General features: G+C 38.4%; 1 protein-coding gene across 1 annotated transcript; it reads left to right on the forward strand.

Annotated features, from left to right (window-relative positions):
* Positions 1 to 14124: 14124 nt before the first annotated feature.
* Positions 14125 to 84119, forward strand: KCNN2 (potassium calcium-activated channel subfamily N member 2; the record flags this gene model as incomplete). The annotated part of the gene is made up of 9 exons (XM_080362597.1): positions 14125 to 14146; positions 14429 to 15528; positions 15813 to 15908; positions 36138 to 36556; positions 62206 to 62347; positions 74675 to 74785; positions 77278 to 77405; positions 81978 to 82047; positions 83832 to 84119. The coding sequence occupies 9 exons, from the start codon at positions 14125 to 14127 to the stop codon at positions 84117 to 84119; spliced, it is 2376 nt and encodes a 791-aa protein (XP_080218723.1).
* Between the last annotated feature and the right edge of the window lie 60060 nt (positions 84120 to 144179).

Raw genomic sequence — 144179 nt, forward strand, 5'->3', positions numbered from 1 at the left:
TGTTAAGAGTGTCATTTCAAAAAAACATCTAGCTTAATGGCTAAAGCATTGAGCTAAGAGATGCACTTCAGATATTGTCCCTATTTGTTTTGCATCTTGGACATGTGCTGAGCAGGTGAGACATGGCACAGGCACCACTGCATCCTCCTCCTCCCTTTTCTACCACCCCTCTGTTTTGCAGGGAATAGAGATAAATACTGTGACCCAGGAAATAGTTTGCATCTGGGAGCCTATACTGTGTACTGTATGGTGGCATCTTATTTCACGCAGTGCCAGGCAGTTGCTGCCTGGCTAGATCAGGTTCACATTTTGCTTCTCAGTTTCACAGTTATATGACTCTTCCAGTGTATTGTGCAAAGTTTCTAGTGGTAATTGGCAACTAAAGGCTCTGAATTATATGAGTGGCTAGATATCCAACAACTGTCATAGTGTTGAAAAATATAGCATTTTTTTAAATCACTGATGTGGCACACAGTTTTTGAACCTCTGCCTCCTGTCATGGAGGTTAAGTGAAGCTCTGTGGAATTGTGTGGGTGTTCAGGAGTGACAAATTTCACTGGTTAAATGCTTTAGAGTTGTATCACTTATGTTCTAGTATAATAGATTTAATCATTTTTCACAATTATTGTAAAGATGTACTTAGGTGAGAGACAAATAACATAAATAATGATTACAAAATTTGTCTAGTAGGAGATATTCTGGAACCAGGAATTTACAATATGTAAGCTACTGAGCAGCTATTCAAAACAGACAAATGTTGATATGAGAGAGGGTATTCCAGCATATATAACATGTATTTGTCTAATACCTTATAAAATTAATTTCTAAAACTAAGTAAACATGGTTTCAAAGACAAGATTGTGAGCTATTGTAGAACTCTTAATCTGGATAATTTTCTAGCAGTTTCTTCTTTTGCCAACCATAGAATGGTTTGGGTTAGAAGGCACACTAAAGATCATCTAGTCGGCCCTCTCTTTAATGGGCCAGGACACTTTCACTAGATCAGGTTGCTCAAAGCCCTTCCAGCCTGGCCTTGAACACTTCCAGGGATGCAGCATCCACAACTTCTCTGGGCAGCCTGTTCCAGTGCCTCACTACCCTCTTTCAGTTTTAAGCCATTACCCCTTTTCCTATCACTACATGCCCTTGTAATAATTCCCTCTTTGATTATCTTGTAGGTCCCCTTTAGGTACTTGAAGGTTGCTATAAAGTCTTTCTGGAGCCTTCTCCAGGCTGAACAAGCCCAACTCTCTCAGCTTGTCTTCATAGGAGAGGTGCTCCAACCCTCTGATCATCTTCATGGCCCTCCTCTGGACTTGCTCCAGCAGGACCATGTCCTTCTAATGTTGAATGTCCCAGAGCTGAACGTAATACTTCAGATGGGGTCTCACCAGAGCAGAGCAGAGGGAGAGAATCACCTCCCTCAACCTGCTGGCCATGCTCCTTTTGATAAAGCCCAGGATGGCTTTCTGTGTGTCACGGATCCTGTATCATTTCTCAAGTATCAGCTTGATGACACATTCTCATCCCAGTTTGCTCATGTACTTAGTGCTAAACTGGATCACTGGAAAAATCTGCCTGAATATGGGGAATTTAGTGGCAAACAAATGACCCCACAAAAGTTCACTCTTGAGATACTCAGAGAATGCAGGTATTCAGAGAAAATGAAGACAATGAAAAGATATTTTACTCAAGTTATAAAAGTGCTGACATTCCTCTTGTCAAAGGAGAATAATTCTAGTTTATTGTAAAAAGTGGATGTTTACATCCCTGATGGACTGGAAATGGTAATGCAATAAATATTATTCCTATATACAGGAGTTGTAGGGAAAAAATGCTAGCAGGCAAATTATGATTATTCATTACCATTAACTATTTATTCAGAGTTAAACCTATTGATGTTAGATATCTTAAAAATCAACCAGTGACCTTATTCTTTAATTTTCCTTCAGTTAGGCAAAGTGAGAGAGGTTCTCTGTAGTAAAATATGTGTAAAGGGATGACTGCCTAGCATAGGAAATTTCTAGACTTACACAAAATTGTTATCAGGTAACTATATTTTTGGAGATTCCTAAGAAGCTTTATTGTGCCAGACAATTATATAAAACTAAATTAAGGATTTGCTTCCTACAAGAAGTAGAGACAATCTTCTGCTTTGAATCCCCTTGCCTGTCTCATTCATTCACATACAACCAAGAACATATAGAACATGTTCATGCAGTAAACATACTTAGGCAACCTTTTTACACAAAAATGCAAGACCGCTACAGCAGGTAATAAAACCAAATAATATTGTGCAGAGTTCTTCAAATTTTAGAAACCAATTTTGCAGGCTTCTCTTTGAAAGTTCTTCTGATTTATCATGTCTTATTTGTGTCCACTTTCATATGCTACCAAGAAAGTACTTTCCAGTTTTCCAGTACATCTGATTTCAGTATTTATCACGTCTTTTCTTCTCTCCTCCCTGAATTCAGGTAATTCCATCAATCCTACTTTTTAATATGATGTCTATATCTATTTAATACTCTCACATTAATGCTACGAGAGAATGAATGCCACCATGAAAAGTAGCCAATGTGCCACCGTTTTCTTTAGGCCTGGAATACTCATACCCTTCTTCTGCCTAGAACCAAAAAAAACCTTTTGTATTAGAATTAAGAAAGACTACTAAATCTGACAGTACCATATTAATTGGCTTAACTTTCAGACTTGCTCAGCACCTGATCTAATTGTCATTTTGGCAAAATGCGTAACCTAGGAGTTCCAAAAGATTTGGGAGATTCCCTTCATGAGTCCGGCATAACTTGCTGAGTGCTTGAGACATATTCTTCTCAGGTACAGCAGAAACTAATCTGTTACCTTGACTACAGTGCTTTGTTACACATACATTTACAAAAATTCACACATTTGTAAGTTTCCTGAAAAGTAAGGTGGGTTAATCTTTGCACATGCCTTCACAGAAAAAAACTATTTTGGAGTGGGCTCGTCATTAATAATTATGAGTTTTTTGCTTGGACATTCTTGATAAGCTTGGCTTCAACAAATAATATGAAGTCAGGAACCTTAGGAAACTACTGCTTTAATGTAGTAATAAATGAACAATTTTTAAACTTCTTTTACAAAGTCACCTGAGGGAGGAATATTAACCGCCACTGCAGGTAGCCCAGTGAACAGCTTTTATACGCAGCTGCAGTCAAAGCTGCCTCAGTGATAGGACAAATAGCGACAAGGAAAATAGCCTAATAACTTCGAAGGCAATGCAGTAGTTGCCTTCTTTGAAGTGCTGCACTGGGCATATCCTTTCAGGAAGAGCACTTTAGTGCTAAAGGAGTTTGAGAAAGCAGTAATTTCAGTTGGCAAAGCATAGAAATCATTTGTGAAAAAAAAAAAACTACTATATGTGTTCCTTACTTCTTAGCTTTTTGCAGTGGCTTTCCAAATATCTACACCCCACAATGTTATAAGAAAAAAATGTTTTAATATGTGTTTTAAATGAGAGGGCCTAAAGCCAAAATATATTACAGAAAAAAGAGCAGGACCTGTGTCTTCTCTCTCTTACTGGAAAAGTTAGCAGCAAATAAATGAAATTTCAGAAATTGGAATATTCAAAATTTATAATGGGATTCTTTTTTTCATAAAAGGTGAACCTTTGCAAATTACTGTCTTGGTTGGCCTCAGTTTTTAGGTCGGAGAGATTACAAGACGTTGGGTTATCAATTTAGATTTATATCTAGCATTTCAAACAAGAGAACTTGTAAGAGAGACTCAACCTATGATCTCCTAGCCATCACTGCTAGAACTACAATGGGGCAGAGCTGAGATCAGACAGGCAGCCCCTTCCCTACAGGAAGAACCAAAGGGGCTCCTACCAGAAGCTATGCTTGTCCCTCCCTCCACATGGACCCATCTTTCTGCACCAACCACCCAAGCCACTCAGAGTCAGCTTGAAGGCATCGCAGTTCCCCTGCCCTTGTAAGCATTATCAGGGGGACAGATTATCCCTGTATCTACTGCCAAGCCCTTAGCACTCCCTGTCTACTGCATCTCTGATGAGCTCCCACCAGGGATAGGGTACTTATCTCAATGCAGAGACTGGGTGCTGCCTTTTCCCCACAGATCATGAAGAGGGCAGGCTTGGTGGTCACAGGCCTTACCAGCCTTGTAAGGCCAAGCACAAGAAGAAGGGATGTGTCAGCCATCTCCTCCATCTGCTGAGGACATAGATCAAGTTTGCAAATACGACAAGATCTTCTTGCTGGTAGAACTGTTCTTAAAAGAGCATGTATCTTACATGAGCAAGCCAACTTTCATTGTTCAGGACTTAGGCCAAAATGATATTTGTATTCTACATGGATAAAATCTGTTCCCAGAATGTATCATTGTCATTTAATTACTGATGTTCTTGCATTTTAAGAAATTCAGTGCTGGAGGCACATTGAATTTAGACAATTTCTTTTCTATGTATATTGTATTTTTGGCCAAAATACCACCTCTCATTCTTGTAATTACACTTTTCCATTCCCATGTCTCAGATTTTTTTTTTTTTTTGGTAACATCTGCTGTCACATCTATTTTGGAATTGCAGCTTTTTTATTCCCATTCTTTCCAGCTCACACAGTTAATGTCTGTAGTTCCCATATTCCTTCACAGTGACTGCTGTCTTATTTTCATTTCTAGCTCCACTCACATGAGATATTTTATAGTACAGATCAGAGGCCAAAAAGCAAGACTGATCCACTAGAATGTCTTTTAGCCACTTACAAATAAACTGCTTATGAGCATACTAGGGGTCATTTTCATGCAAGTTCACGCTTTGCCTCATAATAGGTGGAAGTGTCACTCTTCCCTCCAGTGTGGGAACTGGGCATCCATTTCCAGTGCTTTAGCACCTAACTACCTAGCCTGCTTGCAGCCCTGAAGTTACAGCTGCACATGTAGATGCAAATATATTGGCAGAGTTTGTGCCTACCATACAGCGGCCACCTTTCTGCAGATGTAAGCCATTACATTTAATTAGAAAATGGCACCTACAATTGTATGGCTTTTTATTGATGCTTCCTCCATTCCACTTGCTGCAGGTTTATCATCCTGACCTGGATTCTGCAATTACAACTGCCACTGTCTTCTAGGACAGTTTTCAAAAGTAAACATTCAGACTACATCTACAAAATATACATCTACATCTACAAAGAGATTTTTTGTAGAAAGGCATGAACAAACATTCACTGGTACACACCTTGGATCTGTGTAAATACTTGCCTTTAGAAATGAAAGAATTATACTTGAAACATAGCACAAAGTTGGAAGGAGTAAAACTGTGAATAATTTATTTTTTTCAGCAGGGTAATTAGGAAGTTTAGGTTCACATCAAATTAGATTTAAGAGGTCTTTTTCATCCCTGATGAAAACAGAAACATCCTACATGTAATATAATGTAATTAAAATTTTTTTTAAAAAAAAAAAAAGGTGGTTTAGCTGTTGCAATAAAAGGGAAATAGATGAACACATAATTTGATAGTAGTAGGTGGCATTATTCTCTCCCTTTTTCAGTAGGCCTATTGTTAGACTAAGTCACTCAGGACACTGCACACTTCCAGTGCCCTTCTGGCTTTGCCTGGAGGAAAAAGCCCCGCGGGGCAGCAAAAGGTGTTATAAACAGAGACTTTCTTGTGCCACACTTAGGGTATTTTTTTTGATTGGATAGCTGGCTATTCATTGGTACAAGAATAGAACGATGGTTTCCAGCTTTGAGTATTAGCTGCCAGACTTCAAAGGCGTGACTGCATTCTGTGACTGGTTTAACGTTAAATGTAACTGCCTCAGAAGGAGAAATACAACATTTTCTGTTCTAATTCCTTTGTGCACAGAAGGGAACATAAGAAGGTTGTGATCTGGGATCACTGAATAACAGCTGATTATTTGAGAAAGCAGAGCTGGGTTTTTATTTATTTTTACCAGTAAAATTTCGGATTATTTACTTCTGTCATATAAGAGCTTGGGAACAGGCCTTTTTTTAATGTATCTGTCAGGGGAAAATTATCCCAAATGATTATCCATCTTTGGAGGAACTGCAGTTTCAACCAGACATGCAAAAAGGTGACAGTTCATTTTAATTTGCATCGCAAATGTATTTAGCAGTATGTTATTTTTATTCCTCGTCATAAATACTTCTAGACTTTATGGAATTGCCACAGCACACAGTTCTGCAAACTTACCTATTTTTGTTGATATTGCTTTTTTTTTGCATAGTAGCACTGACTAATCTAATAGGCAAGTACAATCTGGAGTGTACTTTCTGCAAAGTCATACCATTCAATAGTAAATTAGATATCCTGTCTACATTCACAACAGCAAAAAATATGAAACGAAGTAGAATGAAACTACTAACTTTTGTAAAACTGGCCACTGGGTCTAGAATATAGGAAAATTTGAGGGACAAATGTGTATTTCCTTTTAGCTACCACTGAATACTTATTTGGTAAGTTTTCTTCATGATTTTAAAGAGTAAGTTTTGAGCAGACTAGAGTAAAAATAGTCTAGGCAGTTTTTGTGAATAAACACAGCCAAACCTCTTATAATGCAGCTTTCTTCTTTTTTTCATTAATGACACACTTCCGATGTTATAAATAAAATTATGGATACCATAAATCAAATATAAAGTAGTTTTTCCTTTTTCTGCTACACAAAACATGTTAATAAAGCACAAATCATAAAAAAACTTGATGAATTTGAAAAAGAAATTGCCAAATATGAAGAGGCTTTCCGGAGTTAGTAAAGAGCACATGCAGACACTTAAAATTGCTTTAAACTATCAGTCACATAGCAGCTTCACCTCTTGGAATGACAGTCCTGTCAGTTATGCCGCATGTGCATGGGAAGGGCAGCAGGACAAAATCTCATCCAAACTGACAGCTGAATGTTAAGTGAATGACAAATTAAAATGATGACATTAGATTGCAGTGAATCCTCCTTTTCCTAGATACTTAAGAGATAAAATGCTGAATTTTCATGCACAAGTGACAACTCTTTGAGGGATTTTAAAGTATAAGTGATTCTTGAAGGTCAGAATAAACACTTAGAGACTGTTAGAAATTTCTAGCAAATGCCATTTGAGTCTCAAGGCTTCAGGCCAATTCTGACAGTAGCTTTAAGATCTAGGATTCAAAGTGCCGTGTGTGCCCCTGAGCACTCGAACACTGTTACCATGCCCTCAACAACCACAGAAGCCAGAACATGGGTAGGTCCAGAGATGGTCAACTGGCTCTCGTGGCTCCTCCAAAGGGGACAGAGGTAGATGTTGCAGGGGTTTGGTGGGTATTTTCACACTGCTCTTGGAGAAGGATCTGTGAAAGGGTCTATCTTCATTTCTTAGAGGGGGATTCCTGCTCCTACTCTGACAAGAATGACTGTTTTTTGTCTAGATAGATCCGTGTGTCTTTTGTACTGTATTTCTGTCTGACCGAATGAATCATCTTGCATTTCATGACTAGACAACTGTAAGGAAAACAACTGGTTGTCCCTTTCCCCACCTATAATACACCTTCATTTTTCGCACCTGCTCTCTGAGATGGACAGTGCATGCAAATCCATCCAGGCTGGCAGAGCAGAAAACAGCCTTTTTTCCCCAACTGTGTTTATGTGGAGAAGAAATTAGCTTACATTTAAGATGAGAACACAACTGCTGATGGTGTTTACAAGAAAATGCTTAGCCTCCTACCCCATCGGAAAAGAGTTCTGAATAGGAGAGTCATCAATCAGTTAACTGTTGGTCTGCAGGTTGCATCACTATCCTCAGTTCATACTCCTGCCTAGCTCAAGCTCTGCATACTGGGTTGCTAACTCCTATAATCCACGTTTTTGACCTCTGCAGAGGTGGTCAGGTGAACACTGATACATTTTTAATTTTAGGAAAATTAGTCTTAAAAAGAACTTCTAGGACATACTTTATAACAGTTACAGCAGATATTTCATAATTAAAGCTGAAGATCTTTTCCACTTCAAACTTGGTTTTGACCTTCTAAGAAGATAAAGAATCTAAAATGCTGGTCAGGAGTGAAGAAACCATTTTGTCCACATATTTCCCACTTATGCATCAGACTTCTCTAATGTAGACTATCTTTTGAATGTGTGAAGTTGTAAACAGAATTTTTTAAAACTGTAGTTTTCACTTTGAGAAATGGTCTGGTTATGTTCACTTTTTAAAGCAGTCTACAGTGTTATGTATTTTTAAATGTCACTTTGCTAATACAAGAGCTACTAATCTGATATATTGGGTTGCAGAGATGGCTTTTACCCAGCTGGAAGGAAGATTAATTCTACAGAAATGTTTTCTGAATGGGATAAGATTTTATGGGCTATGTGAGAAGTCTTCAGCTCTTTATCCTTAAACTTAGTTTTTGTCATTAAAACTGCCTAGTCTTTTTGTCAAAAACATAGTTATTTTTCAGTCAAGTAGTATGGAAATATAAAGTAGAGAAGTGCAAAGAATTTTACTTCAGAGAATGAAAATTTCCTAGATCTTCCCAGCAGTTTCTGGAGTATCTCTTCAAACAGTTGTTTATTGTTGAGCTTATCAAGCCAGAGGCATCTTGAAGCAGAGATCACTTGAGTAACTCCCTACTTTGACAAAAGCTGAGCCGCACAACTCTTGCCTGTCTCCCACAACCTGACCCAAAGGTGCTGTCAAGTACTGTAAGAGTGTCTCATCTCCTCTGCAGTAGGGACGGGCAAGAAGGAGGGGTAATGGGGAAGGAAAGGGAGTGGAGAAAATAAGGTGCTGCAGATAAACCTAGACAGGAAGGAAGGAGTGAGATGCTCTTTCTTCAGTGACTGCCCCATTCCTCTCTCCTGAACTCATTCCTCAAGTCACCCATCTCATAACTTAGAAAAACAAACATACAAATATAATTAAGTATATATCCAGTAGAAACTATGACTGTGAGTAACATAAAATTGGACATTGCCTTTCATATTTTTTTTACCTGCTTCCATTTGTTCTGCAAATGTATACATTTTCCTTTTTTTTTTTTTAAGAAATGTGATTTCTACAAACAGGACCACAACATACATTGACATTTGTGTGTTTTACGAATGTATCCAAAAGAGTTTAGGTATGATGATGACAACAACGAGCAAATGGACTTTTGTGACAAGGGATTTCAACGTGTTGTGGAAATTGTAGAATCCTTCGGGGTATCAGAACTGCAGAAAAAATAAAAAAGCCCCAGCAAACACAACCAAAGGAGAAGCCTTACACTTTATGCTTGTTTTGAATTAGGAGGGCTACCGACTGGAAGAACTACAGTGCATTGGAAAGCAATCATACACACCACACATTTGTCACCTGATAAAAGCAAAGTCCATCTTTCACATTTTACAGCCTAATAAGGGATCGTATTATTAAGTAAACTAAAATGAATTTTCCAAATACAACGCCAGTGCAAATCCATAGTAACTACGTTCTCATGGTAAAATGGAAGCAGTGATAGCAAAGGATCAATGGAAAAAATGTTTTTCAAATAGGGGCAAATTAAATTTAATTATTTAGAATCAATTGCTACATGGATCAGAAATGACAGATTTTATGGAGAGGAAAAGTGCTGCTAACATCTTCAATTTGCACACCACCAACTTTGCACGGTATGATCTTATATTTAGGTATAAGCACTGTCTCACCACACTCAATGGGTCAAAATTCTTCAAATAGTTAAGGTTAAACATAAGCTTACACACTTGATAACCCAACACACAATGTCACTGTTTACTATTACATAGACTGAAGTAGAAATATTGCATGATGTTGTAATTTATGTAAATGTACTCAGTTCAAGTTCTGTTACAAAACTGCACCGATTTGTGAGAATAATAAAAGATAGTCAGATTAAACATTATGTAATAGTCACCTGCTGAGCACCTGTAACAGCTGTGCAAAATAGTATTCATGCTGATACAATTAGCTAGCAAAGAAATTCCTTACATGTGGCACTATCCCTTGCTTGATAATGAAGAAAAAAGTAGGGGCAAGAAAGGAAATCATCAGGTTTGTGTGATCTCCAAGTACTACAAAAATATCCAGAAAGGATGGAAAAATGAAGAGTTTTCCTGTCTGTTTTGTGGACCCCATGCAATATTTTCAACGTTTAATAGTAATAAAAAGTTTTGTTAGCAAAAAATGGAAAAAAATCCATTCCTTGAGGAAGGCTCCTTGATGCAAGGTAAGGTGTGCAGCAAGATATTTCTTAGACAGATGTTTCTTAAGCTGCATCCCCACAAATTAAGGCATCCCCATGTCGGAAAATTTTGTTTAGCATTTTAGAGCTGTCAATCCCGTGCCCTTATCTTTTGTATCTCATATGGTCCAGATAATAGATGAAGATTTAAAACGGGAATGAATCTGCATTTTCATTGGTGGTATGCTGGAGAAGCAGAATAAAGTGTAGATTAGCAGAATAGTATAAAATCAAAAGTAGAAACAGTAAAGCATGCCTCGTTCCAACATGTAGCTGTACTATCTGCATGGAGTCACTAAGTGTTTCTTCTCCTTCCCGCCACTGCTGTGGAATATTGTCAAAAGGTCTTTGAAATTAGCACAGGTCCAGCAGGGGTGGGATTCCAGTGAGGACATAGAACTACCTGACAACAGAAGTTGCTGGGGTGAATATCAGGGACATCTGGTGAGCAAAACCTTGCCAGATGGTATGTAAAAGGTAATTTACACACATGGCTCATATGGTTAGTTTCCATGCTGTTGTCCTGGCAGCTGTGCTGCAGTCATTTTGGTGTTGTCTCACTAAACATTTTTATTGCTGCATGGATACCTTTGAATGATCTCGTAATACCCTACTCCTGCCAGTGTTACCTCTGTTTTTATTAATGTGACCCTGCTTTCACTGAATAGCATCTTCTGTGTATACACTGAGCTAGGTTCCTGTTTGCGTTTTTGGAACTGGACAAGGCCATTTCCTTTAGTGCCTTCTAGAAAATCCTAGTCTTGTGCAGAATATGGTTTGAGTTAAAAATACTGTTACAGAATGGAATTTCCTAAGCTTTTTTCCTTTTTTTTTTCCATGTCTTTTGTTTCATTACTATCTTTCTGTATTTTTTGACATTTTTATGAGTGCAGAATTCTCAGTGACTTTAGTAGGTGTCTGGCATGAGTAAGGAAAATAGGATAACAGCCAAAATAGCTTTCTAATACCTTTTATTGTAGCCTGTAGGTGTTGCATGTCCATTCGATGTCATTACGTGAGCTTTTCAAATGACTAGCCACTAGCTGTGTCTTCAAATGTTCCAGTGTTTTTTCCTCTCATAAATAATTTTTTCCTGCATCTGTTGAGCTTCCTCTTGCTATTGATACAGTTTTGCTCAACAGTATTAATCTTGTTCCTGCAATCAGTGGGTATAAAAAAAAAATATTTCCCAAACATCTCCAATAATTATCATTACCAAATGACATCTGCAGTAGTGGTTTCTCTCTTGCTTTATACAAAGGTGTGCATGCACAATGTACACACACAGTTGTGTGTAAAAACAGCCTTTTTGGCAGAGCAGCAGCAGGACCCACGATAAACAGTAAGAGCAGTTCCATCCAGTATATAACACAAAAGTAGAAAAGAAATAAATCCCCCAATCCCAAACAGGAAATGTTTGCTTCACAGGAGTTCACTGTTACTGGTTTAGTATGATATAGCAGTTCCAAGTTGACCGTGCTAATTTTATTTGTGATACAGAAGAATACAACAGTTTAATTCACATGAAGAATATATTTTATTTCTGAAAATAAATACACTAATTTATAAAAGTGAACTTTGAAATTACTTTACAAGGGAAGATGTTAGATTAAATAGCATCTTTTTATTCTGTCTCATTAATCAGTCTTATAGAGAGGGTTTATCTCTTTAGCTACGAAAATGCAAACTCTCCACAACTCGTATTTTAGACCTTGAAACAATGATGAGAAATCCCAGGTTGCACAGTGGAACTGAAATAAAACATGTAGTTGATAAGTTTTATAACATGCTGTGTGATTAGTATGACCTCTTGTGTTAAAAACAGGAATATTCATTTGTTTATTTGTATAATGACACAATCAAGCACATAGGCAAAAAATCCAAAAGCTAGTAACAGCACTGTTCTTGCCAGTTCTACAAATAAATAGGATAGCAGCAGTAGATGAAGTAAAACTGGAACTTGTAACATTTATATTTGAATTAGAAAAATAAAAGCAGTAATTTCCCTGTATAAAAAACACAGCTATTATGTATTTTAGTCTACCAAAACTTTGAAGGTCATTTTTTTCTTCACAATTCTAATAAAAACTTGCATGACTACAGTAGATGAAATTACAGGACAGAGCCTTGGTGACTTCTAAATAAAACATGAAGATTTACCAATTTCTTAAGAAGCCTTTCATGGTAAACTAGGTCCTGAGGACTTTATTTTCTGTTAGGGAGAACACTTAAAAGAAAGTATCTTTAAGCAAATATTAAGGATATGGCATGCACAGAGAAAGAAAGATGAAACCTAGGCCTATCTAAGCCTTTAACCACTGCACAAAACATATATTCCGATGGTATATTTGTGCAGGACTTTTATTTACAGAATGATAACAGCCTGGGTTCCATAAAATTTTAATTTCCTAAGCTACGTGCAATTCATGTGTGTGTTTGAGAACACAGGCAAAACAGGACCAGTGAGATGGGATTACAGCACCATATTCTTTCAAATAGTGGGAGATTTGAAGCTGTGTTAAACAGACTGTTCATTCTTAAAAATAAATCCACCTGTTTTGGAGTAGCCTTTGGTGCTCAGGAGAACTGAGTGCAATGGAGAGTTTCCAAATACAGTTTAGTATAATTTAAAAACGTGGAGTGATGTATTTGGAAAGTGCTCTACCATTCATACAAAAATGTGTGTGTGGATTTTTATTCAAAATTTGATTGTTAAACAAACTGTGAATTATCACAAGGCATTATGATGCTGTGTATCACACATACTCCTTTTTATGGGTGCTTTTTTTCCAAAATAACCTATGCTATGTAAATATACTCAAAATTTTAATTTTTGGTCACTCTGAATAATCTACCTATATGGTACAACCGTGATATTCACAATATTATCGAGGGTTGTTTGACTGTGTGTGTGCAATATGTGCTTGCTTTAAAAAGTACACCTTGGTTAGGAATTAAGTCATTGAAATTTTACAGCAGAATATAAAAGATTTGTTAATGACAGTGCCTTACTCTTATTTCTAAAATGCAAGGCATTCAAATGCGCAGTTTCAAAGGAAATTGCACATTATGTGAGACACAGAAGTAATACAGATGTAGGCTTTTATCTGCTGAAGGCATAGTGAATTTTATCTTTGACATCAGAGAGAAGTTAGAGATGTAAGGAAACCTTCCATGCTGTAAAATTGTGCAGCTGATTTTTCAAGACAAACAGTGATGCCTGACTGAAAAAAAAACCAAACCAGAACTGCTCTTATAATCTCGGCTAGTTGACAAGAATGGCACAGCTGTAACAACATACATGACTTACCGTTTTCATGGTTCTTCCCTTAAATAAATGCAGAAAAGAGACTACCTGGTTCAGGCGTTACTCTGCCTGAAGAGGCTTCAGGAGTGAATTATTCAGCGAGAGTTTGGGAGGGAAAGGACGGAAGGGGAAAAGGCAAAATGGTAGCAGGCGACCAGCCTCAGGTCTGCACTGGCATTGCGTGCCAGGAAACCGGCGCCAGATGCAGCGACTCAGTGGCACCGATCCCGTTTCACGGTAAAGCTCCTGCTGAGCCGCCGGAGCAGCTCTCCAGCCCCTCAGCCAGCCCCTGTAGTGCCCCGGGCGGCGGCCTCGCAGCCCGCCGGCCGGCTGTCCCTTCTCCAGCAGCGGGCAGGCGCGGCCGGCACAAGAGCCCCCCGCCTCGCTTCCCGCCATGTGCCGGGGAGGGATCCCCGCGTCCCGGTTTCCTCCGGCGGCCCGCGCAGGCCCCGGCCCGAGGCCGTGGCGCGGCCGGCGGGAGGCGCAGGCCCGCCAGGGCGGCGGCGGGCAGCGAGCGCGGCGCTGTGTTTTGCAGGGCGGCGGCGGCGGGCCGGAGGCGCCGCTGGACAGCTCCGGAGCGCGGCGCCCATGTTCCGAAGACGGCGCAGATGTGAGCGGCGGCGGGGAGCGGGGGGAGCCGGGGAGACCCGCCGCGGCGGCCCTTCCTGTCGGGGGCGATCCCGGGAGCAGCGCGTTCCCCGCCTCCGGGAACCCCCGTGTTTCCACAGCGCGGGGCTCCCCGCGACGGGCGGGGCGGCGCGGGGGGCGAGGGCGGCCCTTACCTGCGGGCGCGGCGGGGCGGAGGTGGGATCCCTGCGCGGGGCGGGGCGGGGCGGCGGGGGATCCTGCGCCGCCCCCGCCGCCTCACGCCGCGGCCGGTCACCCCCCTCAGGTGACGTGATGCCCGTTGTTTTGGTCCGCCCAACCAATCGGACGCGGCGGCTGGATTCTACGGGAGCCGGGATGGGCCCTTCGTGGCGGCAGCAGGACTCTCCCCTGCCGACCATAACGCATTGCGCAGGGTGCACCACCGCCTGGTCCTCCTGCGGCTTTAACGGCCCTGGCATGGACGCGCCGCGGCAGTTCCCGGCGGGCTTCGGCTCCGAGCAGCAGCAGCAACAGCAGCGCCCGCCGCCGCCGCACTGTCAGCAGCAGCACGGCCACGACAAGCAGAGCCTCCACCAGCAGCAGCAGCAAAGCCCATGCCTCCAGTGCAACAACTGCGCCTACTATGGGGCTGCTGCGGCAGCCGCGGGGGATAACCTGCCCCTGCTGCTCCGCGCTTCCTCGCCCCTCTCGGGCGCCTTCCGGACTCACTCCTCGCCGCTCTCATCTGCCGCCTCCTCCCGGCAGGGCAGCCAGCTGAACGTCAGCGAGCTCACTCCCTCCAGCCATGCCGGCGCGTCCAGGCAGCCTCACCAGTACCCCCAGTACCACCAGTGCCATAGCCTGCAGCAGCACCAGGCAGCCAGCCCCAGCAGCAGTGTCAGCAGCGGCAGCACCCATCACCACCATCACCACCATCACCACCAGCAGCAGCAGCAGCGCCGGGAGAGCAACCCCTTCACCGAAATAGCCATGAGCAGCTGCAGGTACAACGGCGGCGTCATGCGGCCGCTCAGCAACCTGAGCTCGTCCCGCAGGAACCTACAGGAGCTGGACTCCGAGTCGCAGCCGCTCCAGCAGCCTCTCTCCAGCCCCACCGCAGCCGGCACCCCCGCCGCCCCGGAGATCGTGGTCTCCAAGCCCGAGCACAACAACTCCAACAACCTGGCGCTCTACGGCCCCGCCGGTCCCGGCCCAGGCGGCACCAACAACGGCGGGGGCAAGTCCAGCAAGAAGAAAAACCAGAACATCGGCTACAAGCTGGGGCACCGCCGGGCGCTCTTCGAGAAACGCAAGCGCCTCAGTGACTACGCGCTCATCTTCGGCATGTTCGGCATCGTCGTCATGGTCATCGAGACCGAGCTCTCCTGGGGCGCCTACACCAAGGTACCCACCACCTCACGCACAGCCCACCCCGGCAGCCGGTCCGACCGCCCCCACGGCCCCGCGGAGGGGCGGCCCCGGCCCCTCGGAGACCCCAGCGCTGCGAGGCTGCCCGTCCCCCGTCCCGTCCCCGTCCCGAGGCGCTCCCCGCGCCCTGCGCCCGGGAGCCGCCGGCCCCCGCTCTGCCGCCGGCCCCGCTAGAAGAGGTGCCCTCCCGGGGACTGTGGTGGGGCGGGAGCGGCCCGTGCCCGTGGGTCTCAGGGACAGCGATGTCTTTTCTCTTGCAGGAGTCGCTGTATTCTCTCGCTCTGAAATGCCTTATTAGCCTCTCCACGATTATCCTGCTTGGGCTCATTATCGTGTACCATGCAAGGGAAATCCAGGTAACGTTTCCTTCTGTGGGCTGGTGAGTGCTGCTGGTATATAGCTGGGGGTGCGAGGTGGTTTGTGTAAGGGCACAGTGGTGGTAAGTACTGGGCACTTCACACTGGTTCAGAGAGCAAAAGTGCTGCCTGCTCATCTCCTGAAGTTCGGTGAATGGACCTCAGCCCTGGAGAGAAACACAGTGGGCATGTATTCACCAGGAAGTTTTGCCTGCCAGGTTCTGTTGCCTGCAGTTGTGATATAGGATCGTTTATCCCTGAAGTTATTACACGCCTGCTGTCTTCTGTAACAGATGTACAGCAACAATCTTTTGTTTCCCAATGACTACATTTCATGCCGTGCATTCTCTCATGACGGCGAGGTTAATTATCTTCACCATGAAAGGTATGTAATCTTCACTGCACTGTCTCAGATATGAGTGTATGCTAGGAGAATATTTAAGAGGAGGGGGAAGACTTATGTTTGGCTTGTTTCATTTAATGTCACACAACTGCTAGGAATGTGACAGAGGAAAACTGTTGAGAATGGTAGGGCTAAAGGTAGGAGGAATGTAATGATCAAAGATGCAGAATAAGTCTTACAAATGCTGTCACATATTTTTGTTCAAGGGACTTAGTTCTAATTATATTTGTAATTTTTTTTCACCAATAAATTAAAATTTGGCATTCAGCTCAGCTGAAACTTAGAACAGATTTCAAAGTTGTGAAGGTAAAAATAACTTGCTCATAGGTGCATCAATGCTTTTGCTTTTTCAGATTAGTTAAGAGATACTTTGAGCTACAAGCTGAAATGACAGCTTTCAAGGGCAAAGAAGACTTTTCCATGAATATCAATCAGTAAAAGGAAAAAAAAAAAAAAAAGAAAAAAAAAGATTAAGAATTGTATAGTACCCTGCTTCCATGTAAATGAATGCTGTAGTTTCAATGTGAAATGGTACCATAGTCTCCTACTTAGGGTAAGGTTAGAGAAGTATAATGTTACTGAAGACTCTTTGCCAAATTGGATCTTGTTTTGCAGTCTTTGCATATGCAAAACTTCTATTCCTGGCTCAGAACCCAGTTACTCTGCATTAATATTGAAGATATTGAAAGCTGTTTAATAACATTGTAGTCAATAAACAAGTGTTCTGGTGAAAGAGCATCTTTATAAACTACTAGAGTACTAATGGAGAGGTTTCTTTATCTGTATAAAAACAAACAAGTGGTGCTGCTGAAATGAGGGAGCCAGCTTCTCTGGTGTATCTTCCCACAAGTGGTGATTGAGGCATGAAGAGCAAAGCTGAAAGAAAATCTAGGTAAACATTTTAATTACTCTATGCATTTTCTAGAAGCTTTAAATTGAAAATTTTATGCAAGGTAACCAATTAATTGTAGGTCCCTCTATGCATCAGCTTATACTGAGTAGTTACTCTAAGATTTGATTGTGTTTTTTCTCAGGTAAATGGTTACAGATTTTCTTTCCCTTAGGAGTATGTTATGGGTCAGAAAAGAAACTATCTTAAAGAACTAAAGTTGTAATTCCATTTTTTGTTTGTTTGTTTGCATTTTTTTAATCGTTAATTTTAAATAACTTCCTAATGTATGGGACTACGTGGAAGGAGTTATGCAATCGCATGACTTAATTAAGGTTGATATAGTTCTCAGTGCTGCCTGACAGTACAGAACACAACTATACCTGCCTGTAACAGCAATATTCTATGTTTTCACCTGATAGATGCTGAAAACTGCAGGAGTCAAGGCAAGGCCTGGAGTTAGCTGCAGCTTAAAGGGGCTCTGTCATTCATCTTGAAAATGAAAAGGAAGTTCTCTTTTTCAAGGAGGCTACTAGAAGCAAAGTGTGTAGTACCACCCTTAGCTATTAGATATCTGATAGCCTTTTGACTTAGGCACAGTCTGGTTTTGTGCACACACTTGACTTTTAAAAAATAAGATGAAGAGCATGCAGAACAAAATTTATGTCCACCTATGGTCAGAAATGTATGTTATACTTGACATGTGAAAAGGAGTACATTTAACATACTTCGGCTTAGGAACATAAGGAATTTTCTCCAGGCCAAAGAAACTACTTTGTAACCCTGATAATGCAATGTTTAAAAAACAATTTTTAAAGGTGACTGTTTTCTGGAGGCCCACATGCCTTTAATTCAAGGAAATATCCTGCCGTGCACAGTAGAATGAATCAGGTCTGTAGAATCATGCCTACAGATGGTTGGCTGTGTCTTGGAGGACTGTTTGCATCAGCTATTTGTCAATCCTGTTCAAGTTTGAACATTCCTTTCTAATGCTCCTCTGAAGCACGTTTAGACTTCACCAGTTGGTGTAGTGTAAATAAGTAGGAGTTCATTGATAGAAGAAAAATTGTTCTATAGAACAGAAGAAGGTCACTGCTTGCAGTGTGGTATGTTTCATACTCAGGTGGAAGCAAACCAACCTAAATATAAGTGGATTTTTCCACAAAGCATGAGACAAAATATGTTGGGAAATGAAAAGATGACAGTTTAGTAATTATTACTGCTTGCAGGTGTAATATTTAGAAACTCCTGGTGGTCTAAAATGCTTGCAAACGGAAATGGGCTATCTCGTTCTTTTCAGTAGTCTGTGACCTTGATTTATTGGTAGGAAGTCCAAACAGCCATGCTGCAAGCAAGTCTATGGCTCTGCCTAGCAGCACAGCAGGTGACTCCAGTCTTTCCTTTAAAATGACCTTGCCGATATGATTCGCTTTGAAGGTGGTCGGCTAGTCAGTTAAACCAAGCTCTGGAGTTTGCTTGTCCCAGACCGGCTGAACATTTTAAGGGAGTTAGAAGGGAAGTTTATAAAGACTTGCAAGGCTTCTTCCCGGCAGCTGTGAACATGAGACAGATGAGTTTTCTTTTTTGTCCTTTCGGCCGGTTCGAGCGGGCAGTGGAGGACCTGGAGCACCTTCCGCCTCTCGAGGCGGGGGGGGGGGGGAGGTTTTCCGCCGCCCGTTCAGCACCGCAGACAGCTCCGCGCGTCGGCACGGCCCCGCGCAGCCGCAGCGGCGGGGGGCGGCCGCCCGCCCCGCCTCCAGGTGAGCTCCCCCGGGGAGAGAGTTCGGAACCGCGCGTTCAAGACCCGCCGTCAGCCGGGCTTTGGTTTTGAATTCCCGGGAACCTGCTCAGAGCTCTGCACCTGAGGGACCGAAGTCTCTAGAAGGGGACAGCTGCAGTATTTAAACCAGAATTACTGCATGGGTGCTGCGTAGTTTTGTGATACACTGGAAATGTTAAAGTATTTTTGTCAAATAGGTTTTCAGTGATCTCACTGTATTAGTTTTTCTGTGTCACTTTAAGAATAAAGCAGGAGCTGTTATTCAATTTAATAAGTGTTAGTGCAAAGAGTATAATAAAAGTAAAATGAAACCTTGTGGATTTAAATGACAGTTCATAGCTTACATTATCATTTCCAGGAAAGAGGATAGAAATTATAAGTAAGTTTCCTTCACCCCTCCTAGAAAAAATAAATTCCAAATGAACAACAGTAGCGATGTTGGAGCAACCCCAAGTCTGTGTGTTCTCCTTTTAGTCCGTTGTTGTCATGCCTATAATGGTGTTAAGAACATCACATTTGGGAAATTATGAAATACGCATTGCTTTCTCCCCAAGCATGTATGGTTATTGATCCAGTTCTTCAGAGCAAGTGCCCTGTGTTTGCAAGATCAATGGGAAAAATGGAATTCATCATCACCCCAACCTAGGACAGGTATTTCTCTGACTATTACTCCACTTGAGAGTTTGAAGAAGGAGAGGTGGGAAGAGCTAAGAAGATAGCATGATCCAATTATCGTAATAGTTTTTGATGTGTAAATTTTCCACTTCATGCATAAACAGTTTGTTACTTAATACTGTTTTACATAATTAAAGCAGCAGCATGGAACATAGTTAAAATTCTAGTTCCTGCACAACTTACTGTTCCTTTCCATGTTTCTCTAGCGGAATTCGCTGTTAGATCAAAAAAGAAGGTGGAATTTAAGAAAGCTTTGGGTGGCATTTTACATTATAAAGCTGCAGTTTTTCTACCTTTATTGAAAAATAGACCTCTCCTTCTCTCTCTAGTACTGCTGGAGATAGAAAGGGTTTTCTAAGTATGCAATTCTGAAGTTCTACTGGCACTTTCTTGTATCAGTCAGAGCAAGGGATTAAAATAAAAAATGTCTGAGGTTTACAGTAGGAGGCATACCATATCCTGATGCTTCTTGAGAGATGGTGGTCACGGAAGGAATTTATCCACGGGAACACTTTTGCTTTGATGCTGGACTGCTTAGTGTATCCCTTCTGTAAATAAACATTACCCTTCTATTGCCTGTCCTGAATAATAGTAACCTGAGTATTGCTAACCTGAACCTCTTTCCTTCTCCCTGATACAGATGCTCTCACTCATGCAGAAACATGAAAGTTGTTGGTATTTGGTAGTTGTCGCTATTTGGTAGAAGTGAATAGAAATATTTTTATTTTATTTTATTTTTTAATTTTCGCTATGTCAGTTGTTATTTCTAACCACTTCTAAAATGTATTGGTAGTTCATACTTACACAGAACACCTGCAGAAAGCCTTGCAAACTCCCAAGGTTAAGGTTAAACCATTGCTTTCACAGGAGAGCCTCCCAGGGCTCCAGGAAGAAAGCACCTTCAGTCCCTAGATGATTCTGAAGTGGTGAGAAAATAATGTGAGACTAATTGATTTGGAGTAAAACACTCTCAGTCTTAGTTAGCTTTATGGAAATTTATCTTAGCTGAGAGCCCAAATATCTTGCTGAAATCAAGAGTCTTTTCTTCTTTCCCTGTTCCTGAAAACGTGAAGAAATAGAACAGGCAGTATTAGGAAACGGCAAAGAATGGCAATAAATACAAATCTTGACCTGTTTATTGTACAAATATATTCCATAGTTCATCATAGCAATAAACACTGTTCACGGGAGTTTCATTATCTTATTGGCATCAGTGGAAAGTTCTGCAGTAAAAATATTGCACTCCTGAATAAATCTGAAGTTAAGCTCCCTTACAGTTTCCTGCCATAAGAAGTAATGGGTATTCTGCAGGTCAAATTATTTGTTTTTTTCTATATTATTGCTTTGTCTTCAGTGGGGTGGAACATGTGCATCTCATTAGCTGTCTTGTAGGCAATCTCTTGACTCTGTGCTTGGTCTCACTTGCCTTTGCTTAGGTATCAGGGATTGCACACACAGACTGTAAACTTCAGCTGCAGAAACAAGTGAGTTAGATTGAGGCCACAGAGAATAAGACTGCTGAATAATGGGTGAAAATCAAGAGATAAATTTTGAGTGCTAATTTTATTCTGATCTGAAGCCTGTTGAGAATTAGTGAGTTTCTTTTTTTTCCCTATTTATTTTAATAGGCCTTATATCAGGGAGAAAAGAACTCATTGTGTAGCAGTTTTGATTCAGGATACAGTAAATATTACGGGTGTGCTCTGTCTCCGAAACGCAACACTGTAGTGTGTATGGCATTAAAGGCAGGCTAGGGAATCCTTTGACATTGGTAGTAATCCAAAACGATCTGAGGCCTTTTGCATTAATGTGACACATAGAAGATGCCTCTGTTCCCAACAGTCTCCATTAGAATGCAGGAGGAGGTTGTACCTGATGCTCAGGACATTGAATGTTGGACTGGCCATATTTAGGATTATCTATTCATATGCACCTTTGTTCTCAGCATTTGTTTATTGAGGCTCTTAGAAGTTACCAAGACATAGTAGTGCATAATGAAATGTGAGAAGGTAAGTTATTGCCCCTCTTGGAGGAGAACATAGTAACCAGAGAGCAGATTCCGGAGTTGTATAAATGGTGTGGCTTAGATGAAATCAGTAGAGATACTGTTGTCTACAATGTTAGAGGCATTCTGCATGCATATCTTAATTTGAAAGGATTGTACACGTCAGATGCGGGGACTTCAGATCAGGAAGTTCTGTCGGGTACTTGATTGCAGCTCTGGTTTGCCTGAGTTTATGTGGAAGTGTGTCAAGACTGACAAGCATCCATTAATGCTCTTTTGATTCTGGTTCTGGTTTGTATGTGATCTATTAAATGTAGTATTCTGGGCTTTCAATTTGATTTGAGACATATTTGTGGTCTATTCTGAGCAAAGATCAAAACCAGGTGCTGCTTAGGACTTGAGAGAATTAAAAAGCTGTGTAGAAGCTTCATGCAACTTCAATCAGCTGTTTTCACCCTTGATTTTGGTGATTAAAGTTGTTGTCACACCCGCTTACCAGAGGATGAATTACTGCTCTAAGTCTATGAAGCTCCTTTTAAGATGTAAATTAGCCCTAAGAGAAGAGGCTGTAATTGATATTGTAATTAGCTTTCAGGTAAGGTGGGTATATTGGTCATTACACAAAGTTTCCTTTATTAGCTGAAAATAAGTATGCAGTAGCAAAAGCAATTTTGTGAGGAAGTTTCCACAGCTTTCTTTTGTGGAAAAGAGAAAAGTTAGATATCATGACAACACAAAAACCCCACAGAATTTAATTTAACTTTTTTCATCCCCCCACCACTTTTTTTTTTTTTTTCCCCTCTCAATAACATAAACTATATTACATTGAAAAATGTGAATGGAAAAACTTTCATTCAAAAATGTCATATGTGGAATACCTATGTATCACAGTATAATATATTTTAAATGAAATTGTGTAAATTGACTTTGTCCCGTTATTTTAATGAAAGCTGCATTAAGTGATTTCTTCTTACGGTGGTCAGAAGATCAGAAGAGATTGCCATGAGAACATGTGAAGTGGTAAAACATGAACATTTTATACTTTGAACTGGTGTATATGAACCCAGGCCTTTGAAACTGAAAATGTTCAGTTAATATTTTATATAATGCTGTTTTAATGTAGTTGCTGGGAATCACGCATTTGTAACTTACTGACTCATTCAGCTGTTTCCTCTTGAATAGTCCATGCAATTGAGCTCCATCTATGCGAAAACAATCCTTAGTGAACATAGTTTTATATTGACAGTTTGAAAACAAAAGGGTGTGAAGAAGTGAAGAGCGATGAATTCTGGAGCAGGTTGTGTGCATCTTCTGAGGTGCTTACTTGTCTCACTCATTTTGGTGGAGACTGGCAGACCTTTCAGAATTAAGTTCCTTTTGAGCAAATACTAAGCCTTTCCATGACAGATGGAAATGACCTTGTGAATTCCATATAAAGTAAAAATCAAAGGCTAGGCCTTAAATATCTTTATATTTTACAGTCACTACTCTTAGTCTTTTTAAGAGTAAATTGCTCTGTGTTGTTTTTTTGTTTGTTTGTTTTTTCATGTGGTTTGTTCGTTTATTTTTCTGTAAAGAAACTTATTTATTAAAAGAAAAACCCACTCTGTTGAAGTGGCACCTTCAAAACTTTTATGCCTATTAATACTTTACTGCTATCCTGATGGATGGAGGAGAGCTGCGTTTTGTGTTATGTAACTAACCAACAAAAGTGTTTATTGAATTCTAACTGAGTATCACACAGTTACTGAAGACTGCTGGATCCATGAAGGTCAGAGTTAAAAGGCTGTACAGGTGAAATTTGTATTGCAAAAAACACTGTCGCTGGTAATGATAGCTTGATACGGAATCGGGGTATTCAGAAGATTGTATCAAAGGCAAAGGAAGAGTTTTGGCTTGTAAAAGAGCATATTTGAAATAAAAAATAATTGAGGAATAAATATATATGGACTCAAATCTATAGATTTTATTGTCACCTGTGTGTAAAGAGCTTCCTGAGCTTTCTTACCTGTAGTCTGCATAACTATTGTTGATTGTAGTATTTTAGAGCTTAACTGTGTGTCTTCCATAAACAATTATACATCAGTTCTCTGGTTTGATGTGTAGGTCTAAGCCTGTAACAAAGGACCCACATGTATAACAAGAATGTATATTGTAGTTTTCATTGTTGAAGGGAATCACCTAGACAAATCTTCACTTTTTTTTTTTCCCCCCCCCTATCACTTAAATGATGTTTGTACAAAAGGGAATGCTGAGACCAAGAGTTCAAGTGCTGTGGAAGTAATCTGGGAAGGCTTCATAACTACATTTGAAGCTCTGGATTGTCTGTCTTGTAGTCTTATGCTCAGATCAGTCATTTGTCACATACATGGGACACTGTTGTTGCCATCCAGCTATGCCTATAATTTTCAAGAGCATCCTCCTTTAGCAGATGTCCCAAACACTGCAATGTAAAGTGAATGCAATGCTCCACGGTATGTCCTAATGAGATACTGTTGTGATCCTTCATGAAACATTTTATTCCTATTAAAATTGTTTATTGCAGCACTGCAACTTCTGCAACATTACTACAGGTGTAGGCAGACATTCACACCTGCCATACCCCTGACCTCTGACAGTAGTGTCTTTCACAAGAATAACTCATTAGGAAGGAATGCTTCATCTTCAGTCTCTTAAAAAAACAGAGATTCATCCCAGGTGGAGAATGGCATTTATTTCTTTAAGAATAAGATCTGTTGCAGCAAGGGAATGAAGCATATCTTTAATTAAAATAAAAAATTGCATAGTAGTTTTGATTCAGTCTTTACCATTGCATCCATAAAATTCATAGGTATAGGACTTTTGATTTCAGTCTGGAAAACGGGAGAGAGATTAAATGTTCAGTTGTGGCTAGACAGCACAAAATATATCATTTCCTACATGAAACAAGTAATAAATACGACCAGTAATAATGGTCACTGAACATTCACTGATAGCACCTAGGTTTAATGAATTTTTCATCGAAAGTATTCTCACTGTCTCTTTGATAGAGCATTAGTTACCATTTTTACACCAGTCATGCACATTCGAGGTGTGTTTTGACTTCAGAATGAATCTTTATGAGTATCTAAATTAGTGGGATCTTTAGAGCCTTTCAATTTAGAGCATCCTCACATGCCAAGGATTTAATCCCTGACACCTTTGTCATTATTAAAATATCTTTTCAAGAAGACTTGGAAACTCTTGAACAGACATTGCTTTATGAACAAACTTCTCCTTTGCCCACTGAACTGCTCTCTGCCATAGATGTAACATTCAGTTTTGGCCATGCATCTGCTACACCCAGATTGTAGTGGGTTCTTTTGATTGTGGATTTCTTGTAGAATATTGGCCAGAGTTGTTCCTGGGCTCTGCATAAGAAATGGGCTGATACAGGAGAAGTTTTCATCCATCCATACTCCAGTACAGCCGAAAAGTTACCCTGTGACAGCTACTACTGAACACTACTGTGAATGGTGTGATGGATAAAGTAGCTTCACACCAAGCCGACCCCCTCCTTTTGTTCTCACTCAGGTTTGGGCTTCATGGTAAAAGTTAATAACTTGCATTCTGTTGTAATCAGAATCAATGTTTGCAGGATGATAGTTTAGAATAACTACATCCTTATGCGGTAGGATAGAGCAGTGCTCAGCCTGATGGATTCCCAGTTCAGCTTCTGTATAGTTTTAAGGTAGTTTAATGGAAAAATGGGTTAAAAAATGATAGTCCAGTCCAGTCCACTTTCCAGATTTGGTTGTCAGACAGGAAAACAGGCTTTAGTTTATGTTCCAGCAACAGAATGGGATGCAGCAAAGCCAGATGAGAAATTTACCAATGTGGCTGTAACCTGGCTGACTGTTCTTTTCATCTGCCATTTGACACTTGGAAGGAAAATAAAAAGAACAGTTTGTTGTTGTGGTTTTTTTTTTTTTTTATATCCAGCTTGTGATCAGAGATATCAGCTCATCCCAAATCAGTAAGTCGCGCATTTCATCTATGACTTTTTTATGTATGCTGTGGTTGGTATTATTCTGTGTTAACTGCTGAACATCAGACTTTTTCTGCCATGGACTGTCCGATTGAGCATAACTGCTGTGAAAATTAAGCTTTCTAAAATATTATTAATAGCAATTTTATGTTTAAAACATGGAAGGTAAGAGACTCAGTGCAGACTTGTTTTGTGTATTTAGTTTGCAGGCTTCTTAAAAAAAAAGTAGCTTTGAGGCAAAAGCATCTTTTACATGAGAGAGCTACTGTAAACTAGACAGCTTTGACAAAGCTGTAACATTAAAATAGTTAATGGGGCAGCAACAAGAACTGTGTATGCTAAGAGGTGTTTGACAGAATATGCTAGGATTTGGTGTTTTCGGGAGGTGGTGGGTTTTTGGTTGGTTGGTTGTTTTGTTTTGTTTTGTTTGTTTGTTTTCTTGTTGTTTGTTTGTTTTCTGAGGAAGCACCTGCAGTTGTAATTGGTAGTGATCAAGTAAAACAGTATTTACCTATAAAGTAAAACAGGTAAATACCTGTAAAGAAACTCGTGCCTATGTTTAACTTTTAGTTGAAAGTTGCCCTTCTTAGAGATATTTTAACTTAATCTTTGAAGCAGTTTGAAGACTTTATCTGCTGCACGGTTTATCCAGAACCTCACTTCAGGCCTTCAGGAGTAACAAGTACTAACTAAATAGCTGCTATATTGCCACTCCCTCCCAGTTTTACTTGCCAGGGTAGATTACAGAGGCAGGTCTTGCAGGGATACCTCTATACACTTAGGATTAGTGTGTCGCTATGTTTATTAGGATTTTTAAATCCACAAGTACATTGAACTCCACTCCGCCTCTCCTGCTGCCCAGTTCCTAGTTTCCCTTATTTATCTGGCCATACCTTAGAAAAATGCTTGAATACTTAGATTTTGGATTTCTGTATTCAGATTTATTTTAAACACAGCCTTAAATGAAGTTCCTAGTTTAACAGTGTTTCTGAGACAGTAAAAACTGTACAAGGACTTTGTAATTCCTCTGCTGCCGATATGTGTTCACCCATTGTTAGTTAAATAAAAATCTACCCAGTTTAAAAAAAATTGCAAACTTTCCCAAATACCTGAAGTATTTATGTCAAAAATAAACACTAAAGGAAGAACTGAGAAGATAGATTGTTTTGTGTATGATGTGTTGGTATCAAGTCATTCCTTAAAAACAAGTTCCTAAGTTTAGAATCACTAGTGTACCCCTTTGGCAGAATGAATGAGTTAGCTCACTTTATCTTGCTTCAGATTCAGCGTTTCTTCCTTTTAACTTCTGTTTCCCCTATTCACTTGCAAAAACATTGCCAGTTTCTTCAGAGAATACATATTTGTCTTTTCAATTGGTTCCAGTTTTCCTAGGAGTAATGAAGCTGATCATCCCTGAAGAGAAGGAGGGTTTTCTCGCACTGGGAACAGTGGCAGATGGCAGCCATTTTGGGAGATGGCATTTCTTTGTGCAGTGATCTGTAGAACAAATTATTTTTAGTACTGAATGAAGAAAAACAAATCCTAAATGAAGAATTGTAAAATAATAATTTGAAGTGAACAACATAAAAAATATTGAAATGTTGGTAGTTCTCCACAGTGAGTTTTACTTCAGCAAGAAGATTATAGAATCAAAGTTACTTTCTTTCTGAGGTACTTGAAATGGAGAAAAATATAACAGACCACTAGGTTTCTTAAAAAAAATGCTTTCTAAAATGTATAAAATAGCACAGTTATTTTGTGGGAAGATGTGCTATGTTCTTCTTATAAGAAATTTTGGAACTGCTGCTTCAGTGCAAAACCGAATTCATCCCTAACTTTGAAGTCAGTGTTTCCATCCCTTTACTGCTAAGATCAGTGTAGTAGTTGTAGCAGACCTAAAACAGCAGAAAAAGTTTTTAAAGAGATTTTTTTTGTTGTTGTTTTGGGATTATTTTATTAGCGTGGTAATTTGTTCACTGCGATCATTTGTTTATATTTGTGAAAGTGCAACAGGAACATAAGCAAATTCACTATTTGTATGCAGCTTTCCCTTTAGATGCAATAAAGCCCATGTCCTGCTGCACTTCTTGACAGGGGGAGAGAGCCAGAGCAGGCTGGCAAAAGCAGCGGGTCGTGTGGAGTGGTAGCTGATGGAAGTTGGGTTCTGAACAAGTTGTGTGGTTAGGTTAGGTTAGGTTAGGTTAGGTTAGGTTAGGTTAGGTTAGGTCAGGTTAGGTGCTGAAATGTTTCCTAAGGACTTGCTGCATCCGAATAACCTTGCTCAGCCCTTAGGTTCTTGTGGAAAAAAGCTGTTGTGTAAAACTATCTGTCTTTTTCATTCCATCTCTGTCAATTGTAAGAAGCTGCTATTCTGGATTGCTCTGGGCCACACAGTGCATTCTATAGCAAATAGATCTGTTATGCAGTAATGTACATATTCTTTTTATTTTCTTTGTTATTTCTTCCTTGGTTTTTAAATAGCAGAATAATAAACAGTATAAGACAAGATTAATGCTATTTTAGTCAATAGGTCCCATTTTCCCATTTTGCGTGTTTATGTAGGAGACCTATCTCAACTGTTCCTTCTCTGTTATTGCACGTAAGTGCTATTCAGAGCTTTATTAAGTCATGCTCCTTCTGTATCTGCTTGGAGAACATTTTTGACTGTCAACCCCAGTCACAAAAGCTTTTGGGAACTACTGGTGCTGGATGGAAGCCTTCTACCTGTGTTAACTTAAGGCACTTACTGTGTTTTAAGCAGCTGGAGAGGGTGGGATCTGAAGCTTTGCTATGATGAATAGCTGTTAAATGAAGAATACTGTTAAAACACAGAAGTATCTGTCATGGACATTTGCTTTGTATAAACTCCCTATTCGATCAATTCAGTCACTTATTGCTGGGTCTACTGAGTATCTCAAATGAATATAGTAACCCTGAGTGATGACCTTTTATTTCTGGACCTCTAACTTGGTTCAAAGGTTCATAAAAGTTCATATACCTAAATATCTCCCTCTTGATTACAGATCTGAGGAAGCTCAGCTGTGAGCGTTCCAGCAAGAGTCCAAACTACATTGAATTATGAGATTGTCTTGTGAAATATATTTGAAATAATAAAAGATAATACAAGTAAAAAAAAATTTGTTTTGATATTAACCTTTTTTTTAATCAGACATTTCTATTAATAATAATACATTTATTATCTAATTATTTTGATTTTTTATATATTTATAAGTTTGTGATGATTTTTAGTTAGGTACATAATTATGCTTTTCTCAGGGACTTCTTCTCCGTACCATTGGGAAAGAAATCTTGATATCTTGGAATATTCTTTTTGTTCTTTTGTTGTCCTTGGATTTAAATTCTTAACACTATTACCTGTGTAGAAAGTTACTGGGTAGAAAGAATGGCATTTTTAGGAACATCCTACCTTTGTTGGTTCCCTGGAGCACATACATATATATGGAGAAACCTATATGAAAAGAAATTACATATTTCCCAGCAATCGCTGAATGCCATAATGGTCTTTTGTCATTGTAGGCTGTTGGGGGGTTAAGCTCTTTCACAGCTGTAGATACAAACAAACCTGATAAGACCGTTGTTTAACACATATCTGTTTTTTTAAATGGTTGTGGTCCATCAGAGTAACTAAGATGTATCATTCAGATCTATTTTCATATGGAATTCTTGATGCTGCACTTCTGAAAATATTGTTCACAAAGACTATAAATGGCTTGAGCCTCTTTTATGCTTGTCTTCCTGAGATAGTAAGATTAAAATGCAGTCTTTGAACGAGGTATTTTGAGCCACCAGCACACATTAACATGATGTTTTCTTTACATGCATTGACATACACCGTGTTTATGGCAAAATATCAATAATGATGAAAAATTCATTTTGCACAGAGATGCCAAATTTAAATAAATATACTATGCAAGTAATCACTTTCGTGCTGAAGCTAAGTAGTGGACTTTTACAATCCTCTGTTTAAATTGGCATTTTTATAATGGAGGGCGGGGAGCAGTATATGCATGTATACACGTATAAGTGATAGCGCAGTCTAGCTTCCCCATTTTAATGAGCCAAGCGTGTTGCATTTGGTGAAGTGCTATATCCAGAAGACCTTGTAGATCCACGTCTAATGACCTACTAGAAACTTTGTTTTTAACTCTGTAGGTCTGAAACATTCTGGAAAATATAAGATAGCCAAGCCCTTTGACTTCTGTACTTTGCATGCAGAAGGTGTTTGATGCCTCATGACTTTACACATTACTTAAACACGCCAAGGTATCTGCTCTGTGGTGTTGTATTTAGGATGAGGGGCACAGCAGCCCTCAGGAACTGCTGCAGGCTCTCTGTGGTCAAGGACAGGCCTATTTGATTATGTGCCTTCTGATGATAAAAGAAGGTCCTTTTCATCCCCTAGTTAGGGGGAACTTTGTTAAAGGCTTGAAATATGCCATATGGCTTTACATCATTTTTATTTAACAGGATACTGTGAGAGAATCACTTGGCTGTTTGGAGTAGTGAGACTAAAGCAGTATCTTCTTCCTCTCTGGGTGTCATAATAGTCTTTCTGATTGTATAAATAATACTGTGGGGACTACAAACTATAAATAATGTCTGGCCAAAAATTTTGGTAAATCAGCAGCTCTACTTTGGTACTCTGAATCATAATCCCATCAATTCTTTTATAGCATTTATGTGGCACCGGTATTTAACCATTTTAAATTTGGATTTTAAAATTAAACAATGGCAACAATATGTTTGTGAGTACAGTTGATTCCCCTTCTGCAAGGAATGCTTCCAGGAGTACAGCTGATCCTCCTTTATTTCTATTTATTGTTTCCTTTTTACTCCTATGTTAATGTATCTCCACAGTATTATAGCAAGGTAGTGATAGTTTTCAGATTTTTTTCTTTTACCTGGATTGTAAAGGCATTTTTACAAAGTGGCTAGTTTCCTTATTCTGTGCATTCAATAACATCCTCTGATAGCCTGCTAGAAATCTGTTTTGATATACTAATGATTTACAAAATTAACTTTCTCCTTTTGTTTTAAGTAGCTTCAGGAAGTCTCTGATCTAAGTTGTCATTGTGTGCAATCTGTCTGCTTTGAATGTGTTTCAGTTTTTCTGATCTGGTGTTACATGAATTTAACAAAGTGTTATGTAAATATACACATACCTGTATAAATATATGTGATAATGTATTTCTTTTTATGCTTTTACTGTGTGGCATTGAAAGTATTAAGTTTATTTGAAGTTAAAGATTGACTTATGTCATATTTACATACAACATGCTGGAAATACAGTACATAATTTTAGGTGAAAATAACCTTAAAATTTCTCATATAGAATGCAGACTTCGTAAAGGTATATGAGAGGTTTGTGTTTGAAGAACCTTGCAGAACACCGATGAAGTACTTGCATTGGATTTCAACACTGAATAATTATAAGAAATTTGAAATCTATGAACATGCATAACATCTTTGACCTTGACTGGAGTTTGACCTTCTCTGTAGAGCACAGGACCCAGTTCTGTGGGAAGATTTGGTCACTCTTTTATTATCTTTTTATTGCTAGCATCATTCTCTGTTCAAATGGAGACTACTATCTTGAAATTAATGCATGGTTATTATAACATGAGCAACTGAAAGCAGCTGAGAGAGTGTATACATAGCCTTGAAATTGTGCTGTTCCGTTGTTCTTTCTCTTCTTCATTCATTTACCTTCCTCACTTTCTGAATAGGAAATGTACCTAGCCAAGCACAGAGGTGCACACAACTACCTCTGTATCTTCCAAATGAAAAGTGAAACTAGCATTTAGTAGGTTGCATAATTGCAAGTATATAAAATGTACATGAAATCCTGTACTAATTTCTGTGTCATCTCAGTACATCCAAATTTAATTGATATTCACAGCTTGTTCTGAAGGCCCATATTTGTTCCAGAGAGTTTGATATTCATCATAGATTGAATTTCAAGGCACAGAATTGTAATGAAATCTTCCTCATAGATATTATTCTGAACTGTTAACATATTTATTTAATAGAAATGTTTGTACTGAGTCTATGGTCCTTTGTGAATTCTGGTATTTTCTACCTTCCCTGTTTTCACCTCTTAAATCTCATTATAAGAGAGCTGAAGATATTATCACTTTAAAATATTATTTTTCTTGCAAGAAATTGTCACAGCTAAGGTCAAAGGAAGTTTATATGGGTTTTCTGTGTCTGCAAACATAACCCATTCCACTGAGCACTACTGAGAAAGTTCTTTCTTTGTAGCATGTTAGGATTTCTTCTGCCAACAGGTGAATATGTTATGAAGTATATATTCCATAATGACATCTTAAAGTTTTTTGAAGCTCAGTGATTAAAGTAACATATTCTTCTATGAAAATTATAAGATCAAATTTTAATGTCTAGGTTTAACTACACATTCTTCTATTCTCATTTTTTTAATTGAATCACTACTTAAGGTATCATTTTTCTTGAATTGCCTTTCTACATATAGAATTTTTTTTTGAAATCTATAAAAATGGTACGTAAAAAGGGAGGACAAAAGACCATTGCTTTTTTCAGCAGATATTGAAACTTTAAAGGAAATTTTAAACCACTGCCAGTTTGACATGTATTTGATAATGTATCTGAGAACTGAAATATTGAACTCTGTTTTTATTTTATTCTTTTATTCTGAAACTCACACAGCATTTGAGAGATTTTATATTATCTTCCTCTTTTTCAGTGAAGCTGAGGGAATAGAGTGTATTATCAGCAAGTTTGCTGATGACACTAAGCTGGGAGGAGTGGCTGACACGCCAGAAGGCTGTGCTGCCATCCAGCGAGACCTAGACAGGCTGGAGAGTTGGGTGGGGAATAACCTGATGAAATTTAACAAGGGAAAGTGTAGAGTCCTGCATCTGGGCAGAAACAACCCCAGGTTCCAGTATAGGTTGGGAAATTACGTATTAGAGAGCAGTGTAGGGGAAAGGGACCTGGGGGTCCTAGTGGACAGCAGGATGACCATGAGCCAGCACTGTGCCCTTGTGGCCAGGAAGGCCAATGGCATCCTGGGGTGTATTACAAGAGGGGTGGTTAGTAGATCGAGAGAGGTTCTCCTTCCCCTCTACTCCGCCCTGGTGAGACCCCATCTAGAATATTGTGTCCAGTTCTGGGCCCCTCAGTTCAAGAAGGACAGGGAACTACTGGAGAGGGTCCAGCGTAGGGCAACAAAGATGATTAAGGGAGTGGAGCATCTCCCTTATGAAGAAAGGCTGAGGGAGCTGGGTCTCTTTAGTTTGGAGAAGAGGAGACTGAGGGGTGATCTTATTAATGTTTATAAATATATAAAGGGTGAGTGCCACGAGGATGGAGCCAGGTTCTTCTCGGTGGCAAACAATGATAGGACAAGGGGTAATGGGATCAAGCTGGAACACAAGAGGTTCCACTTAAATTTGAGAAGAAACTTCTTCACAGTGAGGAAGGATGACAGAACACTGGAACAGGCTGCCCAGGGAGGTTGTGGAGTCTCCTTCTCTGGAGACATTCAAAACCCGCCTGGACATGTTCCTGTGTAAACTCACCTAGGCGTTCCTGCTCCAGCAGGGGGATTGGACTAGATGATCTTTTGAGGTCCCTTCCAATCCCAAACATACTGTGATACTGTGATACTGATTACTATTCATCTGTATTCTAGGTGTTCTAGATACCTGGACCTTTTCATAACTAATGTAGCACTTCTCTGATCTGACCGATAGCATTAACAGGCTTAATTAACACAAGAATTCATTAACACAATTAATTAACACAAGAATCAAATGCACTTGAGCCTTACTGTACTTGTTTGTTTTATTTTCAGGGAATACTGATTAATTTAATTGTACTTTGAAAGTTTGGTCCTTCATACCAAGTAGTACGTTTGCTAATTGCAAACCAGCACTCTTTTGGTAATACATACATGCATACACACATATATAAACTGGCCTTCCAGTATCAATTCACATATCCAGTATTCAAAGTGTGCAGAATGACCACAGGTAAAAGAAAGTGTATCTGCTCGTGTTGTATGCATTGAATTCACTGAGTGTTTCTTTAGCTTAATTCAACATTGTGTTTCTTTGTCTTTAACAGTATTGCAGTGGAATTCTTTCCTTGAACTATACCTAAGTGCCGTGGCTTGACCTGTGCCAGCTGCCAGACCCCACCCAGCCACTCTCTCACACTCCCTCCCCAACAGAATAAGGAGAGAAGTTTAAAAAGTTCATGAGTAGAGATAAAGTTGGGAAGATCCCTTACAATTACCAGCACTAGCAAAACAGGCTCACCTTGGTGAAAATTAATTTAATTTATTGCCATTTAAAAGTAGAGTAGGATGGTGAGAAAGAAAAACAAAAACTAAAACACCTTTCCCTGCCCCACTCTTCCCAGGCTCAACATCTCTCCTTCATTCTTAGCTCCTCTGTCTTTTCCTCCATGAGTGGCACAGGGCATATGGGGAACGGGAGTCTGTCCATGACAGCTCATCTCTGCCACTTCTTCCTCCTCACGCTTTTCCCTTGCCCCACTATGGCCTGCAGCCCTTCAGGCTAAAGCTGCTCCAGCAGCTGCTCCAGCATGGGTCTTCCATGGGCATTAGTTCTTGCAAGGAGAATCTGCTCCAGTGTGGGCTCTCTGCAGGTAGAAGTTCCTTCAGGAAATACCCAGTGTGCTTTGGCACAGGCTGCAGTCTAGATATCTGCTCCAGCATGGTCCTTTCCATGGGCTCCAGGGAAATATCTTCTTCATCATAGTCTTCTCCATGGGCTGCAGGGAAATCTCTGTTCCAGTGCCTGGAGCAGCTCCTTCCACTTCTTCTTCCTCTTTGACCTTAGCATTTCTTGGGTTGTTTCTCACGCTTTTTTTCCCTCACTTCTCACTGCCTGGGAAGCATTTTACACTTTTTAAATTGTGCTTTCACAGAAGTACCACTAGCCACACTGATGAGCTCAGCTGTGTCCCGCAGCTGGTCCATTGCAGAGCAGTCCCTGATCTTTTCTTGCAGACACCACCCCTGCAGCCTTCCCAGTACCAAACCCTTATCACTGACACCCAATATAGTAAGATGAAGGAAAATAAGATAAAGGGATGAGAAACAGGTGCACAAATACAGAAATTGGTTTTGTTTTGTTTCTTACTATGGTTAACTTTTTTTTTTTTTGGTATCAGTTCAACTATAATAAAGATACATTTGTTGTTATCACGTTCCTAAACAAATGACTGTAGCAATTTTCTGAAAGACAAACTGAATGTATTGGGAGGAGATGTTGACTATGTTTTTGATCTCTAAAATATACAGATAGATCAGGCTTGTATTTTTAAACTCTTAAAAGATGGAAAGGGGCAAAGAGCAGTGCAGATGAGTGGGGTTTTGGTTGTGTATATGTGTGTAAGTTAAAACACTTTCTTACATTAAGGAGCGCATTCTTTGTGTACTTTTCTTTCTCACCCATTAGTTTTGAAGAATCTAATTTTTAAAGTCCTGCAAAAGAATTTTTATTTCCTCTACCCTGTTTACTGAACAGCCTGATTTGGACTATAGCTGAAGTGATGAGGTCTTCTCCTGTCACTGAGATTGTATCTTCTTCATCATTACGGGTTACGTTCCTTTTTGAAAAGTTGCCAGTTTGCATCTTCTTGCATACCACAACTCTCCACTAGTGACAAATACTGTTTGAGTAATTATTTATTTAGTAAATAATCAGGAATAAGATTTACTAAACAGTATAAAAGTTTTATACTGAGTGGCAAATGGAAGGCCTTGATTGTGCAAGAACCAACATGCACATTTAATTTTCATGTATGGCTAGATACTGCCTGGTGCCTGGGCTGCTCTGATATTTGCTGGTCTTTGCTTTTCAGATTTTCACTACAAGATATATTTTTGAGTCTTTCTGCCTTTTCTCATGTAGTTTTGCATTCTACATGAATCTGTATCGATGCCTGAAGCTTGAATAAAACTATAATATCACCCTGGCTGAAGCATGAATATGCTCTAGAGCAGGGTTAACATTGCAGTTTAGAAAGCATTTTCAATTGTATTTTAGATACCTATTCTGAAAACACTTTCATAAATTTTTCTCAATTTTATGAACTTAGAGTAAGCAATTGATTTTGAAGTGACAAGGCTTAATTGGTCCAGAGTTTTGTTTTGTCAGAAATGACAGTTACAGAAAATATGAGGAATTCTTAGTAAATAATATGTAAAAATTCAGTTTCATGTACAGTTTTAAAAACAATGCATGAAAAATTTATTTTTGTCTTAACCAAAGTTATGTTTTAGTTCATAGTGGTGTAGTAATGTCATTTTCTGAAATGGCATATTTATTTTCTTTTTAGTGGTTGTTGGAAGCTCTGAAAACTATGGTATTTTAAAGTGGAATTATAACAAGGTTTGTTAATGATATACTAAAGTTAACCTTATATTTTATTATTTCAGTTGTTCATGGTGGACAATGGAGCAGATGACTGGAGAATAGCCATGACTTATGAACGTATTTTCTTTATCTGCTTGGAAATACTGGTGTGTGCTATACATCCCATACCTGGGAACTATACATTCACATGGACAGCCCGGCTCGCCTTTTCTTACGCTCCATCCACAACAACAGCTGATGTGGATATTATTTTATCTATACCAATGTTCTTAAGACTATATCTTATTGCCAGAGTTATGCTTTTGCATAGCAAACTTTTCACTGATGCCTCATCTAGAAGCATTGGAGCATTAAATAAGATAAACTTCAATACCCGTTTTGTTATGAAGACTCTAATGACAATATGTCCAGGAACTGTACTGTTGGTTTTTAGTATCTCATTATGGATAATTGCTGCATGGACTGTCCGAGCTTGTGAAAGGTAAGGTTGTTCTGTTTGTTTAGTTCCTTCTGTCTGTCTGGTTTTTGTCCTGTTTTGCCTTTTTAGTTTTTGATTCGGGGGACCTAAATATTTAATGAAATGGAGCTTACAGATCCTTGATATTTTGAGTGTTGGATGGGTTGGATTCTGTGTCACAGATTGTCAGGAATGCTTTGCCTTTTAATCTGAAGGACTTCTGCAGAGAGGTTTGTGACACGTGCTTTACTGTAGCATTGCAATTTGATTTCAGTGTTCTGATTTAACTTTATGTATGTTTGTGAAAACACAGTGGACAGGTACCATAAAAGTCTTTAAGAGTAGTTGATGATACTCTGCATTAATATCAATTTTCATTTATTTTGTTTGTAAATTAAATTTATTAAGGATAAGGTAGATGAAATAACCATGTAAATTCCCAATGGAATTTTTTTAATTGGTTTTTTTTTTTATTATTTTTTTTTTTTATTTTTTATTGTGCTGTTAAAAAAAATTCAGAAGAAGTGCATTTTGGAGGCAGATTTTCATTCATTACTGCTATTTTTCCAACTTCTCTCTCCCACAGACTTCAGTGTAAGTGCAGAATAAATGGCTATCAGTGATGACAGCTTGAACTTTAATTTTTCAGACTTAGCTTTAATGAAAAAAGAAATGAGCTTCTGATTGGGTGGGATTGCGTAGGAATATGAGACTCTGAGGAGACAATTAGGATGATTCTCTATGGAGGATTTAATGCCTGGGACAACTCTTAGATCCTGGAATTAATTTCTCCTTACTTCAGCTGGAAGATCTTCAACGTATTTAAGACATTTCTGCTGCTAGTTGTTGACCATTTTGTTTTTCTCTTCCTTTACATGTCTACCCATTTTAGAATCAGTTTAGGGGAGTTATTTGTGACAGGTAGCTGATTTAAATGAGCAGTTAAATTGCACTTGAACTGCTATGGTTATGATGCTTTTGGAAGATACTCCTTGCATTACTTCTCAATTTGTTACAAAGAAAAATAGCTGATCTTATAAACTGACTGTAGGGATCATGTTGATATTGTAGTTTTTCTTATTAAAATTGCCAGAATTGTAGAATGTGGTTTGCTATGGTAGATGCTTTGTGTCAATGTTTTTTCCTCGTGTTATGGCAAGACGTATCATTTAGGAATGTTCTGAAAATGCCATGTTAACAGTGACATATTGTAGTTTCAAAATCCTTTCCATAGTAGGAGCAGAAGTAGCACCCTAGATATCAACTTAATCTATAATAGTTCTGTTTTAATAAGTATGTTCTCATTTCAGATGTAACTGACTTCTGCAAAGCCTTTCCTCTGTCTCACATTCTTCACCTCTGTTCCCACCAGTTTTCTTTCAACAGAATTACTGCTTAGGAATTCCTGAGTGTCTACTCAGGCATTTCCCAAATTATCACTTGTGAAGTGGCTCTGAATAACCTCAGCATCCATTGCTGTCATTGTTTTACATATTGCTGGTTAATAATCTATATTATTATTATTATTATTATTATTATTATTATTATTATTATTATTATTATTATTATTAAGCATTAAAAAGTCATTGTGTTATTAACTTTTTAATAGATGCACATTCAATATAAGATTATAAAACTTGTGCCTCTCACAGTGCAAATTGCTGAAAAATATTAACTACTGTCTGATACACATTTGTAAAACATCTTTATTTACCAGTATAAAGATGTCAGGACAAGAATGTATACTACATAAGTAATACTAAAAGAAACAAAGACTACCTCAGCTATTTTCCAGTCAAGGAGAGTGAATAAAACACTATCACAAAGTTTTGATTTTGTGAGTGTGTTTATTTCTATTTAGAAACTGAGGGACATCACTGTGATACATTGAACTCAGGGTTGCAAACAAGGCTGAGTTTTCTTCAACTCTCTGCTAAACTAGTGATGTATTTTCCACATTTCAATTTGCAGTTGCTGTCCTTGAAGTGACTGTAATGGTTTGGACAATAAGCTGGATAGCCACTGACTTGTCTAAAACTGAAACAAAACACAACTAAAAGCAAGTTAAATATAGAAGTGAGATTTAGATTAATATGTTTCTAGTATAATTACATTCTGTCTGTGGAGTCCATCCCAAGATTATATTCCTTTAAAAAAATTCTTAATTTTTTGTTTCAAAAACACTAAAAGGGATATATTTTGGCTTTGGGAATTAGATAGTAATGTCATTCATGCTAGTTGCACAATCAGTTTTGTTTGTTTTGCCTTAGATTTTGCCTTGTAAGTATTTTGCCAAATGAATGATACTGGCTTTGGATTTTAGGTACTAATTAGTTCACCAAAAACCTGTAGGTCCATAACCCATAAAGAAGGACATTTTTAGAAAAAGCTCTTAGAAGAAAACCCCAAAACCCCACACATCAGAATGCTCTTAACACTCTGCCCTCTGAAGCTAAACATCCCATTTTTTATAGCTGGAGACAGATACAATACCCATTTGTTGTCGGAAAGGGAAAACATGGCCACTGAATCCATTCTGTGCTGTGTAGAGGTCATAGTCCTCAGAAGATGTCTCCCAAGATCTTAATGGCTTTGATTTGCTCAGTAGTTAAAAGTTTCGTTTACACAACAAAATACGTTCTTGCAGCTGCTCCTAAGTTTTTGTTTCTTTTGTTTTGTGTTTCTCTCTTTTCTCTAGAGGGAATCTTTCTCTCTTGGAACAGACTATTTTATGTACACAAAATACTCCTGAAAATACATGTTATAATTAGAAAGAGTACTTACTATTTAGCTTGACACTATGCATGAAAGTCTAATGAATTTTGATATATTCAGCAAAACTTTAGAGTTAAGCACCAGTCTGGTGGCTTTGTTTTGATGATGGAAGATTTACATGAATGAAATTTGATGGTATTAGATGGTTCTCAGTATCCCTTGAGCATCAAGCCCTTCAATTTATGTTATATAGTAGTTTTACATGAAGCTTTGCACTAGTGGTTTTAGTATTTCTTCAGTGTATTAAATCAGTTAGCTGGCCACCCAAACAGGAATGAGATGGTGGTGATGAGATTTAATAGACTAAAATACTGGCATTTTGGAATGGAGATGAAACATTCTCTTGCTATTTCGTGTCCTCGGTGAGAGAGGAGGTTGCAGTAGGCAGTGTCCTTGCTGTGAAGTTGTATGTGCTCAGCAAAAGCTTTTGCTGCAGAATCACAGCCTGATTTTGAGACTGTTGTTCCATTTGAAGTCAGATATTTGCCACTGCAGTCTATCCTGGGAATAGGAATAGGAAATTTGGAAGCATGGCACAGACAGGAAGGTAACATGAAAAAGCATCATTATCCATCTCTGTAAGGAAAACCCCGTGGATACAGGTTGTGGGTTGAGGCAGGTGAGTTGTCCATGTGAATAAAGACTTCACCACTTTAATGGTCATCTGACTGATCACTTGATACAAGCCAAACTAAGGCAGGATGTGTGTCTTTCTCAGTGCCTTGCTGGCTTTGTTAGCTCCCAGAATGCTAATTATAGCAAGTGACACTTTGGGTTGGTGAGCAAGGTATTTTCCAGGATTGCAGTTTAAGGTCATCTGTGAGGGCAGAATGTGGGATGATGGTGGACAGCCAGCTGAGTATAAATGGGTTGCTATGGCTGCAGAGTAATCTGATTGAGGGAGTTTGGGAGGAAAAGGTGGGGACAGCATGAAATGTTGCCAGAAACTCTTGCTTCTTTATAGCTCAGGTTTTTATGTCTGTTTTGAGGGGAATATTACATTACATAAGTTTTTAATATCTGCCTTTTCATTGCCAGTCATACGTGGGCTTCATAATGAAAAATCTAAATTTTTTTATTACGTCTAACTCAGTAGATGTTTGTGTTTATAACATCTCAGAGGCACATGGTCTAGAACACTTATGAATATGTTACTTTCATATATGAATTGTGAGCCCTGTAAGCAGATTACTTTTTGCAGGCTCCCTTACTGATCTTGTCATTGAAATAGCTCTGTGCATGGTCATCAGTTGTTTGTGGCAGTTAAAATAGAAATGTTTGGTTTCTCAAAAAAAAAAAAAAAGGAAGTTAGTATGTATAGGATTACGTCATTGAAAAGTCTGACAAATCTGCATCGCTCTTCTGGAGAAGACCTGTCTCTGCTTTAAGTGTGCTGCTTTTCTAGGGTAAGTAGAATGTAGTTGCTTTTGTTGAGTCTTCATTTTTTTCTGTGCAAAGGAAGAAAGGACCTTGCCTTCTGAATACACACATAGCTAAAACATGCCCAGAAAATGCCCATCAGTGCAGCATGAATCGCGTGCACCCACCTTTCGCTCTTGTACGCCCAGAACAGCTTCTGTCACATGCCTGGAGTTACTGTGGATTCACAGCAACATAACTGAGAATAGAAGTGGATTTTCTGCTTCCCCAAAGAGCACATTTCTGGCAGCATTTTTGGTTCTGTTTGTACCTCTTTTTAACTTCTGGCAATGAACTCAGTTCAGATGGAGTCGTTTGTTTAGTCAGCATTACTTCCTCCCATTAGCTTCTGCTCTATGTTCTTTACTTGCTTTAACGAAGACAAAAGCAACCAAAAAATCACTAAAAAAAATCCGTTTGTGAAGGTGAAATCCTTGTCTGCTCTCTCCTCATTCTTGTTTTCTGCAAATAAGTAAATATCTTTCTTAATTCTTGGAAATACGATGCCATCACAAAGCTTCCAGTAAGCAGCTCACGCATGACAACTGGTCGGCAAATGTTAGGGATTCATATGACACAAGCAGGTGGAGGCACTCAGACTTTCAGCTGTAATTCATGCAAGAAAAAATGTTTCTTAGCTATCTAATTTCCTTGCAGTATATATTTGACTTCTTGGCTTGGCTTGGCTTGGCTTGAGGACCTTATCTGAAGCTGTACACTGCACATGTAATCCCAAGGCCACACTCCACTGGCAATTGCCTTTAGAAGTCTCCGCAGTGCCAGTGTGAAGATTCTTCCTGGTAGTTCAAAAACAAACAAACAAACAAACAAAACCCCAAACCACAAAAAAACCCACAAAGGTTTTACTTTTAACCCTATTTTTAGTCTCAAGAGCTCAGAAGCAATGAAGTATCATTTTAATTTTTTCTAGCTAATATGTCTAAATACTGTCAATAGATCAAATAGTGTTTGTGTAGTGACAGTGGTGGCTGTTATCACAGTTCTTTAACTTCTCTTGGCTCACTGAAATGAAAATGTCCTACTTGCAGTCAGGTTTCTCTAGTGGTGGCAAATGCTAGCTGCTAAATATTCAACACATGCTATAAATGAATGATTCTCTGCCTTCTAGTCTTAATTCTCAATTTGCAGACTAAGGGTAGATTCAGTGTAAATGTTAGGTTACTCTATATGTACGTGTCAAAGCAACTCATAACTAAAAGCGGATACAACTGGTTGCATTTTCACTGCAAATGTTATCAATATACATCAGATATATTGTTTTATTGAATAATGAAGGCAACAAAGGAGTCTATCACAGAAGTACATCAGTGAATGTCTGATATACATAACCCAGATCCAAAAAAGAACAATTGATCCAAATAAAAAATTTATTTGCTAGGTGTATCCAGAAGGATTAATGGGTAAATCATGTGTTCTTCAGCTGCTTGAGGACAAAACAGTTTGTGTATATTTCATAGAATAGAGTAGTTTGGGTTGGAAGGGACCTTCAAAGGTCATCTAGTTGAACCACCCTGCAATGAGCAGGGACATCTTCAACCAGATCAGGTTGCTCAGAGCCCCAGCTTGGCCCTGAATGTTTCCAGGGATGGGGCATCTACCACCTCTCTGGGCAATCTGAGCCAGTGTTTTACCAACCTCATTGTAAAAAATTTCTTCCTCAGATCTAGCCTGAATCTCCGCTCCTTTAGTTTAAAACCATTACCCCTTGTCTTATTGCAACAGGCCTTACTAAAAGGTCTGTCTCCATCTTTCTTGTAGGTCTCTTTTAGGTACTGGAAGGCCACATTAAGGTTTCCTCATGTGATGGATGAAGCAGAGGCACCTATTCTGATGCATGTAGACTTTGATGGCTATTCTTTTGAATTCATATATTCCTTCCCTTTGAAACAATGCTGCTTGTATATTCTCAGTAAAAGAATTTTGGGAATACAAGTAAGAACATATTCTTCAGTTTGTTTGGATTTATAGAATTAGCTTTATAGCTACAGAAAATAACTGGTGCAGTAACTCAGTGGATATAGTCATCCCTTCACAAAAATTTATCAGGCTGAGATAGAGCATTTCTGTAGTCAAAAAATAGCAGATTCAACCTGGGGGAAAGGAATGCAGAAGACAAAAAGTTAAGAAACAAGCATAAAAATTTCCTTACTTACTTAAAAGAGATCTTATATCTGTTTTTCATGGTCAACTAAATAAAGCTGGAATTTTTTTGTTTTGTTAAATTCCCTTTTATTTACAAAAGATTTACACATCTAACAGTTGTATGAACAGAATGAAGTGGAAAAGTTAATGTGTAGTTTCAAGGTCTCATAAAAATGGTGAGCAAAGTGAAAACTATTTCTCTAAACACAAAGGTCTGAAAAGAATGAGAATACCCACAAAGGAGTACTTACCTACTTTCAAGGACAAAATGCCTTTCCCCCCCTGCCCCCTTTAATCTTGAATCTGGAAAACACAATTCAGGGATCTTTCTTCTGTTCAGCAGGAATGTTTGCATCCACTTCATATTCTTTCAGATAAGAGAGCAATTTATGGATTTTTTAAATTACTATTTCATTACTAGATGCAAAGATAAATCATCTGGTCTTTGCATTTTTGAATGTGATAGTTCATATTTTTCCTTCCCTTTGCAACCCATACCTTAAACTATCCAGAATATTTTGCTTCAAAAGGAGTTTACCACAGTATCTTTAAAGCAGTTCTTAGAAAAGATGATCATGCTAAAGGAGAAGTCGATTTCTTATCACTTTAAAATATAATTTGCTGCTCCTGTAGCTTAATGTACTTGAAAAATGCACCCTGAAATCATAATTTAGGCTTACTGGTTTTCTTTTGCTTCTGGATGTGGATATCAGGCCACAGTGAGGAGTTTGTAACCTGATTCTCACTTCAGTGCTAATGAATTGGTGATATGCTGAATGAACTCAGACCTTAGACATAAAATAATTTCTTTTATTGGGAATTTACAATTCAGTCCTAAAAATTCAAGTCTATAGGGTCAGCCACAGGAGATAGTTGGAGGGAGGTGCAGAATTGCACAGTTTAAAGAAATTAGTGGTTATACGGAGGGAAACATCAGAAGATACTTTTTAATTATTTTACATGTTCTTTATTTTCATTTTCTGTGCTCCTCCCCCTTTTAATTTGTTGTCTCAATACATTTAGATTTTTTTTTTGCTTCGTTAGTTTTTTGCCTTGAAAAATTCAAAGTCAGCTGTAGTTTTTGTTCTTGAGATGGTAGGTGGTTTATAGCAACTTGGTAATAAGCATTGCAGAGCCATCATGCTAGCAGTTCAGCCTATGCTCAGAACTTCTGTGCAGGGGTATAGCTATACTATATCCCCATATAGTTAACAAATATATGGGGAGTACAGCTCACAGGACTACTCTTTACTAGTGGTAGGTCCCATAGCTTTAGATACTTCACTTTTTATCAGATGTTTTGGTACTATTTTGTTTATGTGGACCTGAAAACAACTTTACATTAAAACTGCTTAATGAAAGGCACCTCAACAGTGTTTCCTTCTGAACAGCTCAGTTACCTACACAAGCTCATAATCCCTATGGAAACTTTTGGTGTTTAAACCTGCAACAAAGTTTAACAGCAATTACAGAGAGCCCTGATTTTGTGTCATGCTGCAGACCAATGCCTAGTGAGTGGGAAGGCCCCATCACCAGCCCTTCTGAGAGTATTATAGAGATATTATTGTCAAGTTTAGAAATGGGAGATGCCTTCTCTTAGTGGGAGGGGAAATGGTCACAGCTCTGCCTGTGTGACTTCATCTGTGTTGCTGACTGGAAGTAATTGATGCTGCAGGAGATGGTCACTACTGGAGTGATGTGTAAATGGTTTTACATATACATTAAAAAAAGAAAAGATTGTGGAAGAGTGATGTAGTAATAGAAGAAGGACATTTTGCCTTCTATATTTGGTACAAGTGACAAGGCTTTTCCTGATCTGGGCCCAAAACACAGGAATTCCCATATCCTGCTACTAGTATTTTTGTAAAGCTTCAGTATTTCGGGACTGAAATCCAGATACCATGTTAACTTTTATTTATACCAATTTATTTTAAATATTTTTTATAAAGAACCCCTACATTCTAACATTTCTAGTATATATTTGGGCCATTGAATCAGAAGGAATGCATTATGATTTCTTTTTGAAAACAAACCTTTTTTGCTCTACTATGATCAGTGGAGTTTGTATATATTCCTGGGATCTCAGTGTTCTCAGATGCACAGTGCTCACTAGTAATGAATTTAGTCTTAGGGCCATGATATGTGACTTTCTTAATCTTTTAACTGTGCAAGTGTTGTTGTGTGTTATCATCTGCACTCATACTTCCAAAACAGTGGTGTTATACTAGTTCAGAGCTTTTAGGTTGATCAGTCAAGAACATTCCTGAATTAGAAAATTGAACATGAATCTAATTGCAGTTATTTTTCTCTAATACGGAGTGGTAGCCTATATTTCTTTTTAAGCCCTGTTCTGTGTTAAATGAATTTCATTGGCAAAATTCCTATGAGTTTCCACAAGAGTGGTTCACTGAGTTTAAGTATGTTAATAGAAAACTGAAACTATGATTACGATGTGAATTGGACAGGTATCTCAGATTACTCAAGTTGCAAGCTTCTGTGTCAGGGGCTACCTTTTTTCTGTGTTTGCACGCTGCTTAGCACAATGGCATCTGAGAATAACATCTATATGATATTGAGGTGTTAATAAATGTAATAATTTCTAGTGATGAAAAAAGGGAACTAAACACTTCTGAAAACTGGTAATATTCAGATGAAGATGAATGCCTTCATATGTTGGTATAGCAGTTTAAGAGGAACCCTTCAATTTTGATTGATGCCAACTGTGGTGACGGCTTGTGTTGAGAATGCTGCCCAGGCAAGAGTAAGGCCCTGCTAGGTGGCTTCTTTTCCCCACTGCCCAAAGTGGAGAAGGCTGAGCTGGGAGGCTCTGGAGTCTGATTTGCAGAGGAGAAGCTATGTTCATGTCAGTCTGATGGTGGGACCTTAAAATCCGCTATCTAGTAGGGTCAGTCAACTGTACGTGTGTTAGGTGTATGCAAGCGCTGTTCTGCAAAACAGCACTGTTCTGCAAACATACATCAGGCTGAGTTGGAATGGCCTGGTGCTGAACTGGGCTCTCTCTGCTATACTTTAATTTTGGCATCTGTGATGCAGTGCTTAAGTGTATCTTCTGATGCCAAGCTTGGCAGCAAAAGAGACCAGTCTCTGATCTCTGGGAAGGTGCAGTGAAGGTACAAAGCATTCCAGTTATCCCAGGGCAGCAGATACTTGAATAAGGGAAGAGCAGAAACCGTAATAGATGGTGTTCCTGCCATGGGGCTACAGCCTGGTTTAGAACATGCCACAAAATCTGTGGAAGCCAGCGGACTTGCATTGACTTCAAGGCTTCTGATGATGGAGCTAAAATGTTGCATCCTGACTGTGTAATCATGCAAATCATGCCAAGTTCTTGAGATGAGCCTTGGGTACAAACTTGTGCATCAGTTGTAAGGAATTGTGTCCAGATCTAAAACAAGGTTTTGTAATGCCAGGAAATAGGGATGCTTGGCAGAAAAAAAATCTGCAACCACTGTTACTGGCATCAGTGTGCATGAAAAGCCGTGTTGTCATCACCTTGGAATATCTATTTCAATGCACATTTATATGAGAGAAATGGAAAGGGGGAAGTATGTCTGGCAATAGCTACAAATGAAAGAAATGTTTTGTTTTTAAAAGATTTGTTTATTCTATTAACTCACTAAATATTTACACATAACTTTGGCTTGCGAAAGACTACTTGCAAAGTGAAAATAGAAGTAAAAAACAGTGTATGGCTGTCTTTCAAAGAATAAAACATATTGCAATACATAAACAAGAAATGACAGAGTGATTAAAGATGTAATTGTAGGACGGAAGATTTTTGTTAATGTTAATGTAGTCTTCTTTGATAATCATGATCGCCTAGAAGTGTAAACAAATGATTCACTTAATATCAACTAAATGGGATTCATATTGTTGGTGTGCCAGGATTGCAAGGTTGTGTCCCAGTCTTGGGAGTGCAATGATGAATTGCTCATCAGTGCTTATTTTGTTATGATGATAAAATAAAGCAGGCCCTGATCGTGTTAAAGACTATTCTTCATAACTCTAAACTTGAGCAGATACAAATGTGGTCACATAGGATTTGTTTTGTCACATTTTATGGGCTGCATTAAAAATAATTGGAGTGGTAGGCAACTGGCCTTCTGTTTTTTACCTTCAGAACTTCATACCTTTCCATGTTGGGGTTTTACCTCTTGGGTCCTTAACGATCGCTCTCAAGCAGAGGTGTAGTTCATTCTAGTTACATTTAATGGTTATGGCCCAAAGAACAGCTAGCTTATGCTAATCCATTTTGGAGCATGTTCTTCATTTGTGGAAAATTGAACATTTGCTGCTTGAGCAAGAGCAGCTGAACTTCCATTTAATTTCATCTTTGTGTCTGCGATTGGGTATTACTTTCTTAGGATCAATACCAGACCAACAAAGATACAAAAGACCCAGGTTCAAAGTAATATTCTTCTGGTCATTGCACTGTAGAGTGAACAGTTAAGTAGAGATGTGACCAAAAAAAAAAAAAAATCTCTAAAAGTTCGAGGCTCAAAACCTATAACCTGGTGATATCATGGTCTCATAACCAAAGTCAGCTTGAGCCATGAAAACCTGTGTTCAGAAATAGGTACTGATTGAAAAACTGGTGCTAAACTATCTAGGAGTTAACAGTTCTGTGATATGGAAGTGTCATTTTTATGCTATTTAAACCAGTGCCTAATTATTGTCTTTAAAGTCTATGATATTTTTCACAAGCATGAGAGATAATAGTATAAAAAAAAAACCCTAGCAAAAGTACCTTCTCTTTGCTTGCAAAAAGGACTATAAGCCAGTAATGCTCTTCTTCCCTTAGTTTGCTACACTTTAACTGTCTCACACTGTCTGGATATTTTTGAAATGAAAAGAAGCAACAAGGAGCCAAAAGACAGTGTTGTCTTACCTGACTGTGTAAGTGTTAAACAGAAAGATTTTATGTAAATGGAAGAAAAATATTTTAGTCCTATTGCAGCTTGATGCTGATTGATGGGAGAGGAGGATTTTGGATTAGTACATTTTCCTTTTTTTGCTGCTACCTCTCCAGTAGGTATTGGATGGATGTAGGACATGAGATCTAAAGGGGAGAAGCTGCTCCCTCAGTCCAGCTCTGAAAGAGTATTGAAGGGCATGGAAGGTATTTTGATTAATACTCAGTCATGTCAGAAGGGTCAGTGGCTTTGTTTTGAATTCAGTATTTGGCTATGGAACATCTGAGGCGGGAACCTGAACATGGATTTGTACAACATTGCACACCAACAGCTGGGTTTGCAGTGAGGTGGTGCTAGGAGAATGTGGAGTTTACTCTTGTGCAGGTGCTGTTTGGCAAGAGCACCTCAGTTTTACTGCTCCAGGCTTGCTTTTGGTAACTGCAGGGGCATGATACTGATCTTTGTCCTGCCTACTTCAGCCACCACATTCTTTTTTGCTACAGCATAACCCAGATTTATCTGTTGTTTAGACAGTTAAATTGGCCTGACCTGATAATTGTCCAGAATGTTTTCCCCTGTGATCTTAGTGTCAGTCCAGGGGCTAGACTGCATATTTCTGGGCATGCAATAGCCTGTGTGGGAAACAACCTTACAAATTATTTACATTAAGTGCTAGTCTTCTAATAAAAATTATTTGTCTCTTCACCGAGTTTCAGAAAGAAGGTACTTGATGTTCTAAATCCTTGCATTATAGGTGATCTCTTATTTTATGCTATAAAGAATGAAATAAATGTAACCTGCAAAACTTTCCACAATCTGAAGTCATAGAGATGCAACATTGCCCGAAATTGAAGAGCCAGGTTTCATACCAAATATTCATGCCCAAATGTCTTTTCCTTTTGACTTTGTTTTTAATCATTCATCTTCTCAGAAAATCATCATACACCCTCAGACTAATAAGCTTCTAAAATTGTAACCTCGACTGTTTAAACTTTGGTGTTAAATTGCAGTCTTTCACAGTAGATTCTTTCCAAGGTATTCAAAAGCAAATTACATGTTACATTTAGTTAATTTAACATGAAAGACTCTTGTCAGCTCTCAGTAATACTTGCAGCATTAATTTTCTTCTTTTTACAAGACTACCAGTGTTTAACAAAATTTGTGCGTGATAATTCTTGATAATGCTGCTTTTAGAGTGATATTTGCTCATGCAGTTGAGTCACCTCGCAAGCAGATCGCATTGGCTGCTTTCCTTGTTCTTTGTGTGCTGGGAGGCAGAGGACCTGCTGACGCAATCAATTTACTGCAGAAGGACACTGTTGTCCTTCAGTGATTATATTTCTGATGGAAAGGAGTATGATTTCTCTTGATTTTTGGAAAATGAGATCTAGCACAGATAACTGGCCAAAAATCTGATGCTGTGGCATGATGTTCTAGTGTCTGCTGTAGATACAACAATCTGCACCAGGAACTACGCATTCTATCCATCCATTTTCACTTTCTTTCAAAGGAAAATTTAGACTAAAATAGTTTTAATGTGGTTTTCAGAGGATCAACCCTAATGCTTTCTGTTATTCAGGGAACTAGCAGTAGTCTTGTTGATAGTATAGAATATTGAAGTAAAGATTTTAGTATACCAAAAACATATGCTAAATTTGTAAAATATTTTACAAATTCATGAAAGTATTTAAAAATGGAAAATTTTAGTGGAAAATACCATTGTTTATTGTCACAGAAGATGTCCTGTTTGTTAAAGCATGCAATAAAGAATCCATCCCACAGTCATGTTTTGACCTTGAGCAAAGTCACTTTAGCTCTTTGTATCTATTCCATGAAGAGAATTGTATTTACTGTTTGGTGTCATGTTCTTATATTGAATAACAAAACGATTTGAACTCACGCAGCATAAAGCCCTGTTGAGGTATGATTGCAGTGCTAAGGCTTTTATATTACTTAAAATTATTGTACAGGCAGAGATGCAATCTAGCTATATACATTCTGAGGAGCAAGGGGAGGGGTGTGAAAATGCAGGAAATGCTGTTAATTCTGTATGCTTACATTTTGCTTTCTCACGTTTTGGGGAATGATATTCAGAAAACATAGGCCATCCCCTGCAGAAGGCTGTGTGGCTGTACTGCAGCTCCACACCTACTTCTCTTCAGTCACAACTCCTGAACCTAAAAGAGAAACCGACTGAAGCTGGGTGGCATGGAAACGTGTAAGATCTCCTGTATTTTCAGGGATTTTTAATCAGTGTAGTTGGAAGCTTTTGTCCGCTTCCCTCTTAGGGAACTCTTGGCTAAATTTCTTGAACTGAAAAATTGCAGTCTAGAGAAATGGAAGATTTTTTTCTTTCAAAGATGAAAGATCAGTTTAATCACATACTGTCTTGAGATCTATGAAAGGTCATGCTCAAATGTAGTTGAACTCTTACAAGCAAATTTTTCACTCTATTTTAAGTATGCCTTGTTTATATTTGTGAGTATTTTGTAGCTGCAGAAAAACAGCTTAGGTACAAAGTGGTCCCAACTCCACTAGGATGAGCCACACATCTTCAGTTCCGTGCCTACTTCTCTTCTTCCTCTCCCAAGCCAAACACCTCCTGTTGAGTATCTCTGACTTGTTTATTCTTTAACGTCGTGAACTTCTGCTAATGGAATAATGTGTCTTTGACTTTCAAGCTAATGGTCATTATTCATGTAAAATGGGGGGCAAAAAAACAACAAAAAAGTATCTTTTTGTGTCCTTTGTGATGCTTTCAAATTATAATCTCAGATACTTTGTATTGAGTAGGACAGCTGAAACAGTTAAAATACTAGAGAAGCTATAGTTCTGCAATCACATTTGAAGCTCTACAAATGCCTGTAATCTTTTTTATGCTGTTTTATTCAGTTTCTGTTGTATTTGTGAAGTCTTGCAGAAGGCCAGTTCTGCCAAGCAAGTGAAAGAAGGAGGATTAACAGCTCCCTTAGTACAGCATTCTTACCACTACAACTAGACCTGCTTCTGCATATATATACACTTCCCTGTGTTTCTCCTGGCACTGAACTTGTTTAATTTCTAGGACCAAGAGAGCACTATAAATTAGATTTCAAGTTTGTTTAACATTCCATGTTCCTGCTCATACTTTTTGTTGCAATTTAGTACTAATTATGTCAGCAGCCTTTATGAACCATTCCACAGTCTGAAAAAGGGAATAATTAGTAACAGCTGAAATTAAATTTAGTTTTCATATCAAGCTAGTGTCATTACAGACAGCATGACCAAATTCACATGGTACCACCCTGTATATCTTTAGTTAAGCATGACCCCTGATTATGTCCTTGCCTGCCTGAGTCACATAGATCCTTCACACATTTACTGTATGATTTGCATATAAATTATCAGTAGACCAATCAATAGGCATTAGATAATTCCTGTTTTATTAAAGGATTTTTCCAACATGTTTAACATGTAGACTGTAAGACACATGTAGACTGTGAGACACAAGTGTAGACAGTGAAAAATCTAAGTTCAGTTGCCACTCCATCTGGAATTTTCCTCTCCAGTGCAACACACAGAGTGGCGATATGTAACTGCTCACTCCTACTGACAATGTCACCTGCTGGAGTTCATTTAGAGCACAGAATTTCATTCATTTCTTCAGTGCTTCACCAAAATCAATAGAAATGAAAAATTGAAAGTCCTGAATGAGAGCCAAGATACCAAGCAACAAAATGAACTTGGTAAAAAGAATTTGGAAATAGAAAGAATTTGCTGATGTGCATGATATTTAGAGAAAATACTGCCATCAAAATGAGGATGATCCCTATAGAGTAAGTGAATTTAGAAGCTACTCCATCCTGAAAGCAAACAACAAGCAAACTTGAAAATGCAAAATTAACAAAACAAAAAAGCCTGATTTTAATCTCCTGTTTACTGAGAAAGCGGGGAGGAAAATAGAAGAGTTGGACTTCATATAGTATCACACTCCCAGTATTACAGAATTTGACAGTAACAGACCAAGGCCTAAAATAGAGCGAAGAAGCCATAACTGCATCTGGCGTTTTTTATATTCTATTGTGAAGGTCTTTGAAGCATTTTCTTTTGGGGAATGTTTAGCTGGACAATACTTCTGTCTTCAAATGTGGCACTATAGAGGTCTGTTTAAGCAAATGACTATTATATTCCTTTATTATCATCACCAGAGTTAAGCACTGTGGGTAGTATATTACATTTACCTACAGTATATTACATTATGTACAAGCTATTTCTGGTAGCTTGACTGAAACTACAGTATTCTCTCAGGTTGGATTTGCCTTGAGAGACTTGTCCCATAAGTGATCTGTATACACACTTGCTCCAGTGTAAGGCATGTGGCACCACAGAGACACAAAAATTCATCCTGTGTAGATAACCTTTCTTAGTCCCTCATAAATGAACATCTCTAATTTATCACAAAATTCATCCTGAAGTATTTTCCTAGCCTTCTGATCAGTTTTAGTGGAAAGAACAGAATGGAAAAAGAGAAAATACTTGAGCTTTTTAAAAATATTGACGCCCTCATGCTGAAGTTTCATACATACAAATATGAGTAAAATATTTATGTTACAAGTGCTTTCCTTGTTTCATTTGCTATATCACAATATATAGTTATGTTTTTGTAGTTTTTTTATGTTTCATAACATTAAATGTACTAACTGTCCCCAGTACATCAGTAATCAACTGTTAATGAAATCTGGTACAACTTTCTGATGACTTTCAAAAATACACAGGCTTTCAGTTTGGAATTGTCTTTATAAATATTCAGTAAAATCTGTCTAGCTTCAAGCAGTGTGACTTATAGAAGCTAATCTTGATACACCTTTGCTTTTCCTAAAGGAAACTGAAATATATTCAAGGAATAAGTGCACTTTAGCTTGATTTAAGTTAAGCATATGGCTCCAGCGGTGTCCATGGTACAAGGTGTGAGCCTGGTCCCAACTCTGAGACAGTCAATGAAATTTTTTTACTGACTGCAGGCTTCCACTCTGATCCAAAGTTAGTTTAAAAAAAAATCTGCCTAGATTTTATAAAATAGTTACTTGTAAGATGCTGTGCTATATAGAAAGTTATATTCTTCAGTTTATCCAGAATGTATATTCTGATGAATCTGTAGGTTTGTTTTGTTTTTTTTGGTCATCTGTTTCCAGTGTTCATTGCATTAGAGAACATGCATATGTTGGTAAAACTTGATATTCTCATGAAGTTTGGAAAAGAAAAAAGCAGGTTTTATGGCTATAATCTTATACTTAACTTCTTTTCATGGAAGGCAACGCACCATCCTCTGCTGTAGAAAAATAAGATATTAAAAAAAAAGGTAATTTGCCAGATGATAAATGAAATTAGTTCAATGAGAGTAAAATACCTTCAGAGTGCCCAGTTTGTCAGGAAGTCTTCTCTGAGAATTCTGCGTGATCTTTGCTGTAGAATTCCCCCTCCCCTTTTCTTGCCCCCTTTCTCTACATACAGGAGAAAAGGAAGACTAATTTTTACCTAGTTCTGCCATTTGATATGAGAGAAAAAGGGTGGGCTTAATTTTAAGCGCATAACGGTTAATTCTATTTCTAATTTCTAAAATTTCTATTTCTGAACTTTTTCTTCAGCAAATTACTTTGGATTCTTTAGACATCAATTGATTCAGATGATCTCGACTCAAAAAAGAAGAACCGTATACAAACTTTTCCTCCTTCTGCAGAGGGCTTGTTTGTAAAATATAAACTGAGTATCTCCAGATTAAATGCAAAATGCAAGACAGGAAAATCTTAGAAGGGAATTAGTTGTTAGTGAATATAATGAATGTTTCACGGTCAAGCTCATTAAGAAACTCTTTGATTTTGAATGATTCATATTTCTATCATAGCACAGCTTTAATGATTGCTGTTACAGACTTTGAAAAATCAAAGCAAACCTTAAAAATAAGATTCATTCTTACCTTATTGACAAAGATTTCAAAGATTATATGGTGTAAAATATATGGCTGCAGAAGGGAAATATACATGCATATATATATCTTTTAAAATAAGATTACAAAGTGCAGTGCTGAAGAATAAAAGTTTTCGCTCAAGATTGTTTATGTCACTCCAGTTTACTTCTTTTATATTCAATGTTCTTTTAACTGTGTGCTTATAGTAGCATCTTTTACTGAATATAATTTGATAAAGTTGATATACAGAACTTCAGAAAGAGCAGCTCTTGGATATTTGGGGTTTTATTTCTGTTAGTCAATGTGTTTGCAGTCTCAGTACTTTCTTAATTACTTGAATTTTGCTTTGAAAGCAGAGTTATTGTTTACTGAAAAAAGTGATTTGTCAGGGGTTTGAACAGACATGTTCCCTTCTCCAGATCCTTCCTAAACCTTTTAGGCAATATCCCTTTCCGCTAGATTAAAGAGTCATGCTCCCTGAATTTTGAATTCAATTTATAGTTGAAATAGCTTAAAAAATATATTCTGATATACTTTGCTCCCCATGGTCCATGCTCTCATCATCAAGATGCTAGAGTAAAAAAAAAGGTTATCAACAGATCTTTTGCCACTGCATCATGGCAAGCCTGATTGGTTAATTGTTCCCCAATAATTTTTCCATCCCTGTTGCTTCACGTATGGATACTGAGGCATTCAAAGGGCTATTCTGCTGCTTCAGGACATGCTTCCATTTTTGGCAAAGGAAAGAATTTTGGTGTTATGTGAATTTGGATGTTTCATTTAAGAAACATTTTTAAACATATATGTAATTTTAGAGGACTTTGAGTTCTTTGGTTTTTAGTCTGAGATTTGAGCTAATCAAACTGTTAACCATCTTTATTACAGCTGAAATTAAGATCACCAAAATAATGATATGTTATAATAAAGATGGTTAACTTCATGCAGGGAATCTGTAGGGGAGCAATGAAAAATTAAAACTTGATTTTTTTCATTTGCAAAAAATGAGGCAGAAAGCTGTATGACAATACAGTATTTTGTGCTACGCTTGTCAATACCTGGAGCAGAGCTGCACTTTGCATTGAAAAAGGTACTAGCGTGTTTTCACGAAGATTAAGAAGTAGCATACAATTATGGAATTATGGAGTGCATTGTGATATGTGCACTGAAGCTCATGAAATGAGTTGTTTCAGACCTTACTGTTTTGGTGCAGAATGCTACTCTTGATCCAGCAGCTAACAATAACCATTAGAGCCTGATTTTGCCTCAGCGCTTGAGCAATATGCAGTATGCTTAGTATTTCTGCACGGTCTAGACATGTATATAGGTGTTGCGAAAGACTAGAGAGTTGAGTTTTTAAGATCAGAAGGCAACCCTGTGAAACACGAAAACTGTTTTTGTTGGAAGCAGAGTAACATCAGATATAAATAAATTTCAGTAGAGCTGGGAAAACCTGAATCCCCGAGCCTGCTCCACAGTGTGAGGGAGATGTATCTATGCAAAAGAAGATTGTCTGACTATAATAAAATGTAGTAGTCCAAATGCTTAACATTGGGCAAAATTTTGCACAAAGGAAAATTAATACATTCTCTGAAATGAGAATAATCTGTCATGTGACCTTCATGACAATTGGCCCCAGCTTTCATCTTTGAGAGATAGGAAGGTATTCCTACTAGCCTTACTTTATTTTATATTTCTCTTGTGCATATTTTTTTAAAATGAGCCATGTTTAGACACGGTGAACCTGATTATTTTTCAAAGCAGTCAGGATATATGTTTGAAAAACGCCAGTGCAAGCAGAGCTCATTCAGGTTTATAGGAGTTAAGGTTTGGTTTAAGACTCTGATTACAGCTTTCCAGGTTCCTCACTGTTATTTATTATTCTACGGGGTCACAGTAAGCATATCGGAAGTAAATATATGTTATAGCTAGTTTTAAATCTCCAAATAAGGATTTCATTTCATTATTATGCTTCTAAATGTTGAATAGAAGTATACATTTTTACTTTTTAGTTTAATTAGCTTAGCAATTTTACTAGGAAGTTTCTTGATATACATAATGACATTCATGACAGCAAAGCTCTATTGACATTCAAGATTAAGACAACAGCAAAGTAAGAATTTTGAAATGGATAAACATGGAAACACTAAACAGAAGGAAACATTTTAAATGAATAGAAATCCTGGTCCCACTGAAGTCAATGGGATCTTTGCTGCTGAGCTCAGCTGAGATAAGATTTTATTTTAGTTACACCACTGCATTAACAGAGTAGCTTGAAACTGCTGAAGAGAACACAGTGGGAATAATATGATTATAGAGCCCCCAAATGTAGGGCTTGGGGGATGGTGGGTGTGTTTCTATATCAAAGCACGAAAAGTTATCCTTGAACAAACTAAAGACTTTCAAAAGACATATTAGTGGTTTCTTATAGTCTGAGTCTAAGACCTTCTGAAGTGTTAGTTTTCACTTTATTCACAGCAATACTTTTTTGTATACTGATAACTGAGCACTCCTGTCTTTGCTGCTGTTCCTCTTAGTGGATTGCTGTCTGTCACAAATTTAAAGGTTTCATGATTTCCCAGTATTTCTAGAATTGATTCAATATATTCTTCTTAACAGAATTATTAAATGCAGGTTAAAAATAAATGAAGCAGGTAATACTCTCAAGGAGCTTCAGCAACTTTGGTATCCTCAGGTTATGTTTGTAGCTGAATGTGCTCCCTTGGAAAGATTGAAATTTTTTCCATCCACCATGGCTACAGACAGGTATATTAATTTACCAGAATAACAACTCTTTTCAGCACCAGAAAAACAAGGGAAGACCTCCACCAGTGGAGTTCAAATAAAAGTTTGGTACCTTTTGAAAAAATGGCAATTAGTCCTTATTTCTCTACTGGCAGGTTACCCATTGTCCATCCACTGAGAGGTATTTATCTGACAACAGCTACAGGTTTAAATATTTCTATGTCTTCACATTTGTGTTTAAACTGTAATTTGTATACAAGAATAATGATAAAAATTCTTAAAATACACCATCAGACCCTTCTATTTTTGTGTGATTTATTTGTCTCCTCTGTCCCCTTGATTTCTTTTGGATTATTTTTTCCAACCATCTAAGGTAATGTAGTAACATATGCTACTTATGTAATAATATTTAACATTTCTCTGTGGATTTATTAGTTTTCCATAAATAGTTCACAAATAGTTTTAATTAAAAAATCATTAACATTTTGACCCACGTATAAGCAATCTAGACAGCTTATTCACACCTATTGCTTTTGGTTGGATTCAGAACTACTACTGATGTGAGTCTGTCTGTATGAAATCCAGACATTTGCCATGGTGTTTTGTACTTTCATGAAGTGGTTTTTGTGACTAGGAGATTTTTACTGCTGTTTATAAATATTTGGAGGATGTCAACAGCCATGCTAGGAAAAAGAGCAGGAGTGACATGCACTTTTCAAGCTGCCTTTCCGATTGTAAACCCATCAAGGCATGCAAAATTGCTTTGGTTCACTTCCTTACACTGGGAGTCAGCCCAGCTGTTCGTTACAAGTGCTGTTGTGGTTGTCTTTTTTTTCTTTCTTTCTTCTAAATGGGAGGAAGTGAGAGGGAAGAAAAATACGTCTATTATCACCATTGTATTAACAGATAAAAAGCTGCCAGTACCTACCATCTAACTAAGACTAAAAGAACACTGAGTAGCAGAATGGCCTGGTGCTCTGGAAGAGCTGTAATAGCTCTTTAAATCAACCAGTGTCTCTTGACAAGTTTATAATTTAATGGGCTGAGCCTGTTTTCAGCTGTTATTAGTCTAAAAGTTTTTAAGGTCCAACAAGACTAAACTCAACCTGGATTGCAATTGTAGTGCAGGCCAGGAATTTCTTCATGATTATGTTAAAAGCAGGCAATTTTCTGCCCTACAAAAAGAGTCATCTTTTCATTACCTTTTTTTCAGGTTTTTCTTCTTGTTCAAGAAAGTAAACCTAAAGATGGCAAAGTTATCAGAGGCTGTTTGTGGAGGCAAGATAGGCTGAAATGAAGCTGCTAAGTGTGAATTAACACTCCAGTGGTCAAACTTAATGTTATACTTGGTTTCTTCTTGTTCATCACTTTTTAATATGAATGTGTCTTAGATGTCAAGACATCAATACGTGATAACTTTGTGCAGCTAAAAAGCAGATGTTTTACCAGTTCAGTGAAATGTCATCAAATATGAACATAGTTCTAAAGGAAGGCAGTACTGAAAATCATAATACCATTAGTGAAACCAGAAGGAAAGGACTGCTGTTTCATAAAGAATCTGGAATATTGCTTTGACAGCCCAAGCCACTGCAGTGTTGTCAGCTGAGGAATATATTTCTGTCTTCCTGAGATGAATGGTAAAACTCCCACTCTGTTTGGCTTGGGAAGGAATCGAGCCATGCTATTTTTTGCACAAACATAATCATTCAGCTATTTTTGGTTTAAATTAGAGTAGCCTCTGGACTGATATATGCTGGTTGGTGAGAACTGGATAGTTGTGTTTCAGAGGATGTGGATTGCCTGTCAGTAGCGTATTCCAGCTGCAGCACCACTGGCCTGACACCAAATTACTTGTTAGAGAAGGAGAGAAAAAGTGACAAATAAAAGTGTGATTTCAGCCAAGGATTTTCCTGTCTTGGGGGAATACACAGCTTTTCTAAATGATCCTTTATTCATACCTGCAGTTTTAACACAAAAACTCTTATCTTCAAGTGGCTCAATGTGTTTCTAGTGTAAGTTACTATTGACTAAGAATAGCGGGCTTTAAATATTTAAATAAATATTCCTGTACTGATTTAGAAAATTAAAATCTTTATAAAAAAGAAAAACCTTTATTAAAGCGAAGATAAGTGACAAAAAGCCTATGTTTTGGAATTTGGTTGATACTGGCCTGATTTTGCTTTGTTTGGAACTTGTTGCTGAAAGAAACTCTTTGTTTATTTTTCTTTACTTCCTGAGCTTTTGGGTTTCAGAGTTGTTCATGGTTACAGTATTTTCCTGTCAGAGTTCAGTGTTCTCAGATGCAGAGTGAATGGATTGTTTAGGAAAACTGCATTTGAATTCTGGAGTGTTGCATCCAAGTTGTCTGTCACAGTCCAGCTGGTTGAAGGAGGAGATATCTGTGGCGGCTGACTATTGACAGAGAGCCAGACAGCTCTGCTCCTGCTGTTCATGTGCGTGGCTTTTCTCCTCACTTGGGAGGGTCTCAATAATGAATTGAAAAAACAGTGATGGGAATTTTATTTACTATTCCCTGCATAAATGGAAAAACTCAGTCTTCAGGACTGTGATAACTTTGAAAGCAAGTCAAAAAGGCAATGGGTAGATTTCTTTCCCCCTCCTCAAAACAAAGCAATTTAAATGCCTCCAGTGCTCACTTTCATCCGTTCCCATGGTCGTACAAATAAGATCTTGCAGTTCCTAGTTTTTTGAGAAATTACTTTTCCTATTTTGATATTAGATATAATAATTTGCTACCTGATGGTGGACTCAGTGTAGCCAGAGAGTCATCTGATTTTGCTCAATCAGGGTTGAATCTGGAGTGATGATGGTGCCTAATGACATAGCAGACTTGTAAGCATATGCCGACAAAACTGTAATCTTGCGAAAATCTGAAGGATGTAGGCAGGTACCAGAATTACTAATCAGAGTGATACAAAAATCATGACTGAGGCTGCAAAACCACCAAGATAAAACCAACCACCTTCCTATAAATCTGGCATAGAAATGATGGGATCATCAGGACAGTGACACACACACACACAGCCCCTCATCTTTTTAGACTCTGTTTTACTTACAGATTTTAACTTGAGAAGTCAGTCTTTTGACTTTCCCTGTACAGTTGTGAGAGAAAAATACTTTTTTGGTTTTGTTGAAAGAGGGCATTAGGTTGTAATTTGTGTGCTTTGCCATTCATTCTTCAGCAGTTGAGCCCATAGAGAGGGTACAAAGTATTGTTTATTTCTTAGTCACAGTAAAGTCATAATTATTGATTATGATATTTAAATACAGTGTGCACCGCTTAATTACAGAACTATAACCCTAAAACCACATCCAGGTGAAATATTCAGAGTAGGTAATCCAAGAGCACTCAGCTAACAAGATAAAAACATTTCAACAGGTCCTTGAAATGTCCTGTTACAAATGGATGCAGGTGGCTTTAATGAATACTTCATCTAGGGGACCTTACTAATTAAGATTCATGTCTCCAAAGAAACTTGAAAAATGACTTGTGCGTTTTTAAATTTAACCCTATGTCACCTTTGTTAAATGATCTATGTGAAGATTGGTTTCTGTGTTTTCTGGTGTGAGTAAAGGAGAATAAATGGATAAAGACTGCACTATCTTTTCCCTGTGTTGTTCAAGGATTAAGGGAGAGGTTTTGGCATTCTTTATGTGGAACTACCGTTTATTTCAGGAACTTACTGACTTGTATTTGAATGTTCTGTTTTGGAAGGCTGTAAGTATTTGGACAAAATATAGAAAAAATTACAAACATTGCATTTCATTTTCATCTTCATAGGAAAACTGTTTTCTGTCTGAAGTAGGGAAATGGCCAGGTTCAAAACCCAGGGGGGTCATTAAAGGAAGATACTATAAATATTTATGGTATTTAACCGAGTTGCTAGCCTTAGAGTATGTGTGGTGGATTTAACTCCCTTCTGTGAAGCTCATCTAAAGCCTATGGGCCATGTCACTTACATTGATACTGTGTAGGGACTTGCATGATACACAGGCTTTCTTGTTGCTTCCTGGGTGGGATGAGTATGTCTCTCTCCCTGTATCCATATATTTCATAGCTGTTATTTGCTATGTTCGTTAAGGGGAGACTAAAATCCATAACATTTAGTGTAGACTGGAAAAAAAAAAAAAAAAGGCAATGCCAGATCTCTCTTTGTTGTGCAGAGCTCTGTAGTCATCAGTTAAATCAAGTTTGCTGTCTTTTTTCTTACTTCTCTTGTTGTTGTTGTGGTTCTCATTATTGGTGTCACTATCATCCTTCAGAGCTCCAAATGTGAGCTGTTAGTGTGCTGTTCTAGGTGCAGAATGAAAACCTTTTGAAAGGTTCTATAAAGGATGTGAGAAAGACAACACCGACACCAGAAGAGTACACATGAAATGTGGAACAGACTTGTCTGGAGTGATTGCTGTAGTCTCTGGCAGTCAAAGACTTTTTAGGTTGTCGTAACAATCAGGGCATGGATAGGACTGTGAAGATTACATTTTTTTAGGTGTTTATAGTGAATATCTTGCAAGTGAGAGCGTAGAGAATTTCCTGAAAGCACCTTCGTGCTCACTCTGAGTTCCTGCTCCATCCATGGGGACTGCAGTCCAGAAAGGAAGAAACTGAAGCAATTTTTTCAGTTGTGGAAAGCAGGTTGCTTATGGATTTGTGAACTAATTCCCTAATGGCCTTCTGTGACCTCCGTGACTCACTATGAGACACAGATATAGGGCCTGGCTAAAATAATACCGTTGAGGACCCAACAGCAGAGAGAGCTCACTTGAGGCCTCACCGCAGCTACAGGGGTTTTTGCAACCTTGAGGCTGCAGTGACTGCCACGGATAGTCTCTTGCAGAGCTACTCAGTCTGGGGAGCAAAATTCCACCTACGGTAGGCTCCCACAGAGTGGTGACAACAGTTTTTAGCCCTGAAATGTGTTCTTATGGCTTCCCACTTGATTAGGTATATATGTTATGTGAAGATTATTCGTCTGAACTTTTCTTTGAAGGAGAAAATGAACATATCCTACTAGAATATTAAAACTAAGATGACAAATCGGGAAATTCCATTTAATAGCAGGCTCAACACAAAAGGGAACTTTTGCTATATTTAACACAAAGATCTTTTTGATGACAAGAAACACGATGTCATGCTTTTCTATTTATCTCAAACATATTGAAGGAGAGTTATCTAAGTCAGTGTTTGCATGACAGCATGAATAGATTTCTGAGCACAGACTTTAATTCAGGCCTAGAAGATGTAACTGTGCTCTGCTGTCTTCTTGCCCACACATCCTTTTCTGACTTTCATATTTGCCTCAGACTGCAACAACTGTAGTAGACTGGTGTCCTATGCTGCTTCAGGGGGTGAGCAGGACTGGTAGCCCTGATGAAGAGATTCTGTTGAAAAACAAGAGGTTTCTTCGGTTTTAATAATAGTAACAACAGAATACTGCATTATAAACCATCCTGAATATCCGTACTGCTGGTGCTGTTGTTGTACTTTCTATTTCTTTACTGCTGATGTCATTGTATTTTAGTTTTATTTAATTCCTTATAGCTGCTTTTAAAAAGGAAATAACTGCAGAGTATAGGAAAGGGTTTATGACCAGTTAATGCAATTTCTTTATGACAGCACAAAAGTCTAACAAAAGCTTTTGTGATAAAGAAATTGTTTTCTTTTTTCTTTTCAGGTACCATGACCAACAAGATGTTACTAGCAACTTCCTTGGAGCAATGTGGTTGATTTCAATAACTTTTCTATCCATTGGATATGGTGACATGGTACCTAATACATACTGTGGGAAAGGAGTCTGTTTACTCACTGGAATCATGGTGAGTGTTTCTGAATTTACTCACTGCACATGAGGTTAAGTTTGCTGCAATTAACCACCAAACTTGTGATAATCATAAGGAAATATTTATTTGCTGGCTTGTAGAGTATACATGTTATACGTAGGTGCACAATTCCCCTGGTCTTTCATTCCTAGTAATGAAATGGAGGGCTTTCTTCTTTAGGTAAAGTTTAGCAGGTGGGTAGTGACAGACAGAGAAACAAATTGCACCCTGATGTAATTTTCAACTTCAAAATCTCAATAGAGTCTTTCATTAAATCTTAAGGTATCATATCTAATAATATCATTTCATATCAAAGTCTCAACAGAGTTTTTCATTCAATCTTAAGGTATCTTATCATCTTGATTATCTCTTGACATGTGCAATTGGGCCAGTACTAATAATGAATCTACAGTTCTGACTTTTGTTTCTTAAAGTGAAGTTACTCACAAACAAAGAAACGTGTTGGTGGCTAGTCTCCCAAAGCATTTTGCTTGAGCATAGTTTTTTACTTTATTTCTTATAAGTCTAATTACATACTATCCATAGCATTCCATTGCTTTAAGTGAATTTATGTAGTGCAATTTTTACTTTAAGAGGTTTTGTTACCATTGACATGATGTGGCAATCGTTAGTCCATGCATATTCAGTATATATTTATTAATTGTACTTCATGTCTGGTTTTAATTTTCCTGTATTGCACCATTTGGTCAAAGTTAGACAGGGAGTGAGTCAATGTGTTATGATGTCTGGAAAATGTATGCATATCTACAGCAAATTAGAAGTAAAAAAGCTCTGGATTCTGACACTTTTATTTGTATAAACTCCTGTGTAAATGTCCCTGTGAATGAGAAGGTGAGAACGAGCATCATAGATATTGTATATAACAGTAAGATACATACTTGTTTCTGAATTTTTGCCATTGATCATAAGTAATGCAGCTCCAATATCTACCTTCTATTAAAAGAGGTATATTGAGATTATGGTTGAAAACAAATACATGAAATAGTTTCCCCTTTTTAGCAGGTGTTTTGATGAAATTTTCATTTATAAGACTGGATTTTGTGTCCAAAGAGTAAAATAGATCAATGCATTTTTGTAATATATAAGAATTTTTTCCAAATGCTGCTTTTCTTGTTTTGTTTTGTTTTTTTAGGATCTGATAGGTTTCAGGTCATTGACCTTTATTGAGAAAGACTTCCAGTAGATTTTGCTGGTGGTGGCAAATGCATATCTCTTTAAACACAGAGTTTTAGTTGGACAGCATAGGCTGAAAGCAGAGAAATGATTCAGAAGGCGTTTTTAAAGGTTGTTGGCTAAGCTCAAACCTGCCATCTTCTGGGGTATTTGCCTTTGCTTCTCTTTCTGAGCTGGATATTGATGACAGAGAGAAAAAATTGTGATCATAAGTTCATGAGGAAAAAAAGGAGGACAAGCAGTACATATTGCCACAGAGGTGTGCAGAATGGGGACAGAACCCTGTTATAATGCTTTCTTTCTTCTTAGAAGAAAAGAAGCAAATACTTGAAGATGCAGGTAGCAGATAATTTTTTTTCACTCAAATTGTTCAGCATTTTTCACGGTAACAGAAATCTAAGAGCTTCAAAGCCCTGCAGAAGTGCAATTAGAATAGTAGCATTGATTCTAATAGTCTGTGGGTTTCACACTGCTATTTGGTTTATGCTAGTGCAAATGACAGCAGCATCTGGACTGTTATTTTGAATAGCTCTGGGTGGACTTATGATTTTATTAAGAAGAAAACAAGGTAAAAATAAAATCAGAAAAGCAGACTAGACTCTACATTATTGCAAATGTTTTTCTATACAATTGTGAATGAACCACACAGAAGCTGAAATTATAAGATTGTTTTGTGATTTTGCTTATGATAGCACCATTTGGATTCAGATGTAAAATTATTTATGGTGATTGCTTCCATTGCTTTGGTGAAGAACTAAAGTACTGGTTAATATGTACCATTTGCACACATGGCATTCATTTTTCACAGCTGAAACAAGACTTGTAATACAAGGATCTGTTGCAAAGATTTGAGAAGGATTCTTTTACATCCAGCATTATGTGGTGAGCTAGTGCATTTATTGTATGATGCAAAGCTAAGGATGCAGAATCTTCCTGCAGAGCCAACCACCAACAGTTAGAAGCAGACATTCAGAACTAGTTGGTCAAACACATGTTGCTGCAATGAAATGAAGTAAGTTGCAATTGTCCTGTCACAGGATGCACAGGGTGGTTTACTATAGCTTGGATGAGGATTGTTTTAAATGAAACAGCTACTATTTCAGAGTGCTTGCCTTGCTAATGCTGAAAGTGCAGCTTAAATTGTCTATTATTGTAATGAACTCCAAAGAGAACATTAACTCTATGAAAGAACCAAGTAAGTAATGACTGGTTCCTTACATTTATGTCACAGAGGTGGACAAAACTAGATGTTTCTTTTGGAAATTTTTAATTTTTAATTAGCATCTTGTAACTACAGGATTTGACCACCACTCATGTAGCTGGAGAATTCTTATTAGAGTAGTCGCAATGCAGTCAATATGTCCAATCTAAACTTAGGGATACTAGTTTTCATTAGTTCTAAACCATTAATAAAAAATGAATTATCTGATTTTTAAAGGGTCTCATGCTGCAGCTTTTAATGTCATTGCGCAAGTCTGCATTTAATTCAAAAGAATCACAATTTCTTTCCTACGGATCATGAAAAAAGTGATGAGGATGAGGTGTTTCTGCTATGAGAACAGAGGACTCTTCATCTAACGTTCAGTTGTGGTCTTTGTGCATACAGTTTTATCTCAGACTCTGCCTGGTCTTACCAATACATACAGAGATCTGCAAGAGGTACATAGCACCTAAAGCAGTATAGTTTTTAGCCATATGATTTTTGTTGGTAGTAAAATGTAACATCTTTGAAATTTAATTGTTACTAGATTGTAAGAAAAAGAGAGAATGTGTAGCTTCTAACTGCATAGTTAACATTGGCTGCAGATCTTCCAGGATGACTCCTTAAAGAGTGAAAAAGAAGGTAAACATGTTTGAACAATGAAACATGAAAACTATTTTCTAGAACTGTCTATGGATAATGTATTAAAAGGTCATAAATGATTTTGCATAACAATGCTTAAAACATTGCATTATTTTTTGTGAAAACTTTTGTTTCATTGTTTAATTCTGTAATGAGTTGTGGTAACACACAATTGTTTATGAAAAACAGAAGTGTATTTTGAATTAAGCTCAAAGACCTGAAAAGGTATGTTTAAGACTAATAAGTTCTTTTATGGGCAAACAGCTATGCTTAAACTGCTAGAAGCAACTCAGTTTGCTATAACAGGAAAAGAATAATAGGTTGTATTGCTATTTAAAGGTTAACCTAGAACATTTTCAACATTGATCAAGAATGTGTAATATCTATAATATCTGGTCGTAAAAGGTCAGAGCAATGTGGTGAATAGTTTTGTGGATGAGAAGACTACTAGAGGAATTTCAGAAATGCAGAACGGATCTCAGTTTGTACTTTCCTGAGTGTACAGGAAAATGTGAAAAGTTTTTCATGGAAATTGATCTTGAGTCCATGTCTCAGATAAATGGTAGAATTTAATTCAGTGGGTTCTGAGAATTCGATAATAAATATGTGACGTCGGGATTCAGAACAGATTGTGTTTTTTCCTTCAAACCTAATACGACCTAACTGGCATGTCAAGCAGAAATGTAATATGAAGAACACAATTAATAATGTCTGAATTATTAGAATTGAATTTTTTAAAAGTTGAGCTGCTGAGAAATTCTTCAGCTCCTCTCCTTCTGTTCTAGTATACTAGATTGCCAAAAGGGAAACTTCTGTAAGGAACAAACATAGTTTGGGATTATTTAATGGGTATGGCTTGTTGGGATTAAATTTCTAACCAAAGTAAAGAAAAATAAATGATGAAAATCAAGTTGAAAAGCTCCAGAAAGTGATCCCTGGAGTTAGAGCAGTAATCTGAAATGTGAGGGAATGGCAGAGGTGCTACCTCCATTTGAGTAAACAAAATCTTGGGTAAGATGTAGCCCTCTTTTAGAATTATAAAAATTAAGGAAAAAACCCTTCCTCTCAAAGTTTTCAGTTCATATCAGTAAAGCAGGGAAGATTTTGAAGTGTCAGAGTACAGGGAAACTGTTTCCTACTTTAGTTAAGTTACAGATGCATTTCAGCAAGTTCAAAGGCAGTTAGTTACTTCACAGTATCACAGTATGTTTGGGATTGGAAGGGACCTCAAAAGATCATCTAGTCCAATCCCTCTGCTGGAGCAGGAACGCCTAGGTGAGGTCGCACAGGAACATGTTCAGGTGGGTTTTGAATGTCTCCAGAGAAGGAGACTCCACAACCTCCCTGGGCAGCCTGTTCCAGTGCTCTGGTGCCTTCACTGAGAAGAAGTTTTTTCTCAAATTTAAGTGGAACCTCTTGTTTTCCAGCTTGATCCCATTACCCCTTGTCCTATCATTGTTTGCCACCGAGAAGAGCCTGGCTCCATCCTCATGGCGCTCACCCTTTATATATTTATAAACATTAATAAGATCACCCCTCAGTCTCCTCTTCTCCAGACTAAAGAGACCCAGCTCCCTCAGCCTTACTTGCTGGAATGAGCAGCAATTGCCCCATGATATCTTTGTTTGCACAGATGTGACTGAACCCAACGACTGCTTCAGCAAAATATCGGCTTTGTTTTGAAAAAATGTAATGTCATCTGCAATAACTTCAGATTTAATACAGCAACTTTAATATACTCCTACATGTATTCTCATGAAACTTTTATATTTATAACACAGGTGTTGGACCAGAACGTCATCAATAGCTGTCATCCTGAATTATTAAAGTCGTATTTCCCATCAGCATTGTAGGTTGTTGAGCCTGCCTGTTTAGTGAAATTAGATTTCACATCTTTGCTCAGCAAAATGTTTTTCGCACATCAGCAGAAACTGTCTTGATCTCCAGAAGGTTTTTAGCCGATATGACCACGGGAGGTTTCCCAGGAGCCCAGCCACCAGGTTCCATTCAATTCTTGTGCTTCTCTGAGTTAACACTGCTATCATTTATGGGTTGCCCTGTAGAAGAGAGATTCTTCATTTTATAATCGTCATTTTCTATGCTGTTTCAGAAGCCTTTCCCAGTACTCAGCTTACATTACTCAAGAAGAGGAGCTTACTTCACCCTTGCTGTCACTACCTATTACTGTGTCTGGGACTATTTAGTCAGTTTCATATTTGTATATGATATTTAATACTCTTCATAATTTTTATTTTTGTAATATTACTAAAAACCTTATGCACTACTTAGAAGTCATAGAATGTCCTGAGTTGGAAGGGACCCACAAGGATCATTGAGTCCAACACCTGTACCTGCATGTGACAACTCCACAGTTCACACAGTGTGTCTGAGGACATTATCTAGTAAAGGAATCTTCTCATCTGCTGTTGTATAGATAGAAGTCAAAATGTTGCAAAAGAATTCTAGATGTGGTGCAGACAAACTCCACTGAAGATAACAGTAGCCAGGCAACTATGGAATATGTGAAAGTATAAATAATGCAAAACTATTTTAGGTCACTTTTTTGGCTGAGATGGCATAGCTGTTGTCCTATTACTCATCCTGTTTTGTTTCAGTGTTGCTCAAGGTTACACATCTCTTCCAGCAAACAATGACAAATGCAAACCACGTTTATACAACATCATTTCCATAGCCTCTGTCTGTCTTGTGGATGGATTCCTCCCTCAACTTTTCCATTGCTTGTTTTGGAGAGGTTTTTTTACTTCAAGCAAGCTTATTTTTTTATTATTATTTCCCCCTCGCCTTCCCTGATGGTCTTGGAAGTCTACCTTCTAGGCAGCCAAATAAACAGAGTGCCTGTTTAAATTCTTACAGGATTTTCATTTTATGCAGAGCAGCAGGAGGAATGTTGTGCCTTTTCTGGTGCAGAGCTAAGTTTCCCACCAGAACCATGTGTCTGCAAAGCGGACCTTCTCTGTCCCTCAGTGGATCTCAAGGGAAATGAGCAAGAAATGTGGCAACTGCCTTCTTTCAGCTACAGGCAAGTATAGCAGGACATTTTTGTGACAACTACAGCACTAAAGACTGCACTTAACTTCCAGTCCCACAAACCAAAGCTGCCAGGAGGCTTTCAGCTGAGACATGGATACACAGTGTTGCTTCCTTTCTCACCAATAGCAGCCCCCAGGCAAATACATGAACTTCCAGGTACCTGCAGAAGTGGCGCAATTCACTGTTGTCTTGGGAAGGTATTTTTGTATGTTACAAAAAATAGAACCAAGTGGAAATGCCAGAGGTGTTTACTTGAAGGATAACAGGTTTTCTCTGCTGATCAAATGCTGTTTTCTCTATCAGCCAGTACTAGCCATCCGTTGCCTTAGATAACCCTTTATTTGAAGAGTTGCAAGCACCTCTCTTTGGTTATCACAATTGGGCCTTTACCAGAATGTTACATGTAAGTGCAAGACTTTATTGAAGCCTGACTCCTGTAGTTTTGCAATCACTGTGTATTGCGTAGCTTTAGCTCCATCAGATACTTGGGAAACACCAGCTTTTTCCCTCTAGGTGCCATGGCTATGTCTGCTGTGTTTTACCATAATGCAAAATTCTCTGTGGTAACTTTAAGTCAGCTTTGGTCTGGTGCTTTTGGTGGTAACAACAGAAAGCTCAGGGTGAGCTGCATCGGTGAAGAGAAGGACAGAGGTCCGTGGTTGGACTGCTAAACACATCTCATCTGATATAGTATATAATAAGTATATTCATACATAATCTTGTAAACCACAGCAGGATATGAAGGAGAAAAAAGACAAACTCATGTCTAGTATCATGATGTGTACAGTATATTTGGTTAGTATAGACCTGCCATCTCTATTCATTATTATTTATATTTCTGTAGCACTTTGGGACTAATGCCTGATCCTGGTGATACCAGCACTGTATAAAGAGAGTAGAAATACATAGTCTGAATTCCTAAACAGTTTACAATCTCCATATAGCAAAGAGAGTGAGCAACGAGGAGGCATTATGTGGGATCAAAACAACTGATCTCAGCACAACAGAATCTTAAGTACCTTCACTGTTTTGCTAGACTTTGTAGTAAGTAATATCCTAAAAAGGAAGGGGAGAAATTTGGGAGAAAACTATTTGTTAGATTTGTACATGTTTCCAGGGAGATTTTCCTAAGTCAAGAGATGATGCAAAGGATTTTGTCTGAAAGGTCTTATTAGAGCTCAAACCCATGAGATGGAAGAGTCTGGAGTCATAAAATATTGCAACTGAGGGCAAATGTTCTATATGTGGTGCCATAGAGAAGGGAATAAATTAACACAGAGCAGAGTAACATAGTAAAAATGACAGGAAAATAAAATAACCATAGCAGCAATCTCTGATATGGCTAAGGAAGAGAAAATCTGCTTCGTTAAAGCAGATTAAAGGAAGATTGCAATAATTCAGAACTTAGTGCCAAGAAGAGAGACTGTGTAGGCAGATAGGGAAAGTTGAAGTTTATGATGTCTAAGCATAAAGTTAAAGATAACACCAAGTAATAGGTTGTTTTGGGTTTTTTTAAGTTTTTGTTTGTTTGTTTGTTTGTTTTGTTCTTTTTTTTCTTTTTTTCTGAAGGATGTGTTTAAGCATTTTGTACAGTTCCTAGATTTAAAGTATAATATAACTTAAAATTCAATGAATTCACCTTTCTTCTCTTACTGTTTTCAAATAGTGTGGACTTCATATAAAAAAGCCAGTGCCTGTTGACATTTTATTTTTTCCCCTCAACTGAGTCCGTTCTTCCGTTCACGTTTCTAAGGAAAGTCAGTCATCATTTAGGCTTCTATAACTGAGAAAATAATTAGCCTACTAGCATTTAACAAGTACCTAAGTATGTATGTGAGTGAAATACCCACATACACTTATTTCTATCAGGGAAACACACTTTGGATTCTAGGCATCAGAGAAAGTACCGAAGGAGAGTTTTCATGGAGTGTTCCTTACATGCATGAGCATTTGAATTTGAGACATTGTTCTTTGTCCTGAATAGGAGCAGCATGTTTAGAATTAAAGATAATAAGAATGTCCTGAAGTTGTTTGCAGATACACCACAATGTTTTCATACAGGACAGCAGCTAAACAGATTGGCAGTCAAGGCAAATTCTGTCCAGTGTACATGTCTGTAAACCTTATGCTTCAAGATTCTACTGCTCACAAATGCAGGTTTTACATCACCGTCAAAGGTCTGATGCCACTGTGCAGTCCAGTGTTTGTTGCTTTGCCCAATGTAAAGACTGAGAATGTGTAATATATGCTTGTTTTCAGATTTCTTGCTTTTACTGCAGACTAAAATGCACGATTTCATATCAAGCAAGAAAGACGGTGCATTCAGATCCTTGCAAACAGAAAAGAGGCATTGCTCAGCTCATCATCAGAATCCTGGTCTGGCCATTGTAGAGAAGCTAATTTTTAAATCTATGATCTTTAATGGCTTCTCCTGGTTTAGTAGATAAGTTCAGTTTGTACATGCTTTCTGGAAAACAAACAAATTCAGGTAGGTCAGCTTTTAAAACTGGTGGTTGCTGGCAAACACTTGATCACAGAGTATGTGAAAGAAATCAAATTAATGGATAATTAATTCTGTTATTACCTGTCTCCATTAAATGGAAAGAAGAAAAACTGTCTTTCACAGTAATAAAATGGCATATTTTTGCAAGTCAGATAAACTTTCCTGCTGAATAGTCAGCATGAACTAAATTGAACTAATTTTTTTTGGTCATCTTTTCCCTTTCTTGTGAAATAGTCTTAAGTCAGACCTTTTACTTCTGATGTACCTAGATATGGACATTAACTAACTAGCACAAACTGATGCTTTTTAATTCTTTGAAATCTGAGACTTGCTTTTTCATCTTTTACTTTAGGCACACCTGAAAAGGACTGTTCAATAAGGTAGAAGCTGGTGGCTTTTGGTTATATATATCTCTAGCTAAAGATGCAGTGGAGTGATGAGGGAACATTATGAATATTAATTCTTTCATTCTTTTCTCCTCAAATTATGGCATACTGGAGTTCTTAAGCGCCCTTAAAGTCATGTTGCTTACCAAGCCAAAAGACACTACAACAACTGTATTGCAAGAGGCAGATGGGGCTGAGGAATGCAAATTCCGAATATGTTTAATTACTCTCTTGATACTTGAAAATATGTACATTCTGGCCTTTTAAATTTCCTTTATGTGATTCATAATTCCCCTGAAAGTTAAGCAAAAGCTTGAAGCAGTAATGTAGTTTATTATTTACTTCAAAACACAATGAAAATAGTGATATTGGAGATTATAAAACACAGTAAACAAATATAAGACTTTTTAGAATTTTATTCTTAAAAAAACCCTTATTGTATTTGAAATATTATCATGGTACTTTTACTTAGCCTAAGTAATGTTAATAAAAATGTAGTTACTGTATTATGTAGGATTGATATAAGAAAAAAATGAGCATATGAGCATGAATTTATAGAATTCATGTTACTGATTTTAATGTGGATAAGGATATGCAAAAACACGGCAAGTATTATTCTAATGATGCTACTATTTTAAAGTAACAGTATTGCCTCTATTTAATTCTGCAATATGGAATAATTCTCACTTTATTAATATTTTTAAGGATACTGATTCTTTAAGGGAGCTATATAATAGTGCATAGCAAAGTAACATAAAATGTTAATTAACATCATGTACTTGAAGTGGAATTTCAGTCTTATTTCTGTAAGCTGTTAGTTGTTAAAAGAATGAGTGTAATTCATCTTCCTTCAAGGTACCACGAAATGTAAACATGCAAAAAATGTAATACTTCCTTATTTTGTAGAAATGCTGAAAGAGCTCATTTTGATATCCTGAAATCCCTTCATATCACACAAAGCCAAAAAGGGTAGCCAGAATCTAGAATACCTTGCTGTTGCCATAAGCTGTTCTGGAGACAAGGAAGATGGCAGTGCTTAGAGGTGGTGGTCACAGCCTGCCAGTGACAATATTCTGCTGTGGGCATTGTCTTTCATGTGAGATACAAAGCTGCTGTTTTTAACAGTGTTTGGCCACTGTAACTGCTGTGCCACTCTGAAGAAGCATGGGAGTTAAATCAGAAAGGCTAGAATGATTTCAACTCAAAGCCAGTTCCTTTTGTCCACCTTTTTGGGAGGTCTGGGCAGGGGTATCTAATATTTCTCTGCCCTGATAACTTGGCATAAATGGCTGTTTTGTGCCACGGTGATGTCTGTATTAACAATCTTGTTCTGTTTTAGCATCCTTGCTGTAAGCAGGCAGAACTCAAGTTATGTCATTAAATCAATGTCCGGCCTCAGTTATCCTGACATACTGGGCCAAAAGATGTCTGCCTTTTCTCTTCATGTTCTTCTATTGTATAGGGTTATTTATTTATTTATTTGCCTACAGAGAAGTCTTCTGCATATTAGCACTTCCTTCCTCCACAGGAAGGAGACCAAAGGAGAGCTGTCTGTTTTCTGGGAAGGTGTGGAACATGGTAGGTCATCTCCTGCCTAGGACTCTTTTCAGAAGGCCCGGTGTATTTCAAGTGCTCAGCCATAGGCTGTGTTGGCTGTCTTCTTCCGTCTTAACTCTTAGTGGGATCTGGAGAAAAAAAGGAACTTACAGCTCCATTTTAACTCATCTCTTGGAGAGAGTAAATTTCTATGAACTTCCACCAACACAGGCTTAGGGAACAGAGGGAGAGGGAACAGCAAAGCTAGAAAGCTTAGTATTGAGAATAGAAGAGAAACAGGAAATGCAGCAAAATTGCCAGGGACTCATTCAAGGGAATATTGAGAGCTGGTGGGGATAGAAGCTTTGATAGGTGAGAACTAATTGCAGAGAATCAAGTGTTTGTGAGGGAGCAGATAGATTGTTCTTGGAACAATCTGTCAGGGAAAATAGCGGATTAATTAGTTGGAGACTCTCACAGAATTGATTTAGTGCCTCAGCAAGTAAGCAAAGACAGCAGATTCATTTTTTTTGAGGACACTGTGAATAAGGGTTTCAAATGGGTTAACTTATTTTGCAGTTATTATGTGCGTATTAATAGAATTTGTATTTTGGAAGCTAGATTCAGGGATTTCTTCCAGATTTTCTGAAGAGAGGCAGTTGTAGAGGTGGGGAATGGAGAGAAAGTGAATTAATGGGAGAAATCCGGAAAGAGTAGAAGAAAACTCTGCAAATGAATATGTGTTAAGCCTCAATGTGCAACAAGAAATTGCTTTATACTGGAGAGTAACTGACACAGGTGCAATGACAACTAGATCAGGGTTAATCTGCAAATTAAAAACAGCCTCATATATTTAATGTGATTTTTGTACTTTTTTGGAAAGATCCTGCAAAGGATTTACAGAAAAAAAGAAAGCCTAAGGCAGCAGAATTTATTGATAGTGTAAAGTAAATGATATCTCCAGATGTGTGTAATAGATGCTACTTCTCATTATCTTGCTCATTTTAACCTCCTTTCCTTTCCTCCTCCCCCCCGCCCCAAAAAAAAAAAAATCAAAATTTGTGATGCTGGTAAAGGTATCATCATTCCAAAGGGACAGACACCTGCTGGCTTGACCTGTTGTGAACATGCATGTCCATGTATGTACATGTATATGTGTACATATGCACAACACAAATTAGAAAACTGGTATTTTCTCTGTCCAGGTTTTGAATAAATGGTCTTGTGTATCTGCTGTTTCAAATGGTTATAAGATAGGCATAAATAGTATAGGAAAAGATAATTGAAGGACTGAGAGAACAACAGGGAAGTATACTGAGGTGATTAAACACTAAATTTATTATCATTTCCAGGCCTTACAGAAAATCCTAAGAAACATTTTTGTGTGTATTAAATAATAATCTAATCTTATTTCCTCTTTAGCAATTGCTGTAATCTTGATACAAATGTTAAGAACAGGGTATTCTGTATTTATTTAGTAATATTTTGGGTTTTAAACGTTGTTTTGATCAATCCCTTTGTTTATGCACTAGAAATGGGATGTGTTCAAATTTTCAACCCTTGCAGGAAAAAACCCAGAACTTTTAAATTATGCTGCTCACTAATTATTTTGATGCCTTGACAGTTTACCAGCCTGTAATTACTGACTTTTCCTGTTACTCTGAACTGAAATAGCTGTAGCATGTTCACTGTATTTACCAAGGATGAATCACCTGATGCCTGCTATACTTCTAGACGAAAGGAGGAACTTCCACTAAAAGCTCTGCAAAATGGAGTAGTAACATCTTGGGGGTTTGTTTTATTGTTTTCAGGGTGCTGGGTGCACTGCCCTGGTGGTAGCTGTGGTGGCGAGGAAGTTAGAACTTACCAAAGCTGAAAAACATGTGCATAATTTCATGATGGACACCCAGCTAACTAAAAGAGTAAGTCACCCTTTATATTCACAACTGAGAAGGAAATGTGTGTTGATTTATTTCTGCATTTGTTTGAAATAGTCTCCTGCTCCATTCTCCTACTGATCTTTTCCATGGATGTAATTTTGCTAGGAGAAGGAATCAAATGCCTTGAGCTTTTCTGTAAATTGAAGGCAACTGTGAGCTCTCAGCAGATTTTAAGGATTTAAATATTCTTCTATAGAGGGTCCTTGCAGCTGGAAGATAATTGGTATAACCAACAGTTAAATGCTGTGAAATGAAAGACTGTTATATTAAATTAAAAAACTTTCATGCAGCATATGAGAAGAATATATAAAACTTTTGCAGCTAAAATAGGTGAAAAGACCGATACAAGAATTTCAAGCTATGAAGGGTGTTCTTAAGAAAGAGACATTCATAGTTTGTGAGACAGCCTTTGCATTTGCTTTGTGTACTCAACACAGGGTTCACTTAGCAGCATACTGCACTGAAATGCCTTGAAAGGTGTTTGTAGATAGTAATATTTTTAGAAGCGATTGTTTTTAAAAACCCTCTAGAAATCATTAGAATTTGTAAAATAAATTTTTAAATTTTCCTTCCGAAATATAATAATGTAATAATATAATGAAATAATGTAGCAAACAAGGCAAAATAAATCCTTTATTGAAATAAAATAGATCAGTATTGAGAGAACAAGAAAATGAGAAGGAGCTGCACAGTCCTCTCAATGTGTTTAATTGTTTTGAAGAATTGGTATGATGAGGAAGGTCCTCACACTCACAGCAGAACTCAGCAGAGCTTGTGGTTGCTGATGGGCGGGGAGGATGACGGTGCTTGTGCTGGAGACCAGGGCTCTGCTCCAGGCGGGACAGAGGTTGGCTGCCCCAGCACAGTTCCACGCAGCGGTCCAGCCCCAGGCTGGCACGGTCCTCGGCTGCGGAGGGCCCTGTCGTGTCTACGTGTCATGCGTCCAGGACACATCAGCACACCGCTCTGGTTCTACTGGCTCCCTCACTTCTGTGCTGGCCACTGCTAACAGACTGTGTCTCCCCTGAGCAGTCATGGTGGGGAAAGATTAAGGATGAGTGTGAAGGCAGTTCTTAGATAGGTATAAAGGGTGTCTGACTCAAAGTGACTGTCTGAGCTCATTGGTTTACAGTCCTGTTATAGTCAGTTAAAGTCTTGTTGATACTAGACAACAGACAACAATTCATCCCTTCCTAACTCAGGCACTTTTCTAGTGTAATATGACAGAGGAGCTCAAAATGTCTTTCAGGAGAGAAAAAGGTTTTGTAAAGTTTGGTCATATTTTGAGTCTGGTGTTTATTTGTGCCTTTAAAAGTTTATTTTATTCAGTTATCCTTCATATAAATATAAGTTTCAGTCTAATAGTGTATCCAAGTGGTGCTTTGCTAACTTCAAACTTATGAAACTAAAAGTGCATTAAAAGCAAACTAGGTAAATGAACCTGAGATGCACATCAGGTCACAAATTGGTTATGCAGATACTAGAGGAGTTTCCTCAGAACCTGGAGATAGCCATATCTTGTGGAAATGCAAGGAGTAGGTAAAGATTGTGAAGCAGTCTCTAAACTGTGATTGTGCTTCCACTGAAGTCAAGACAAAAGATCTCCGACACTTCTACAGGTACAGGGTGGGGACCTTTTGCTGGGAAGAGCTTCTCATGGCATCCCTGCAATGCCTTTACCTTGACACTGGCTTAGTTCTGAAACTGGAGTGACTGGCATAATATAAAGTTAGAGGTAGACAAAATAAGGACAGTTTTCCTTTGCAAGTAACCTAGTCATTCTGTCATTAATCAACATTGCATTGAAATTCTTTGTCTGTTGTTTTCAAGTGTTCCGGAAAATTTTCTAGTGCCTAGGAAGGAACTGTAGGTACTCTTATCTTATATTTTATGGAAGGCCTCATTTTAAAAAATTGAAAGCACATATGAAATAGAACACTGCCCACATTAATAGATGGGGTATTTTTTAATCTCCTTGGAAATTGGTAAAAAAAAAGAGAAAAGAATGAAAATGTAAACAAAACCAATATGCTCAAACAGCTCTGTAAATTTAAAAGACTGTTTAATTGCCAAGAGAATTAAGAGATACCAACCTTAGAACAAGAAAAATAAATGTAATTATCTTATTAAATACATTCAGTTAATTACCACACAGATAACGCATTAGTATTTCCTCACTGTAAATCATATTGCCATAAACAGTAAGCAGTGCTAACTCCTTAAAAAAGGACAAATTATTCCCTGATGGAAAAGAGAGCTGGTTCCAGTACCACATTTATAAGTAACACAGAAATCGCCCAGCACTCCCCTTAGTCCAATTATTACTTTCTGCCTCAGTGCTGCAGCTTCTTAATGTACCCACTTCCCACAGTTAGGCAGGGTCTTCAGTGCTTTAGAAAGAGATTTTACCAGAAAAGAGAAAACATAACACAATGCTACTTTTGTCAGCCTGGTATTTTTGTTTTATTAAACAGGTGAAAAATGCAGCAGCCAATGTACTCAGGGAAACATGGTTAATTTATAAAAACACGAAGCTGGTTAAAAAGATAGACCATGCGAAAGTAAGGAAGCATCAACGCAAATTTTTGCAAGCTATTCATCAGTAAGTACTATTTTGCTTTGATTTTCCTCTTCAAGTCTTTTCTCTCTTAGCTTCCCTCTCCCTCACAGTCACTCTTGGTCCCTATCTCCCGTCCTGCCCCCTCCCTTCTCTCCCTCGTCCCACTCTCTCTCGCTGTTCATAGAACATCACACTTGAGGTTGATTTTTCTCTAAGAGTAACACAAAGATAAGGCTTTTCTGCATTACCTCTTTATAAAAAAGTAAAAAAGTATATAGGCTGTGTATGTCCAATATAGTGTAAATCAAACTTGTTTAGATTTTTTTAGAAGTTCCCAATGATTCCTGAATTATCTAAGATTTTTTTGTCTTTTGCCACTGAGACTATCCTTTATTGTCGTGTCTTGGTTTACAGGTAGTAAGATACAAGCAACAGTAGACAGAAGAAAATGAAAAAAGTTTCATTTATAGTAGACATTAATAACATAAAGTCAGAATGATGTGACAGAAGAGAGTCTATGAATATGTATGTGGTGTTTAAAGAAAAGAATATGCATCAAGCATCATTGTACAGTCCAACTGCAATTAGTTGCCTCTCTCCACCACATATTCTGAGTGCATAAAATCAAATGTTGGTATGTCAGCTATGACCTCTGACATGTGTTCTAGAAAACAGGAGTATATACCAACATTCATGTGACCTTTGAGCACCTCTGGCATGATTCAGATCTGTTCTTCCCTGCTGCTGACATCTTAACGTGTTGAAAACAACCCTGAGAACTAGAACCAGCAGTAGGATTAATCTGAATTACGGTGTTGCCAGACTATAAATATTTATCTAAAACTCATAATATAAGTTTGTCAGAAAGCACATCAAAACCAGCAGAATTACACAATGATTTGATTACTCTTTGTGGGCTACATGGGGGAAAAAAGAGACTTTTGTCCCCAGGAACCACAGGTTCTTCTTAAGAGGAATGGTCAGGGCCCATGCCACTATTTGTCTGCTCTGTTCAATGTCCCCATCCTGCCTGAGGCAGCCATTTGTACAGCCCATGAAATTTGTTTCCATGAGATACTGGGGACATGTAGATAAACTGAATAAGTTTAATTTTGAACTGATGTTTTCATAACTTTTGAGTGTGAGTCTGTGTCTAAGCTGAGATGTGAGGGAAGCATCCATCATGAAATAAACACATATGTGCCATCTTGCAGGAAAGACAGGAAGGAAAAACCACGTTATCATATTTCCTATTAGTAAATTTAATCTAACAGTCATTGTTTCTCTGTTTCATAGGCATGAAGTGTTCTACAAACCTTGATTACTTATTATTAACCTTATTACTTATTATTATTACTTATTATTTAGCAAACTTGCAGGATTAAATGTTACAGTGCTATTGCAGAAATACTTGAAGGAATAAAGAGATGATACAAGTTGAAGCCTTTTTATGTACATATAAAAAGTTTATTGTCCCAGTTTGGTCATCATGCTTAGTTTCAAGGATTGGAAGGTAGAGAGCAGTGGCAGGGGTTCTAGAGTAGAGGATGGCAAGTCTTGTGCATCCTTTGCTAGACTTGAATCCTTGATTGCAAAGGTTATTTTTTAATGTTTTAGCTTTGCTATTTATTTTGTGTGATTATGTGTGTGCGTGTGTGTATGCACACACATGTTCAGTGAAGAACCTAAAAAGCACAGCGGGCTTGATCTGCAGCTTTATATATCATTCAAGCCCAGAAAGAGGTTCACAGGATGTAAAATGTTGTTCTGCACCTGCCTTAAAAATCCATTAATTGGATGGTGTGAAGAAGGTGGCAGCAGTAGTTTTTTTCTGTCTGTGCCAGCAGACTTTGAACAGTTGTGTTAACGATGCATTTCCCTCTGTCTTTTAGCACTTTGCATCATATTCCCAAAACTTTTGTATTTAAGAAAAAAAAATTCTCAATATGCTGAATAACTGGATAAAAACATTGCTCTAGCAGTTTGCTCTCTTCCAGCTGTAGCGGACTAGATGGGTGCAAATTACTTTTTCTCTCTTTGCATCTTTGAACTTTTCCCAAGGGACTCATGGCTCTTTTCCATCTTTCTGGATTATTTTTTGGTCCCCCTCCTTTACCTTTCCAACCACTTCACTAGAAACAGAAATAACAGGAGTGAAGGTTCAGGGCCAGTTTTATACGAGAAACCCAAGGAGATCATGATAACAGTCTCAAACTCACGGTCATGGCTCTGAAATTGCCTATAGCTGGTCTTGGTAGTTTTCACTTCTCAAGCTCACTAAATAAGATGAAGCTGAAATAATCACTCTAACTTACACTATTAAAAGGCATTTTATGTCTTGTATGTATAAGAAAATCTACAGACGATAGTTAATGGGAAGGTATGGAGCTACTGTGGGTGCAAGTGAGTTAAACTCCACCTCAGGCAGTTACTGGTTGAAAGAAGTAGCAGCTCCCTAGGACTTTCCACATGCTGAATCGAGCCCACTGTGCTCATTTTGTTGTTTTAGTATATTTTACAGTTTGTTTTCTTTTGTTTTGTCTTTTTATTTCAACAAAATGAAAATAGAGCTCGGAAGTAAGTTGTATAAGCTGTTCCTTTGTAAATTTGCAGAATTTACCACTGTCTGCATGCAAAAAATAGAGTCTTTATTTGTGAACTTCGGTGGTCTGATTGCTGCCATGGAAACACGGTCCAGAATCATGATCTTTTGCTGTGATAAGTGAAGTTCATAAAATCAAGATGTTTCATATTTTCTCTTAATGAATTTAGGAACGGAAGTCTGACAGTTTTCTTTAAATCTGGCTGTTGCAGCTAAAGACTTGCCATTACCTAGAGATACGTTTTTACAGCCTGTGACAGGTATTGCGTTAGTTACCTCGAGGAATTATCATGTTGGTGTCAGCTAGTGCTTGTATTTCTATAATAACAATGGATTTCTTGGGATTTTAAAGTTAAAATACTAACTGGGAAACAGATGAGTCAATGAATCTTAAGGAAAGCAGAAAACACATGTTCTGCAAAATATTTGAGAGATGCTCACTGGAACACTATTGTTATCATTCTCTGGTTAAATCATTACATGCTTACCTTTGAGTAATTATTCTGTTCTGAGACTGTAGTGATATAACTCCATACCTGGGAGACTCCTCCATTTTTTTTACTGTAGAATAGCATCAGTACATAGCCTCTGAAAGCTGCATGCCTACAGTCTGCATTTATGTTGTGCCCTGAAGGAAACTTCCAGGGGAAAGAAGAACCTATGGCATTCCTGTGACCACCCACTGGAATGTCAATTTTGTGTGAACAATCGGCTTCTACCTTAACAGAGTTATTTCCATATGTTTTAAAAGATATTTCACTCTTTACAACTTAATTTCTCATGGCAGTTAGCCTAGATGTGAAAGGAAATGCTCAGTAACTACAGATATGAGGAGAAAATTCCTGATTTTGGAATATTTCCAAGAAGGCTGTCTTTAAACTATCTTTTTAAGTAGCACCATCACAGAGAAAAAGGCAGAGCAACCCACCTGCCAGAGAATGCTGCCGAATGTATTTTGTTTGACAGTTAACAAAATGGTTAGTTTGGTTGGCCCTTTACATACTAGTGGACTGCATGGTATCTTATCACACATTGTTTATAAATTGATATGTGGTTTTTGAAAAATGCTATTTCCTACTTAGAACAGCCACCAGCAAAGTCCTTCAAAGTCCAAGTATTTCTCTGTTGGGAAATGCTGAACAAATTACTCAGACTTAAGGGAGAAATTGCTTATTTGTGAAAATCAAATCTACAAACCACTTTTCTAGTAGTTAATCTGAAATACGTGGACTTTGTTTCAGGGAACACATAAGAAAGGTCATCTATGTGTCTCTCAAAGAAAGTGCATAACTAATAATAGAGCAGATAGGTAGGCATCAAAAACATACCCTTGCTCCTTCTTTCATAGTTTTTCAATGCTGTGGTTTAAATAGCACATTGAAAAGCAATGTCTAATGTAAGTTTAAAATGTAATCATATTTAGGTTCACAAATTCTGTAAGAAAATAAAATGTACTGGCAAGTAAGTTGATTATTTAGCTGCTGGTCAGATGGAAGTTCTATTTAAAGTAATGCAAAACTCACTTATCACTGTATTTCCATCAGGTTCAAACACCTGCTAACCCAATCCATTTCCGACAGAACAGGGCTAATACCTGTATCTAGTCATGTAGGCATGGGAAGATTCTTCATTGCTACAACATTAATGACAAAAAACTGTTGTTCTATGTTTCTTCCTATATCTACTTGTCACGATACTGAGGCTTTGAGGAATGTTTTGGCTTCCTTTCATACAGTCTGGATAAATTGTTATTTCCCTTCTTGAATTCAACTTGGGCCATGGCAAATGGTATTCTCAAAGACATCACATCTCCTTGCTCTTTCCTTTTTTGCGGTGTTAAAGAAGCATGCTTCTCATTGTAGCAGACACATGACCAGTTCTGACTTTACAAAAAGTACTCAAGGCATTGTCCATGCAGTTATTTGCTCTTGTAAGTTTTTTGCATGCTTTTTTAGAAATCGAACATGACCACACTCACACAAAAAAATCTGACTTAAAATTCCACTTTTTAGATTAAGAAGTGTAAAAATGGAACAAAGGAAACTGAATGATCAAGCCAACACTTTAGTGGACCTGGCAAAGGTTAGTAGGCAATTATTGTTGTTTTAATATTCCTCTTCTCAAAATGAAAACTTTTTAAGCGAAAATACATGCAAATATTGTTAACAAGTTTGGTATTTGTAGAAGACGAAAATATGTGTGTGTTTTGTGGTAACACCTACTGAATGAAAGATCTGGTGTGTATGGCCCTGACTAAAGCTTGAGTGCACCATATTTTTCTTGTACATTTGAAAAAGATCTCACAATTGAGAAGCTGATCCTGAGAGCTCCTGAAGTAACTGCAGTGGTCATGGTAAATGCTGTGAGTGGGTCATAGCAGTGTAGTGCTGAATAGTAAAGAGATTTCCCATCCAGTGATATTGAATCTGCCATGTGGAACCATAGTACGTACACCGTCTCTCATGCAGACTGGAATCACCAATACGTCTGCATTTGCTTAAGTCTTTATAATAAATAATAGCTGCCTCTTTGATGATATATCATAAGGCTTTATTAATCTTTTTAATGATGAGGTAAAAGAGACTATTCAGTTGCAAACTGCTTGTCTATTGTTGCTGGGATTTTTCATTAGTGTAAAATAAGAACTAGAGAGTTAGAGGGCTGAGCTGATAGCATTCTAGGTTTCACCTTAGACCTCAGTATTTAACAATTACTTTTATCTTAACTTGAGGCTACATTAGAGGCATTAATGGGTTTTTCCTGAGGGTTTCTTGTACACCCCTTTATGTACCTCAAAACCCTCCTCAATTTGAAGTGCTTCAAAGCAAATATTAAACTCTTAATTGTTCATTCCCCTTTTGCTTTAGAGAACCACCTGACAACTTCAGTTGCTGAAAATAGATTTCAGTCTAATGTTCCTAGCAACTGATAAGGAGTTCTCAGATACTATGTAATGTACTTTGCTTTCAAGGATTATGCTAGCATCTTGAAAACGGGGCAAAGAAATGGGTTATGGACACGCATCTGATACTGAAGTGCTTCACTCTTCAGGCAGTCAGTCATTCCATTAATTTTAATTTTCTTTGGATGGTTTATAAACTTCAGTCAGTTTGTGTCCTGAATTATATCCACTTTTGACTATGCTTTTCTAATCTGAAATCTCAGTCTATCAGAGGGAGAAATTCAATCGTTATTGAAATAACGACTGTATGAAGTAAAACTTTTCAGGTTACATTTTTATTGACCACTGTGGCATTTTAAAGTACACCCTATATACTTGCTGTACCCACATGCTGTTTTGTAGCGGGCAGAAGCAGAGAAGCGCCCAATTGAGCTTTTACTCCTTGCACTACATTTCAAAAACAATCCACCTGATAACTCTTACTGCAGCCAGTTCAAGAAAACCTGGTCAGTTTAAGGAGAAAGCAAATGATCAACATTTGTGTTCTGCTTAGAAGAATGAGGGTGTTTAAAATGAGAGGAAATACAGAAGATTCAAGGATGGGTCATGGCTTTAGAGCCTTCATTCTCATGGTTGCTAAAACAGCTGACTATTTACAAAGCTTAGCATGGTGCATTTCTAAGCACCTGGATTTCCATAAAAGGTCTTGTCTTTTGTTTAATTCATTTAGACCTTGACATCTAAAGTGCTGCTCAAATTATTTTACATTTCTGCTCAAAAAAAAATTACTAGAAAGTTTATTCTGGATCTACAAGGAAAATTATTTCACAAGACTGGATTTTGTTATAATATTCGTATGTTTTGTGAAGTACGAAAGTGTTTAGAAACCTTTGTAGAGTTGTGCTTCTTGTTACAATATTTGTAAAATCTCTCTAAAACTTTGTTTACATCCTTCTATTTTCAGACTCAAAACATCATGTATGACATGATTTCTGACTTAAATGAAAGAAGTGAAGATTTTGAGAAGAGAATTGTTACTCTAGAAACTAAACTGGAAACTTTAATTGGTAGTATTCAAGCTCTCCCTGGACTGATTAGCCAGACGATCAGCCAGCAACAGAGGGATTTCCTGGAGGCGCAGATACAAAATTATGATAAGCATGTTGCCTACAGTGCTGAACGATCACGATCTTTGTCAAGAAGAAGGAGATCATCCTCCACAGCACCACCAACTTCATCAGAGAGTAGCTAGAAGAGAATAAGTTAACCACAAAATAAAGACTTTTTGCCATCATATGGTCAATATTTTAGCTTTTATTGTAAAGCCCTATGGTTCTAACCAGTGTTATCTGGGTTCTGATGTCAGAATCCTGGAAACCTGAAAATATTTTAGGCCAAAATGAGTAAAAACTCTTCTTTTTTCCCCCCTCCTCCTCTCAGATGCACAGTGAATGCACCTGTTATTGCTATATTAGATTATTCCTCCTGTAATTTCACTAACTTTTTATTCATGCACTTCAAACAAACTTTACTACTACAGTATATTATATAATATAATAAAAAGGTTAATTTCTGCACATAGTTGCTTGTTTACTTGGACTTAACAACTAAAAAATGCTCACAATCAAAAGGCCTAATTGTAAACTTTTAAGAAACAAAATTGAAGCTTAATAATTATCTCTCAGTATGAAAACTAATTCTCTAAACGTTGCTTGCAGTGGAGGGGGAAAAAAATCAATATTCATCTAACAGTGTGCTGTATATGTATAGTCATTTTAAAAGGTCACTGACAGCTTCGATTTCTGAAGTGATTAATTAAAAATATAGTTTATCCTAGCAAATAGTATGAAGTATGCTATGGGTTTTTAAAGTTTTCTTAGGGCTTTTGTTTATCATTCATTTGTACACACACATAGATAATATATATACATATATACTTATGTATATAAAATTATTTATGCAATACCCATGGCAAAGATCTTTTAAACTGACTATTTGTAAAGCTACTGGCATGCCAAAAGCACAAGTAAGGTCCTGTTCATTTACTCGGAGTTTCATAATTGTGCCAGGTAAGTATGTCCAGACAGAAGCATCACTTTCGAGCGGGAAGTCTCCAACTGTTCGGTTTTTGAAGTGTTTAGGTTGCTACTTTCTCCACTCCCTTTTGTGTTTTTAATGTTTCTGGAGTGAATGACTGACACACAGAGTTACAGTATTCACAATTGTGGGATGGCAGCACTGTGTTCTGTGTACATTACCTATGGATAATCCCCATGGGTTTCTGCTATTCAGTCAAGCTTAGCAAGACACTTCTAGCAATATTTCCAAAAACTGTTGTAAAAAAACTCTGCTGTAGATTGGCATTATGCCAGTATCTGCGGTACTTTACTTTCATGGACAAATAATAAGGTCTTCTGCATTCTTAAAAAAAAAAAACAAACACAAAGCATTTGGTACACATTTGTGAAAAAGTTCTGACTTTTCTCCTGGTAATATATTCCAGAGTAGCAATACCAGGTGAGTTTAAATGCTTAGCACATGCAACATGCATTTGCAGTTCCAAATTATAAACAGCAAATTATTTGACTTTATGAAACATTCTACAGTACTTGCTATTTATGAAATATACTAGTCTCATTCCCCCAGTGCACAGGCAAGGGTGACACTATATCTATATATAACAAGTGGGCATGACTGACTATGTCTGAGGAATACCACATCTGCTCAGCAGTAACTAAGGTGCTTATTGAAGAAAATACTGATTACTCCATGAGACATGAGTTCTGGTCAGTAACCACAGGTGGGGAAGACAGTAATGCAGAAAGTCAGGACAGAGCTGTGCTGGGTGAGACAGAAGAGTTGTTCTTCCCAGCACCCAAAATTCCCCAAGCCAAATCCATAATGTGAAAAACAGGAGACATTTTAGGCTTTTTTAAGGTAAAGGGTCTGCCTTTTAGTGTGGTACAAAATATATGACTGATGAGCATAAGTTAAATCCAGAGGCATTACTTATTTATGGAAGGGTCAAGGGTTTCTCCAATATTTTTTGGTGTTCTTGAGAAAGATTATGACTTTGCAATATTTTCCACCTAGATGAGCAGGACAATTTCATGCCTTTGGAGTGCCTTAGTTATGGTCTGTAGTAAAAAATAAGCAGTATGCACAGTATTTGCAGTTCTGCTTTTGTTTCTATGAAGGTTATTTCCAAAGGAAAAAATGGATATTATTTACTGCTAATACTGTGCTAGCCAGTCCTAAACTACAATACTTTAAGTGGTCATGAAGCCACCTGCTTTACATTATTGGTAGGATTAGAAGTAGTGATTAATAATACTACAATTGAGTAGTCAAGTTTCAGAATTATTTTTTTGAAGATTTTTGTTTGTCTTCCCATTTGTTGTGTTTTTAATAATGTAGAATATTTTTCCTACATTGAATGTGAAATACACTTGCTTTAGCTTGAATACATTCCTTTTTTGTCCTCTCAGCTTGAACTAGCTCTTTGGTTGTTTACAACATCTTCTTTTTATATTTGTAAGACCCGTTTTTTCTTCTCCTCTGGATTGTACAACTGGATGTTTAAAGAACTCTAGCTCCACATTGAAAATTCTTTCCAATCTGTCACAATTAATTTTGAATTAAGGCCTAGCTATAAGTTTTGAGCTGTTTTATTCCAATGTGAAAGAGCAACTGTCATCTTTGACTTCTGAATTTCTTGACTTGGGAGCCTGACGCCCTAAATTCTTGCAACAGCTTTATGCAGGCGATGCTGTGAAGTATACCGGGACTATCCTTTTCAGTAGCATTTGGTAACAATCTGCCAAACTCTCTTGGATTCCATTATTTGTTTTTAAAGCAAATGATAAATGATGACACCATGGAGTTGTCCAGTTCAATAGCTTAGTTTAATCTAGATCTCACTATAAATATTTTATCTGCATTTTTGGTAGTGATGGTTCTTTTCTGCTAATACCTGGTTGTGAAAAGCACTTAAGTGCTGCATGTAAATCCAGTTCAAGAAAAGACAGATAAAACCTTATATTCAGGAGAGTACAGAGCAGTATGAGTTTTATTTTCTCACTCATGATACAAGCTCCCTTTAATCTTTCCTTTGGGTTTTGCTGTACCACAAGTTCTCGTACTAAATTTTTAGTTCCAAAACTTAAGCTCCTTCAACATGTGAGCTCACAAAAATAAAAAGTAGCATTATGATAAATTTCTGAAACTGCTTGTGTAGTGGAATTTAGATTTTTCTTTGAAAGATTGTTTATGAACGACAAGGAATCTTTCTCAAAGCATATGGCATATTTACCATGTTACAGTTGAAAAGCTTCATGCACCTTTGGCTTTAGCACCTCTTACTTTAGTCTCACCAATAGAAAAATTCAGTTTTCAGTTGCTACTGTATTTCTCCTTTTCAGTGTGTTGCAGACACTGATCGGATTTATCAGTTACTTTGGAGTCTTGTTGCTAATCCCTGCATTTTTAATGACACATAGCAAAGATATCTTGCCTGTAAGGACTGAAACGTAAGATCACAAATAGGCCTATTCACTGTGCTTAAAACTAAGTATATTCATTTAAATAGTATTTTTAGTTACATTTAAGTTTTGCAGCATAGAAATAACACATTCACAGTTATTATACTTGCAAATGCTCTGCAGTTCTTAATTCTGCAAATTGTTATCTATTGTAAGCTTGTGGTTCTTCCCAGACAGACTCGTGAGACTCAGACTTTCTTTACCTCCTGCTGCTCCAGGATGGATGTTATATAGAAGGAGCTTAACTATTTAAAAGTGAAGTATCCAGCTTAGGAGCTCTGAATGCCTTCTGGAAGTCCATATATTTCCTTCCGAGCTATTTAAAAAGCGTGGCTTTCAAGACTTGGTCTGAATCACTCTCATCAATAAAGATGAAAGGTAGGTGCTAGGCATACTGTTTTACTGCCGCTCAGTTTGTAAGACTTTTCATGTGGGACCACATGCACACATTCAAATTGATATGCCACACACTTAAAGCCTATCTAAGCATAAAAGAATAAATGGTTTAAATATGAGTGTTTCATATTCAGAATAAAACGTATTACCCATATCAGTAGTACAAATGGAAATTGCCTGAAAGCTCTTTTCCCCTAACTAAAATTTATTAAAAATTCTTAGCAATTTTTATCTATGGAAGATTCTCTGGTTAGTAAGTCTGTTCTCTCCACTTGCCAGTTTTTTTGTTGGTCACGTTGTTTTGTGTTTTTTTTTTTTTTAAAAAAAGAACATCCTTAAAGTCCTTTTGCCTTTTTAGTCCAACCCTCTCAAAGTAATTATTAAGTGGTGAGAAGCAGCCACGTAAAGAGGGTAAGGGAGGAAACAGCTAACACTGCTATGTCTCACCTTCAGAAACCTACCCTGCTTCAGCATGTCTGCACATGGTCAAGCAGAAAGGGTCATAGCAGCACCCCTGGCTGCCTTCATGGGAGCAAGCTGTAGCCCAGGAAGAGCACTGCCCTATCAGTATGGTCCTGAGCTGGAGCTCACACACACTGAGCCAGCCATTTACGTATGTGGAACTTTATGTATGCACAATAAAATCAATCTACATCTATCAATCAGGGCTTATGGATCTGATCCTATACCTGTTAACACAAGTGCAGAGAAGACTGAGCTGTGATGTCTGTTAGACTTTTTGCTACAAACCTCGTCAGGAGTATCTATAAGGATCTTTGCCATTTCCATGACTGAGAAAATAATAAAAAAGAGATGCTTAGGAGACACTTTGCAATCTGGTGCGCACAGGTATGGCTCTGACCTGCCCGAGTGCCTCACCACCTGCATATCAACTCTGGTCCAGAAACCACAGATTCCACTCACTATAAAGTGAGTTAGCACAGCACTGAGCAAATAAGCCCTGGATCTCAGGAGCAGCCTGATGTGCAAGATTATCTCAATAAACACGAGAGAAGATATGTGTTAATTTATGCAACTCTGCTCAAGACTCACAGCTTAGCATAGCACCAAGCCTAATGCAGACACTTGACTCCCTGCCAAGAGTTGCTTGCAGCTGGGCAGTACAGCACATGGATGGAACAGGTGCAACATAATCTGGGGCTTGGGTGTGTAGAAATGCTCCAAGAAAACTAAAATGGAGGCAGTTGCCAGAGTTAGCATGACCATACTGTTGTATATTAGATTTTACTACAGTGATACAGTTGAAGCTTCATTGGGTCAATAATTTTCAGGCTTTTATATGAAGATTCTCCTGTAGAGGACTGCCTTTTTATGTAGTGGAGGATATGCAACACAGCTGCAGTGCAAGAAAACCTATAAGCCACAGACATGAGCCTGTTGCAATCTAACATGGCAAGTAACCACATCAGATGGAGAAGTGAAGCGTGAAATGCTTTATGCTTACTTCCCTTGCATTCAGGTTCATTTAAAGCCATTAGTACCTTCAAATATTTAGGAGAATCCAGACTGTTTTCAATTATACATTAACCAAACAACAAGCTTTTAGTTAAAGGCTCTACTTTAAAATGATGCCTGTTCTGACCTCTTGTTGCCTTCCAAACATGCATTTCTAAATATCTTGAGTCTAAAGAGGAGCCTCATGTTCTGCTATGTGGTTACAATAAAGCAGGTCTCTGAGCTGAAGACCGTTTCCAGATACATGATCAAATATCATGTGGCACCAGGAATAATAATGCAGTTAAAAGCAAACATTCAAGTAGGTGAACTGACCAGCTACAATCTTCAGAGCTTAGAAAAGGTTGAAGTGAAGCCTCATTCCCAGTTCTAAAAGTCATGGGTATCGATTAGAAGTAGGAGACTGTGCAATTGTATTTCCAGACAATGAACAATAGGGACACACTGTTTCTGTGTTCAAAGTCTGTGGCAGAAATGAGGAGAAAAACTGAAGGACCTTCTGCTAGTCTTAAAAGGCAGGCACCTAGCTTCCAGAAAAATTGCAAAAGAGGAGGTTTCAAGTGGTCTCAAGCAAAAAATCAAACAAAAAATCCCTCAGGAGCAGTTTTGCACACTTGGAATTGCCCTTTAAAAAAAATATCTATACAATGTGCTGAGTAGCACAGATCTGTGCGAAATGGAACATGGCAGTGGTCTGCCTATCCAAAGTGACTGAGTCCATATTCCTGCTGGAGAAGTTAGAAAAATGTCACATCGTGGTGATGATCAGAACTCCAAGACTTATTTTTGTAAACATCACTTAACCACACACACATGTGCATGCACTTTGGCTAAAAGGTCTCTCAGCAGGGCACACCACCCACACTCCCTCCATTGCTCCTGGCCACCCTCAGCCCTTTGCTCAGTGTGTTTTCCTCCAGCAGCTGCTGAGCACTGGGGACTGTGGCCACCTCTTGTTGACGTCCCTGGTGCAGAGCCACCAGTACTGATCTGAAAGGCGAGGTGGCCCCTGGGCACTTGAGAAGCCACTGGCCCAGTGTGTGTAGCATTGAGAGTAGACAGCAGGACCCAACCTGGAGGAGGTGATGGCTCTCTCAGCAGGCCAGTGGCACATAACCTGAGGGTTACAATGACTCCAGCCATTCTTCCTCCCACATCACTGTATCACTATGTTCTTCTATCTCTCAGCTGGTCTTATGGACTGAAAAATGCTTTTCCCATCACATCTCAAGTGTGATTAGACCTCATGCATTTTGACAGGCTGTGTCACTGCTGTGAGGACAGCATGAGGTCTTCTGCTCCACTGCAAGCATGGGGCAATGCTGTGCCACTCAGCAGGACCCTTCCAGATAACTGCACGCTTTCAAGATTGAAACTGACAGCACTCCACCTGCACCAGTCATCAAGATTCCAGTGTTCTGGCTGAGCAATGAGATTTAGGAGCCCAGCTTCTAAGTGGTTGACCATTGAAGTCTACTTCCCAAAAAAAAAAAAAAGAGGGGATAAAAATGATGCAAGAGGAGAAGTCAATTAGCCTTTCTTGGTGTCTGTGCTGAGTCTCACTTGTGCTGCATGATGGTGAGACAAAAGACCTGCAGATTCACTCCTGAGCACACAAGTTCAAAAGACAGTCCCAAGGCTGAAATGTGCTAGCAAGCCAGCTAGGTTCGTTAGCTTCCTTTGAAACTGAGCTTTCAGTCAGTTTGGCTAATAACACTGAATTAAATGCATCACACTATCCATGGTTTCAACATACTTTGAAAGCATCTCCTGCTGGTGGGCTCAGGAGCCCCTGAGGAGTGTACTGACTGCAGGCAGCTCAGCTGGCACCACTGCCAGGCCATTTCTACTAACTTTCCAGAAAATTAATTCACCTGGCCCGCAGGTGCTGTGACACCTTTTACCGGCTGCTCAGCACATCATCCCCAATCAGGTCTTGAAAGAAGTAGCTTTCCCAGGCTACTTTGGAAGATAATGCAGGAATAGATGGAAGGGTTTGTGTACTTTCAGACATTTCAGTTACAATATATATGCAGAGGAAGCTTATCAGGTATCAAAAGTGCAGTGGTAGGAAATTAAGCCATACATATTTCAGTCATCAAGTGCATGAAAAGAAACATAAAAATTGTACATAAGAAGTAGACTGCTTTTCCACAACTCCCATATTCAGGGTTATATTTCCTTCATTGCTACCCTGTTTTCTCCAGCCTATAAAATGTATTTAGTGATTCGGCTATATTTATTTTCAATTTGAAGCAAACGCTGTAATACAGCAGCATGAAATATGTACACTTCCAAAATTGCAGATATTCTTTTCAGCACAAAGGAAACAGAAGAGAGATGGGCAAATATCGGCTAGGCTTTCCATCTAAGTTTTGCAACAAATTTCGAAGAGCTAGAAATAGGATAGAGAGAGGGTTTGATTCTCAGATGGCACAACCTGCAGCCTCTCTCTTAGTGGTCAAGGGATAGATCTGAATTGTCCTTTGGGTGCCATGTCCATGTGTGCCATGCAGAAGACATGGGCCATCTCTACAATGTAGACAAGGTCTGATGTGTAATGGCTGCACAAGGGCATCTGTCTGCAGCTCACACTTTGCCCATGTGAACATCTACTTTCCATGTCAGATTTCTGCTTGAAAGTCTCCAGCAGTAGCATACAATATTCAAAGAGGGCTAGACAAAAAAAAATATGGACAGCTAGATTGCTACTATAGAAAATATTTGCTTTTAACTGTTTAACATTTGCTTTCTTTTTCCTCTGCATTAAAAAGATTAAGAAGCAAGAAATATGAAAAACAGTATTGGTTTTATTCAGTGGGAACAGCTTGTTTCCATGACATTTATACATTAAGCTTTTTCTAAATGACAAGCAGATTAGCATAGTCTCTCTCTTTGTTTCAAAGCTGTCTTCACCCTCCCCCTCTTTGATCTTTACTTAGTGGATGTAAAGAAGACATTGTCAGATGCCTTTTGTAACCTAAGTCGGTGGAGAAAATGCTTCTTATGTGTGCCCAGATAGTAGCTGGTGGCATTTGAATGCACAATTTGGGATGTGAAGTTCCACCTGCCTTGACTCACATGATTTGTCCTGCAAGGAGCTACAGAATAGCACACCTTACACTGCTTTACAAGTTGTTTTACAGTTTTTTGGACAGTTCTGACTCAGTTCAGCTGAGTGCATGATAAATGCTGGCTGAGTACCAAGGCTGGTTACAAGGCAACTACACAAAGGAGCCCAGCAAACGGTGTGGTGATTTCAGTCTTGTGAATGAAGAAGCACTACCCCACTGCTCTGTTTAATTTATTTAAACAGAGCCAAAAACTTCCCTGAAACTATGTGTGTATTATTGCGCCAAGTAATTTGCAAGATGACAGTTGGAAAATCTTGATGGCAAATAATTCCATTTCTGTTACAGGCCTTGGCGTTTCTGCTAGAAAACTCTCCCCATGGAAGGGAAGTCCCTGAGAACAATAAAGTTACCTATCCAAAGTAATCAACAGGAAATACCACTCTTTTCCATGAGATTTGATTTCTAATCCTCAGGGGTGGATATGCATTGCCCACATGTGTAAATATCCTTGGTGTTCAGTACTTCTGCCAAAAGAGAAGACATTTCCTTTTCTGTTTGGTTTTGTTTCTTTGTTTTCATTTGTTGTTGTTGTGGTTTTTGTTTTTGAGGAAAAGCATTTGAGTTAACTCAAAACGGGGTAGCAATGATGCTCGTAGGAAAAAAAAAAATTCTGTAAGGTGGTTTGGTTCAGCTGTCTAATTTTCTGTATGTGCTCAGATGACTCAAATATAAAGATTCCTTCTCCTGCTCCTTTCCAGGTGCATGCTGTAATGATGACCCATCCATCAGCTTAGTTGTCCCTGTGACAGGATGCTCTCCCCTAGAAAACAGGAAGGCTGGGCTCAGATCCCCATAGAAAGTACTAAGTACATATAAGTACATATTTCCTAACCCCTCATTCTTGTCTTGTTGGCTGTGAGGAAGCCCTAGCTACTTGCTGCTTTGCTCATTCCTCTTAGGAGTCAGAGACAGCCTGAACTTTTTCATCAGGTAACCACATGCAAGTGTAGTATTAAAAAAAAATGAAGCTGTTTCTGGTGGGATTTGGAAGTAACCCAGACAGAGAGCAACTCAATGGTGCAAGTGCTAGAAACACTTTGAGAACCATTGCCATGATTAAATGCTTCTTGAGAAGTTAGTCCTAGGCTTTTTCTATGCCTGCCTGGTTTTGCGGTAAAGAAAGAAAAAAAAATGCCTATAGCTTTTTTAAAAGAGGAAGCAAAAGTTAATTGCTTTAACAGTTCTTCTATAACAGAAAGAATGAACAAATAATGTCTTTTTCTAGAAATAATGGAATGCTTTTGCACTTTGTAGATTAAACCCATAGGGTTTAAAGCCACAGCAGTGAAGACAGACAGTTTCACAGGTTGTCCTATCAAGTTCAGTGCTTTTGCTTTCTGTAGCTGTGTTGCCCTGTTGGCATTCAGAAACATGTAGATCATCTCCAGCACAACTGGTTACCCATAATTTTGGTTTTATGAGGAAAACAAACACTAATCTGTGCTGTTTGCCTGTCCAAGCACTGTATTTGAACACAGTGATATAGCATGAATGAACACTACCAAAATGTACCCCATCAGCCAGCAGATCATGGGGGCAGAAATTTCTGCCTGGGAGGTGTTTGTATGGTGCCTGGACATGCAATGCTTCTCCCTGGCTGCAGCTGGCAGTCTCTGGCCAGCTTGCTGGCCTGCCCACTGGTGCTTCTTGCAGCACCACTGCAGTCCCGAGAGACACCAGGCATGTCCCATCTTAGAAGCAGGCCCATCAGATCACTTTGGCCCCTTTCCCATCACAGCCTTAAATACTGAGTGAAGATTGTGTTAACATAAGCTAATGTCTAAACTCCAGAATTCAGTACTGTAACTAGAAACTTTTATATGAAACACTCCCATAGTCAAGAAATGCAGGCGTTTACATGAATCATCCAAGAGTCTGTGCCATACTGTACATTTCATTGCTTTAGGAAAACAGATTCGTTTAAAAGGTCACAGAAATGACTGCTTAAAATTATGCTAAAGAGTGATGATTTTATGATAAAGGATGTGTTTATATTTTTATTGAATATTATGTTTCATATATTGCAATAAGCAAACAGGAAGATAATGGTAAAGTTGTTTTATTGCTATGCTATTGATGCACATGGCCACAACCTAGCAAGCTGGTTTAAGTTAGACTGTATGCTATTTGAGTTACAGTTCTAGGAAAGGTTAGTCTGATCAAGGGTAAAATTGCTGAGACATGAAATATACAGAACAGTTACAAAAACTGAGTTGTTAAACTCAGGATAATAACTACCATTTTAGTGCTGATCTCTCATAGAAGGATTTGAGTACCTGTTATCCTATTAATGATAAACTGGGAGATAAAGAGTCTTCCCAGCTGTGATTTAAGAGGCAGTTGAATGTAGCAAGAAAAAGCTTAACTCCAAGAAGAGTGGAATGATGCAGTCGGTTAGGGAGAAGTACTTATTAAATGCCCAAATCCTTTTCCCCCACCGCAATTTCCCTACCCATCTTTGTGTTTCTGGGCATTTTCTTCTAACTATCCTTCCAAGCTGTACCCCAAAACAAGCTGGCCCACTCCATAACCTTTGTATGCTGAGTTAGTTCTTCCTTTTATTTTCCGAGATGCTTTGGATGTCAAATTCAGGTCTGAGTATTCCACTAGGTGGCTTGGCCGTCTTGGGAGGGGAGATATGAAATACAAGTTGAATGGCACCTAAACTTATTTGAAAGCACTGGTTCTAAAATATCGTTAATATATTTTCAAACTTCATTTCCCCTCAGTAAAATGAGGTCTCTCTAAACTTCCAGAGCATAACGTAGGGGCATAATATAGGATTTTTTGTAGCAGATACACAAACAAAAATGTTAGAAGAATACATGTTTATACATTAAATGAAGTGAAAAAGCTAAACCAGCAGTGCTATTGCTGTTTACTTTTCACTTAAAACATCGCAAGAATTCAATGATATGTAAAATGCTGTAAGTGGTTTCTTTTACAAGAGGTTCAGCAATTACAGAGGTAAGTTGTAACATGCAACCATCTGAGCATTAACAGTCACTTAAAAAGAATCATATGGGGATTTGCTGCTGAAATATTCATACAACATTACTATTTTCAGCTATACTAGACTCTAAAAGTACTTGGGTTAAGTTTACATGTTATGCTTCTCCCTTCTTTCAGGTTTGCATTATTTCAGATTACCTGAAAATAATTATTTTAATTACTGGCAAGAGATCAGCACTGTGGTTTGAAGAAAAAAGTCTATGCAGAGTTTTAAAATTTATTTTAAAATATGGATGCTCCTTTCAAACATGACACAAAAATTGGCTCCACCTGCTTTCTTTTGGACTTCCACACACTTTTCATTTGTATTTAAGTAGTGACAATCACACAGAAGTCTAGCATGGGTACCAGTAGCACTTCAACTTATGGATAGTCATGTTTTTGTTACTGAACACCTCACTGCTCCTGCCAGCCAAGAAAGTTCCAGATTAATTGGACTACAGGAAATTTACATTCCTCTAACTTCAGCCAGTTCCTATCAGTTCTATAACAAAGACAACCAAAGGGGAAAAATATCCAGTAGAATTACAGAATGCCAATAACAGGGAATAGGTAGGGGACAGAATTGCAGAAAGATTTAAAAGGTTATTAATTAAAATCACAAACACACATGAAAATAAAGCAATAAACAAACACAGAAGCATTTCGGAAACAAAGTCATTCTAGATTAATGATAGCTTTTAAGGAGATTTCAACAGGTTTTAGACAAAGCCCTTCGTGGTTTAACAGGATCAGAAAGAGTAAATATTAATACTACATCTTACATCTTGGTCAGATGCTGAGACCCAGTGCTGTTTTACTTGTAGCAGATACAGCCTTTCAACTCTGAATATATTTACTGTTTTCCGTGAAAGAATCTGTTCAGTTCTTAATGAACAACAGCATTCACTCTCCACTCTGCTTGGAGTTAACATGACTAGTGCTAGTGCTTTACAGCTTGAACTACTTCTCCACTCCTCTCTTGAAGGGACTCTCCTGTTTCCACAAGTTGTAAAGGTTTAACTTTAGCAGCAGCTGCCTACTTGCTAACTAGAAACACTCCCATTAGATTTTCAGCTGAGTGTTCTTAACTTCTGAGGACGTCAGGTAATGCCAAGAGGAGAATACTGGAACATCAAACAGCTCGCACCCTCTGTAAGCATGGTTAGTTGTGGGCCTTATTATTTTATAAACAAAGAGAATCCTGCTGTTCCCTGACGCTAGTGGGGAGGAAATAAGTAGTAACTCATGCATAACGGTGCACCCATACTTCAATTTTTGTTTTGGTATATATATATGTATACACATACACATAATACAAATCAGTCAAGAAATAATACTTAAAGGAATAAACAATTTAACATTCTAAAGCATCTGTCATTGTTGTAAGATTAATGCATTTGTGTTATTGTGTGAATTCATCTTCTTGGTTAGCTTTAACAGTTTCTTAAGTCCTTTACAGATTTTACTTACTTGCACACTAGACCTGTTACATCTTCCAAAGGAAATATGGCATTTTGCTGCGTGTTTGTTCCTTAGGAGGACAGAAGAGAAGTCCACTACTGTTACAGCTTCTAGCAAATAAAGGTAATCAAGGAAAAGCAAATAAAAGCAGTGTCTGTTGTGTGGCTCCCCAGCACTAAGGGACAGTGAAGACGACCTTCCACCTCGCTGCAGCAGTCCCCAGGAGCTGTGAAGCCATCTAACTGCAGAGGTCTTGAGAACAGGGAGAAATAGGTCAGCTTTTGATGCTTCATTTTGTTCTGTATGAGAACAAAGAAGAAAACAAAAATTAAATTAAGCCTTTCAAAAGTATCCACAGTAAATAAAGTGGTTTTACAGTGTACTGGTAAGGGCGCAGTACCAGGTTATTCCTGGAGATGCTGGCTCAATCGCTGCTTTGCAGCATAACTAAGACTAGCATTTTTCTGCCTATCAAATAATGGTAGTTTATGCTTGCATGGGACACATTTCAGCCACATGTCCATTGTCAATTCAGCAGAAGTCTCCTTCACTTTTTCTAAGTCATGAAGAAGAACAACACTTCTTCATTAAATAATCTCTTCCCAATGAAAAAAACTAATTTCCCTGAAAACACATTTGGCCAGCTTCTCCTACAGAGCATGTGCGCCTTCCTATGCCATGCTTTAGTGGACAGACTCAGTGCAGAGCAGTATTTACTTCTAGGTAGACTAAGTTAGAAAGGCAGGGATAAAGTCAGGCCCATAATGCAAACTGGCAATTATAATTCATTTGCTCTTAGCTGTTGATTGGTTGTGAAACCTGCTAAGCTTCTTCTTCAAGAATGGAAGAAAATGGCAGTACTACTTATATCAGCAGATTTTGTTAGTGAGAAGGTGGGAACTGAGCTTACAGGCACAAGGATGCTCAGCACTATTTTCCTCACCCCCTAGAACAGTTAGCACATTACTATTTCAGTTTTGTCATTGTTTAAAGGCCCAGAGCCTTTCCATTGTATCTTTTTACAGTTAAGTGCAGCTTAGAGGGATTTTTTCCTTAAAGTACGTTTTTGTTTTTGTTTGTTTTGTTTTGGTTTTTTGTTTGTTTATTTTTCTCCCACACTTAAAGAGATGCTTATAGGTTATTCCTTTGTTTTTCTTCACTTCATTAACAGCAGAATACTTTCCTGGCTTTTATTTGAGTTGCATAAAATCACGTCTGTTAACACAAATCTGTTCGTTTTTGCAATTACTTTATTCACTCTTCTTCAAGGTATTGCGCATCTGCCAGAGCACTAAACAGAAAGCAGCCCAAAGCAACAGGCTTCTGAAATGAATGGGTGTGATCACTGAAAACAATCCATCCTCAAATAGTTGAAAGTATGCCCTACCTTCTCTGGTTTATTTTATTTATCAGTAGTATTTTGGATGATCTATACTGACAATTATGGCAGACTAAGTTTACTCTGATCAGTAAAGACTGGGGTTTTCTTGTGTTTTGGTTGTCACTGCCTGCAATGTGACTATCCCAACCCTATCGCAAAGCCATCCGAGCCTAGACAAGCTTAAAAGCATGGGGGAAACTCATTCACCAAGCTCACCACCTGAAACTATGGCAGAATTTGGAGGTCCCCATCAAGACCGGACCACTAAGCTCACAGGCCATCTGCGGCTCTACCAGCAGTTGTACTAGCAAGCTCTTGGCAGCTCTCTGCTAAGCACATGGAATTTGCATATCGTATTTCAAAAAGACATAACCTTTCAGACACATTGCCTGCAAATCCTTGACACCCAACTTTGGCAGTCAGGGTCACACAGGATAAACAAGGAAATGAGCAAATCTCACATGACCAAAGCTTTTGTTATGCCAGGGTCTCTACTTTTTGTTGTTGTTGTTGCCTTTGTTTTGGTTTGATTTTTTGTTTATTTGTTTTTTAAAGGGCAATTATGTCAGTGTATTGGTTTTATTAGTACCACTTCTACCCTATATTGAGATAGCACCTTTGGCCCAAGATATCTCTTGTCCGAAGTAACCTCTTTGACCTCACCAAGTGATAGTGCAAAAAATGTAAACCCGTTTACTAAGGCTTTGGATTTTTGTGCTGCTGTTTATGGAGTTTTCATTTCACTTTTCATTTTATGTTGGTTTCAGAGTTTGAGGTCTGCCTACAAATCTACTGCAGCTTCCTTGGCCATGGCAACTAATGTGGAAGGGTACCAAATGTCATATGCATTTGAAGACTGCTATCTATCTAAAAATAAGAAAGCTAAATTAGATGTTAAGATTGCAGACAACCTGTTTGTGAGAATTCAGATTAAAAAAAATGTATTTCCAGAATGAATTTACCTGTATATTTCATCTTTGGTATTTTCTTTCTAGTCCTTTATTGCTGTCAATTTGTCCAGTTTCCCTCTTTTCTTTGAAACTCTTGCCCAAGAACATCGGTCCTTGCACAATTGCTTCCCCCTGAGGGAAGGCAGACAAAGACCGAACAAACCGTAAACTTCTATGGAGAATGCAACAGAGCCCAAACCAAAAATGCTTGTAGCAGCAGATGAAGTTGAGAAAGGAAAGGCGAGTCCATGACAACTAAAAGCAGTGTTGCCAGTTAAACAAGAATGATATTGGGAAACCCTTTCATGATCTCTGGACTTTCCTGACAAATATTTCCAAGTTTTAATGCACTTGTTAGAGCAGGAAGAGGGTCCCTGACAATAACTGAGTCTTTCAGATGAACAGGCACGATGATATGCCAGGAGAGAGCTGACTTATGAATATCAACTTAAACTGGAGCTGTCATGGATGTTTGTAAACCTCAGCACCCTTTCTGCTCATGCGTAGCTGGATCTGCACAGCTATTAACTTTGTCATCAAACTTCAGAGAGGTGGTTTTAGCCCGGTTTTCACAAGTTGGTCTAGAAGAGATGACAGAAACATGTCTGTTCTTTCAAGAAAGATGGTGTAGGATTCCAGACCAGTCAGGATCATATTATCATTTGCTTTAAAAATATCCCAAACCAACACCACCAAGCCTTCACTTTTCTCCAAACACATTACCCAACACGGTCTATATGATTCTCAAAGATTTACAGATAAGCAGTTCCATCAGTGTAGGGACCACAAAACCAGTTGCTCAGCAGACCTAGGCTGAGGATCCAGCTCTTGAAGGGATGCTGCCATGCCACAACACTTCTTCCAGCAGTACAGTACTCTGTATTGTACATCCTCTCTTCCCCCAGCTGCTGAGGTCCTGGAAGTTTTGTAATAATATTGGACTTTACTCTTCTACTCCACTGTTAAATTTGTCTGAAATTAGCCAGCTATTTGAAGAGGAAAGAAGGGACTGATTGACTGCATAATTCTGTATGCCTCATTGCTTTAGGAAGCCAGGTCAAAGCACAGAGATACTAATCTCTACCAAAACTAGTAGCTAGCTGTCTATTGCACAGAATTGAGAATCACTGCCCGAGTCACAAAAAATGGTTCCTCTGCAACTTCAGAGAACCCTAAAATGGATGTCTAGCTCAGACATCTCCACAAGCCTCCTTTCATACATAGGTATTTGTTAATTAAGACTCCTGGCTGACCTGTGGCAATGATGCACATACCACCTTTCAGAGGCAGCTAGTGGGTGGAGGTGTAGAAAAAAATATGTTATTTTTGCCTATAGACTCCTAACACATTATTCATGTATGAACTACAGGACTACTCACAACATATTAGTAGCTCCTTTGGAGTTGTAGTCCACAGTATTTGGAATCCCTCAGACTCTCTTTTAACACAGCTTTTCAGACCAGAGCACTCTAGCCACCTAAATATTAAAACATAACAACATTTGCTCATGTACACATAAAGATGTATACCTTCTGCTTTCAGCCCACATTCACCAATGATGCTCTTATTTCTCCTCAACATAATGTGATATTAGCTATCAATTCTATTTTTCAATGTTTGTACATTCACTGTTACTGTAGGACACTTCAGTCCACCTCCCTAAAGATCTTAAGATATGAAGGCTGGGTAGAGAACAGGAAATAAGTTGTGCAGTTGTCTTTAGCCTGACAATAAAGCTGAAGATTTTCTTTCCCTCATCCCCAACCTCCACTTTGCCAGGTATTCCAAAATTGTTCTTTCATGGTAGGAGAAAGTCCACCACCACACCAGTGCCCTTGTAAACATATACATCCAAGAAACATGTTCTCATCTTTGGGATGCATTCCACTGCACATGCAAAACTGGCAAATACTGGCTGATGACACGAAGCTGGGAGGAGTGGCTGACGCGCCAGAAGGCTGTGCTGCCATCCAGCCATCAGTTATCAAGTTTCCTTATTAGGATACTTTTTCCTCAAGAGTTTGTCCTAAAGGGCCCAGTTCATTAAATATGAACATCTATCTAGCCTATATTTGCCACATATGGAAAAAATAATAAATTGACAGGATGATGCTATGAGAGAAATAATTGTAGAGAAATCAGATGTCAATATATAAACCAAATGCTTGATGTAGTTCAAGGTACACCTTTCTTTTCCTAAACCAGTAAATATACTTCAAAGTTTTAATGCTGTTAGCAGGACTTAGTATTAGCCTTTGTACATAGTTAATGTGAAACATTTCTGAGTGAGCAAGTTTGTGGAGAAATATTGATTTCTCTATGTTGGTCTTAGAAGTGTCCACATATAGCTACTAAATCAATATTCCAGCACATAAATAACCAGCTTAATTTTAGAGGTTGGAGATCACATGAGCTTCTATCAAATTACCTTATGCTTTGCATATTGTAATACTTGGATAGTAGTTTGCATCCCCAAACAACAGCATTCCATTCTAAAGTTTTAAAATCCTATTTATATGAGTTATTTCAGGTGTTCTGCGAATAAGAAAAACTGCTGCATGTAATTTAAACAAAAAAGCATTGTCTAATTTGACCAACCAACTATAAATTCTTTGGCTGAACCCTCCAAATAACCGGACTTGAACTGTATTCGAATCACCCGCTGCTTTCATTGCAGATACTAAGTACCCATTCTCTTAAATACGTTGAATTTAGGCAAGACCCTGTATCTATCTCGAGGAGTTTTTCTGAATCTTTCAAATTTCAGTAGAGACTTAGTAAAGAAAACAGGAAGGGTTAGGGAGGATAGTCCATTTTTTCATTTTCCAAAGCAAATTTAGGACAACTGGCAATGCAAGAGGAAGGGTTGCTTAGCATTAGAGTACATAAAGACAGATGGCCTCCTGCACAGCCTCTTGAAAAGAAAGGTTTCTCTTGTCTGCTAACAAAATTATTTGCAGAAAGATCAGCTGTGCTTCCAGTCTTTTCAATAAATAGTTGACAGGACAGTATCAGAAAATGAAAAGAATAAACAAGGTCAAAGTAGGTATGAGGATAAATAGTTCTACCTTAATTACTATATTCTTTGCCAGAGAAATAGAGTCTTTCTCACACGTGTTTGAAAGCCAAGATGACATAATCAAATCTACCTGAGTTGATGCAGAATTATTTTTCTTGAAATAAGATAATGCTAAAAGGAAAATACATATTAAGTAAGGAAAGTACACATTAAGTAAGAATGTTAAGTATCATGTTGCAAAATAAGTTTAAGTATCATATAGCAAAATAAATCTTAACTGCAGTCTCCCTTGTAGACAGCAGCCCTCTACCTCTTCTCACGTGAAAAGCAGCTCACCTTGGCCGCTGAAAAGCAAAATAAAATGGTGACTATAACCAAGAATTAATGTTAAGATCCAGTGATGGCAAACACAACAGCAAACAACTGCACTTGTTTCTCTCTTGGTGTCTTGTCCCCCAATACAATAATGTCAAAGACAGCCTCAGACAGCATCAAATATATCCAAAGATACTCAGTCTGTGCTCTTCAGTATCTGAGACCAATACAGAATTTTGTATCGCAGACAGGTTTCTTTCAAAATCTTATGATTCAGACCAAAAACTTCTTTTACATTTAGAGAAATCCCATTTAGGGTGAAAATAAGTGTATTTTGAGTTCCTAAACAGTCTGCTTCAGAAAACCAAGGATCAAAAGCTTTACACAGATCTTCCTTTTCCTTTTTGCTTCCTATGTGAGGTAATGAAGAAGAGATATCTAAGTGCTTTCGTGCCTGTGACCTTTGCGAGGGAGGGAAGAGGAAGAGGGCAGAACCAAATCAGGTCCATCTTAGCACTGAACTTCTGAAACGGTACCTCAAGAAGTGTCGGTCAGAGATACTATGTTTCTTAAGAAGGTGCTAATATCACAGTTTTAAAAGTTATAATTATTACTTAATGCTGTTCTATCTTTGCAAACAAATAACTAAGTCTGAACTTGTCTAGGCAATGGTACTTCTGGCCATGATTACACTGACATAATAGTTCATTTCTGGCTACACTAGCAGCAAGTTCCTTTGTGGACTGTCTTCTAGCATAAAATAGACTTTTTTTTTTTTTTTTTTTTTTTATTTTCTCCAGTATCACTGAATAGTGGAGGGTTCTCATGCTGACATAAGCCTTTCATACCTTCAGAGTGTGCAGCTAGAGCATGAAACATGCACTGGGTCTGTCTGCCCTTAGCACAAAGCAGTAATAAAGAAAGAGGGTCTCAGCCCTATGCAATCTTACCTTGCTGCTTTACAGTCCTGATCAGAGGCTGATGCAAATAAGGGGTTTGATTTAGGCTTATTGTAGTCACAAAAAACAACAACAACAAAAGACAAGGTTCAGTACTTTGCAGGAATATTGTGTGTGCCTCATACAGCCATGTATGTTCAACAATAGCTGGAAGATATTGTTGGTAGGGAGAAATTAATTAATACATATAAGTGGATTTGGTTAGTTTGAATGGTAGCAGTGTTTCTGGCCTGAGCCACATCTTCACAGGAAGACATGGCAGCTCTCCACAAATGCAGGACCTCATTGGCTACCCCTGCCGAATACCATGGCTACTGGCCCTGGAGTTACCTAATGAACATGGCTTTTATGTGGGTAAGCCTCCTTGCACTGATGTGAGCTGTAGTCTCCTCATGAACAAGAAGGAAAGCATCTGAAGCTCATGAGTAAGCAATAAATCCTGTTCCTTTACCTTTGGTCATGGTATGAGTCCTACCCAAGCCCTGGAAGTTTTGTTTTGACTACAGCATTCAGCATCATTTCTCTTAAAAGCCGCAGAACCAGAATCAAAGATCACTTGCTGGATAGTTAGAGGAAGATTTCTGACGAATATCAAGAGTCATTTCATTATTTTAAAAGTTTGTGAAGAATCTGAGAAAAGCTCCTGGTTTATGTTTGAGGTCATCATATGTCAGGGGGACTGATTTTTCTGAAACTACAGTCAAAGCTGGAAGGTAACTGGCTGTTGAAAAGGCAAGCTGTGACATAAAGGAGATGAAGAGACTCATTAATAAAATGCAGACGATGATACCGTGACCAGTTTCTGAACAGTCTTCAATCTGTGGCAGAGAATTCTGTTGACCAAGTATTACTTCAGCTTTTCTTTCACCTGCCAGCAATTACCATGAAAAATATGAGAACATAACCATGGTGTCCCAAATCAGCATCCATATTAAAGAAGCTTAATTCACTTTTAAAGAGGTTTGGGGAAGGGGGAGGTGGAGATGGGCAGTAAGTGGATGCTTATAATCACGAAATGTAAAAACTTGGAACTCACAGTACACCCAGGAGAAGAAACCTGTCGTTCAATTACTGCAGCACCTAAAAAAGGTTTTTTAACTTCATAGATCCGTAGTCCTGTAGCAGACATTCATTTCTGCCAACAGACTGAAATTCCAGGGAAGATTAACATGAGCAAATAGATTTAAAAAGGAGAAAAGCAAACACGACTGCCAGTTCACCAACTGAACTGTTGGGAGCACAAGGCTGTCTTCCAGCAGCTGGCTAAATACGACCTACAACAGCCTTCCAGATGAGAAAACTGAGCCTGCTGGGAGATTCAAGTACTTCTTTAAACTTAGTATTAACAGCATATCCATTTTGGGAAGTCAAAACTTAAATTAGGTTGCTATAAATACTGTCAGTTCCTATGTCATAAGAGGGAAGCTCAATTGGCTCAGACTGATCCCAAAAATCATATTCTGAAAATGAGATAATAATGAAACATCACATTTTGTTGTTTGGGGTTTTTTTTTGTTGTTTGTTTGTTTGTTTGTTTTAAATTAGCCATTCTGCCAGCAGCTCAGAGGGAAAGCTCAGCAGACAAGGAGTCTTTTCTGTTAAAACGCAGCAGCTGTTTGTTAAGGGCTTGTTGAAATCACCATGAAACTTGAACTGTACTGGAGGGAAGACTGTGAAATAAAATAGCCTGTAAAGAGCAGCTGTGTCTGAGGAGTTCATCTTCAGTGCTTTTAAACTGCAAGCTCCTCACAGGGAAAGAACACTCCTGATACCAGGATCACAGGAATTTTTTAACGCTCCCTGTATCAGAAAGCTCATTTATCTATTTTCATTTCTTGCTAAGACTAACCCATCAGACTTTCAAGAACTGATAGTGGTTTTCTCACTGATAGGTAACTTAAGCAGCCAATTCACCAAGTACCAGGGAGACAATACTTGACCTTGTGTATTTAAAAAAAAAATTAAAAAATCTAGGATCACTTACAATGCAAGTCTCCTAAATGTTGCTTTTACCTAATGAGGTAAAAAATAGAAAACTATAAGCATTATAAAAGAATTGCCAAATCCTGAGCCATTTTTCTGGTCGTTGCCACTACATATTTACACAGAATCACAGCACACATTGCTTTACGGAAGTTTCCAGAGGCACAATTAATACAAATAGGAGGCTTTGGTATGCATAGGTCATAATATTGGCTTTGTAGTACTGGCAAGCAATTCATTTCTATAAAAACTTGTGCAAAATCTAAAGCAGGGGGAACTTGTTAATATATGCAGAGACACAGCATGCCCAGATCCCAAGAAGAGCTGCCTGAGAGCAGCAGGTGCTCCCTGCACGGTATCTAACTCATCTCCTCTGTAACTGCTGGCACATGTAGGGCAAGAGGAGATGCATACCCGGTTAAAACCAGCCAACAAACCAACCAACCAAACAAACAAAGCAAACCCAGAGAGTATAAAGCCATTTAGAGTCCAAAGAGCAATTCTTCACACAGATGTCAGAAATCATGTGGGTATACATAAGCTCCAGAAATTTTGCAATATTTGCAATAAGTGAGGTTAGCTAGCTATGCATGGGTATGGCAAGTTGACAGTCTGGGATCTAACCCTGATTTGAGGTGTTTGAGAATCATACCACTTAAAGGGGATTTGAACAAACTGCAGCTGTTCTGCACAGTGACAGTCTCCAGGACTCTAGCATTGGTCCTCCCTCTGCCCTTTTCCAGCTCTGAACTCAAGACAGCAGCTTGCAGGCAGAGTAAGAGAGCAAGAAACACAGCGAGGGTGGTGACCTCTGTCCCTGCATTAGTCCCAACCTCCACAGCGCTCTCATCCCGTCAGCCAAAAAGGAGACACTTAGCTGGATCTGCAGTGCTTCTTAGACAAGAGGTTGTCTCAAGGTCTGCAACCCTTTTTGCAGTCTCATGCCTGTTATTTGCCACAGGACAAGACAGGATTGGCTGAACAATATGAGGGCCGCATCTACTCCAGAGTGGCTTTATAGGAAGATGGCATTTAGACAGGTCTGCCAGAACCCAGCCTTGGTTAGTCACAGCACACCCAAAGCTGAAAGAAATCAATATTGAATAATAATAGGTAGCACATATACCAAGGAAAATAAGAAAGATACTTTTTCCTCACCAATTCAAATTAAATCTGATTTCACCCTCACACATAACAGAGCTGTCAGTGTAGTATGCTCCCCATATCTGACCATTCTACTTTCTTAGGGTTTTTATGCTACATCTGGTCAAAAGGAGAGAGGAAGAGAGAGGAAACTGATATATGCGAGTTTATATTTGGGAACTGTAAAGCTCATTTGAGTATGAGCAGTCCTTGCCCCCAAAACTTAAGTGATGTTTTCCTCATTTATAGTATGTTCCATCGAGATCTCACAACATTGCACCTATCTGCCATGGTAACAAACAGAGTTAACATGATAGTACAGCATTAGGGTCAAGGCTGAGCAATGCCTTGGCTCTTTCACAGGCCTGCACAAAGCCTCCATCCCCATTACTGCAGCTGCTCTGTTGCATTCATTTCTGCCACATCCCTTTCTGCTGCTTGTTTTGCCAGAAGAAATAGTGCCAGAAGGAGTTTTAGAAGGGATGTGTTTAGAGGAGGACTGTGCAACTGCCACTTTCATTTTTGGAACTGGAGAGCAGAGTCAGCAGCAATGGGAGCAAGGAAGCACAGATCTCCATTGGCAGCGCATTGTACTGGAGGCAAAGCAGTCAACCAAGACAAAGCTGTGTTTGCCATTTCTAACACTTTCTGTGGTTGCAATGGCCTGTTGAGATGAGCAAGTCAGAAGAATTTGATTTCATAATACCTGCTTATTCTGCTTACTGGCGACTGAGCATTTGAAGAAAGTCACCTTTATTAGCGTGCCTGATATATTGGTATTTCTGGTATGTTTTCCAGGTCTATAATCTGTAGTGTAATGGGTTAAAAGATGAGCATAAAAGGTAACCCATGAAATATAATAGCATGAGGCTGCAGTTGTTTAAATTTAAAAATTAAGTGTGAAGAAAGACTTAAAAATGCTTCAGGAGGTCAAGGCCCTGTTTGATGAAAGGAGACTCTGCAATCTTTCTACCCTGCTCCTCAGGGTTTAACTGTCTCTGTCTGTGTTCAAAGTTGGCTCTGTCATGGTGCAGCCATGTGGCCTTGGATAAAACTCCTGTGAAAACAGCTATGTTGCAAGAAAGAGCTGTGAGATGTCTCCTGGAGCACCTCTTCCTCATTGGCTCAGGAATTCCACTCAAGCTCAGCTCTCTTGAGCCATCTTGCAGGTATGTGCTCCCTGGCCTTGCACCTTGCTGACCCTGCTCTGCCGACATGGATCTCTGGCTGAACCTCCTGCTAGCCTTATTGGTGGGTCTGATGTGGTGTCCACAGGCTCCCTGGCCCCATCTCCTCACTGTCCCTGCCCTGTACAGCTCTTGTTGGTGTTGTTGTGTCCGGCTTTAGTGGAGCAGCTGGTCCCTGAAAAAGGGTGTCTTAAAAAAACCCCAAGTTTTAAAACAGAGGGATGTGTATCATGTATCAGCATCACAAACCTACTTGGAGGGTGCACCAGGCTACCACTTCAACAGTTGCTTTCTCACTTTCTTTCAGGGATGCCCTCACTGAAATGTTGTGAGCAGCAGCTTTCCTGCCCTCCCCTGCCTACTTTATGTTGTAAGGCTAACAAGCAGCCAGCTTGCCAGGGCTGGGAAGCAGGACAGCCTGGTGGGTTCCTTCAGAATTTATGTGTAAGTGGGGGTGGCAAGTGGTGAAATCCATGAAGAGCAGAACTTTCTTCTCACGCTCCCCATAAAACTGCATGCCAATTAGCCTGCACAGCCTGTGTGGGATCCCAGGAGTTCTCAAAAACAGAAGCTGGGATGAATTCTCAAATTATATCTGCTTCAGGGAAGGGATATTCCCTCTCACATATTTGTTCAGCTCTGCTGCACTGCAGCCCCTAGGTATCAAATCAATTACTAATTTTGACTCTGTTTTCAGAACACATCAGAAATCTCTGAAGACACTCACTGAGAACCAGTTGCAATCATTCCAGTGAATTAAGAGCCCTTTAGGAGGCTTTCATTTCTTGAACTTGTGAGGATTGCCTTTGCAGGAGAGTCAGTCTAATCTAGAGCACCTTCAAAATGCTCTTGATTTTGATCAACTCCAGTACATCAGGCACTTGATATTTCACTACTCATTTTCATAGAGCACAACAGAAAAACCAAATGTTATCTGGGTCGCTGAATCTTTGCATTTTTAGTGATCCTAAGAAGAATTTTTTTGCTTAACAAGAAGAAGAAAAAACACATTCTTCTTATCTCAACCAACATCTGTATTTAGATGCTGGGAATTGTTTCTTAATTCTCCACAAAAATCTTCACAAGTATGTAAGGTCACATTGCCAAGGCATGTGTGGATGTTTCTTGAATGTATCTTTTTTTAATGTGAACTATGTAGCAAAAATATTGCTATGGTAAGCACACTTTTTTTTTTGCTTTTTAAATACGTAGCACCATGTTCTAAATTTCTGAAAGTTTCTGGCATATAAATGCTGCTACTCTGAGGTTATCTCATCTTTCAAATTCAATTATCTTATTTTTTCCTCCTCTTTTTTTCCTTTTTTTTTTTTTTTTTTTTTAACTCTAATTTCCTTCAGGACCAGATATTTTTACCCTGCAACCCTGAATTTTCAAACATTACAGCTGTTTATGGATAAGCATTGAGTTCCCACACACCACTCACATTGGCTTTCCAAAAGAAAACAGTTTAAGATGTTTTAGCCATGCAATTAGTAAGATTATACTAGTTTAACAGTACACACATTACAGCTATGTTCTGTCATATATATCAAATTTTTCACAGTGTTCGGGCAAGATTCTGCTTTCAACAGCTGCTGTATATTCACAGAATCCAGCTGGCAGCAGCACTACACCTTAAGGCCTGTTGTTACTGCTTCTTGTCCAGAAGTCACTCAGTGTTACGAAAAGTTCTTAGTCTAGTAGTCTCTCTATTCTTCCCCACCCCATCACATGCATTTTCATTTAACAAAATCATCTCTTCCACTCTTGTACTCTACTCTGTATCAGCTGACCTTAATTCTCAGCAAAAGACTTTAGAAAGCACCCACCACACTGTGAGAAGGGAGGGGAATGTATTTCCAGAACTTTTCAACATCTCCCAAATATTCTTTTTCACGTTTGAGAGCTGCTCTGCTTCCATAGAAGCCTCTGCCTTTTTGCAGTTACTCTATTGCATCTCTTGGCTTTCTTTGCATAGTTACAGCATCAACAACACTGCAAAGAGGACATTGTTCTGTGCTTGTTAACATCTCTCTACACATACCAAATACTGTGGCCTGTAACTGGCAGAGGAATACTCCTTGTGTTTGGAAAGGATCACAGTAAACCATGAAAGCACAGAAGCATGTCTTTTTTTTGTTGGTTTTTTTTTGTTGTTTGTTTGTTTGTTTTTTGTTTTTTGTTTTTTGTTTTTTCTGTTTTGAGAAAGTTTTCCCACCTTTTCTTTGTTTTCTTCCAGGAGAAAGCAAGTATTCTATTATCAGGACTTGTTTATGCTCATTTGGTGAAAGTCCATTATATTTGGCACAGTACAATACAAGCTCTAGACACCACTGTAAGGCATCAAGGACTTCAGAAGGTATGCAACACTTGTATGAGTTACACTGAAGTGGCTTGTGCTTCACATGTCTTGACATACCTAACCAGCTATTGCTCCCCATACACCTGACTTGCTTCCTAGGTGAAAGACTGGTGCCTTGCTGCTTTTGGAAGAGCAGACAGAGAACAACCCTTCTGAAGTGCATTTATGTACTTAATAATTATTCCATAGCTGGTTTTATTTTGTGTTGTTTTACAGCAAGAGAGTTTCTGACAATATACACAGTTTGCTGATCCGGAGAGCTCAAATCTGTCTTTCTCTTATAACAGAGATGCAACCTATGAATATATATGAATAATTACAGCTTTGAGCGTGCCTGAGATAAATTAACCCTGTAAAAGCTGCAAAAAATACCAAGAAGTGCTTTTCCTCAACACTGCTGTCAATTCTTCCACATGCTGTATTGACAACAAACTGGATACGAGTTATAATTTTTGTCAGATTACCTAGCAGGATAAGCAAGAGTTATACTTCAAGTATTTTGGAGTCACTGCAGTGACTATAGAGCAAGTAGACTTTGGCATTCGTCCTGCCCCAAACATTTGTAGATAAAAAATTGTCTTCCTGAATGAGTCTCCAAGCCAACATGAGGACAATGTGCAAGACAGCACATTTCAGCCTCGTGCAAAGTCAGAGAGACAAGATCAGATCTAAAAAAAAATTTTAAAAAGTCCCCAAAGTCCAAGACAGCAATGTCAGCAAATTCTCATGTTTGTTAGTATTGCTGAGCAAGGTTATTACACAGTCTTCTCAAACCATTCTGAAAATCTTTGTTGCAATCTAAGGTCAACTGGTTGGCTACAGAACTAAATCAAATATTATCCCTTTATTACATAAACAAACATTTAAGAAAGGCTCTTCCTTCCCATTCCTCATCCTCTGCTTTTCTTTTCTTTTTTTTTTTTTTTTAAAGCTGGAAGGGGGAGACAAATCAGAGCCAAAGATATATATTTGTATATATCTATATATCTATATAAACATTAGTTAGTTAGTTAGTTAGTTAGTTAGTTAGTTAGTTATTTGTTTGTTTATTTATTTATTTTTCCCTGAATTGCTACGGAGAGCAAACTACTGCTTGGAACAAGAGTGTGGCATTTTTTATAAGTTTCTCCAGTTTCTCTGGATTTCACAGAGCCTCAGAACCACTGGCAGCCTGCTTTCCTGGTTAGACTCCCTGTGGGTAACATGTCAAAACAAGTCAGGCAACTGGAAGCTTAGAATCAGGAATGGATCCCTACCTGCAAATTAGGAGAATATCTATTCTTTAGCAAAACTGTTTCTTGAAGATATATCCTTTAATTTGGAGATCTGTCACCATCAAAAAACAAAACACACAAAAATCTCAGAAGCACTTTTCTCTACAGTTCTATAGTTTCTGCTGGTTGAAATACTTGCTACTATTCTCCTTTGTAATCACACCGTACTACCAGAACTTTTCACCAGAAGATGGGATTGCCTTCTGAGAACATGATTCTCAAGGAGACAGGGAATGAGAAGAGGGAATAGCAATTATCTGATATCGTCTCAGACTTCAGTACTAAGAACAGAAGGTTTTATTTTTAAGGAGATGAAAATACCTGCAATGGCAACTTACTCAGGCACTACTTGTCTCCACTATCTCTCTAATTCCAACAGATACTAAACATTTTCCTACCCTTAACATTTATTGTTGGAGAAGGGAACATTTGATTATAAAAGCAGTGGGTTGAAATGAATAAAGATAACACAATTCTGAGGGTGCCAGAATTCTGAGGTACACCAGTAGGACTCCATATTAATTTTCTGATTGTTTTATGCTAATGGAGTGTTTCATCTACTTTCAGCACTACCAAAATGAGGAGACAGATATAGGAAGAAAGACTGGGAGAGGCTCAGACAATAAAAGAGACAAAATAATAATTGGCTGATGATTTTCACCTGACATTTTTTGTGATCCTTATGTCTGCAGTCATCTACAAAACTTACAAGTAAGACATCCTGAGGAATGGGAAGGTACAGGTAACTCCCTTTATTGTATTGGGCAAGGAAAGTATACAAAATTTCGATATTGTTTGATCTATGAGAAATTCCAACCAAGGCAATTTCCTTCAAAACTTTGATAGTGAGAACCTACTTACTTTCTTCCTGTTCACTAGCACAGAAGGCTGGTTCCATTTCTATATGTGTTTACCTCCAATTACCTTGGTGTGTAACAACAAATCTGCCTTTGTACTTCAAAACCTGACACCAGCATGAGATAAAAGCAGCATGTGTATACTGAATTTAATGCGATAGGAAACCATTAATGGAAAACTAGTGCAGAAGTACGAAGACCTAGGTCTGTGCATGCATGTGGAGTTCCTTTCAGTTTGATGCTTTTTGTAGAGATGCTCAGACTTGTGCCTCAGGGAGGCCATTCATCCTTAACACTTGGTAATAGCAACCTCCATGCTGAGTTTCATAGACTCAGTAGGAAACAATCCCAGGTTTGGGGGCAAACAGCTTCTTGGTGTGCAATGTCTGGTGTAGTTTCACCCTTTGCAGAGATCAGCACTGACCTTTTCTCTGTTTAGTTTCTAGTCTTTGCTAAAAAATTGTCTAGAATTGCTTATAGCCCTCCCAGATGTTAAAACTGAGGTGCCTTGATCTTGAAACCTTTATTTTTTCCAATATTAGCCTTCATATCTCAAGAATTACAGATTGAAATGTAAATACAAATTCAGAAGAACTCCGCATTTCAGGATATGTCCTGTTTCATGCCTTCAGGTGTATGAACATTAAAGGTCTTTTCTGGGCCTGGGCTTCTGCTGTGCTTGAAGGCTACTTAGTTTATGAGCACAGCTTTCCACTCCACTCTGGTGTCTTTAGTGTTGCACACTACATGGTTTGCAGCCTACATAAAATGTACGTATAGCTCAAACAGAAGGTATCTTTTACACCACTGTACAGACCACAGATGATACGATTGGTTCATGGTTTCCAACACTAAATCATCCTGCATCATCCTTTTAGACTAATGGTTCAGAAAAGGTTTGAAATCTTACCTTTAGTTCAGAGAAGATTTAAATAAAAATAAATAAATACTAAATGAAAACAAAATTAAATTAAATAAAATAGGTATGAATGAAAGGAATGCATTCTTAAAAATAATTCATACTAATGAACAAAAGGTAATTCACATTCTCACCCCATGAAAGAACAAAATTTCACGTCTGTTCTAAATATGTTTCACATTCGTACAAGAGTAGCTGCATTATTCCTTTCAAGGCAGGGCAAAGTACATGACTGAGAAGCTCTACATGTGATTCTAGTGGCATCACTAGTGGTTAATGGTTTGATGCTGTTTAATGTTGTACTGCTAGAAACATGGTGCTGGATGAGAAAATGCTGCAACTGTATATTGCATAGACCTGCTCTGGTATAAACCAACTTGGGTAGATCACATTCTCACAGAAAAATCAATTTTGCGTAAGCAGGCACCAGGCTAGTTTTATGCTGCCTCATGAAAGAAATTAAAGATTTTGCCTTATCTGTTTTCTTTACCATATCCTTTGGCAAGTTCTGCAGAAGTACAATCACATGCCATGCCTGATTTAGGTCAGATTTCTATCAGTGAGTTACTTGGTACTGTGCTGATGCAGTTTTATGATTGTGGAAACAGCAGCTGAAAACAGCAAAAAGGTTTACGAGAAAACAAAACTTGCACTTCTGAATAAATTATTTTCCACGTGTAGCATGTTGAAAGCTACTGGGAGATAAACAGTCTCATAATCTTCATTAATCATCTCTCTACAGGTTTTTGGTTTTGTAACTGTACGGATTATTTTCTCTTGGGTCTTCCACATTGTTAGTCAACTCTAGACTGTATTATTTATACTTACAGGAAACTGAAAATAGCTCCACATCCTATCATTTTTAAAGTTGGTATCTGTCAGGCACTCAGTGCACAAACATGCTCAAATGCTTTCCCTTTGCACAAGTGTTTAGTGTCCTCATCTGAGGCCAACTCTTGTGCGAAAGACCTGTGAGAGGACCCCCTGAGCACCGTTCTCTCCCTGGCCCTTGCCCCTGGCTCTCTCTGACCTGCTGTCTTGTCTTTGTGGCTGACCTTGGACCTGCCTCATCAGTGGGGCTGGTGCACTGGCCACAGATGCCTTGACCACCTGTCACTGTCTCAGCCCTGCACCACTCTCCTTGTTGGGGTGCAGTGGGTCTGTACCCTGGCTGATGTGGGCATGGTGCTGCCAGCCTCCCTATCACCCTCAGATCTTGCTCCTGATCCTTGCAGAGTGTTTGTGCCCTGACAATATCCTAGACTTGTCAATCTCCTTTTATCCCGAAATTAACTAGTGCTTCTGGTTTTATTTCAGCTATTTTCAGCTTTTAGATTGTGTCCTTCTGCTGCCCTTTTAAATCTACATTCCAGGAGCCTTAGAGGAGGTTGTTTTTTTCTTAGATCTTCTCAGTAAATTACTGTTTTGCACTACTTGCAACATTAGTAGTAGACTTTGTCACATTAGGTTTTTTTCTAGTTAAGGATATATTTGCATGAAAACTTTGCGACTTCTAGTTGGACACTGATGGTCATCCAGAGACAAAAAAAACCACACGCTTCCCAGTTAGTTTTGTTCATAGTGGAATTGGATCCCTGGATTTCTCTTGCAACACATACTGAATGATTTATGACAGTATTTAACCACACTGATAGCAATTTGCCTTTGGATGTAATGATTCTCGGTATGTCTTGAATTCAGATATCATGAAGGTAAATATTAATCTGAAGAATCTGAAATGTCTGTTTTTCCAATGTTGTAGCCTGGCAATGAACACAATTCAAATCCCACAGCACAGTTCAGCAAAAGTTTCCAAAAGAATTCAGTACAGAACTGATTACAGATCTACAACTTCCGTGCTGCTTTACATCACAGTGAACAACTCATTATATAAATTCTTCTTTTGAATATTTATATAAGCCAGTTTTTATTTTTTGTTTGTTCAGCAAGTTGTTAAAATTGTATATCTATGCAGTGCATTATTTTGTGAGAAATGGCTATGATACAGTAGCATTTTGATACTTCAATGAATGTGAAGTACGTTTCTTATCACTCCCTTCAGGAAAGAGGGAGGCTAGATGGAGGACACAAAGCAACTTTCTAGACCAAATTATATTCTTACTTTTTCTTTTATTTGGCTTGCACCACAGTACTATTTTAATCTGTATGGGTGTGTTGGTTTGACTGAAAATTAGTTAGTTTTCTTCGTGCAGTTAGAAACCTTTTTTTTTCATAGCTTGCACGCTGATTATTTGGACTTAGTTTGAGAATAAGAGATAACACCCCAGCACAGAGTTAATGTTTTTAATTACTCTGGTCTGAGAGCCAAGGACACTCTGATCACTCTGCCCACAGGTGTGAGGCATCGAGGAAGGGGGGCATGGATGCAGCAGAGCTTGACTGACATACAGACTGATCAATAAAAGTGTTCCATCCTCTTTGCATGATGTTTCATATTTAAGGAGCAGGGGGGGTGTTGGACCTTCCACTTTCTCTCTCTCTTGGGCGTTTCTTGCTCTTGCTTTTTTGCTCTTTTTGTTGTAGCTGAGGGAGTTTGATTTGGAATATTTAGTTCATCTTTTTGATGTTTTGCAGAGGCTTCTGAGCCTTTCTGCCTTTTTCCTCTGTCTTCTCTCTTTGGAATCAGCTGTTGACATCAGGTGTTGTTGCTTCCTGGGACTGGCTGCTCAGTGTGGACAGAGTTTGTGGGGAATTGCATTGTGTATCTTTTATTTATCTTTTGTTTTATATTCTATTTCAATTTTATATATATATATATACATATATAACATATATATATTTTTTTTTACTAGTAGTGTATTAGTGTTTTGTTATTCTATTAAACTGTGTTTATCTCTATCCAAGTTTCTCTCTTCTCTTTTGATTCTCTCCTTTGTTGGGGAGAGGGAGGGGAAGGGGGTGAGTGAGTGGCTATCATGGCTATGTTGCTAGCTTGGGTTAAACCATGACAGTGGGAATGAAGTTTTTAAACTCACCATAAAGACATGGAGGAAGAAACAGTAGCACTGAAATTTAAGACCCACAACTTAAGTGCTGCAATTGCATAGTTTATCCTCACTTGTGGCTCAACAGTCATACAGGGATTGTAGGAAAATTTGAGCAATGTCATCTGGACATTTGCCAGTAACAGTAAAATCAATGTATCAAAAAATATGTCAGTACTCAAGATGCAGATATAATCCTTTTTCCATTTACATGTCCAAAGGTGCAAGGGACGTACAGAAGGAGATAGATGGTCCTGTAGACCAGGGCACTTATTCAATAAGTATACTGGTGTCTTCTCAACACCTGATCTTGTAAGCTAGTCTCATTGAGATTTTCTCTTGTGCAAAATGGCCCTCCATCTCCATCTTGAAAACTGTTCTCATATTCCCACTTCTGTGCCTCGACCACCCTTTGCATTGGACACTTACCTGAAAGGATCCATATTTGCCATAAGCTGCAGCCAGCTGGGGCCAAGAGTTCCTTAAGCTGCAGCTGGTTCCAAGTCATTTTCCTCTTTACTGACCTTCTCTTCTGCCCCATACACCAACAAACCCTTATCCCTGGCATTTTCTAGCTGAATAACAGACTAACTTAAATTTTACTTCACTTTAGACTTGTTGTTTCAAAAGGCCATGTGATGAAAAATAGTTTTGCCCTGCCCTGCTATCTTATCTGGTTAAACTGATTACTTTAAGGCCATACTTCTGCATCTGTACCTACTTTTCTTCATACATGATTCTTCCAATCCCAATCACATCACCACTCTGCTTCATAGATTTCAAAGATCTCAGGAAAAAGCTGTCTTACAATTCAAAGTGCTCACCTAAATTCTAGTAGGATTGTGGGCTATCATAGGTCTTATATTCTTTTTCATCAGGTGTAGAAATTTCAACCTGTTCTCAATTAGATGATTCAAAATTTCACTTTGAGGGCTGTAGAGAGGTGGAATTGTTGACCTCAGTTCTGGTGCATACTAGGGGATGGCTGTATTTCCTTTGCTCATTCATCTAGCTTTAGGCCTGATGCCAACCCCCAGCGCCATCACAAGGTGTCATTACAGAACTCTATGGCACTTACCTTGTCCCTTAAGACAGCAGCTCAAATTCTGATCTGATTACTAATCATATCTCATAGTTTTGCTACAAAGAACTTGTGTTATTTTGTTCCTACCTGGAACTCCAAAGCTGTGGAACTCCAAAGACTCTATGTCTTTTCTTAAGCAATATGTAGAACAACACTGTAGACACACAGATTACCGATGCAACAAAAAAAAAATCAAACTTTGGGTATTACTCTAGGAGAAGATTTTTTAAGGCTTTGCTTGAATCCTTAAGCAATAGGAAATTCTCATGAGTATCCCTGAAGATCTGCAGGATACTTACCTTTGTTTACATAAAAGAAGATGAAACTCTAAGAGCATACAAACATCTAAGAAAGGGGAAATGCACGAAAATTACTGGGATAGGAGGTCTTCACCATATAGAAACCATGAGTACAAAGGAAGATAGGACATCACAAAACTTTTTCTTTTTTCTTTTTTTTTTTTTTTTTAAATAGGGTATTCATCCTCACATAAAGACCACTGGAAGCTCTAGAGACAGGTGATCAATGAGGAAAATGCTCAGATACTTATACGAATTTTTAAAAAATGTTATTAGTCAAATCACATACCTGTTGAAGCTAGGAAGGCAGAAAATTCTAAATTTCAAAATAGTAATGCTACTTGGCTAGTTCTGGAAGACTTAACAAGTTGAAGCAAAAGTAAGAAAGGAAGAAGAAATGCTGTAAATTGAAAAGATCACAGGCATGAAATTGTTTTTCTTGCTACCCATAATAGGAAGTCTTTTCTCAAAAAGGTGCAGGGAAGATGATGTTGAAAAAGTCAAGAGAGCCTGGGCAGTAGAGCAGCTAAAAGATTTATTATGGCAGGAATGGTAAATTGCAAATGTGTGCATGTGCAGGGCCACTAGGTATTCTAAAAGTAGTAGCACAATTTCAGTTTCCTTGCAGAGGAAAAGGAATTCACAGATTTTGTCTAAGCAGCTTTACTGTGGTCATAGGTGAAATAAAGCATTTATCTCTAGAATAATCTCCAGGCAAACTGGAATAATTAATAAAGAAAACTATATTGCCTACGCACAAACGCAGTCACTAACCTAAAAACACAGGTTCAACAAGAACTTTAAAGAAAAGTAGATCTAACAGAAAACTAAGAAAGAACTGCTAGTCCAGAAATATTTATGTCTGATGACATAAAGTGGGGGAAATCAGCCATGCTGCTACAAAAAGCACATTCCTCTACCACTTTCCTTCCACTCTTCTCTATGGACTCCTATCGTAACAAAACTGAGAAGCACCCCAGGTTTCAATTCTGCTCTATCATTTCCATGGCAGCTGCTACAGCAAAGAATGCAGGACTGAGCACTCAGACAGGGAGTCAGAAACGAGGAAACACACAAGTTTGTTTCTGTTGTTCCACAGGCTGAGTCGCACGTTCAGGCCTGAGCCATTTGTTCCTCTGCTTTCTCCTCCTCCATATCCTCTCTTACTTGCGCAGACTGCTCCTTCTCTTAAATATGGCTGCTATCAGCAGTTTACTCAGCATTTACTTTTCTTCTCACTTCTTCTCACATTGCTGGTAGAGTCCTGTATGTCAAATATTCATACCTGGCTAATAACTTGCATCTTCTTTTCATGCTCCCCTTATTTGTTAGAAATGTCCACAGAATAGCAAGCTTCTCCCTGTCCCGTCACGGCAGTTGTGTGCAACATGAGCACAGCTACCAGACTGCACTTCAGATGAAGATGAGGAGCAAGATGAGCATCCAGCTGCTTGGAATAGGGAACCTGTGGAAATGCACATACAGATGCCTCAAGCGAGGTCTGAGAGGTTTTGTGCTGCTCCAAGTCTCCAGCATCTCTGAGAGGATGGCTCAAACCACAGTCTGCATCACCCACCTACTGTGGCTCTTCCTCAGAACACACCTTGTTACTCTTACTAATTTTGAGAAGCTGATTAGACTGTAACTGACTTCTATGTAAAAATTAGCATGCTTCCAGGTATCTTTGAGGGCCAAAAAGTTTCCCTTGTTTATTATTATTCCTTGTACAATGAAGCAGTGGACCACTGGAGTGACATGAGATGGAGTGCATATCACAAGTATAACAATGCATATCACAGAAGTAACACAGGAATGTGGGATCCTGTGCTTGGGGTTTTAAAATTATGTTGTACCAAGCACTACTTATACACTGGGAAAACCCCTTAGTACTGCCAAGGCAATAAACTAAATGACCTCTAAAGTCTTTTTTCTGAAGTTGCTGGGATCTTCTAATCTTTTTCAAGGACCTATTCCTTAGTGTGTTCAATACACTACACAACAAACTAGAAAAACAAAACAAAACAAACGAATAGGCTTAGCAAACCTTTTACCACATAACCAATATCCTATTGCTATTTTGATGTGCTTCTTGCGACCATGGAATTTAAAGAAATCCTTAATACAGCAGGAAGTAATTACAGGAAAATCTGAAGGTTATTATTTATTTTTTGGTATGTTTCATGACAAAATAGCCAGAGGACCAATTATTTTATTAAAAACTAACATCCTGAAGAAAATAAGAAAATTTGAATCTTTAGCTTTGAAGGATGGAATGGGAATAAATAGTTTATAAAACATTAAGCTCCATTTAAAGCTGAGAGTCATACCCTCAACAGTTTTAAAGGAAATTGACTCCCAGGAGTCAATGAGTGAGCTCACACCAGCCACAGCAATACCAAACTTTCACCCTCCTGGACAGTCAGCAAGACTTGCCTTGCAAGCCTGGCACTAAAACATATTCTACACATATTCTCCACAGTAGATTAGCTGCCATGAAGGACCTCTTAGCATTATGTTTCTGAGGCATTTTTTCTACTGGGAAATAGCTATGCCACTTCCTCACTGCAAACCCCTTTGCCAGTTAGAAGCATTTTAGCAATCTGCCACTAATGCTTATCTTTGTACTTAATAGAAGTCCAGAGCATAGCTTCTTAGCTTTCTCTTCCTTCAAGGCTACATCACATCTATAACTATTTTTGAAAAGCAAAACTAAAAATCTTGTGTTTACTACATTTAAGAACAATTTCCAGTACACAGACATAGTTACTGGCACATTACTTGTTACTTAAAGGGAAGCATGAACCCCACCACCCGCCAGCTGCACACTGTCTCCTGCGGTGATCTTCATTACCTCATCAGGCTGTGGGGCAGGGTCTGGGTGGGAGCTCACTGCTGCACGGCACAGTGATGCACAGTGCTTGGACTGCAGGGCACATGCCTGCAATCACAGCACTTCAGGACTTGCCAATGGTTGTCTGCAGGGGAACTGATCCTGTATCCTCTGCTCATGAAAGAGAAAGCCACAGACCTCCAACTCATACATAGATTATACAAGATAACTGTTAGAAAGAACAAGCGGCAGACTTCTAAATGCTAGAAAAAGTATCACAAGCTTTCTGTAGTTAAAAGATACCAGTTTGACTTAATACAGAAGAACGTCAAGTGGAGACCTGCATAAGAAAGAAAAGTTTAATTGTGTGCTGAATGGAGGAAGGAATAGAGAAGGACTTTTGAATTTTTATTTAACATACTGAACAGCCATGCACTTCACTCAGTAGTCATATCACTCCTTTCAAAATAAGTTCAACCCTCTTGATACAAATCCTTTATTTTACATTGACAATTCAGTTTCTTTGTATTTTTAACTCTCCCTTACAGATCCACTAAAATGTAGCCAATGTGAATGACTTCAAAATTATGTCACCTGCCAGGAGCTCAAATTTGCATCCTTTTAATAAGAAAGGAAAAATATCTCATTTTTTGCACAGCATCATAATAGGCCTCTGATTTTGCTGCATAGATATGGGAAAGGGGATGGGATAAGGAATTAAGTAAAGTCTAGTCTCTATGGTTAATTAGAGCATCCTCAGGATTGTTTTCACTGAGAGACAGCTGTATCTTGGCCCTTTCAGCCTCTTCTGATTGCAAGAGATTACTAGAATACATAGATTCTTAAGTGTCATCCCTTTTACCAAGTAATACACTTCCCACTAAGACAATGGTTGTGAGAGGGATATAAATATTTAAGACAAACTGCAAGAATTTCTTGGCACCTTATTCATCAGAGCAGAGTACAGCAGGCGATACATGTATTTGTGGTGATATTATAGACATGCAAAGTATACAAGTGTCCATGTAGAAGCTGAGAAATTTATACCTGAATTCACTGAAAAACAATCACTGATCTGATACTGCAAGTAAATTCCAGTATTGTACTGTATGTGCAGAAATAGAAGTAAAACTGCCTATTTTGTACTCAGAATTAATTTCTAAAGTAACTTTTAGGAAACTTTTAACAAACAATTCACTGTAATTAGAAGAGGTGTCATATTATTCTTATTACTATATATTCAGCAAATTTTAAAAGTAATGTTGCAAATGATGGTTATAAGTTAAATTCAGTCTTAAAGAAAATTAGTGATTGTCCAAAGTACTATTTTCTTAAGAAAAGCTTCCTTTAAAAATCAGCTGAATGTTAAAAAATATCTAATGCAGAAAAAGCACTACTATCCCTCATTCATTTTTGAGAGTGAAGACAAAGTAAAGGATGAGCCAGATATTCACCAAGTCTTCCTTTTCAAATACTTTCTTTTCACATTATTAAAAAGGTAATTTCACAATTGCTATGCACTTGGTGAGAGGAAGTGCTTTAATATATGCCTGTATCCTGCCAAGTCATAGCTGGTAGCAGAGAGTTATGGTGCTCCCCTCTGCTGCTGCCTTGCCAGTGCTAGCTGCAGCATGAGCATGGAGCATTCTCCTTGTCTGAATGGGAAGTGAGAAAAGGGTTGCAGACTGTGAAATACTGTCCTTGATGACGTTATTGAATGGTTTCTATTAGACAGCCATCATCGGCAGGACATTCTCCTCTGGTTTTGTTGTAATTGTTCCTGAAGGAGAAAGACTTGAAGGTATTTAATGTGTGAATCATATTTGAAAGGTTAAATTTCTGACATGGGGACATATCCCACTGTTATTCAGTGGATCACTGGTCATTTGCTTTCCAGCTGTTCAGTTGAGGAAGGTTAAAAAGGCAGGGCTTTCAAATGTGGACAATTTCTTTCATGGAGATAAGGTTCACAGTGTCTGACTTGTTAATTCACTATTATTCACACCAAGGACAGTGAATTATTCTATATGTAGTGACTATAAGACATTTGACTTTCGTATTTTTCCATTTCTTTCTCTGTCTCTCTCACTTTCAGCTCAGAGACCCTAGTAACTCCTTTCTGTTACAAAACAAGCCCATCTTCTTTTCCTCAGATCCTTCAGGCATCACCCTAAAACCTCGCCCTTCCTTTGTAGGAGACACTCAAACTCACTGCTGGCATCAGTGGTATTCCCAGGCTGGTGATGGAGGCTGTGCTGCCAAGATGGGGCAGTAGAATTCAAAAAGTCAGAGGAGCATCAGTGGCTGCAGGAAGGCCTGGATGAAGATGAGATGTAACATGTACTTCACATTGTGCCAGGTACAAAAACCGTACCTGCAATACTATTAAACCAAATGCAAAACTTGACAAAGATATGAATCACATTGCTTCTCTTAAAAGGAAAGGATTCCCTTTGCCTGTATCTGCTGCACTCGTTTAAAGTCATATTATGTGTATATCTAAGTAGGCTAAGTCATCAGGTGGCATGAGTGAACCTGAGGGTCTTGTTACCTGTAGAGCAATGCTGGCCTGCACTGTCATTTGGCCTTACTGCTTCTTCCACCAGTTAACCTTTTTCTCAGTAGAGTATTGTGGAAGGGGCTCCTGGTGCCAGACTCCTTTTGGCTTCAAGCACGTTATGACTGCAAAGGACAGATTTGACAGTGAATGGAACCTCTTTATATGATTAGGAAATTGTGCCTGGACTCGCTTTCTCTCCCCCTGGTTGTGGATGACTCTGGTGCAGTTCCATTGCTGTTTTAAGACACTGCACTTTTTTTGTAAGTGCTCTCATAACATTTTAATAGTCACCATAGTAAGACTACGATGTAGTCTCTCCTAGTAAGACACATACAAGAATAGATTACCCATATGGTTTTTTCTTATAATTCAGTATTTGATTCTGTTCAACCTTGGTTGTAGTGCAACTACTGTATGAATTTTGCAATATACTTAGTTTTGCAATGTGAATGGTTAGATACTACCATAACTACATGCTTTTCTGGATGTGAATAGTGAAAAAAATAGAAAAATAATAATGCTCAAGCATTTTCTCAGAGATGAAGTAAGGATAATATTTCATCTTATCAAAAAAAGATGGAATGCAATACATTTATCTACAGGATATAGTTATGTCTTTTGGAATATAAGTGTATCATAAAGACTAGCACATTAAATGTACTTAATATGTGTGTTCATTACTACTTCAAAGGAACATTCAGTTGAATCACTGCTGAGTCAAAGAATAACTATTAACTGTAACAATACGGAAATGTTCAAGCAGGCCATATCTAGGACAACCACTTATGGATTACAACTATTACAATTTTATGAAAGACAGAACATAAAAATAGTGAATTTATATTTATGACTAAATTATAGGAATTATGAAAGAATGGGGTAAGAGGTTTGGTTTAACATAAAATTCTCAAGGTTTTATAATTAAGAGGTTAGAACTTTGGTAATTTTCCTTGCCCATTTTTTTCCTTCAGCAATCAAACATCACTGAGTAGGCTTTTGTGCACTGCAGCTGAACACTCAGGATAATAACATTAAGACATACAAAACATCCGTTACAATCCTGCTCTGAATACTGTAGTCTGAGTACCCCTCACTAGTATCAAACTTCCTCAGAGAAATGTATAAAAAAAATTGGTGGAAAATTCCTACCTAATGTAACACACCTATCCACTTCGAAAATTGCTCTTACCCACTAAGTAATTTTAGTTTCAACTGCAGCATTATATAGGAACCCAGCTGTGGACTAGATCCCACTGTGCTTTACACTGTAAACCACAGATGAAAAAAGAATCTCTGCCCCAAAGAATTCAAAAGATAAGGTTTTTTCCCTATTCTGAAGGGCAGAATTGCCAGTTATTCCCCATATCTACCCATCTGAAAATTGTTTAGACTGTGAAAATGGACATGAAATTAGAACAATATAGAGGAAAGTATTAGGTGTTAGCTCAGCTGAAATATACAAAAGAGTATGAGACATACAAGGGATAGCTCATGACAATTCATTACCTTGCATGTGGAACACGCTCCCAAAGAAAATGATAGTACTTCAAAACCAAACAGAACATAATACTGGATAATGTATTGTGCCAAGTCAGGTACGGCATTCGTTCTGGGGCAAGATGGATACTCTAAAATATTGTAGGTCATTTCCATCTCCGGAGTCTCGGTTGTTTAGTGCATTGTAATACACTTCAACACAATTCATCAGCAAAAATAAGCAGTGCTTGTTAGCCAGTAAATTCAAAGCCCTACTATTATACGCAGACAGACTTTGAGGCTTCTGTGGACTCTTTCCAAAAGAAAGATATCAACATTGTAGTGAAATTAGAAATGCTTAAATATGACACACCCTACAGCTAAATGATGACATATAGAAGAAGAGGCTCTAAACTGTGTGTAGTGATGAGTCATACAACTAACACGTTGCTTAAAGGAAGTTAAGGATTTCAGAAATGTAGTTTTAAGCTCTGAGGCTGTATTCAAACGTCAGGGCATGACTGTTTCTTGACTCTGTCAGATAGAAGTTCTCACAGAAGTAAGATGAAAGAGAACAAGGATTCTCAGGCAAAACCTTTTACCCAGTATTTCTGTTTGGTTATGAACCTTAGATGATAAACATATTTAAAAGTTACTTATAATTAAAGACTGTCTTTGTTTATTGTTGAAAAAATGGGAATATTACTACTAACTTATTAATATTATATATACTTGTCATGACTCTTAAGAGATTTCCATATACATTTCATACAATACGTACAAGTACGTTTTTAATTTTTTTTTTTCTGCAACTGAAGGCATCCAAAAATTCAGAAAAAAGTAAGGGACTTCTATTTCCAGTCTGTGAAGTGTTAGAACTTCTGTAAACTACAGATGGAGATACAAAAGCAAAGAATGATTAAAAGATGTTCAGACCCACAGGAACACCTACGTTGCGCAAGTCACAGTTTTTGCCACTGTGTGTGCATCTATGTAGTTTATGTGACAGATGTGGACGATTTGCTGCTTTTGCAAAGAAATAGAAGCATTATATAAAAGAAAAAAAATCATATAATTCTGCTACTATCTTTTTACTTCTTTGGAAATTTTCTCTGTTAGCTTTTATGCAGAATTAGTTCAGTACCTTTGCTAGTGTAGGTCATTTAATACAAAGCAAAGAACAGAACAAATATTTTTACCTTGTTAAATATTTACTACTACCATCTGTGACTATGGTATACCTCCTGTTGTGTCTTTTTTTAATTCTATTTCAGAAATTGTATCTTTACTTTGACCGCTTAAATTTGAGGCATTTTGTACTGCTATTGAAATAGTTGTATACCCAAGACAAAATGTACATCTACTTCTTGAAAATTACTTCTTTTTACAGAGAGGATTTAGGTTCAGAGTCAGGCTGCTGAAGAATAAAGAGTATGTTCTGCCACAGAAACCAGATAATTGCTCTTTGCTGGCTTTCCTTAAATGGAAATAAAACCTGTTCATATATTCAAAAGGAAAATATAAGTCTTGTTTCCCAAATAGGCAGGAGTGTTTATTATCAATATAAAATGAGTTATGAAATATGTGAAGCACATAATTTTTTCAAGGAAGTTTGCAAGAAGAGAATTTGACAATATGTATAATCTGTTCTCCAAAAAGCATATAAAATACCTTAGAATACTATTTTCTTCCTGTTTTAGTTTAAAAAATATGAGGCAAAATCTTGATCTGCTTCACACTTCAAATTATTTCAGGTACTTTGAATATTTGTTTCCACTTTCTACAATTTCTTTCTCCATTTCTTTGCCCTAGAAATCGGTCTTTGTTTACCTTTAATTTGTAATATAAACTATAAATGAACATTAACAGGGTCCTTTCAAAGTAAAATAGGTCTTCTTATTCATTATTCATTATGACATTCTCATAAAAGGTGGTGGCTAATGCTAAGAATTAAAAATTGAGGTTATTTGACTTACTATCCAACCCTGCAAAATGATGAATGTACAAGGAGGAAGAAGAAGAAGAAGAAGAAGAAAAGAAAAGAAACAACAATATCAGAAACCACAGCTCACATTGTATTCTGGGTTTAAGCACATTAACCACATACCTCTCAACACATTTTTCCATTAAGGATCTTTTCAGTCTTTTCTTCCTAATCTAGTTATGGGATTAAAACAATCCCTCTCAGCCTCCTCAGATGAAATCCATACCCTGTTCATCTTTTTTTTTTCCCTGTCATTGGAAAAAAGTACTCTATCAGAACAATTTTCACAAGGAATTCTTACTTGCCACTCATCTCTGTCACAAAATGCGTTGAATTTAAAAACTTTGAGATGGGACATGTCCAGCTCTTGCTGTTTTGTCTCAATAGACCAGACATCTTATGAAGATTAGCAAGGCCAGAGGGACTACCATTGGTAGAAGTCTATGGCAGAAGAACTCAAAGGCAAAACATCAGGGGGAAAAAAAGCCGGGGGGGAGGAGGGGAAAGAAAGAGGGGAAAAAAAAAAAAAAAAAGGAAAAAGAAGAGAAACAATAAACATTTCACAGATGCTGCAGGTGCCAACATTGGGAAAATAAGATGAAAATATACATTTGTGTCTTTTTGGTTGTACATCCCGACTGAAAAAGGACTGATCTCTTACTTAATGATCACATTTTCTGTTAATGTCGCACTTGGATATTTACCAGAAGCTTTTCAAATAAGGTTTGCTTAAGCGAAGACTTTTTCATAACGCTTTATTCACTTTGGTAATGTCTCAGACTTGTTTGTGCACCATTATTAACACCAAATCGCAACAATGAGATAAGCATCTTCCTCGTGCCTATGTCCTCACTACTAATTGTGAAAGAAACTCCTGTCAACAACCCATCTCATATTCTGAGTAGCATATTTCAGAGCTCAGGACTGTACAGAGGGAAGCTTGTCTCAATTTTTTTTTTCAGGAGAGCACAAAAGACAGAAGATTTTACTTAAAATAAATTAATGTTGCTCACCAAGCAAAGACCACAGTGTCCAGAATGTAAAAAAACCAGCTATTATTTTGTGCATAAGCCTGTATTTCATGGGCAATGAGAGCTGGGTATAAGAAATGAACCTGCATCTTTCTTGGGAGTGCAGAATACCGAGTATCCAGGGCAACGAAAAACTTTCTGTAAACAAAAATTTTATTTTATATATGGTTTTGAAAAACCCTCATCTGCGTTTTGTAAACAAGCAGTGAATGGGAAAATGTTAATTTCTAACATTGTTTAATGTAGGTGAAAAACACTTTGTTAGAAATAATGATTCATGTGTTCAGATACCTGTCTGCAGAATGTATGCTGCTCTAAATAAAAGACATCAGGCCTATCCATAACCTGTCTCTACTGGCTGCACACAAAGAGGGTTTGGTCCTTGGTGCTACCCTAAATTATTACACATTGCTCTTCAGCTGATGGTGGCTTCAAGGTATTATAAAACATATAGAAAGTATGATCCACAGATTCAGTAGGATTATCACACTCAATATGAATAGATGACTTGCAAGCAAGGAGAAAATAAAGAGGTGAGATTGGCAGAAATTATGATACTTTGCTTGCTGTGAATTTGTGGGAGGGATTTCATGGTACAACAGGAAGCAAATGAGTTTTAAAACCCTTTTGATGTTTAATTTTTCTTTCCATTTCAAACTCTGACTCTGACTAATCTCTTGATGGAGCTTCTTTCTTAATTTCCAAACTATGGTTTATATCACTATTTCATGGTTAGCTTCTGTTGGCTGAGGGCAGGGGTTCAAATATGTTAATCAGATCTACAGTTTGAAAATTCCTTTAAAGCCATTATTTAATGCAAAATAAAGACATCTAATCTGTATATGCTTCCCTCAGCAAATACAGCCTAGGAGACAAGAAGAAAATAGGAAAACTTGTATCAGACATCCCTTGTGGAAAGGCAGCTTGTCAGTATATTGATTCTTGTGGATTTCCTTTGTATGGCAACATCTATCCATTACTTCATTACTTTTACACATGCTATGTACAGCTTAATTTTCATAATTCTACGTAATTTGGGCATTTTATTTACAGTAGAAAAAAATTAAATTTCCTTTCTTTCCCTCTCTAGAAGTTTTATCCTTTGAATCTCTTTTCAGTGAGGTAAGTTTAAGAAAAGAAGCTGGCAAAATTTCATGTTAATATGGTGAAAGTACTCAAAACATTAACACTAATGATCACATTCTATGATCAGGGCTGACACCTGATCTTATTGGCTACAATGTAATCAACAAATTTAATCAGGGCACCCACTGAGCTTATAAAATTTCCAGCCTTCTGAGCAGAAGACAGCACACCACCAGCACCCAGGAGCAAGATCTCGGCTTTGGAGTTGGGGTGAGGACAGACAGATAATTTCTTAGACTGATTCATATGGGTGGTGAAATCTCAGCCTGTATCTCCTCTGTCTCCCCTTGAAAACATTTCACACCAGTGTAATCTTGTACAAGCCTCCAGTGAGCAGGGGTTTGTGACTAAACATACCTACATGAGAGGAAACTAAACATCCACACATTTTAAGTAAATGGAGACAGCGAAAAGAAACAGATGTTTTTGGAGCTCATTTCTCCAGTTTCCAGCCAGCCCAAACGTACTTCAGAGGAAGAAAATGGCAGTAAATGAAGTATGCAGGTAGCTGAGCAGGACAGCACATTTTGTAACTAGATCTAGACTTCTGTGAGATTATGTTATGGTCATTGCATGAAAATTAAAAGAACTGCTTTAATGAGCAATCGTCTGAAACAACACAATTGTTTATTTAGTTACTAAAAAATTAGTAAATATTCATAAGTAATGTATTTGTGGTGGTTGTTGCAGGTCTAGTACATGACCACGTCATTACAGTCTGAATAACTTTATGAATTAAAAAATTAAATGAAAGATTTTATTCAGCTCAAGAAGTGTACATAACTATGACACATCTGGAATAAGCATATTATATTTTAAATATCATGATCTTCCTTGAATCAGTTACATGTCATAGTTCTTTCATCTTTTTCTGCTTAAACATCAAACAGGTAGGGATGCCTTCAGACATCCTGGAATTTGGGTGTGCATGGGGCAGGGGAAGCTGACATTAAAGAAAGAAAAAATAGGTACCCCATGCCAGAAATTGCTTTTCTTAGCAAAGGTAGCATATGGCATGCATGAATTATTCTAACTAAATTGCCTGAGAAAGCTGCTGGTTTCTGCAGCTGCAAGATGCCCTGCAACAGCATGACAACTTGGAGGGTAAAGACTAATTGATTACCTGGTTTTGGCCACAGTGAGGAGACCTTCTTAATCTAGATTACAAGCACATTTATATAAGTTAATTAAGTTCCTTGGATCTTTTTATAGAAAGAGAAGTAGGCAGCATCTGAATTTTGTAAAGTCAGAAAGTGGATATAACAAAGCATTTTTACCATAAAGATATCATGAGAAATCTGGAGGACTCATATGCTAAGTGACGTATTGAGTTTATTGCACTGAAGGAAAGAAGACTAGAAACATGGTCTGGGCAATTAAATAGCCTAAGCAATTGTAGACTTAAGTCTTTTGTTTCAGTAAGTCTAATTATGAGGAGCTCTAGAGCGATTGTTATGTTGACAATATTTGAGTCATACCAGTTTAAAACATGTGTCCCACCCAGAAAAGCACTTTAAAGGTGTTCAACTTCAAACACATTAACACTTGCATTGTTGTCAATGAAGTTACTGAATGTTTGCTGTCAAACACATGTCAAACAGCTCTTGACAGTTAATCCAGAAGACAGGAAACAAATCTTTGCAACTGATTATAATGAAAAGAAGGTGTATACATATTCAGTTTTTAGAGTAGTCTAAATTTAGATTAGTCTAAATAATGCAGCCTTCCCAATTTACAAAGAAACTGGTGACAGAAAAATAAAAATACAGACTAAAAATACAGACTCACTGAAACATGGAACCTTTTAGGTTGGAAAAGACCTTTAAGATCACCAAGTCTAACTATAAACCTAATACTGCCAAATCCATGACTAAACCATGTCCCTAGATGCCACATCTACAGGTTTTTTAAATATCTCCAGGGATGGTGACTCAACCACTTCCCTGGGCAGTCATGACTGGTTTAACCTGTTCAAAACATTAAATGGAAAGTAGGGCTCTGCAACTGAGAAAAGTGCCTCAAAGCAAAGAAAGGCAATTTGTAGACAAACAATGGAAAACGTTTTTTTCTTCCACACTGATCCTAAAGAGCTCTAAGGAGCCCAGGAAGCTGAAACAATTGTTCTGAATCACCATTACTTTCAATCTAAAACCCCCAGCAAAGTAATGTTTTATCCAAAAGTGAAGCTATTAGTTTTCCAAGGCAATACACTGTGCAGTAAGAGTTCAGCAGTCCCTTAGTCTATCACGTTTAGCTTTGTGTGATGGCCAACAGGTATCTGATAGCAATGATGTCTGTCAAGTCACAGTTTTATTATGCGTAGCCTCAGAATCTGAAATACTCGTTGTAAAGGCTTTCTGTACAGACAACCTCACGACAGAAATGAGACAGAAGGAGTAAGAAAAATATTTCTTGTAAGACAAAATAGTAGTATCCTCATTTGGTACTCATTTGACAATCTACTGTTTCTTCCCTTCTGTTTAATGTGCCTGTCATATGAATGTCCATATGGTTATTTCCTGCTCCATGTTAGCTGATGAGTAGGAAGACTATCTGATAGCAACACTTGCCCTCAGATGGACATAAAGAAAGGAGGAGAAACATCAGAAAGGGCTTCCGCTGTCTATGCAGGGGTTTCCTCTCTGCTGGCAAGAATCAAACCAGAGAGAAGTAACAGCTGGCACTACAGGAGCAACAAGTGAGGATATACAGGGCATTTCAAAAAGATGGATTCAATTTCAAAGCAGTATATTTCACGACGGCAACAGGTTACAAGTATACAAAAATTTACAAATGGTTTAATGAGTTATCAAGCAGTAATAATTTCAAACTCTATACCTCACCCTTTCAAGTGTTTAGAGTTTCATTCAATGGGCAGTTCACGTTTGCAGAGATATCATGATTTCAAATTGAATCCATCTTTTTGAAACACTCTGTATCTACTATTTTTGTGAGCGTATGGACCCTTTTGACATTCCACTGGAAGCAGAGAGTAGTATTTAACACAGGCTGCTACTGCTGCTTCATAAACTCAACTCACATGGTTAAGATAAGGTGTATATGGTAGAAACATCAAACCAGTTTGGAAGATCTCCACTTAGCTTTAAATGAGGAGGTCTACTGTAATGGTCTCTGCACCTGTACCATTTTTAAGAATGTCTTCAAAAAGGAGGGCCTGATGACAGAGATGTAGGTCTGAAGGTGATAAAATAAAGACTGTTACAAAGAATCTAGAGTATCGAGAAAATCACTTCTGAATTCTCCAGATTCGGAAACTTCCATATGAAAATGTGAGTTGCTGTCAAAAGCACAGGGTACACTGTGCTCAGAGGTACATCTATTTCCAGTATGTGAGTGTTACCAAGTAATGCAACATCTTAACATATAAAGAGCAATGAGTAATTGCCGTATTGTGCTGTGACATACAGAAATCAAGTCGAAGACTAAGTGGTGTAGTAAACCAGTACAGCCCTACTGACTGTATGTCTGCACATTCAGCTCTGTGTCCCACAGAGAAGCAGTGGAGAGTGCTCACCAACTGGTATCAGCCTGGCTTTCCATTGCCCTCGGGAGCTTGGATGTCTCTATCCATTTCAGACCTGCTGTCTATACTCTTCCCCAAAAGACAGAGGCCTTTCAAAGGAATGAGCAGGTCACACCATTTTTACACTTCACATGTAGCCAGAAGAAGATGCAGGCATGTGCATCTTTCAGATAATAACTTCATTACTTACATCTCCTCCTCAGGTCATAGTTCCCATTTGAGTTCTATAGTGCCTCCTTCTTAAGCTATCTGTCTGCCAGAGCTTTGCTGTGGGTAGCCCTTCAGTTTTGGTACCCTTGCCTTTTAATGAAAGCATTTAGTGTAGTTTCGAGCCATGGACAGACTTTTTACCTCAACTTCTATAATAAGGGAGAGAACTATGCAATTATGGCCTATTGCATCTACATTATGCTGTTTCCTTTGTAGACAAAAGAGAGAGAATAGGAGCAAAGTAAAAGGAAGAGTATGCATAACACATTTCATCTACTTACCTGGGTTCAGTACTATTTCAGGATGAAACTAATTCAGCATGTCCAGGGGAACATTTAATCACAAGGCCCCTGAGGAAAAATTGCCTGACTTCATGCAAAGAACATTTATCTTCTAATCACCTTGCCTCAAGCCCCTCATAATTAAAAGTTCCTCTTGTGCTGAGAATACCTGTACCAATCAAGATCATCGGCCTGCACACTGTATTACCACTGTACCTTCGGGGATGTCACACTCTCTTGTTGTAGACATCCAGTTGCTACCTCTGCTAACCTTAGCTATTGTCATGATCTACCCAATAAAATCAAAACAATTTTATATGAGAAAGCTTTGCAGTTAGACAGAGATTAAACATATTATTAGCAATGTCTCCAAATTAAATTTTCAGATCATAACTCTTTAGTCCCAGGCCATTCCCTAGTAAACACACTGGGCCAAATTAAATTTCTGAATGCACTGTTCAGAATTTTTTTTTAGTATCATAAATATTAATTCTCTTATTCCTTATGCCATTTCTAAGAAACCAGAAGTAAAACTCTGTTTCAGCACTATGCATCAGGATAGCACTTCAAACATCAATTAGCTATAACAGGAAAATCTGTTTAAGCAATATCAGGATGGCTCCACAAGTCTGAGAAGGGGAAAATGCAATAGAAACAGGTACCGTGAAGCACTGAGTAAACCACTCCCTTTGTAAGACAAGATAACTGGGTGCACGTCAAGTAAATGCTTATTTCTGAAGTGAAATAATATTGAGAAACCATGCTTAGAGCAGCTACATGGCAAATATCATGCAGTTCTGTAATCAAATCCCATGCTTGTAGCAGTCTGTAGTGATGACAAACTGATGACAAAAATCCAGCTAGAAAGGAAACACTATAGATCGTGATACATGGTGTAAGGAAGATTGGAATTGGCAGCATAACAGAGTAGAAATGGTCCAATGTAAAAAAAAAAAGAAAAAAAAAGAAAAAAAAAAGGAGATAAAAAGAAATACAAGTTGCTAGTTTCAGTATGGGAGTATTGCAATGTGTATGAGTCTTGGGAGAAGGAATAAAATTTGCAGGGCAGAAAAGACTGGGATAACACAAAAAGTCCATATGACTGGAATGAAAACTGCAGTTCAGTAACTGTGTAACAATTTCTCCTAATAAAGATTTGTATTAGTCTAAAAATGTGATTTCTTCCTGCCTCTTTAACCAGCTCTCTCTCTTCCCTTGCCCTTCCACCTTCAGCATCCCACCAAATAATCTTGAAACAAAAGGGAGGACAATAAATGGAGGGAAAGTAGAAATTACTTACCTGGAATGTGTTCCTACAGACACCTCTATGGAACCTCCTGTCACCTTTCATTCGTAGCGCAGGGGTATTGTTACTGGAATCAAAAGGACTGATAGATAATTTAGTCTTCTACTCAAACAAAGCTATTAACAAACATTAGAAGACATTTCAATGTGCCCACTTATGCAGCAAGGACTGTTAAATTTATTTCTGAGGTGTTTCAGATGTCGCACAAACTTCTGGATTTCCCTTTTGGGATACATAGGGATCACTATTATCTGAGAAAAGTAAGTCAGTAGCTTGTAGCTGTAGAAGAGCCTGTGATTTAGCCCTCGTCTGCTATCCATAAATTGTCTCTCAAGGAAAAAAAAATGATGGGGAAAAAAAAAAAAAAAAAGCAGCTTTTGGTATTTCCCTTCTGCCTGAAATTTTAAGCAGGTTCCCTGCTCCACTGCAGAAAGTGACAGACTATCTGTGTGACAAGTTCAGAGGGGGACAGGCTTTGTCCTAGTGACTCCACTGCTGTCCGTGTATGCAGGAGGCACACTGTGTTTCTCATGAACTGACAGCAGCTGTCAGGATGACAAATCAGCCTGGATTTGTTGTTCTGTCTCTACAGTCTTTATTCACATATAAAAGTTCCCACTTCTAAAGATGGAAGTATTGTGTTTTCAACTTTTGAGAACTAGTGCTTCACTGGTGCCACTCTTAAGCAGTATTAAATGTGGAATAGAGCAGGTAGGCTGGTTTTGGTGGGGGTGTTAGAGACAGTTTCCTACAAACATACAGTACTGGAGGTAATGAGAATGCACATTTGTGGATTTCAATACATACTCCCCAGCAAAATGCTCACAGGCATGCCCATTAGTTCATGATTGGACTTCTCTATGCCAAGTATACAGTCTAACAACATTAAATTCCGTTACATAAAATTACAGGGAAGTAAGAACAGTAAAAAAAGGCAGACACACAGACACACAAATCTGTGCCTCCTTTGCTCTAAAGAAACAATCTTTAGAAACATCAGCATGTACTCTTCTACTTTATTTGATTATGTTTTTGTCTGAGAGCTTACATACCTTTATTTCTTCACTTACCGTTTTCAAACTCAAAACAGACCTTTTAAAATAGAGTTTTTCTGTAATATGTTTATACTCTTAAATGAAATTTAGTACTGAGAACTCCACAACACATGTTATCATATTTTAGGATATGTTGACACAGAGAAGCAGTGCTAATTATCCTAATCCCTCTAAGGTCTCACCTCCAGCTCTTGCTCCAGCAGTCACAGTCTAGATATTATCTGAAGAAAAAGAGCTTTCTGTCAGACTGATGTGTAAAAACTGACTGCAGGCAGAGAGAAAGTAGAGAAAACAGTCATAATAAAAACACGTAGCACAACCCTATGTTTTATTAAAAGATTCGGTAACAAAATATTTGAATGTGTATATAACTGCTTCAATCATAAGCGTCTCTTCCTTTTCTATTTTGCATCTTTCTCCAGATGATCTCAGGATTACAACTTAGTAAAACACAAAGACATATCTTAAGCTTTCTTACTGTTCACAATTTGGAAATCAATTCCAATTTAACACACAGGGAAGTACTGGCATGTCACACTGCAGAGCTGCTAACTGCATTGGCACTGTAGGAGTCTATAGTTGGGTTGCTAGGCTCCTCACAATATAGGCATGTATAACTCTTATTAGTGTTAATTATGTTAATTTACACATAGGGAACTCAGTCTCTCTAAGAGAGGAATATGCCACCCTTGGGTTTCCTTCTACTTTCTTCTGTCCCCACAATTTAACATTAGGTACTTTCTAATTGCACACTTCCAAACCAATCCAAAATAAGCAATTTATTTTTCCTTCTTTGCAACTACTGCAATTACAGGATGTTAAACAATAACACAAAACAATTCGTTTTTTAGGAGAGGAAAAATAAAGCGTTTTCTGTGCAGCAGTACAGCACCCCACAGGAATCAATGTCATTTCCCACTGATCTCTCATTACTTGTGATTAGGACCCTCACACTGAACACCCCCAGCAAAACAAACTTGTAATGTTTGTAATAATAGTAATCAATCAACATTAAGCACTTACATGGCACTTCTCACCAATACATCTAAAAGTGTTATAAAAAATATGCAAGAGCAAGCTTGTACAGTTGGGCTAACACCAAGGTAAGGTGAAAATCAAGATGACACACTGCTTACCTTTAGGGCAGCTCTATGTCTCTCATTATGTCTGTATCACTGAATGAAAGAAGGACAAGCCCTGGTCAGCAGTGTTAAAGCCAAGTGGCAAGCAATCCCAAAGCTGGTCTCGATTCTGCTTTAGTGCTTGCCACCTCTGGAAGAGATTTATTGTTGAAGGACAACATTTGAGTGGTTCAAAACAGCCAGGGAGTAAACTAACAAGTTTTGTGGATAATCACAGCATCCAGTGCTGTGACATATCCCTTTGACCTCTTTGTTATCTTTGTTGATGCACCCTTCTCTTCTGATATATTTCAACAAATATAGCTGTCCCTGCTTGTCCCTACGGATAATCTCTAGCCTCCTAACAGGCTATCCATTTAATATGATTTATTGTAATGGTGAAAGTTTTTCTCACTTCTTAAATGCCTTCCCAATCTTTGATATTCCTTCATAATATCCTTCATTGGAGCCATGTCAGTTTTCTCTGAGAAAAAATAATCTCTACTGCTAGGTGGAAGAAAACAAACATCGTGGAAAAAAGGTCAAAAATTCACCGAGGGATAAAAAAGAATATTCCAGGCTGTTAAAGAACATTCAGCATCTTAATAAAGTTTTGGTCTGTACTGTAACAAAATGCAGAGAATTCTGGGTTAAATTTATCATGTCAATTATTTAGAAAAAAACAGCATTCTTACATTTCAGGATCTCCTTCCAAATATTTCCTAAGCAGCACATGAGATACAATTAGATTAATATATTGCTCATTATGATTCTTTTGACTGTCTCAGTAAAGCAATTAACTCCACCTTTAAACTCAAGAACAATAAGGAAATTATTTACTGCCTTTGTTCTCTGTTATATCAGGTTATATACAATTCTTCTTTCTGCCTCCTAGAAAGTGGTAATGTTGCAGTTTTTTATATTAATCTTGATTTTTCCTACTGAGTTCACAGAAGAAAGGAAACTATCAATTATCATTTATTCTGTTGTGATATATGTAGATTGTGTTCTGATACCTTTTAGTTTACTTTAAATGGCAAAAAGTCATTCTCAGTGAGACTTGTAAGTCTGGCAATCAGACTTATGCATGAAGCAAAACTAAAGGGAACTCCAAAGGAGCACCATAGTAATTGATTATGGCCATTATGAAACAGGTCAAATCTTCACACGCAGTAACAGGGTTAGTAGTAGCACACTTGGTCTTCGTAAACACTGCCTGGCATTAGATTAAATCTATTCACTAAATACTTCAAAGGCATTTCAGAACCCACAGCTGACTGTCGCCTTCCACAACAGGACAGATTCTGAAGCCTGACTCAGCCAGTCTTCATTTGAGAGATAAGATCATGAAACATATATGAAGGTATTTTCACCATTTTCAAGGAGCAAGCTGGATGCCACTTTTCCTTTCAGTTACTCTGGAGGTGATGTAATGAGAGACTTGGCTGACAATTAGTTGAAGGTGTTCCAGAAATTTATCAAGCCTGATGTGTCTACCCTGTACAGTATGGTGGCAAGAGGTCACAGAATCACAGAGTCACAGAATGCTAAGGATTGGAAGGGACCTCGGAAGATCACCTAGTCCAAACCCCCCACTGTAGCAGGAACACCCAGATGAGGTTACACAGGAATGTGTCCAGGCAGGTTTTGAATGTCCCCAGAGAAGGTGACTCCACAACCCCCCTGGGCAGCCTGTTCCAGGGCTCTGTCACCCTCACTGAGAAGAAGTTTCTCATATTTAAGTGGAAGCTCCTGTGTTCCAGTTTGTACCCATTACCCCTTGTCCTATCATTGATTGTCACCAAGAAGAGCCTGGCTCCATCCAAGAAGAGTGAAGGGTTGCTCCACTCCCTTCATCATCTTCGTTGACTCTTTCTAGCAGTTCCCTGTCCTTGTTGAACGGATGGGCCCAGAACTGGACACAATATTCCAGATGCAGTCCACCAGGGCAGAATAGAGGGGAAGGAGGACCTCTCTTGACCTACTAAACACACCCCTTCTAATACACCCCAGGATGCCATTGGCCTTCTTGGCCACAAGGGCACAGTGCTGGCTTATGGTCATCCTACTGTCCACCAGGACCCCCAGGTCCGTTTCGCCTACACCGCTCTCCAACAGGTCCTTCCCCAACTCATACTGGAACCTGGGGTTGTTCGTGTCCAGATGCAAGACCCTACACTTGCCCTTGTTATACTTCATTAAATTTTTCCCCGCCCAACTCTCCAGCCTGTCCAGGTCTCACTGGATGGCAGCACAGCCTTCTGGCATGTCAGCCACTCCTCCCAGTTTGGTGTCATTAGCAAACTTGCTGACAGTGCACTCTCTTCCTTCATCCAAGTCATTGATGAATATATTGAATAGTACTGGTCCCAGTACCAGCCCTTGAGGCACTCCACTAGATATAGGCCTCCAAATAGACTCCGCCCCATTGACCATAACTCTCCGGCTTCTTCCCTTCAGCCAGTTCCCCGTCCACCTCACTAACCAATCATCCAGACCACACTTTCTCAGTTTAACTGTGAGGATGCTGCGGGAGACTGTGTCAAATGCTTTACTGAAGGTAAAGTAGACCACATCCATTGCTTTACCATCATCTAGCCACCTGGTTATGTCCTCATAAAAGGCTATGAGGTTGGTTAAGAGTGACTTCCCCTTGGTGAAGCTATGTTGACTGCCCCTAATCACCCTCTTATCCTTGAAATGCCTTCAGATGGCACCAAGGATAAGTTGTTCCATCATGTTCCCAGGGATGGAGGTGAGGCTAACTGGTGTATAATTACCCGGGTCCTCCTTCTTGCCCTTTTTGAAGACTGGGGTGACGTTAGCTTTCCTCTAGTCCTCAGGCACCTCTCCCATCTCCCACAACTTAGCAAAGATGATGGAGAGTGGCCTAGCAAAGACTTCAGCCAGCTCCATCAGCACCTGCGGGTGCAACCCATAAGGACCCATGGATTTATGGATGTCCAGATTGCTTAACTGGTCTCTAACCCAGTCCTCATCATCCAAGGCAGATTCCTCCATTGTCCTGACTTCCTCTGGGGTCTCAGTGGTACGGGGCTCCTCAGGACAGCTTCCAGCAGAGTAGACGGAGACAAAGAAGGCATTTAGTAACTCTGCCTTCTCTGTATCTTCTGTCACCAGAGCACCCACCTCGTTCATCAGTGGGCCTACATTGCCTCTGGTGTTAGTTTTATCTGCCATGTATTTGAAGAAGTTGTCCTTGACCCCTCTCACCAGGTTTAATTCTAAGGAGGCCTTAGCTTTCCCAGTTGCCTCCCTACATCCTCTGACAACAGCCTTATATTTTTCCCAAGTGGCCAGCCCCTCCTTCCATGATCTGTAAGCTCTCCTCTTTCACTTGAGTTTGCCCAACAGTTCCTTGTTTAATCAAGCAGGTCTCCTGGCTCCCTTCCTTGACTTCTCACATGTCAGGATGCTCTGACCTTGAACTTGGAAGCAGCAGTCCCAGAATGCTAACCAACTATCTTGGCCCCCTTTACCTTCAAGCAGCCTTGCCCATGGGATTTTCTCCAGCAATTGCTTGAAAAGGCCAAAGTTGGCCCTGCTGAAGTCCATGGTTGCAATTCTGCTTGCTTATCTGTTCCTGCCACATGAGATCCTGAACTTCACTATTTCATGGTTGCTGCAACCAAGGCAGCCCTCAGCCTTTACTGTTTCAACCAGACCCTCCTTGTTAGTGAGAATGAGATCCAGCAGTGCTCCTTTTCTAGTTGGCTCATCCATCATTTACATCAGGAAGTTATTATCATCAATGAACTGGAGGAACCTCCTGGACTATGGCTGGCTGGCTGAGTAGTCCTTCCAGCAAACACCAGGGTAGTTAAAATTCCCCATGACAACCATGGCCTGTGACTGTGAGGCTGCTCTCAGCTGCCTGTAGAGGGCCTTGTCAGCTTCCCCATCCTGATCTGGTGGCCTGTAATAGACACCCACAACAGTATCACCCCTGCCAGCCTGCCCCTTAATTCTCACCCATAGACTCTCAACGTGCTCCTCATCCATGCCTGAACACTTCTCAATACATTCTAGTTGCTCTCTCAGTAAAGAGCAACTCCACCACCTTGCCTTGCTGGCTTGTCTTTTCTGAGAAGGACACAGCCACCCATGACCACATTTCAGTGATGTGAGCAGTCCCACCATGTCTCTGTAACTGCCACCAGGTCATAATCTCGTGACCAAACACAGGTTTCTAACTCCTCCTGCTTATTCCCCATGCTGTGTGCGTTGGTGTATAGGCATTTCAGGGAGTGAGCTGAGCACACAGATTTCACCCTAGAGGGATGGGAGGCCTCCCGGTCTTCATCAATTCTAGAGTGCTGCCACACTGGTGCAAGCCTGAGTTCCTTTACCACTTCACCTTCCTTTCAACTGAGAACAGTGAAGAAAGTAAGAAAAAAAGAGGAAAAAGTCATCAACATGTTGTCTTCATGTTAGTTGGTTTATGACCTGTCCAGACAGTGGTGAAGACCTGCTTTCTTAGAACAACCTATAAAATGCCAGGATGTAGAAGTCATCAACACATTTCCCTGCTCTCACACTCACTCCTCCAAAGGACTGTGGACACCAGCACCGTGTGGTGGTTCTCTGCAGTGGCTGGAGTACAATCATGGAAAAACCCAGCTCATGTATGAGGTAGGGTAACTCAGGGTTTGCTTTTTGTGCTCCTCAGCTTGGGGTTTTGTAAGAGGTTTTTTCCTCTTTTCTTCATGAAGAGAAAAATAAATTACTGTTTGCAACTGCAAGCCCATTTTGACACCTCTGCATATGCTTACGGTTTCAGACATTATGTACGGGAGACAGACAGTGAAAGGAACAGTAGTTGCAGCTTTGTGGACTGAAGAAAGAGTTTCATACTCCACAAAGAGTTACCACTGTTTAAAGCTCTGCTCCAATGTTTAGGCTGCTGTTAGCTATAGGGAGTCACTTTAACTGTTTTCTCACACGAAAGGAAGTGCTGCAGATTACAAAGATTTTCAGTGTTGCTACAGTTGGTATAAAATAATTGTCGAGTTTCTTTATTTCCCTTTTTCTTTTGTAGAAAGGAAAGAGAGGAGAACACTTATGAAAATACATGATCCTACTGAGCTGCTCCTGAGGTTAATGGAAGGAAGGGGGCAAGGTTCCGTGGTTATTGACACGGGTTGATATTCCTAAGTAGAAAAAGGAAAGAGAAAAGTTGTTCCATAATTTGCAAAATACTTTGCACTAAGATGAGTACTTGTTTAGTTAGAGAAGATACGCAATACGTAAACTTTTGAAGATTTGCCCATTACTAAACTCACTCAAATTTAAACTCCTTACACTTAAGAATGAATTACTTTTTTCTGTAACTTTGTGTTCAATTTTCTAATACTTCATTGTGTAGTCCAATCAGTGTATTTGCTGTGTTGACAGTCTTAGGCTGTGATATCCAGCTTGGGTTTGGTGGTGGGGTTTGTTTATTTGTTGTTTTGTTTGTTTGATTGGTTGGTTTTTTGTTTTTGGTTTTTCCAAATGAAGGCTTTTAAACTGTATGCAGGTGCTCTTAGTTTGAAGGTGTTTTCAGGCTGGAAAAGTTTTTTGGGGGGCGGTTGTTTGGTTTTGCATCCCTTCATTTTCTAGCATGGCAGCATTTGTTTTTATTCTTCTGACTGATCCCACTGGCCTAGGCACATTATCTGCTTTCTGCAGAATCATCTAGTGAAACAAACAGCTGTATTTTAGGGATCAATCAAAGCAAAAACTCAAAAGTCAGGACAGGCAAAACAACTAAATGTTCAGATCTCATTAATCTGCAAAGCAATGTGAGAATAGAAAATAGAAAATATTTTTTGAGAACTTTGGGATGTAAAGTAGTATTAGATAGCTTGTGCTTCAGCTGAACCTTGAGAGTAAATGAAACTTTTTTCTTTTTTGTTTTATACTTAATATTTCATATCTTGGTCAAAAATATCTTTTTGACATTTGACAGTTTGATAACACCTGCTTTGTTGGAATAGTGTCAATACAGTCCTTGAAGCTGTGCATACAGTTGTAATAAAGAGTAGAGTTATTGTGGATTTTCTAAATTAGGACAAAATAAAGGTAAAAATCATCTTTCAATTGTTAGTCAAATACATATCAAGAAACAATTCTTCCATGTAATGGAAAATAATAAAAGTCAAACTAAAGTAAAGGACATTATACCAGTTCAGGATCTAGGGTCCATGATATCAAGTAGTATATTCTAGCAAACACTTTCAAAACCTGAGAAGAAATGTGCTCAAACAACTGACCCTTCAAATAGTGCTTCAGGTTTATTTAAAGTAAAAACTTCTATAATTCTTTCTTACCTCAATTACCTATGTGATTTTGAGAAAAGTCCACTTGTCAAAGACTTTTAAATATAAGTATTATGCCCGTACAGATAATGCCTAATTAAAGGGATACCTTGTTGCTCCATAGCCCTGGGCTTTTTTCACAAGCAAAAGCATATTTAAATACCTCAAACTAAAGACGATATATGATACAACTGTCAGAAAGAGATGTGTCTACTCTTATTTCAGTATTTTACTGCATTTTTGAATTTATTTAGTCTTCAGGTCTAACCATTATTTCCTACTTGCTTTCTCAGAGATAAAAAAATGACACTTTAGAGGACACAATGCATTTCATCTTTTTAATACTGTTTTTCTACAACCCTAAGCTGACATTTCCAAATTCCTCCTGTTTATTTGACATCAATTTTCTGATTGAAACCCCTGACCTGAAGGCTTGCTATGACACAATAAAAGACTTTAAAGAATCCTAAAATATAGCTCATGAAGATTCTTCTTACTAAATATAGTTGATGTGCATGAGACCATCACGTGAAGTAAAAGTAATAATTTCTATTTACATCAAGCATATTAGAGATGTGTATTAGAAAACAAATGTGAAAAACAATTGAGCAAGATAGTTACAAATAAATGTGGCATCCAGGCATTCTGCATTTAGAATCAGACTAGGGTTCCTGCTTAGCTGGGTCTGTGAGACCAGGCACGCTGAAGGGAACTGAAAACTTTGTGGATACAAGACATGAATAACTCAGCACTGAAGGCATCCAGCATGTCTCTTCCACACAGCTCACCTAAGCAAATGAAACAGGTCCTAGATGCATGTGGGGAAAGAAAAAAGGAAAATTTGCAAAAACAGCTGCTTGTGCCACTGTGCCGCTACTGGTCTGTCATCTCCAGCTCCTGGAACAGCGTGCTCACTTGTCCCTGAAATCTGCAATCTCTCTTTTAACTAGCAGTTCAAGGCCTCTATAGAGCCCACGCATCTCCTGGTGACCCTTATTAGTGTGTCCACTGTCTTCTGTTTGTCTGATTCTGGATGCTGTAAGAAGTGAACGAAATGTGTAGCCATCACTGACCAGATGTTCCCTTGGTTTGTTCTTTTTCCTCTGACTGTCTGCACCTGCTACTAACTGAATGAGGCAAAAGTACTCAGATCAGAGCTGACTCCTAGGAAAAAGATTGAATTCAACATAATTCATTAGATACAAAAGCTTACAAGAAAAGAAAAATTCTGCAGATGGTTTTCTGGCATTTGGGAACTGGCAAGGACATATGTAAAGGAAAGAAAGTTCTGTGTCATGAAATGATGTAAATATGAGACATTTCTAATAAAGATAAAAACTACTGAAGTTTGGGCAAATCTTCATTCTTATATCCTATTTAATCTAACTTTAAAAAAAAAAAAGAATCCTTGTTTGTTTTATCTCTTGTTGAAGTCTCATTTCCTCTTTCATATGCAACAGTAGCCTACTGAATACAAATGAAATAGGAAATTACAAAAGGAGAATTAATATCCATACTCATATGCCATTAGTTCTCCTCCCACCACCTCTGCAACATCAAGATTGGCAAAGAATTAGAGAGGATTGATGAACCTTGCAGCTGTCTCCCACTCAGTAAGGAACTGCTGACTATGCGATACTGCTATATTACATTTATCACTTTCTTAGAATATTCCTTTAATCTTTTCCATGTTCTCCCTCTTTCTCCAT

This window comes from Nesoenas mayeri (genome assembly GCF_963082525.1).
Source record: "Nesoenas mayeri genome assembly, chromosome: Z".
Taxonomy (NCBI): Eukaryota; Metazoa; Chordata; class Aves; order Columbiformes; family Columbidae; genus Nesoenas; species Nesoenas mayeri.